The sequence below is a fragment of the Equus asinus genome, chromosome 6 (assembly GCF_041296235.1).
Source record: "Equus asinus isolate D_3611 breed Donkey chromosome 6, EquAss-T2T_v2, whole genome shotgun sequence".
NCBI classification, from domain to species: domain Eukaryota; kingdom Metazoa; phylum Chordata; class Mammalia; order Perissodactyla; family Equidae; genus Equus; species Equus asinus.
In genome coordinates, this window is record NC_091795.1 from 28,562,161 (window position 1) to 28,706,339 (window position 144,179).

Sequence of the window (144,179 nt, forward strand, 5' to 3'; positions counted from 1 at the left end):
TGTTGTCAAATCCAATGGATATTTTTTCTCAGCATCTTCCCTCTGGTTGGTCAGTCCCTCGTCCTTGAAACGCTCCTCTCTCAGCTTCCATTATTGTGATTTTCCTACCTCCAAAGCTTCTCCTCATGATCTCCTTTAGCGGTTCTTCCTCCACCCACCCCCAGATGCATTATGTGTGTTGCATCAGGGACCAGTACTAGACATCCTAAATCTAATCACACATCCTAAATGAGCTCATTCAGGCCCATGGCTTTAGATTTACCTATGATGATGTTGTGGACTAAATGTGTGTTCCCCTCTCCCAATTCATATGTTGAAATATAATACCCAATGTGATGGTACTAGGAGTTGGGACCTTGGGGAGGTAATTAGGTCATGAGAGTAGAACTCTCCTGAATGGAATTAGTGCCCTTATAAGAAGAGGACAGAAAGCTAGCTCAGCCACTCAGTCTATGGTAATTTGTTATTGCAGCCCAAACTAAGACAGCTGATGACCTCTAAATTTCTATCTCAAGACTAGATCTTCCCCCTGAGTTCTAGACTCATACCCAACTGCCTTCACTGATATTTCCACTTAGAACCCCAAAAGAGTACTTGCTTCCCTAATCACTAGTCATTCTTCCCCAGTCTTCCCCATCTCTGCGAATAACACCAACTCAGTTGTCCAAGCCAAAGATCGCGGAAATCACACTTGACCCTTCTTCTCCTACATCAGACCCATCGGTAATTTCTCCTGGTTATATCACCAAATTCTCTCCCCTACCGTCCAGTTCTCTCCATCTTCATTGCCACCACCCTGTCCCAAATCATCTTTTATCCCTGTAACAAACAGAAGAAATAGGTCTGAGAAGAACCTTGAAACTGGAAGAAGTAATCATGGGTTCTGAGTTGGTGGGCGCAAAACCAGCAACAGAAGCACCAAGAGATTAAAAGGTCTTATGGTCATCTAAACCCTGAGGGTTTCAGAAATATCCAGCAAATATTTCCTTCCAGAAAGACAAAGCCTCCCCTGAAAAGAAAACTGTTAGGCTGAGAAACCAAATTGAGCAAGGACATAACATGGCGGGTAAGGGAAGAGAAGGTTCAAATAGTAGGGAGCAGAGGAAGGCCTCAGGTAAAGCAGAGCCCAGAAAGCACTGCAACAGCAGCATAGAGCATCTGAGGTGAGAAGAGCACCTTCGCAGGCAAGACCAGTAGACCTGTAAGAAATAGAGCAGAAAAACTTTTCCGAACCAGGCTTAGCTCCGAGAGGTAGAGAAGTTGCCATGCTTTAAGCCCTGCACGATAACAAATGGAGTGCTCAAGCCCTGAAGCTGGGAGAGGGACCCTAGGCCATTCCCCTCCACAGAAATGTCTTCCCAGAAGTCCAGATTAACTCCTTTCATTTAAACTTTGGAAATGAGGAGAAGAATGTGATCTTGCCACGCATAAACTATTACAAGAGAAAAGTTAACTATAAAGTGTTTTGGCAAGAAGACATCAGGAAAATGCAGACACAAAGCAGATGAAAAATCTAACCTAACACTTCAAACAAGGCCGAAAGAGAATAAGAAAGCTTTGAAAAAAGCACATAAAGCAGAAAAAGAAGAATTCTGAAATAAAATGGCCAATTCTGCAACTGAAAAAGACAATTGTTAATTCCAGGGAAAATAAAATGTAGTGCAGTAAAGAAAAAGTAATGATATTTTTCAGTCAAAAATATTCATTGAGCATCAAATTTGAGCCAGAAATGGTTGCTAAACAATGACCCTGACAGACACAGGAAAAAATTAGTAAAAGCAAAAAATCATTACAGAAATAAAAGGAATACAAGAGAGTATAGGCAGCTTGGAAACAACAGGAAAATAAAGGGTAGAAAGGAGATAATGAAGATAATCCAACAAAAGTAAAGAAAATAATAAGATTTGTGAGAAAGTGGTAAAGATCTCATCTTTTGATAAGCAAAAGAGATCCAAATATACTTGGAGTCTCTAAAGAAAACAAGCAATGAAACAGAACAAATATTTAAAACCATAATTTGTGTTTATTAACAGTTATTTATTAATATAGTATATACATTTGCAAAACAGTTGCAAGTGTATGCACAAAAGGTTATTGACTTAGTTAGGCAATGCATGGAGTGTTCTGGATTCCCAGATCCTGGGCAATAACTCCAAGGCAGTTTTGAACTTTCAAATTTGACAAGCTTGTTTTAGAATTCCACATGTACACTTAACAAGGTATGTGCGGTAGATTCCACCCCTTGGGTGTCCCCTCTCATACTGCTGCACTTGGCCATGTGACCTGCTTTGGCCAATGGGAGAAGAGCAAATGTGATGCCAGCTAGATTTGGAAAATATCTATCTGTGCTTCCCTAACTCAGGCTCCTTTTGGAACTCAGCCATCTTGCACAAGCCCTGCTGAATAATGAGAAACTCCTGACCTTGTCCCTGTTACTAAGCAATGGGCTCGCTCTGCTCGCTGAGATCTGAGCCAATTAATCACGAATTAGAGACCGAGAAAGGAAACTTTTCTTTGCTTAGCCAGCATCATCGGAAGATGTCAGACTAATGTCTCAAAAAACCATCTTAAAGAATTGCAGAATCTTGAGGCAGTTACATAGGGAAAATGGGCAGTAAGAAGGGGGGTTAGAAATGTCATCCTTCAGGCAGTGACGGACTCCAGGGTCCCTCATTGTTCTTTTCTTCTGTCCATGATGATGAATATCCTACAGATGTTCCTTCCTCCCAGAGGCCTTCTTGTTCTTTGGGAAAATTTGTTAGGATTGTTAAGAACAAAGTTATCAGAGTACCTCAGCAGGGGTATGTGCACAGGTTTAGGGCCATAAAATCAGGAAGCATGTAGTAATTTATAACGATTACATGCTAGAAGCGTTATAACTAGGAAAGGATCATTAGGCGTGACTAGACAGCCTCTCATGTTTACTTACATCCCCATCAGCCAGCTGACATTGAACTCCTCCCCCTCCCCCCACATACAAGGCACTTGGCCATCCAGCCCTCACTGAGCCAGCCCAGCCCACTCACAAAATTGTGAGAAATAAGTGTTTGCTGGTTTAAATAATAAGTTGTTGGGTAGTTTATGATGCAGCCAAAACTAATTTATACATTATGTGATTTTAGGTGAGTTTCTTAATCTGAGTTTCAATTTTCTCATTTATAAAATGGAGATAAGACAATTACCCTTGGAGGGCTATTTTGAGGATTAAATGAGAGAATATATGTGAAGTACTTGGCACGGCACAAATATTCAACCTAGTAAAACCAACCAACCTCCGCAGGCTGGGATGGGGGCAGCCCTCAGGCTGGAGCACACTGCCTTAGTACTTGGTAAGCAGTCCTCATATCTAGAATGCCAGAGGGAAGCATGTGAAAGAACTGGAAGGATGGGGCAGAGAGGCCAAGAAAGGAAGGCGCATGTCCCAGGTCACAGCACTAATCACTCGGGGGGGGGGGGGGGGGCGTGGAGGTGCGCTCTAGGCTCTTCCCTGCCCTCTCCCATCTCTCCCTAAAACCGTGGATGCAGGGGCTCTCAGTCACTGGCTGGTTCCTCCAGGAGCATAAAGTACGGACCTCTGCGGACAAGAAACATACGAAAGAAAAGGACAACCGTCACAGGCAGGATGGATATCCAAATGTGTCACGGATTGTCTGGGAACTAGAGTCCCTAATAACAGTGGACTTTGACTCATGACAGACGTTGAACATCAGTGTACATCTCAGCCTCCCCCCACCATAAAGGGAAACGCCATTGCTCCCGCCACGGTACATGGAAGACAGGGAAGACTCACAGAGATTAAGTAATTCGTCCAGGGTTTCGCTGGAGCCCAGCCCTGCCTCCTTCCAGGTCTGAGGTTTGAACACGTCCCTTTAGGGAGCTGGGTTAGAAACCAGGAGGAGGTGTGATGGGGGAGCGGCCTCTGGCAAATAGGTCCTGGCTGGACTCCAGGGGGTCTAGGGGATTCCTGGAGGGACCGAGGGTGAGGAAATGGGTTACACAGACTTTGAAGGGAAGGAGGGAGACACTGGCCTCAGGGTGTGTGACAGAATATGCAGAGGACGGTGGGCACGGAGCTCTAGGGCCTTGAAAAGTGAGGTTATAGTCTGGGTCTGATAGGAAAGGGGGCAACAGGCGGTTTCCAGACAGAAAAAGAGGCCTCGAAGGTCCCCTTCCAGCTGGGGAGAGGGGAGCCAACCAGCAGGCTCCGCCGCACGGAGATCTCCTCTCGGCATCTGGAGAGGCGCGAACCCAGCCCCGGTGAGTTCCTCCCGGTTGCCCGGCTTCTCTCCCTCCCGGTCTCCCCACCACATTTCCCTTCCCGCCCGAGGCCGTCGGCGGGTGAGGGCGGAGCGAGGGATGACCGCGGGTCTCGAGGCTACAATCCCGTCCGCGGCTCCCGAGCGGCCCCTCGGCGCTGCCCGCAGCCTGGGTTTCCACGCGCTGCTCATCGTGCCCCCCGCACCGAGGACCGCGAGGCCGCCTTGTTCTCTAGCGCTCATCTGTCCTAGCGACATCCACACTTTCTCCACGTGAGTTCTGACCGCGCTGCCCAAAACAGCCTCCTTCCCCACTCTGACCGCCACCCAACCCCAAATTCCCTTCAGTTCTGGGTAAAACTCGTGTTTGACACCGGTTTAGGCTGGCTCTCGAGCTTCGCCTAAACACGCGGCGTTCTGGGCTGGGGCCCCTGGCGGCCACGCCCCCGGAGCCGGGAGTGGGCGGGGCGTGCAAATAAGCCGGCGCTGCATCCCGGGGGAGACGGGCGCAAAAAAGGATCCGGAAAGTCACTAATCAAGCAAGACGTGAACAAAAATGTCTGAGAACGTGGGTAATGTTTTCAATATAATACCCGCATAAGAAAGGGGAGATTTAGACCCAGCGTGAGGTTTCGCGCCGTGAAGCAAAGATGAGTGAAAAAAGGAAGGACCTTGAGAGCCGCCAGGGTTTATTTGTTTTTAGGTTTACTGTTTTATCTGTTTTTGTTTGAAATCACAAGTGGAGTTTTGAGTGAAGAGCACGTCTACTGGACTGTGTGATCTTCTTCCTAGGTGGGGAGAGTGTATGTGAAATGTTAAGGTTATGCTACACTTGGTTTCGGGGACAAGTGGTTAAGTCCTTTTCTGGATTAAAAGGTTTTCTCCATAAAACCACTTGATATTTCTAGGTAAAACAAAATTCTATTTGCAGAAACCTATTTACACATAACGGTTCAAGGGCATAGCCAGTTGCTAAAGGTGTGGTGCCTTTATATCTTTCTTCTGCTGTTTATGCAACTGGGTTTATATCATCCTTGGGTACCTGATGGTAATGTCACAGGTGTTTGTGGGCCTGTGTTTGTATCATCCCCTTGGGTACATTATGGTAATATTGAAGAAAGACAGGCGAAACCTTGAGTTGTCTGTTGAGGAAAGAACAGTTAAGGAAATCTAACCATGTGGTTGATTTCAAAAGAGAAGCTGTGCAGCAGCCTCACCTCGCCGGTTATAAACCAGGACAAGGAAGTTTTATACCCTGGGACTCTCCAAAGAGATGTGGAAATGGGGAGTATGCAGTACCTGTTCCCCCTTCACTTGGTTATTTGAACTTTCAGGGAAGTGAGCGAATTTGTAGACACAGGGACAGTTGAGGGGACAAGAGAGAGACAAGGAAATAATACATCGAGTAAAGGAAAAAGTGCTATCTTTGGTTTATAAATGCCCCACACCAAGGCTTATTTCAGGGCTGGAAGAGCCTTCAGGAGCTCTTCAGGGGGTCAAGCAGGGCTTACCCCATAAGAGCAACCAGACTATCCCTTTTGACATCTACACCCAGCACCTACACCTAGGCAAAGACCATCAAGAAGTGATTCCTGAGCCCACCCCTGCTTTCTCTTCAGCTTGTCCATAGTCAGTAACCAGCACCAGCCTTCTCTTTATTCCATACCTTTCCAGTGCCCAGAGTTTATAAAACAGCAGGGGGAAACCCCGACGCAGTATGGGGTGGTAGAATGGAGAGAGGGCAGGCATTAGCCTCAGAATCAGAAGATGGCGTTGACCATGCTCAGATTACTTACTGTAGGTGACTGAGGCCACTAAAGCTCTTCAAAGCCTTCATTTTCTTCATCTTTAAAATGGGAATTAAAAAAATCTCGCCTCAGGAGGTTATTTGAAGATGAAATGTGCCAGTACCTTGTTATACGTGTTAATTGAACCAGAATATCAAATAATTAGAGCGCAACATTAGGGAGCCCGTGATAAGGTGTGAAATTGCATAGTGCTAGAGCCTAAGAGTCAGAGCTGCTCCAAGGTGAAGTTGGTGCCTGTGGTGCCCATTGCTGAACACAGGCAAGGATCTCGCAAAGGCTGGGCGGCTCCTGGACCAGGCAGCGCAGGGGCCCCCATCATCTGCCTCAACTTATTTCTCCCACAGTGATATTGTGGTTTATAAGAAATATTCATTTGGTCTTCCTCCCTATTCCTGGCGCAGAGCTCCTAAAACCCTTGGAATTTCCCATGTATTGAGAGCAAGAAAGGGGTCTTTTGTTATGTTAATGAGATGACTTTTGGAAAGCCCCTAAGGTTAGGGGCCCGTTGCCGGTGGAGCCACCCCCATGATTAGAGGGTTGGAACTTTCAGTCCCAGCCCCTGACCTCTGGGGAGGGGAGAGGGGTTGGAGGTGGAGTTCAGTCACCAACAGTCGATGATTTGATCAATCATGCCTGTGTAATGAAGCCTCCGTGAAAACCCAAAAGATGGGGTTCAGAGAGCTTCCAGGCTGGTGAACACGAGGAGATCTGGGGAGAGTGATGGGCTCAGAAAGCATGGGAGCTCCGAGCCCCTAGCCACACACCTTGCCCTGTGCATCTCTTCCATGTGACTGTTCCTGAGTTACATCCTTTTCTAGTAAACCGGTGGTCTTGTAAGTGAAATGGCTCTCTGAGTTCTATGAGCCACTCTAGCAAACTAATGGAACCCTAGAAGGGAGTATCGCTGGTCAGTCAGAAGCACAGGTGATAACCTTGGCTTTTGACTGGCACCTGAAGTTGAGGGGGCAGTCTTGTAGGACTGAGCCCTTCACCTGTGGGATCTGATGCTATCTCCAGGTAGATAGTGTCAGAATTGAGTTAACTGCTTGGTGCTGTGGAAAAAAGCACACATTAGAGTTTGTGTTAGAATCGGACCCACCTTATCTTTCTTTTTCCCAAGTTTCTTCATATTATAAACATTCTTTTAATAAAGTCCTTATCTTTGAAAACTTCCTGAAAGCTACTTGAAATGAAGCCTGACACAAATAAATAAGCAAACCCACAAATTTCACTAGCATCACATGGGGCATCAGGCCTTGGGCTTAAAAGTTCTGGCCTTTCATGTTTCTGTGACTAGGAGAAGTTAGTGGACAAAGTCTGTCCTCAGGGAACACAAAATAATAAAGAATCCCCAAATAAATGGAGACAAAAACCATTGTCCATATATTGAAAGATGTAATATTGGAAAGATGTCAGTTCTCCTCAAACTGATCTATATATTCAGTTAATCCCAAGCAAAATTGCAAATGTTTTTGGAAATTGACGAGTCAAATTTAAAATTTATATGGAAAACAAAATGCCAAGAATAATCAAGAAATACTTGAATATGGAAAAGAGAGGGGGAGGACTTGTTGTAGCAGCTACCAAGACTTATTATGAAAGCATCGTAATTCAGACAGCGCGGTGCTGGTGCAAAGACAGAACAGAATGCAAAACCCGGAAACAGAAGCAAGAGCAGACGGACATTTGATTAACAGGAAAGGCAGCACTTCAGAGCAGTGAGGAAGACAGACTTTTCAATAAATGTGTTGAGAAAATGTGGAGTCTATATGAGAAAACAAATGAAGTAGGATGCCTACCTCAGACTTTGCACAAAAGTCAATTCCAATTGAATCGTGCGTCCATGAAGCTTTCACAAGACATCATATGAGAATATGTCTTCATGATCTATGGCAGTGCTTCTGGATCCAGACAATATTCTCCCCCAGGGGGCATTCGGCAATGTCTAGAGGCATTTTTGGTTGTCACAACTGAGGGAAGAGTGTTGCTGTGGGCATCTAGTGAGTAGAGGCCGCTGCTAAACATCCTGCGGCGCACAGGACGACCTCTGCAACAGAGTTATCCAACCCAAAATGTCAGTAGTGCTGAGGTGGAGAAACCTTGCTCGAGGGTTAGGAAAATATGTCTTAAAAAGGACACAAAAAAGCACTAACCCTGTAAGTTTAATTGCTAAGTTTGACAACATTAAATTTAAGAATATCTGTCCATCAAAAGATACCACCAAAAGAAGAAAAATGCAATGCAGAGAGTGAGCGATCTCATACACATTGAACCAGCAAAGTGCTCATCAGCAGAATATAGATAAGGAAAAACGCAAACAACGCAACAGAAAGATGTTCAAGGGATCCCCACCAGGACTTTATCAAAGTGAAAATCCAAACGGCCAGTAGCTCTTAGGAAAGGTGCTCAGTATCGTTGTAAACAGTGAAATGCCTATCGATTTTAATTATTACAATTAGATAGAGAATTTAAGGTCTGATTCCAAGTATGGGAAAAAATGCGAAGCACTCCAACACCTCTAGGGGAGGATTTCAATCGGTAGAACCTCTTTTGAAAAACATTTGGTGCAGCTGTGGCTGATAAAGCTGAATACGCAATGCTGTGTAACATGGAAATTCCAGTCCTAGGCAAACAGTCTGTAGTAATGCAGGCTTATGTATACCAGGAGATGTACACAAGAATATCCACGACAGTGTTGTTTAAAATGGCCCTGGGCTGGAAACATTCACAATGCCCATGAATGGATAAATGATCAGTGATTGTGTATCTACCTACATATGTTTTTTCATAGAATGGAATACCATACAGCCATGAAAATGAACACACTGTGGTGGAATTCAGAAGTGTGTTGAACAGAAGTGCTTGCTGTATGATTCCATTTATATAAAGTTCGAACCAAAAAAACAGGCAAAACAAACTATCATATTTTGAGATTTATACTTAAGTGACAAACTATAAAAAGCAAGGATGAGATTACCATAAAAATCAAGCTGATAGGGACCACCAGGGAAGTTAAGATTCAGAGGGAAAAGAGCCAGGCTTATGGGGTACCGGCAGTGTTTCTATTTCCTGATCCAAATGGTGGTTCGGTAGACTTTATCTTTGTGATACATCATGGTGCCGGAGATTTTTGTACTGTGCACATTTCTACACGTGTCCTCTATTTTACAATTTAAGAATGGTGTATTTTATTCGATTTCTTTTCAAAATAAACTCTTCAAACAGGATCTAATAATATTGATTAGGCTATCGTTGGATTGTGTTCCAGGGTGATAAGTTTAAGTATTCCTAAATCTCCTTAAACACTGATTGGATTTGTTTCTCCTAAGAGCCTGGAGCTGTGGGCTGATGAGATCCACAACGCAAAAGCCTGAGACAAAGGAAGAGGCGTGGGCCTCCTGCTCCCCTAGTTTCCTGCTCCCAGGGGCCTGGCCCAGGGGTCTGAGCAGCAGGGAGCTGGGATTCTTCTGCTGGAGCTGCAGTGACACTTCCACCCAACGCTAGCGCGCCTCACTTCCTTCTGAGGTCCTAGCCAGGTGAACTCTGCTCTCTATGGGCCCACAGGACTTCTACTTCCATGACCCCACAGGCTTGTAGGTTTGAGGGGTGAGGGCTCCATCTGTTTGTGGAAATTGCTCTCATGAACTAGTGCATGGTGGTGATTCCAGGTAAGAGGTGAACCAAACAGGTTTCTCTTGGGCTCGAATGTTTGGGGCCTTTGCGATGCTAGTGGGGAGGGCAGATGGCTGAGGTGCAAACAGAAGGTGACTTGGGGGGAGCAAGGCGGAAGCAGGTGGGACTCCTTGGATCCGGGGCTCCTAGTGGACCTGAACGTGCAGAGGTGAGGTGTCAGGAAGGGCCAGGGCCTTTCCTCACTCATTTATTCATTCAGTAAGTGTTTACTAAGCATCTGCTTTATGTCAAGCACAATTTGATACAATGACTAGACAGCCGCAAACAAGGAGTCTCTTCTTGGTGAGGAACTTATATTCAAGTGTGGCAAGAGAGAAGATGGGCCAAGTTTATAAATGAAGTTGTGTGTTAGATTCTTGCTGCTTGAAGTGTGGTCTGGGTACAGCAGCGGGAGCATCACCTGGGAGGTTGGTAGAAATGCAAAATCTCAGAGCCCACCCCAGGCCCACTGAATCAGAATCAGAATTTTAACAATATCTCAAAGCACTGTGTTAGGTGACGGTAAATGCCATGGAGAAAAATAAAGCAGAGACGGGGCCTAGGGTGTCTCAAGGGTTGGGGGAGCCGTCAAAACTCTGAAAAGGTGACATTCCAACTAAGGTGTAGGAAGGAGGAGTCTTCCAGTGGGGATACACGGGTAAAGAGCTTTGCAGGCTTAGGGACAGAGCAGTACAAAGGCTCAGAGCGAGTGTGGCTAGAAGGGAGGAACAGGGGGAGAAACCCAAGACCTCAGGACAGTGGGACGGCCGATAGTGTCTACACCTTGTAGGCACGGTGGGGATTGGGCTTCCTGCTGAGTGAGGGGAACCTGATGGATGCTGAGTGGAGAGTGACTGTAGCCAGGATTACGTAACATTAAAAGGATTATTCTGGCTGCTGGTTTGGAAAAAGACTCAGTGAGCAGGAGCTGGGAGACCAGGTCAGAGGTGAGGGCCCTGATTCAGCAGAGATGCGGCGTGGCCCGCGCAGGAGCAGTTTGGGTGGAGAGAAGTGGCCCAGTTCTGGATGCGTTTTGAAAGTGGAGTAGGCAGGACGTTGCTGGCGCTGCCTGTGTGTGTGAGAAAGGGGCAGCGGGTGTCTCTGGGGTTCTGGTCTGAGCAACAGAAGGAAGGACAGGCCTCAATGGAGAGAGGGCCTGCAGGAAGAGGAAGCTCCCCACACTTCCCACAAGTTCCCTTGGAGAAGACAGGCCTGGAACCTCCTGGGTCTGGGGGAAGTGCCTTAGAGAACTTGATTTCAATTGGACATTTTTTTCGCCAATTTTGCTTTCTACTCTTTAGTGTAGCTGTGTTCCTCTTAATATAGGGCGTCCAGCTAAGAAAACAGTTAAGAGGGGCATGAGACGAGGCTGAGGAAGTGGGCGGGGAGGTGATGACCTAGCAGACTATGAAAAAAGGGTAGAAGTTGATGAGGTCAGAGGTCGGGGGTGGAGACTCTGGGAACGTCCTGAGCCCAGGTCCCAGGGCCTGAGGAAGCTAGATTTTATAGGGAGGCTGGAAAAATGGGGGGCAGCAGTTGCGGAGGGCACTTGGGCTGAGGAATAGGTAGGGGCCGGAAGTGGATGGCCTGGGGGACCTACTGAGGACTATCTTAGAACTGTAAGAAACACGGGCGCTGGAGGAGACATAATCAGATTGACTTTAAAAGGATGCCTCTGGCTGCTCCCTAGGGCATGGCGCAAAGGGTGGGTCACAGCGGACAAAGGCTGATGGGTAGTGCAGGCGAGGGAAGACGGGGCTTGGACGAGGGAGGTGGCAGCGAGGAGGGAGGGCAGTGGGTCAACGCCAGGGGTGTTTGGTAAGTTACAAGTCTTGTCATGGCTGTTCTCATGTTTGGGGTTGGGGGTTGTTTATTGTCTGGCTATCACTCAAGACTGTAAGCTTTCCCAGAGCAGAGAACATGTCTGTTTGGTTCACATATACGCCCAATGCCAAGCACAGCCCCGGCTCAGGGTACATGCTCAGTGAACATGTGTCACAGGCGGGCAGACACCAGTTTGTACCTCATACCACAGGCTGCACTACACACAAGGAAACTGAGACCCTGAGAGAGTGAGACAGTCATGCAGGCCAACACACCAGTGAGTGACTGCCTGGCTCCAATGCCACAGCTGCCCAGTTGTGACCTGCCCAAAGGCACTCAGACCAGGAGTGGGGGCGCTGAAACCCGGCCCCACCTGTACCTGTGGGCAAGTCCTTCCAGGCTGGGCGCCCTGGCTCTGCCCTCTGACCCCTTCCCTTCTCAGGCTGGGCGCCCTGGGCTCTGAACCACCCTTCTGTTCTATCAAATTTTCCTCATCCTTCCATATGGAGGAAGTGACCTGAGGCCTCTGAAATTCCGTTCACCTCACCACAATCTTGAATTGATTTAAAACCCTCCACAAAAAGCTGAACCCCTCTCCTGGCAGACTCGGTCTCTCTTAGATGTCCACTTACGGGAGGAGGCTTTCCTCCTGACCAATAACGTTTTAGGATCAGACAGGCCAGACCTTCCCAAAGATGAGGACCTTGACCCTGCAGCCGTGCCTCCTGGCCAGCACCCTATAGCCACGCCCCACAGCCACAGGGCACTTGGTTTTTGTACAACAATATTGCTTCACTGGCCAGAGCTAAAAACTAGGAGCCACCTAAATTTTCAGGGATGGATTTTTTTTTAAATTATGGTCCACATGTGTTCTGCCACACTAAGCAGCCCTCTTAAAAAGGAGGGAGAGCCTTTGTGCATTAAAATAGAAAATGAGTGTAAATACATTGTTTGGGAAGAAAAGCTGAGTTGCAAACCAGAATGTACAATCTGACATCGCACCTGTGGGATCAGAGTTTAGATAAAAGCCTGCAGCAATACGGTGATGTACACCCTCTCTGGAGGGTGAAACCGAGGAATTTGATTTTCTTTTTTAATTTTTAGCGAAACTACATATTTGTTTTGATTAAGTGGAAAGACAAACAAAAACAATGAAGTAAAATGTAGACAAGTTCTCAGAATAGACCACCAGTAACACAGGAAATGCTGCTGGCCGTCATTCCAGCATCCTGATGAGAATATTAATAGCTGGCAGTCACTGGCCGGCTGCCCTGTCCCCAGTGCCGTCCACTTGCAATTGCTCTTTCAGTCCTCACAGCGCCTGTAAGGTGGGCGCCAATACCGGAGGGGTTCAGCAGCAGGCTCTGGACTCACTCTGCCTGGGTTCATGTCTTGGCTCTTCCACTTTCTGGCTGTGTGACCTTATGGAAGTTATTTAAACTCTCCGTAACTCAGTTTCCTCACTTGTACAACAGGAATAGGTCCAGATCTGAACACAGTAAATGACATCTTCCTCTGTTCTTTCACTCCAGCTATGAGATTAAATATATATACACATAGTGTGTAAGTGAAAGGATGTTTGGGGCTGGCCTTATGGCCGAGTGGTTAAGTTCACACACTCCGCTTCAGCGGCTCAGGATTTCGCTGGTTCAGATCCTGGGTGCAGACATGGCACCACTCATCAAGCCATGCTGAGGCAGTGTCCCACATGCCACAACCAGAGGCACTCACAACTAGAATATACAACTATGTACTGGGGGGCTATGGGGAGGAGAAGAAGAAGAAAAAAAAAGAAGATTGGCAACAGATGTTCGCTCAGGTGCCAATCTTAAAAAAAAAGAATGTTTGATGATCCCTGTTTCTTGGCACGTAAGCACAGGAACTACCCAGTTCTGTTTTTGTAGAAGTTATGAATGATTTTAGTTTAATTTAGTTGCTTGATGTTCTATTTTTGGTCTCTTAAAATGACTTGATTTTCTTATTTTTATTACACAAGAAATAGTATTTATAGCAAAAAATCACAAAGTACAATTAAGAAATCCCCAAACCCAACCACTGATAAATTTTATACATTTATTATATATTTCTAGATCTTTAAATTTACACAGTGCTTTAAGACTCATTTTCTTAGTCCATTATATTTATGATTCTCAGTCAATGCCCAAAATATACATTTTCAATATCAATGGCTACATGGTATTTATAGTATATGAATATAATATAATTTCTACTAGAAACTTGAGAGCCTGATCTTTTAAGGACAAAAAATCCATTCATAGCAACATAGTATGTTTACGGAAAGTTTTTCCTCCATCTTCCCTAGCAGAGATTCATCCATAGTCAATATAATGGAGAACTCTATGGCTTATGACTCTTTTCAACATGAACTTGAGGATTATATTAGAAAGCAGAAAGCCAGAGGATTACAACCAGAGCATTACTTTAGAAAGGTGACAGAAGACTCTGGGTACAGAGAACGGGGCCACCCTGCACCCAGACCTTTAAGGCTCGAGCAGAGTCTTTTCAGGAGCTCGCACAGGTTCCCGGGTTCTTACCAAAGGCTGAGAACAGTGGAAAGCCAGTTACGCCCGCGGTCCAAAATTCATCACTCCAGACAAATACTGGAATCTCTAAACCACTGTCAGAAAAATCATGACAATTTCTTAAGAAACCCGTGGCTTCCAAGGCCACCTGCGCAAGGAAAGACCACTGGCCCCCATGCAGTACAATGCGCAGAAGACGCCAGCTGCCTCTCAGAGGACCGTACCCGCGTCCATCAGGCAGGAGGTCAAGACGGAAGGCCGAGGAGAAGGTCCAGGCAGGAGGGAGGAGGAGGACCAGGCGGGGAGGCACAGGTTGAGCGGAAGAGAAAGCACCGCGCTGATGGAGATTCCCACAAAGAGAACAGGGGAAGGGCCCAGGCGGAGCCAGGCAGCGCAGAGAAGCCCAAATACAGCAAGAAGAGCAACCAAGATCCAGTCACCACAAAGGAGGGAAGAAGGTCAGGTAGAGAGAAGAAGCGATCTGCCAAAGAAAGCCCGCGGGAGACTGACTTGTGGGATGAAGCCATCCTCGGCAGTTCTTACTGACATTGGGAATTTGGGGCCCGGAAGTTAAGTGATTTGCATCCGTTGGAAAGGCGGGATTAAGTGACGTTGAAGCAATTCCCTGGCCACTACTTTGAAGAAAATAAAATTAGATCCCCACCTCAGACTCTGTTCAAATATAAAACCCAGATGGTTTAAGATATAAATGCAAAAACTAAAATATAAAAGTATTGAAGGAAAATATAGAAAAATTGTTTTTAACCTTGGAGTATGAATGGCCTTCCTAAAAAAGATACATTAGCGGGGGGGTCACAAAAGAAGAAAAAATAATAGCTGTAATTGCAGAAACTTTTAAAATCTGTATGTGATAGAGTATTTTGTTGTAATTTTTTTTTAAAAAAACAAAAGTTAAGCATTGTACATATACATAGAACAGCTCCAGAAAGATACTCAATACACTGATAACTGTGGCCTCTGGGGACAAGCACTGGCTGGGTGGTGAACAGAGGTGGCAGGTAGACTAACTTCTCAAAGTGTACATTTCTTTCTATTTTCAATTTTGTACTATGAGACTATTACCTTTTCAGTAAATGTTTTTAAAGGCAAGCAACAGATTTGGAAAAAAATATTTTCTTTTTTTTTTAAAGATTTTTTTTTTCCTTTTTCTCCCCAAAGCCCCCCAGTACATAGCTGTACATTCCTCGTTGTGGGTCCCTCCAGTTGTGGCATGTGGGATGCCACCTCAGCGTGGTTTGATGAGCAGTGCCGTGTCCACGCCCAGGACTAGAACCAACGAAACACTGGGCCGCCTGCAGCGGAGCACGCAAACTTAACCACTCAGCCACGGGGCCAGCCCCCTGGAAAAAAATATTTTCAACGCTTTATATTAAAATCTCTTGTGCCAGTTGTCAAATTATTGCCTCTTAGTTCCAAGCTGCTGCTTTGCTCTGTTGTGCGAGACTGGACCCTGGAGACTTGCCTCCTTTGCCAGCGGGCTTGATGTTAGTCCCGCCAGTAGAGGGCGCTGGAGGGACATCGTAAACCGGGAACGGGAGGGACACTCCTTCCTTTTCCCAGGTTTGCCAGTTTTCCGTGGCCTCAAGTCCCGGTCTTGGTATGTGTGACCCAGCTGCAGTCCATGCCCCCTGACATCTTACTTTGTCACAGGTGGACTGTGTGACCTGTGGCAGCCACGTTCTCTCTGCAGACGTCTGAATCTCAGTCACGAGGGGAGCCCCTCTTCCCAGCGTCTCAGTTCCTTCCACGTTCACGCTCCCTCAAAGGTCAAGGGTGGGCAAACCTGGGCTTGCAGGCGGGTCCCAGCCCTGCTCTGCCTGTTTTCGTACTGCCCTCCGTCCACAATGGTTTTTCCATTGGAACCCCACCGAAGCAAAATGTTATCCCAACAAAATGGATCTTATTCTTCTCATTAAAGAACTTTATTCCAAGGCTTGTCCTCAATATTATTATATTTTTAATTTTATCAATACAAAGGTTATGGAAATTTGTTTTCTGTGTTGTTAAATAAGAACCTGCATAATATCCTTGAGTGTGCCTCTTATTCCATAAAACCTAAAATGTTTACTACCTGGCCCTTTACCGGAAAACCCAACCCCCCCCCCCCCCCAGTGTCTTCTTGTACCTGCTTTGGCAGTTAACCACCTTTTACTAATTAAAAATTCTTTCTGTTTAATTTTATCTGTTTAAATTATTGGTATGGTTTGTCTCCTGATTTGGCCCTGATGATGTGGCTCTAATAGATAAATATAACTTCTACCAATTAATAAGAAAATATAAACAACCTAACAGGAAAATAGGCATTTACTTATTCATGTAGTTAACAAATATTGAATTCCAGTCATTGTCCTAGGCTCTAAGATAGAGCAGAGAATGGGATCCAAGGAAGGAAGGAAGGAAGGCTTTGCTGACGTATAAAATGAAGCTCGTTTCTGGGCTTGGGTCATGACGAGCGGGTAACTGACCTGCACCACGTCTGGAAGGACTATGAGAGCCTTGCAGGCTGTGAGAATATTTGTTGTCTGCTGTTTGATACCATCCCACACTTGCAGAACATCTGGCATCCTTAGTCCCCATCTACCAAATGCCAGTAGCTCCCCCTCCTAGGCAAACACTGAGACAGTCAACGTGGGCCCCTAAATTTACAGAATGTGCCCCCTCCTATAGGTTCCTGCTCTATCTAGAATGCCTGGCTTAGCCTCTGAGAGTTCACTTGAGCAAACATTTTTAAATCAAGTCCCTGAAGACAACCCAGTGGGACAGACAAAGCTGCTGTCTTATCCCCATTTATCAAAGGAGGAAATCAAGACCTCAGGGACTGGAAGAGCCAAGGAATGATTCCAGCCAAGATCCTCTGAGACTTGACCCACTGCTCTTCCACCCACCTTTGTTTCCAAACATTACTTCAGGCAACGCACAAACAACCTCAGAAGACACAGGGAGAAGGATGCTCGCTTTTCAGTTCTTCCCACCTTGAGCTCTGCGAGGAGAGTCTCCACTCAGTGCTAACGTCTTTACACCCTCTCTAGGACTGTCAGTCTCCCCTGCTGTCTTCAGTTTTTGCTTGCATTGTGTTTAACAATTACCTTCTATTTATGGCATGTGTTATTAGGTTTCTTTTTATTTTTTTATTTGCTTTTTTTGAGGAAGATTAGCCCTGAGCTAACTACTGCCAATTTTCCTCTTTTCACTGAGGAAGAGTGGCCCGGAGCTAACATCCATGCCCATCTTCCTCTATTTTATACGTGGGACGCCTACCACAGCATGGCTTTTGCCAAGCCGTGCAATGTCCGCACCCAGGATCCAAACCGGCAAACCCTGGGCCACCAAGAAGCAGAACGTGCGAACTTAACCACTGCGCCACCTGGCCGGCCCCTAGGTTTCTTTTTAAAATAAATTTACTTAAGCTATTTTTTTAAGTCCATTTAAAGAAAATGCAGTCTTGGAATGCAGCTCTGGAAAAATACACGTGAGGCAGGAATGGCTAGAGGGTGGGAAACACCAGTCTAAACCATGGCTTATTATTTCAAACACAGGTTAACATGTCGGGGGTTGACGTAAGGTAAAGATTCAAATAAGGAGTAATTTGGGGGGAAATCTGGGAAAAATTTATGAATAGTTATATCTAAAGCAGTGTATGAAAGTTGGGAAAGTTTTCAGGCTGAATGGTGTGAGCTTTCTAGGAGGGTCCAGGCTGGTTTTGTTCCATCGGGAGGCAATAGCCACTTGGTTAATGTGTGTGTGGCTGTTTCAGATGCATCTCACATCTTCTGAGCTCCCCAACTTGACTGAAAGTTCTTTACTGAAACGTTCATGTGTCTACATTCCCTGTGTTCCCCTGATGTTAGGATCATTATCTCCAGTTTACAATTAAGAAAACTGGGGCTCAGAGAGTTGAGTAAATGTCCCAAAGTAAATGTCCCAGGTGATGAGTGGCAGAGCTAGAAAGATCCCCTGCTCTTTCCCAAAACCACACTTGCCTTCCTCACCTGCACTGTCTGCCAAATATGAGGGGTAGAGAACGATCAGGGACAGAGGACTCAGGGCGTGTAAGCATCAGGACCGTCACCTTTCAGCATGAGTGTCAATGGGTGACGTGGTGCTTGAACTACTGTAATTCTAATTGTCTGGCAACTTGTCTGTGTTAGTGATGAGATTCAGCTCCTCATGGGCAGGGACCAGCTCTCACACACCTGGTGCCCCAGGGCTAAGCACAGGGCTTAGAAGACTCTTGCTACATGTTTGTTGGATGAATGGCATGAGGGGCAAGAAAGCTTTTCTAGATGCAGCACAGCTTGCAGAGGGTGGAGAGTAAAACTCAAAAGGTGGTTCCATTTAGATGATTTATAGTCATTAATGCCTCTGCCTCACTGACCACAGCACAAACATGGCCACAGAGCTAAAAGTCTTCACAGGCCAAAACAGCTCAGGAGTTAATTCTGTACAAAGGTCATATTAGAGACCAATATCCCTTAGGAATATCGATGCAGAAATCCTCAACAAAATATTAGCAAACCAAATCCAACCACATATGATAAAGATTACACCTCATGACCAAATGGGAATTATACCAGGAATGCAAGGGTGGTTCAACATAAGAAAATCAATCAATGTAATGCACTCCAAAGGAAAAAAACCACACGATCATCTCAATTGAAGCAGAAAAAGCCTTTGACAAGATCCAACACTCTTTCATGGTAAAAACATTCAGAAAACTAGCAATAGATGGGAACGTCTTCCAAATGATAAAATACACTTATGAAAAATCATAGGCAACATTATACTCACTGGTGAAGGACTGAAAGCTCCCAAGCTCAGGAATAAAACGAGGATGCCTGCTTTCACCACTGCTATTCAGCATTACACTGGTAGTTTTGCCAGAGCAATTAGATAAGAAAAAGAAAGAAAAGGCATCCAAATTGAAAAGGAAAAAGTGAAACTATCTCTACTCTCAGATGGTATAATCCTACAAGCAGAAAATCTCAAATAATTCAAACAAAAAATGAGCTAATAAACAGATTCAACAAAGTTGCAGGGTACAAGATCAACGCACAAAAATCATTTGTGTTTCTACACACCTGCAATGGACGATCTAAAAAAGAAATTAAGAAAACAATTCTATTTACAATAACATCTAAAAGAATAAAATACCAAAGAATAAATTCACCAAGGTGAAAGACTTATACACTGAAAACTAAAAACCACTGCTGAAGGAAATTACAGAAGACCTAAATAAATGGAAAGACATCCTGGGTTCACAGATTGAAAAATTTAATATTGTTAAGATGGCAACACTACCCAAAGTGATCTGCAAATTCAGTGCAATCCCTATCAAAATTCAACAGCCTTTTCTGGAGAAATGGAAAAACTGATTCTCAAATTCATAAAGAAAAGTAAGGAGCCCCAGGTAGTTAAAACAATATTAAAAAAAGAAGAAGAAACTCACACTTCCTGATTTTAAAACTCACCTCAAAGCTACGTGTAGTATTCAGGGTTCTCCAGAGAAACAGAACCAATAGGAGATTTATTATAAGGTATTGGCGCAGACAATTATGGAAGCTGAGAAGTCCAATGAACTGCTGTCTGCAAGCTGGAGACCCAGGAAAGCCAGTGGTGTTGTTCAAAGACCTCAGAGCTGAGGGACAGCAGTGTAGACCCCTGTCTGATTCCAAAGGTCTGAGAGTCAGGAGTACTGAGGGCAAGAGGAGATTGCCCAGCTCAAGCAGACAGGCAGAGGTGGGGAAATCCAACTTTCCTCTGCCTTCTTGTTCTAGTCAGGCCTTTAATGGCTTGGATGATACTCAAGTGACATTGGGGAGGGCCGTCTGCTTTACTCAGTCCACCAATTCAAATGCTAATCTCTTCCAGAAACAATCTCACAGGCATACCCAGAAATAATGTTTAATCAAATATCTGGGCATCCATGACCTTGTCAAGTTGACATGAAATTGATCGTCATACTACAGTAATCAAGAGTGTGCTGCTGGCATAAGGATAGACATATATATCAACAGAATAGAATTGAGAATCAATTGCTCAATTGATCTATGGTCAATTGATTTTCAATAAGGGTGAAGAGAATATTCAAAGGGAAAAGAAGAGTCTCTTCAACAAATGATGCCGGGACAATGTGATATCCACATGCAAAAGAATGAAATTGGACCCCTACCTCACACCATATATAAAAATGAACTCAAGGGGGTGGCCCAGTGGCATAGCAGTTAAGTCCATGCACTCCACTTCGGTGGCCTGGGGTTCACTGGATCCTGGGCACGGACCTACACACTGCCTATCACGCCACGCTGTGGCAAGCATCTCACATATAAAATAGAGGAAGATGGGCACAGATGTTAGCTCAGGGCCAATCTTCCTCAGCAAAAAGAGGAGGATTGGTGGCAGATGTTAGCTCAGGGTTAATCTTCCTCAAAAAAAAAAACAAAAAACAAAGAACTCAAAATGGAGCAACAACTGAAATATAAAAGCTAAAACTATAAAACTCTTAGAAGAAAGCATCAAGGTAAATCTTCATGACCTTGGATTTAGCAATGGATTCTGAGATATGGCACCAAAAACATGAGCAACGAAAGAAAAATAGATAAATTGGGCTTCATCAAAATTAAAAAGTGTTGTGCATTAAAGGATATTATAAACAAAGTGAAAAGACAACCAACAGTAATATTGAGAAAATAATTGCAAATCATATATCTGAGAAGAGTCTGGTGTCCAGAATATATAAAGAACTCATAACTCACAAGAAAAAGACAACTCAGTGTTTAAAATGGCTAAAGGATTTGAATAGACATACAAAGAAGAAATACAAATGGTCAAGAAGTATATGAAAAGATATTTAAAATCATTAGCCATTAGGGAAATACAAATCAAAACCACAATGAAATATTACTTCACAGCCACTAGGATGGATAAAAAAGAAAAACCAGAAGGTAACTAGCATTGGTGAGGAAGCAGAGACATTGGAACACTCATATGTCATTGGTGGGAATGCAAAATGGCACAACTGCTGTGGGAAACACTTGGGCAGTTCCTCAAAAAGTTAAACATAAAATTACCATATGACACAGCAATTCCACCCTGAGATATATAGGAGTGGAAGAGAATTGAAAGTGTAAAAAAGAGAATTGAAAGCGTAACAGAATTGAAAACAAGTTCTCACATACTTGTACAAGTAAGTTTATAGCAGCATTATTCACAATAGCCAAAAGGTAGAAACAACCCAAATGTCCATTAATAGATGAATGGATAAGCAAAATATTGCATATACATACGACAAAATATTACTCAGCTATAAAAAGGGATGAAGTACTGACACGTGCTACAACGGGGATGAACCTCACAAACATTACACTAAGTGAAAGAAGCCGGATGCAAACAGCCACATATTGTATGATTTCATTTAGACGAAGTGTCCAGAATAGATAAATCCATAGAGGCAAAAATGAAGATTAGTAGTGGTCAGGATTTGGGGGGAGGGGACAATAGAGGATGACTGCTTGATGGGTACAGGGATTTCTTTTGGAGATGAAAATTTGGGGGAATCTTGATAGAGTTTTGGAATTAGATAGAGCTTGTGGTTGCGCGACATTGTGAATGTACTAAATACCTCTGGACTGTACCCTTTAAAATGGTTAATTTTGTGTTACGTGAATTTCACTTCAATTAAAAACAAAAAAAGCTCACAGTAGTGCGTGGTCTCCCCAGGGCGGTCTGCCCTGTGTATGCTCAGGCCTCTGCAGCTGTTCCTGGGAACTGGGGAAATACCCAGAGAGACTCGCCTCACACTCCGGACAGGCTCCTTCCCCTTTAGTGACTTTGAACTCTCCAACTCAGGTCAGCAGTGCCTGTCAGCAGCCGTGGGCAAAGGAGCTGGGGCAGGAATGGGATGGAAAGGATACTGGCTTTGGACACTGAACGTGGCAGTGTCCCTGCCCCACTGCCTGCTTTAGACCTCTTAGATAAACTCCAAGCTCTTAGGCACCGGGCCCGCATGTCTAGGTCCTTGCTGATGTTGTGGCCTCCTCCCACGGCCCTCCCCAGGCTCCCTCCACCTGCAGGCCCTCACATAACCAGTTGTCCTTGGAACCCTGTCCCCCAACACCCTTCCTCTGCTAACCCCCCGTCTGAACAGGAAGACAACCCTGTCAAGTCCCATGATCAGGGCTGGATTGCTCAACAGCCACACAGAGCTTAAGGGCATCTGCAGAGCAGGAAAGCAGGGCGAGTGTGAGCACACACACTCAACAAGAAAAGAAGCCACCGGAGTTAGGGTCCAGCCCCACCGTGCAGTCCTGTGGCACGTTAAGCACCCTGACTTCTCGGAGCCTCAGCTCCCTCAACTGTCACTGAAGCCATGACCCTGTTCTGACCACCTCCCCTGGCAGGAGGCGATCACACACGTGCAATTTCTTGGCACAGGACAGCAATGTCACCTCCTTACCGGAAAACAGGGGTCCTAGTGGGCTGTTTGGAAACGCAGCCAAGACATTCGAAATGCGGGGAGGATGAGGGCGGAGACCTCGCCATCCTCACACCAGACTCCCGCCCCTACCCGCCGGGTCCCTCCCTCCCTGCTCCCCACCGCCCCTCAGCTGCCCCGCCCGGTCCCGCTCCCCACCCACCGCGCCGGGAGGGTCTCGGCCGAGCCCCGCTGGGACCAGGTGTCCCGGGCGCGCCAAGATGCAGCCGCGGCTCTGGCTCCTCCTCGCCGCGCAGCTCGCAGGTGAGGCGGGAGACGCGCGGGACGCACGGGGCCGGACGGGTGGTCCGCGCGGGGCCCCGGGAGGAGCCTGAATCGTGGAGTTTAGCAAAGGCTGTCCCGGTAGGAGGCAGAGCCCAGAGCCCGGGGCCGCGGGGGCACCCGGGAGGCGCACGGCGCCCATAGCCCCCGAGGGTGGAAAGGAAGCTCCTCCCGGGGAGGTCACTACCTCGGGGGTCTCAGGAGCCCCAGGACTGAGGCCACCTCTGCCCAAAAGCCTAGACTTAGGAGACGGGGAGGCAGGAACAGAGGAGGAAGAGAGGGAGGGAGGGAGGGAGGAAGGGAGGGAGGGAGGGACAGAGGAAGAAAAGGAGATAGGAAAGAAGAAAGGAGAGAGAAGAGGTCCAGAGAAGAAGGAAAAATGGCCTTGTCCAGGTCCCCTCAGGGATGCACCCACAGGGATGTGTCCCTAGGAAGGTGCCAGGGGCCCAGTTCTGGCTCTGGTGCGCCACACTTGACCCCACGGTTCTGTAGAGACATTTTTATTGCTTCCGGGGAAGTATTGGGTGCACGATTGGCCCAACGCCAGGCTATGGCCAGCTCTCAGACAAGCACAGCAGAGTGCTCTAGCAGGGTCCTCTGTTTCCCCAGTGTGCCCCGGGGCTGGGGGTCGTGTGCAGTGTGGCTCCAGGAACAGGCGGTGCTGGGGTTGGAAGGTAGGGGAATCTAGACTGTCCCCCTGACTGAGCCCAGCAGACTGCCTTTTGGAAGAAGCCCCTCCACCCCAAGCTGCCCACCGACCTCTGGCTGATTACTCTCTTGCTCCAAAACCCCAAAGCTAGTCAGCCTGCCAGGGGGTGACAAGGCCTGCCAGCGCAGGCTCTGACCCAGGGAGCTCAACCACATCTTGAGTAGAAGCTAGTCTAGGCCACTCAAAGCGACTGAAGTTATTGCCGATCATTTTAGAAACAGCAGGTCCCTCTGAGAATGGAATCACTGGGTTACTGAGAGGATCAAACGAGACCACAGGTGTGGCCAGGCCTGGGTCTGTGTCCGGCACGTAGCAGGGGCTCAGCCATGGCCGGGTGTTCAGTCCTCAGGGGCTGAAAAGCAAGTGGGCCTGAGAGAGACCAGGGTGTGTCAGCCAGGAAGTCTTCATGTCAGGACGCAGGAGGGGCAAGTACACAAACAGCCAGGCCCCTTCTGACCCTGTAACCCCTCAGGGAGGCCCTTCTGGGCTTCCTTGGAAGGGCTTCTCGAGTCTGTGTATTTGCGGCCCCACTGCGTGCACACAAGCATGTGACAGCAATCCAGGAGAGGGTCACAGGTTTCCTCAATTCAGGGAGCAGCTCAAAGCTGAGGTTCTGGTGTCCCAGGCCTGGGTTTGAATCTGAATCCACCACATACAGGTTGCGTGACCTTGAGCGTGTTCTTTATCTTCCTGAGCCTCTGTTTCCTCATGGGTAAAATGGGTGTAAAACAGTATCCCCCCGCCACAGGACTTGATGAGGATTAAATGAGATAATGCGCGCACCATGCGCAGCATGGCTCGATAAATATTGGCGTTATCTGTTCTCGTTGTCTTCCACAAGAGGTCAGGGACCGGAAACAATGAAGAACCTCTACTCCGCTGAAAAGGCAGCGTGGTGTTTGGGGAGAAAAGGGAAGGCCCAGCAACCCTTTGGGCCCAGGGTACCACTTCATTCTCGATGCAAGTGGAAACTCGGAGTGGTCTGTGAGTGGAGTCAAAAAGTGTAAGGCAGGGGCCAGCCTGGTGGCTCAGCAGTTAAGTGCACACGTTCCACTTCGGCAGCCCGGGGTTAGCAGGTTTGGATCCCGGGTGCAGACATGGCACCGCTTGGCAAGCCACCCTGTGGTAGGCATCCCACATATACAGTAGAGGAAGATGAGCACGGATGTTAGCTCAGGGCCAGCCTTCCTCAGCAAAAAGAGGAGGATTGGCAGCAGTTAGCTCAGGGCTAATCTTCCTCAAAAAAAAAAGAAAAAGTTTAAGTCCATCTCATCAGTGTTAGAGAAGGCCGCTCTGGGGCTGTGCAGCCTGAGTCGCAAGTACACACAGCGTTGTGAATACGGGCCACTACCTCAGTGAGCCGGTTCCCCTTGGGTATACACGCACGCACACACACACCATGCACACACGCGCACACACACTCCCGCTGGCCCCCTCTGCCCACTCAGGTCTGTGTCCTCTCGGTGCCTCTCTGTCCTGGGTCTCTGCCCTGGTCTGCAGCTCTCCGACTCCACAGCTGAAATGAAAGGCTCACCAGGTCAGACTCGGTTTGCTGGCACCTTCATGGGCTTGGCTGTGAAGGACCCATTCGAATCCTCCTCCTTAAGATTTCGTTGGCTATAGTAAAACCCTGAAGATGGGAGACACGTAGATGATGATTTACCCGCGTACAGTGCTCTCCAGTTTGCAGTCTGCTTTCTCAGCCATTCTGACCCGCCAGGGGCAGGCAGGACGGCGGCCGCAGTCCGCACTCCTTTTACAAGGAGGAGACGGGCTCCATGACCTGCCTGAGGTCCCACAACTGGCACGGGGCAGGGGCTGTGTTCAAGGCCAGGTCTGTGATTCTGCTGTAGTTTTCAGTGAACAAGCTCCTACTTGCCGGTGCTTCCCGTCTGAGACTAAAATGAACCGCCAGCCCTGCTTCAGGGGTGTCCGTCCTTCCACTCTGGAATGGGGATCCAGTGACCTATCAGTTGCTGGGTTGAGGAGTGCTGGGTTATAATTGTGCCTACTGGGGGACAGTGAGTTCCTGCTGCTGGTTATCATCGCTGTCCAAAAATGGTGGCTGGTCCTCTTTTAGATTAGCAGGACCGGCTCTTTGTTCTGCCCCTGGTTCTGAGCTCCTGTCCCAGCCTGCTCTGGGTCTTCCTCAGCTGCTTAGAGCCTAGTGAAGGGCTATACGTGGAGTGACAGCTGGCCAACATGAAAGGCAACCGGGCTTCACGTCAGACTTCGAATGCTTGAGTTTGAATCCCAAGTCACTTACTAGCTATAAGTGGGACTTTGAACAAATAACTTCATGCCTCAGTTTCCTCATCTGTGTAATGGGGATAAAAATCACAAAATAAGTTTGAGACTGGATCGAGATAATTTATGCAAAGACCCGGGCGTATAAGCATGTCATCACAAATAGCAGTTCTCTTCCGGTCCTCTCTGTAAAGCTGGGCATAGTAAGCATGGTCTTGCAGGTGATGTCCTTGGAGGCGGGGTGCTCGAGCTCTGGGTCCCCCAGCTGCATTTAACATAGCCCCCGGCCCCTGCAACAGGGCGGGTTCTCCCACGGCTTTTCCTTTGATACTCGACTCGGGGACTCTGACGCCCCACAACATGGCCCGGAAAACATGCTAACAGTCTCCGCTCCTCCTCCTTCCCGTAGCTCTCCACGGCAGCTCGGTGCTCCAGCAGAACCCTGAGTACCAAATGGTTCAGACCAACCAAATGGTGGTACTGACCTGCGAAGCCAGAACCACCTACCCTAACAAGCGCATTTACTGGCTGAGACAGCGCCAGGCCCCAAGCGCAGACAGTCACCAAGAGTTCCTGGCCGCCTGGGATTCCATAAAAGGAATTGTGTATGGTGAAAAGCTGGATCAGGAGAAGCTAACCTTATCTCAGGATGCATCCAGGTCCACTCTCCATCTCGCACATGTGAAGCCTGAAGACAGTGGCGTCTACTTCTGCATGATCATCGGAACCCCCGAGCTGACTTTCGGGACAGGAACTCGGCTAAGTGTGGGTAAGAAGCTGGCTCAATGCCATCGATGAGTGTTGAGCACCTCCTGTGTGCGTGTCAGGCCCTGGGGCTGCCCCCACTGTCAGAGAGCCCCATTCTGAAGGAGGGGGCAAGGGCCATGAGCAATAGCAGTGTGGCTGATGTAACAGAACATACATTTTGAGGCTTACCCAGGGCCAAGCACACACGACTTTTTACATAATTATCTCACTTAACACTACCAACCACCCTGGGAGAGTGATGATGCCCACTGTAGATGGAATGCTTAGAAACATCACTGCTTCTTATGGGGACAGTGTTGTCCTTCAGCCACATCAGGCCCACCGGAGGCTGTGACTGGATTGGGCTGAGTCCCCAGGCCTGATGGTGGTCTCAGAAATCCCCTCCAAGTCTGCACACGGGGAAAGAAGGTCCTTGCTTCAAGGACATAGCCAGGGAGAGCATTTCTAAGGCGAGTGGAGGCGCAAGTGCCTTCACATTCTGCATGGGGGCCTGTGACCCAAACCCACACCCAGAGTTGCAAGGATGTGGAGACTGGCCCCTAAGCCCAGCTGCAAACTCACTGTGTGCCCGTGGTGGGTCACTCCCCTCCCAGGCCTCGTGTTCTCGTCTGCATCACGGGGCTGCTGAGGACCTCATGACCCCCTCCTCCCACCCCCCCCGGAAGCTACAGTTCCTCATGAGTGAAGTCAACACGTCCAGGCACCGATGTAAGTTAAAATTTTCTAATAGCCATGTTCAAAAAAGTAAAAAGAAACAAGGGAAATTAGTTTAGACAATATATTTTATTTAACCCAATTTATCAAGAATATTATCCTTTCAACACATAATCAATATAAAAATTATTACTGAAGTATTTTATATTCCCTTTTCATAGTAAGCGTTCGATAAGTGTTTTACATATACACAACATTTGAGTCGGACCGGCCATGTTTCACGTGCTCAGTAGGGTGTGTGGCGAGTGGCTGTCATGTCAGACAGAGAGGATTAAGCTATGAAGGTATGAAGCAATCGTGGCAGAAATTCTCAAAGGCCCACAGCTAGCTTTAGCCCCCTCCCAGGCTAGCCCATGGCTGGGGCCAACCCACTTCAGCCTCCCACTGTCCCACTTCCTGGTCCCCTGGGTTCTTCTCAGGCTGGGGGCCCTGAGAGTGACAAGGACCCCCCCTCCAGGAATTAGACCACTCAATGTGGGAGGTGTAGGGACAGCTGGGGACAGCAGCACAATCAGGAAGACAAAAGCAGAGTGATGGTCTTGTCCCCCAGTCTCACCAGCCTGGGGTCTTAAATCAGGACGTGGGGGTGGGGGGCTGAGATCTTCGGGCAAGAAGCAGAGGCATCCCTCAGGGGCTGTTGACTGATTCCTGTGTTGAAAACTGAGCTTTTTGGGCTTGGGGTTTGGGGTTGGTTTGTTTTTGTCTCTATAAGCCCTACATCTTCCCACTCATGAGATTTCAGGAACTAAGAAAGGTGGATGGTGAAATAAGAAAAACTAGCTTTCAGAAGCTTCCCCTCACCTCCGCCACCACCCACTCACTCCTGGCTCTGATATTTCCAAGCCCCTCACGCTGCTCAGCTCCCCCGGAGAGGCAGTCCCTCCCCACGCGTGGCCCTGCCACCAGAGCATCTCCCAGGGGTAGGGTATCCAGAGCCGGAGCCCGCCCTCCTACCAGGAGGGCAGTGCACTTTAAAGGAGGGAGCCTGGATGGCAGAAACATATTTGGGGAGAGACAGGGCCTTTTTCAGGCCCCTTAAGCACCCCTGGGCTCAAATGGCTGGTCCCTTTCAAAGAGGAGAGAAGTGGGGAGATTTGAGGCCTGGGGAGGCTCAGGAGGAATGAGGGGGACCAAGCTCTGGGCAAGAAGAAATGAAAATGGAACGAGCCTCCCCACAAATGCCCATCAGACCCAGGCCACTGTCAGCCAAGGCCCTGCGGTCCTGTGGGACCAGTGACCAGCTGAGAGACCTCGGTGCCTCCTCGGGTGTGAAGGAAGGGGAAGGAACACTGCTGAGCCGTGAGGCTTGGGGAGACAGCAGAATGCGGCGCCATGCCTCACATCGCTGGTGTTCACCTTTGAAGTTAAGGATTGAGACTAGACTCAAGGTCCCTCTAGCTTTGATAGTGTGTCATTTTTAAAGATGTCTGAGAAGGAAAACAAATCCCAAAATATGCAGCCTGCATGGTATTGTACATGCAGAAAAGGGCACCCACCTCCTTTCTATGAGCTTCTCTCCCTCTTTAGGGATTGGCAGGTGGGCTGGATTAAAGGGCTTGGGGACTCCAGCCTCAACTCAAGGTCTTCCGCCAGGTGAGGCATGTCCACTGCACACTTTGTGGGGCACACTGTCCCCTTTAATTCTCACAACAACCCCAAGAAGGAGATGGGGGTCATCTTTGTTTCAGCGGAAGGGGAAACTGAGGCACAGAAAAGTGAGAGAACTTGCCTCAAGTCACACAGTGGTTAATCAGGGGTGCTGGGGCTCTGTTCAGGTCCATGTGGCTCCAGAGCCTCTGTCTCTCCAGGACACCAAGCTGACCCCCATCCCTAGGTCCTGAGATGGATAGAGTTGGGGAAGCAGATCAAAGCTTCGGTTGCTCTGTGACCTTCACGCCCTGGGGCAGCCTAGAGGACAGTCATAGGGCCTTAGTACTTGGATGTAGGAATTGCAATTTCAAGTTCGTCTCTAAGTCCACCTGCTGTTTACCTGGCTAAGATATGTGTCTTGCTTGCTTTCCATAGTTGATGTCTTTCCCACCACTGCCCGACCCACTACGAAGCCCACCCCCAAGAAGAAAGTGTGCCGGCCCCCAAACCCGGTGACCCAGGAGGGTGAGTTCTCCCATCCCCCTGGACTCGCAGAAGCGCGGCAGACACTCTCACTCACTCCCTTCCTTCCTTCCTTCCTTCCTTCTTCCATAGGCCCTTCCCAAGTGTGGACTCTCTAGCCTATTTCTCTGGCCCCGAGCTGGGGTCAGAAGGGAAGCTGAATGTGACAGCAGAGCTGTCCTCAGCAGCTCACGGTCTAGTGGGGGACGCACTCACAAATCATCACAGGACAAAACCTAGTGAAAGATGTATCCACCCAAAGCTTGCACACAGATACTCCTAGCAGCGTTATTCACAACAGCCAAAAAATAGAAACAGCTCCACGAACTGATGAATGACTTAACAAAATATGGAATGTCCATACAGTGAAATATTATTTGCCATAATCAAGAAGGAAGTACTGATACACGCTACGACGTGGATGAATCTTGAAAATACTATGCAGTGGAAGAAGCTAGTCACAAAAGACTACGTAAAGTAGTCCTCCCTTATCCACAGGGGGTACATTCCAAGACCCCCAATGGATGGCTGAAACCACAGATAGTACCAAACCTTATATATACTACGTTTTTCCCTATGCATACATACCTATGATAAAGTTTAATTTATAAATTAGACACCGTAAGAGATTAACGACAATAACTTCTCAATGGCATATCTGAATTACCAGCATCACTACTCTTGTGCTTTGGGGCCATTATTAAGTAAAATAAGGATTACTTGAACACAAGCACTGTGATATCAACAGTCAATCTGATAACCAAGATGGCTACTAAGTGACTAATGGGCGGGCAAGGTGGTGTATACAGTGTGGATACGCTGGACAAAGGGATGATTCATGTCCTGGGCGAGACAGCTGGATGGCACAAGATTTCATCATGCTACCCAGAACGGCGCACAATTCAAAACTTATGAATTGTTTATTTCTGGAATTTTCCATTTAGTGTTTTTGGACCATAGTTGACTGTGGGTAACTGAAACTGTGGAAAGCAAAACCGCAGATAAGGGGGGCTACTGTATTCCATGATCCCATTGATATGAAATGTCCAGAACTTGACATTCCATAGAGACAGAAGGTAGATTAATGGTTGCTAAGGCTGGGAGTGAGAAAGAAAGGGGGAGTGGCTGCTAATGGTACAGGATTTCTTTTTGAGGGCATGAAAATGTTCTACAGTTAGATTATGGTGATTGTTGTACAACTCCATGAAGAGACTAAAACCCATTAAATTATACACTTTAAACAGGTGAGCTTTATGGTATGTAAATTATATCTGAACAAAGCTATTAACAAACAAAGAACCCAACCCAAAGGACCAACACTTTAGACATTCCCAGTTTTGATGTCTAACAGAGGACCTGACACATGGTATGAGCTTCATATATGTTTGTTAATGAGCGAACAAACTCACCTCTCTGTGCTGTAAGCACCAGACACGCAGCTGGAGTATGCACACACGCACACACATACACACTTTCCTTGAACCCATTGGCCAAATGTGCTTCTGGAAAAATACTGACCTCTGTCCCCCAAAAGTTACTGATGACAAACAGAAAGTGCCACGTGCTCCTACCTATAGAACAAACCACAAGCAGCCACACCAAGGCTGCCTCATGCTGCTAGGGTTGCTTTGTCTTAAATATACAAAGCCCCAGAAAGAGTCTGGGGAGAGGTGTCTAACAGGATCGAGGGGAGGGGAGGGGGAATCTGCCCCCTGAGGTTGCGGTAAGAAGAAAATCAGATCCCGTGTCCAGGAGGGCAAAGTCTTGGAGATCATAAAGGTGGAGAACAGAATGACCCGGTTGTATAAAATATTTTTGCCCCACAACTTCAGCTAAAGGGTTTCAGACAGAATGCAACCAAAAAAGGACACAAAGGGCAAATACAATACAGTCACACACCATGTAAGGACTTTTCGGTCAATGACAGACCACATATACAATGGTGGTCCCGTAAGATGAGTACCATGTAGCCCAGGTGTGTGGTAGGCTACACCATCTAAGTTTGTGTGAGTATGCTCTATGATGTTCCCACAATGGCGAAATGGCCTAACAACGCATTTCTCAGAACTATCCCCATCGTTAAGCGACATGTGACTGTAGAGCCATTAAGATGAAGATGCAAAAACTAGGTCTGTGCTCTGACACTGGAGGAGCAAGCAAACTCAGCTGAAACGGAGGGAGTACTCCAAGTGACATGGCCCCACCAAGGCCCCCTACCACATTGACGGAAAGAAACAACCCCAGGCATCAAAGCCTTCATTCTGGCACTAAATTCTAGAAGAAATCTGCTCTGTTCATCCTTGTATAAGGACCACTGAACAATAGTGAATTCAGTGACACTTTTATAAATGATAGGAAAAAAAAGCCTTTGAATTTCTTATATCAACCCTCAGCAAAATCCCAGGGTAAGATGCAAATCCAACATTAGTAGGTTATTAAGAATGACCAGGATGTGTGTGAAGATGGCAGAGTGTGGGGGGTGGAGGGAGTAGGTGGCGGTTGCATTGGGGGTTGTGGAGCAATGTAACCTAGTGTAAGTCAGCCAGGCCTGATGTGAACCCCTGTCTACCACTGCCTATACTGTGTGACCCTGGGCAAGTGATTCAGCCTCTCTGAACCTCAGTTTCCTCATCTGTAAAATGGGGATGTTTACCTGGCTAAAGGGAAGGCAGGATTAAATGAGATACCATACAAGGCAGTCAGCTTGGCAGGGCACCCAGTCAGAGCTCAACGCTTGTAATCATGAATGAAACCCACAGGGCTGCTATGGGAGGGGCCTGCTCCCCAAGGCTGAGGGCTTGAGACAACACAGAGAGGTGCTAGGGGACAATTTCTAAACCGCTCTCTCAGGAGCAGTGTGGTGAGATCCAGACCTCAGGAGACACTGAGACCCAAGCAAGGCGAGGAAGGCTGGGCCAGGTGTCTCTGGGGTGGCTCTGGCCACTGGCTCCCTGCACGAGCAGGCTTTCTCTGCCTTTATTAGGAGCAGCAGGTTCTCGTGGAGTCACACTTTGGGCAGGTGAGCGTGCTTCACCGTGGACCTGTGGCTGTGTCTCGGGCCTCCAGGTCAGTTAGGACCACTCCTCAGGAAGCCTCCCCCACCGCCTCCCCCAAGAAGGAAGAGGCCTTCAGCCTGTGCTCACCTCCACCATCGGGGTATAATTTGCACATCATAAAACTCACCATTTTAAGCAAACAGCTCAATGATTTTTAGTAAATTCACCGAGTTCTACGGCCACCACCACAATCTAGTTTTAGAACATCTCCGTTATCCCAATAAGATCCCCTGTGCATGTTTACAGCTGGTCTCCACTCCCACCCCAGCCCCTGGCAACCACTGATCTACTTTCTGTCCCTATAGAGTTTCTTCTTCTGGACATTTCTTATAAACGGAACCATATAATATGTGGTCTTTCATGCCTGACTTCTTTCACTTTGCCTCATGTTGTTGAGGTTCATCCAAGTTGGGAGACCGTGGAGGAGATGAGAGGGAGGCAGAGAGAAACCCTTGCATCTCAGAGGTGGGAAAGACTCTCCAGGGCATCACCTAACCTTCCACCCAGTGCAGGAATCTCCTCCCCACATCACACCATCCAGCCTTGGCAGTGGTGAGCTCTCTCCCATCCAGCCCCTCCACCTTCTCCGCTGCCTCTCATGCCCTCGAGCTGTCATGGTGGGACCAGCAGGGTCTTTAGAACTTGGAAGACCTCAGTCCACACCCTGGCCCTGCCTTTCAGTAGCCGGGTGACCTTGGGCATGTAATTTTACCTCTTTGAATCTTGGTTTTTCTGAACTGTAAAATGAGAGATAAAAATGATAGTAATAACTTCCTTCTTCACATGATGGAAGTTTGCAGTTAGTGCTGCACTTAGCAATTAGTTGTTCAGTAAACATTCTCTCCCTTCTCTGACATCCAAAATTCTTTCTAATTTTTTTCACCCAGGGGTCCTGGGTCTGCCTCTCAGCTGCTCCCAGGAACCAGCCACGGGGGCATGAAGGGTGTCAGAGAAGGGTTTGGGGAGTTAATAATATAAACTTTGCTGAGTTAATAATACAAACTCTATTTTATATATGATAATATATAATCTGATATATCAAGAGTCAGCAGGGTGCACGATGGGTGGTTAGGAATGGAAATCAGTGCAGCCTCCCTGGAAGGCATTTGACAGTATCTATTACAACTTTAAATGGACATAGTCTATGGCTTGATAATTCCCTCTTTCAATCTTGGCCTCAGGCAGACTCATACATAAGGAGAAACGTACCAGGATGGTCTCTGCAGAGATATTTGTAAAACACAGGAAATAAACAAAATATCCGTTGATGGCTGAATAGTCGGTGATACATCCATACTTCAGATGTTACTCTGCTAGGAAAAAAAAATGTGCTGGAATGTTTAAGTGAAAAAAAAAATGGTTACAGAACAATTTGTACACATAAGCCACTGTATTTTTCTAAAAAAAAAACAAAACTATATGTGTCCATGGAAATTATATACGTGTAAGTGCAAAGAGAAAGGTACCAAGTTAACAATGGCAGCTACTTCTGCGAAGGAGCTAGGATGCCAAGGTGCACTCTAACCATATTCTTGAATCTTTTACAATGAAAATATATTCAGCTAGTTCTTGTGAAATTAAGAGTTTTAAAAATAAATAGTCAAAATCCCATTGCCAGGCATGAAAGTTGTGTATCTCCTCTGAACAAAAATAGCTCCCAAGTTTAATTAGTTTTTTTTAAAAGATTTTATTTTTCCTTTTTCTCCCCAAAGCCACCGGGTACATAGTTGTGTATTTTTAGTTGTGGGTCCTTCTAGTTGTGGCATGTGGGACGCCGCCTCAGTGTGGCCTGAGGAGAGGTGCCATGTCCGCGTCCAGGATCTGAACCAGCGAAATCCTGCGCCACTGAAGCGGAGCACATGAACTTAACCACTCGGCCACGAGGCGGGACCGTCAATTAATTTTTTTAAAGTTGGATGTGGGACATGAAATTTTATATATAAAATTATCTCCATGTGTCTAAAGTACCTAGAAAAAAGACTAGAAGGAAATATGCAAACAGTGGTATTCTCTGGGAGGTGGGGCTTCCAGTTGGTTTCTCCCTTTGTTTTTATCTGCATGTCTCAAATGTTCGATATGGGTGTCTTTTCCAGGCCTGTCCTGTGGCCCCATCACCCTCGGCCTGCTGGTGGCTGGTGTCCTGGTTCTGCTGGTGTCCTTGGGTGTAGCTATCCATATACACTGTAAGTTGTACCCTCTTGAGCCATCATGGTGACCCCTTTGGCTGTTAAAGATGTCCCTGAGGGTCCTTCCTTCTCTAGGGGAGCAGGGCAGATGGCAGCCTGGTGGCAGTTTGCCCCACTGCCCCCCAGAGCCCCAGCTAGTGCCAGAGGTGATTTTTGGCCTCAGGCCGTGCCGCAGAGATCAGAGACCAGACTATCTCTGGAGTCAGGCAAACCTGGGTTTGAGTCCAGCTCAGCTGCTCCCTGATCTGGTGACCTTGGGCACCTGTCCTGGCCTCTCTGAGCCTCAGCAGCCTCACCCAGGGATAACCGTATTACCTCCCAGGGCTGCTTTTGTAAAGACCTGCCCAAAGTGCACGGCATGGGTACGTACTCAGTAGCTGGGATCTCCCACGAGTGGTTGGCCTGGAAGCGGTGTACAGAAGAGGTTGCGGTTGGGTTTGGGTTATATTCCCAGAAGCTAGAAATCCTCCTCCTCCTCTGTGATGTTGCAGGAAAACTCAGAGATGGCTGCTGCGCTCGGCCACTCTGGAGGTGGGAATCATCTCCTCCGATGGGACCCCAGGGGAGCAGCAGGGGCAGCCGGCACAGCTGCCCGAGCCCAGCGCCCGAGACTCTACCCCTGGCTTTCTGCTCACCTGTGCCACCTTGAGCAAGTTCACTTACCCTCCCTGGGCTTCTGTAAAATGGGAGGGAGTGGCCCGCAGGGGCATGGCCTAGATCAGTGGCTGTTTTATGAGTCACAGACCCGTTTGAACATGTGATAACGATTACGGACCCCCTCCCCAGAAAAATGCATCCTGCACACATTTCTGCATACAATTGCCCAGCACAAAGAGATCCATTTCCTCCGTTCTAAGATCCAACTAAAGTTTAGTGGTCTGGAAACTTTTTTGATCAAGGACCTCATGGGTAAAAAATTAGAAAATTATAAACACTAATTGTAATTAGCTATATTTATTTAATGTATTATGTATGTTATTAAATGTGCTTCAAAAATAAAAAGTAATAAAGGATGGGATAAACATGTAATAGATATGCTCACATTTCCTCCCTAAATCCCAATGGGAAACCTTTCACGTCCCCCGAGTACACATGCTCTGGTTTAAGACCGTCTTTCTATATGATCTCTCATTCCTGACCTGCTGTGAAGGGCAGGATAGCATGTTGAAGGACACACAAACTGGAGTAGATTAACTGAGTCTGAATTCTGACTTTACCACTAGCTAGCTGCATGACTTTGGGCAAGTTACTCAGTAACACACACACTCTGTGCCTCAGTTTCCCCATATTAAAAAAATGGAGATAGTAAGAGTGGTATCCAACTCACAGGTGTGCTGTGACCATGAAGGGAGTTAAACTCTGTGAAGCTGGAGCACAGCCTGGCACCAGGGGAGTGGCCTGAGGTGTCAGCTGCCCCTTCCATCACCCTCCTCACTCTCTGGGGCTGGGTGTCAGTGGCCCTCAGCCCAGCCAACCAGTGGTCTTGTTTTCTTCTTCCAGGCCTGCAGAGGAGAGCCCGGCTTCGCCTCCTGAAACAGTAAGTGCTCAGGGCCTGCGGCGGTGCTGGGTGTGGCCCTGGCTTCCTCAGCCCCTGCAGCCGCTCACGGCCTGCATGGCAAGGAGCCAAAGCCAGACACCACCACCTCCAAAAAGTCACAGACTGTATACAGAGATGGGGGTGATAGAGTTCAGGAAAAGAGGCAACCTAAGCAAAAAAAATACTGATTGGGGCCGGCTTCTTGGCCTGTGATTAAGTTCAGCGCGTTCTGCTTTAGCGGCCCGGGTTCGGTTCCTTGGGCGTAAACCTAGACCCCCAAACCTACACCACTAGCAGGTGGCCATGCTGTGGTAACCCACATACAAAATAGAGAAAGGTTGGCACAGATGTTAGCTTAGGGCGAATCTTCCTCACCAAAAAAATAAATACTGATTAATCGTTTAAGTGTATTTCAAGTACGGTGATATTTAGCTCTTAGTTCTCCTGATGGTCACAATGGACTCTTGCGTGCACAGAATGCGGTGGGCATCTCAAATTCTTTCCTTCCCCTGACTTCATTTGACTGGGTCCTGTGTGACATAGGAGGGTTATTTTTACAGACCAGTTGAAAGACTTGCTCAAAGCGATGGGACAGTAAAGAGGAGAATTGGACTCTTCACCCCAAGGCCGATGTCCTCTACCGGGCAGGGGAATCCTTTCCTCTGCTGGTGTTGGCTGTCAAACTTGACCCTACCTGGGTCCCAGGAATTGGCAAACCAACCAGCTGAGTCACATAGACATGAGTTAAAAAGCGCTCCCTCTCCAGGCCCAATGAGCTGTGTGAGCACCAGCAAAATCCACAAGACTGTGAGAGGCCGGAGGCTGCTGGCTGCATCCAGCTGTAGGGGCTTCCGACCCCAGCTGGGCCATGGGCAGTGTTCTTGGAGTGCTTTTTTGTCCTCAAAATAGAGATTGTTTCACATTACCTATTTCATTAACGACAACCACCTCCGTATAGAGGTGTTTGAAAAAAAAGAAAGCCTCTGCCTCCAGATGCAACAGGGCCTTGTGCTCAAGAGCTCTGGCTCAGCGTGAGGCAGATCTGGGTTAGAATCCTGTCTGCCACTCATCTACCGTGTGACTGAAGGCGCGTCACTTCACCTTTCTGAGTCTCTGATTCCTCATCTGCGAAGTGGGATCACAGTACAACCTCATGGCTATCGTGAGGACTTACTGGGGTAATACCCATAACGTGCTTGGCCCCTGGTCCCATGGAGTCATAGCACAAGCTCATGTCACTTATGAGAGTCACCTCTGTGAGCCCGACAACCAAGAAACAAAATATATTTTTTAATATTCTAAAATTATAATTTCTATATAAACTCTCTATATTATATGCTCTATAATATTATATATATTATATTTGTATATATAGTTGCTTAAACATACCTGCTGTATTTTATGGGCAGTTTTCAATGATAATTTTGATTGTGTGCAATTTCCATCTTACGTGCTGGATTTAGAAACTACCCCTACTTAAGAGACAGTAACTTGAGTGTATTCGTCCAAGCTTAGGTGTTCAAATCTTCCCCGTGGTGACCTTTTATGGAGAGTGAGTTCCCCTCGTTTGAACTTGTTCCCCAGTGATTTGACGCCAGCTCTGGAGGAGCTGGATGCAGGACCTCATGCTTTGGCAATCCCCGGGGTTCTGAGGATCAGCTCAGGCAGGGAAGGGGCTGGGGTAGCCATGGGTGGGGCCCTAGCCCCCTCACCCTCTTCATTCCAAACAGCTCTGCTCTCATCTGTTGCCTATAGTTACATTTACCTGTACGATGTTGTTGAACAAAAGGTTTTGTGGCTAAAAAAATGTTTGAAAACCACCTCTGGTTTTGCTGTCATGATCCAGGTGTGGCTGAAATAGTCCCCAGGCCTCACAGATCAGCTGTTCCAAACTCAAGCTACGATTTGGGGCAGATAATGCCCAGCCTCTAACTGGCCTCAGAAAATCATCCCATCCTCAGGCCACCTTCTTCTGGCCCCTTGGTGTGCATTTGTGAACAGCTTATCTTAGAGGCTTCTGCAGGAAGTAACACTATTCAAAGCTAAAGTTCTTTGGGCTGCGTTTTTTGAGCTTTTTAATTTTTTTTAATGACAAAGATGGACCCTGAAAACAAACTAACCCAGAACTCTTGGCCCCAGGCTACTCACTTGGAGTGGAGCCCTGCGTCCTCATATAGCATTTGTCTCTGTTATAGGAAATTCAATATCATTTGCCTGAAAATAAGTGGTTTCACAGCTTGCTGTTGTTTTCAGGTTTTACAAGTGAGCAGAGAATACGCTTTTGGTGTCCTACTACAAAAATACTTTGGTCAGTAATGAGCAAGATCTGGAATAATGAGAGAGAAGGGACACACTCGACCATGGACGTTTCATGACCTGCTGAAGCTGCCTGCTTTAACTAATGCCAGTTCTTTCTGTGGGCCTCATGCCTGGGAGCAACTTCTTAGGTGGTCATCGGGAATCTTAGACAGAAGGCTTCAGAACCCCAGGGCACTTTCTGCAACTCACAAGGCATACTGGAGGATCGAGTAAGCAATGCCACCCAGGACACCACTTCCGGCTCCTGTGCTCACCCTGGACTGGGCTGGGACCTTGGGTGTGGGCTGTGCAGCCACCATCTTGGAAGTTGCTTTGCCCTGGCAGGGCAGTGACTGAGACCTGAGTCTCCTGGGATGGCTCTCCCCGGTCTTCCCAGCCTGGGGCTGACCTTTGTCACAGAGAGCCCCACAGAGCAGACCCAGATTGGAAATGAGGCTTCCTAAGATGGCCTGACCTGGCTCCCATAGTCATTTTCGTTTTTGAGGACTTCGTTTGGGCCTGGAAACTTGTGGTTTTGTGGGCAGGAGGTCACTTCATCTCCCTTGAGGAGGTTTCTCGGCTTTCATTGTTGCACTCCCGTGGCTTGTGTATTTCTTTTCTCATTTTCTGTTCTTTTCATTAAAATGTCGTGGTTGTAAAAATAAATCCTGAGTGAAAGAGGCGTACGGCTCCTGTGATGGAAAAGCACAAAAGCCCATCTAGAAGGCAAAGATGTTGACGCTCAGTTGAAAAGAAATAACAAGGATAAAATGTGTATGTCCTCATTTGGCATCTGAGCTCCTCATTCGCCCCCACGGCGTTTGTCTGTTGCAGGTGTAGAGAGGGCCTGGAGAGGTTGGGAAGCGCCCAGGACACCCAGAGCCAGGCAGCAGGTGCCTCACGGGCCTACTCCCTCTGGCCCACTCCCAAGCTGCCTTCACTAGCCCCTGTTCATTTCCACCGAGGGTAGTACCCCAGGGACTCCTGGTCACAAGGCCTGCGATGATGAGAGGAGCCATCAGGGCCTGTAATATTTTTACTGTCTCTCAGCTTCAACAGTCAGAGAAGGAAAATGCAAGGAGAAAACGCTGAGCTGGAGAGGGAAGTGGCGATGATGATCTCGTGCCTTTTGTAAAGTCCCTAGATCTTATCTTAGCTCCCAACCCTGGGCTTTAGCAGCATAAGAGCTACTGAGCCAAAAAAGAATGCAACCTTAGGCTGTATTAACAGAAGCATGTTGCCCAGGTCAAAGAAGAAGAGAGTCCCACCTGCTTTTCCTGGCCAGCTCAGGGCAGAGAGGTGCAATTTAAGAAGGGCAGTGGCAAACTAGCCTTCTTTAGAAGCCTCTGGAAGCCACAGAATGTGAAGAAGGGGCAGTGTGACCGTCTCCAGGCATCAGAGATGCTGCCTGTGGAGTCAGAGGGCACAGCAGAACTAGGTGTGTTGGGTGGCAATTAGAAGGGTGTGGATGCAAGAGGTGCTCAAGAGAAGCAAATGCTTTCTGCTCATCAGCTGTAGGGACAACAGGACTCGCTGCCTCCCAAGGCTGAGGGGAGTAGGGGAAAGGGCCAGTGTAGCCCGGACCAGACTCCTCCAGGGATGGCTTTTAAGGCGGGCTCCTTGCCTTGAGATGTCCCATTTCATGATAAGAGACTAAGGCCCAGCCGAGCAGCCCTCCCTCCCAGAGCTCACACCCAGTCGGCAATGGATATGAGAGCGGGCCTCAAAGCCCCTGGTCCCACTACAGGCTCTGCTATTCAACAGCATCTTTCTGCTGCTGTCTTTGCCATTGTGTTTAGTTGTTTGCAACTTCGCATGGGGTGAGGTTGGGGAGCCCAGAGTGGGGTGTGCTCCTTGGTCTGTTTTCTGTGCACAGGCACCTGCCGAGCCGCTGGTCCGCCCATGGAGCCGGAGCCGGCTTGGCAGCTGGCAGTGGGGGCTGCGGTGAGGAGCTCTGCACCCAGCACCTGACTTTTGTTTTGAAGAAGGAACTGAGCATTTGCTACTTTCTGGAGGGCCGTTATGGTAGAATATCCACACACAAACACACACACACACACAAAATTGTTTTTAACCTAGCCATCTTTTGACTAGCAATTCCACTTGTGTTATCTTAAAGAAACACATCTCAAAGTGAGTGCGCAAGGAAAGAGGTATCAAATTATTCTTTGTAGCGCTGTTTGTTAGCCAAAAGTTGGACACAATCCAAATGTCCATCAAAAGGAGCCAGTTAGATTTATTGTGATACGAGGGACTCCAGGCAGCTGTCAAGGAATGAGCTGGCATCAAATGATGGCGCTATATCTGCATGTATTTTAACAACATCTGTGTTGATTATTCTCATTTTAAATGAAATCCATGGGCACTGTTAACATTCAAGCACAGATAAAAACAAGCCAAACAAATATATGTTTGCAGTCAGGATAGGGTTACCCTTGGTGTGGGGGTGATTATTAGAAGGGAGCATGAGTTTTGGGGTCATCATGTTCTGCTTCTCCATCTGGGAGCTGGTGACACGGGTGTGTTCACTTTGTAAAAAGTCGTTGAGCTGTATACTCATGATATGTCAACTTTCATGTAGAGATATGGAAATAGATACAGATTATATTTCAATAAAGAGATATTTTTAAAATCCAAGTACAGAACATTGCAGAAATGTGTAAAATCCATATTTGAAAGTTTCTTGTGCTTCCAGATTTTTTCCGCCTGTAGTTTTTTAAACAGAAAATTGAAATCTTTAAAGTATAATAGCTAATACTTAAGATATGGAGTTTAGAAAATTGAATCTTATTTTTCTGCAGATTTGATTTTTTTCTCCAACATATCACAGCTTTTGGACATATTTGTTTGTATATGCGTAGAAAAAGGTCTGGAAGGATAATACTGTGTGGGAAGCTGTTAATGGCATTTACTCTGGGGAATTTCCATTTCTGTTTTGTACATTTCTGTGCTGTGTGAATTTTTACAACAATCGTTTAATGGTTTTGTAATAGGAGGGAAAAAAACAATTAAAGTTTGGGAAAAAAAGAAACAACCTTTTTTAAAAGAGGCTCTTGGCATTGTAATAATAAAAAATTGGAATCAGTTTAAATATCCATCAATGAGAGATTTGTTCACAAATTATGATCAAATCTGTACGATGGAAATGATTGTGACGCATGCCGAGGCAGCCAGACAACAAGGCCTAATTCTACTCTCGTATGACCTTGCGCAAGCTACACAACCTCTGTGAGCCTCAGTTCTCTCCTGTGAAATGGGAGCACCAAGAGTATCTCCCTCTCGGTCTTCCTGTGGGCCTTGAATGACCGTAGACAGGAGGGTCTGGGAGCGGTACTGTTTCCTCCCCTCCCTTCCTCTCCTCGGGAAGCAAGGGTGGAGAATTCTGGGGGCCAGCCTGCAGGTGTGCCACCCAGCAGGGCTGAGTTCAAAGGAAGAAGGGGGCTCCTCCACCACCCCCTTCCTTTCATCCTTACTCATCCCCACCCCCGCCCCAGCAGCTTGTGTCTCTACCTGTAGGAAGTGGGCGACTTGTTTTCAGAAAGTGATCCCCAGCCCCTGTGCAGGCTGCGAGCTGATCCGAATCTACCACCCTGTCAAAGGGAAAGAGAGAAAGAGCCTTGTCTTCAGAGGCCTTTCCAAGTGTGGAGGACAAAAGAGATTTCCTCTGTCACTTCTTGGGAAACCTCCTCAGATGCGTCACCGACACTTCTCGGTGGCCTTGAGTCACTGGTTCCTGGAGTCCTCCTGGCTGCATAACTGTGCGTCGACTCAAACACAAGGAAATCATATTCCCCAACCCCACCTCCGTCTGGGATTGACAGAAAGAGGTATGACATGTGTGATTCTTATCGAACTGAAAGCACAAGTGTTGAAAAAGGCACTTGGGTCCCTGCAGTGTCATTGGCTTTCCACGATCGTGGTTCTTTCCACTAATTTACTGACTTTTCCATGCAAGTACCCATCCTAGAGCTTAGCTCAGGCTTCTCAATTTAAACAGAGCCTGCCTACATTTCTTTTCATCTATTTTTAGTTGCAGACCATCCCCCGTCCTGTCTGTCACTTATGAATGAACTAATCACCCTCTCTCTGCAGTTACTGCTCCTCTTCCTCAGGCTTCCTGTGGCCAGTTCAAATATATTTATTTGGGGCACCCTCTGTGACCCCAGTAGCCCTGTGCGGGACTAAGGGTGGCCAGGACAGACAGCCCTAGCGCTCCAGGACTCACGTCTTGCTCGTGGCACTTACACTTACCTCCTTACTACCCAATCTCCCATCCCCTGTGGGGCACCAAGGCCTATGGGAGCCCTCTGGCCCTGTCCTGCCACCCACACAAATGGTCAGCATTCTTCAGCCTCGAGGCCAGAATCTAAATGAATACATGAATGAACTGAGCGAGAAGGCTCATCGAGCAGGTCCTCGGGTTCCCGACAGATGTGAGTGAGCTGGGAGCTCTGCCTCCCTCGGGGCATCTCTCAGCACCTCTCCTGCTGGCTCCCCAGCCCAGCCTTTCTGAGCTTCTCAAGCCTGTGAGGACTCGACTTCTCCACACTTCCAAATGTTTACTCTGTCAAAGACAGTCGACAAGCACCTTGGAGAACACAAGCTCAACAGACTAGATATTAATTGAGCACCTGACTTGTCCTTGGCACTAACATGCATTCAGCACAGACAGAGACTGTCTCAAACTCCATGGGCTTACATTATTGTGGGGGACACAGACACAGGCCAGCACTTGTGTGATGCCAAGAGTGAGTACCCTTGACGCTTCCCTCGCCCCACCCTGGGGCCAGCCCTGGACAGAAGATAAACGAGTGAACAGGTAAATACCCAGATGATGTTAACACAGGCAGAAGGCATGAATTGCCTCCTCACAAAAAGTTGTGTTCTGCTGATAGAAGAGTTTGCAGCCTCTCACAGTAGATTTTGTGGAGGTCTCTGCGGTTGGGTGGGGGCAAAGTTAAGAGGGGAAGATTTGAAGTGTTGGCGGGGAGGTGGAGGCCCATTTTCCCCAACACAGCCCTCCCCACCACCCCTTCAGCATCCTGTGGGCCGAAAGCTGGCTGCTTGGTAGACCTGCTGGCTCGTAGGACCAGGCCGGGCAGAAGGGAGGCTGTGACTCCTGTCCCTCCACCCTCATCCCTCTCCAGACCTCAGCCAAGCTTGGGGGACTTAGGGAGCAAAGAGCAATGGGAGACTCGTCCAGCACAAAAGATGAGACTGGCTTCAGAGTACCGAGTCTCTGGCTGGGCAGAAGGGGGAGTTTGAGCTCTCCCTTCCTTCTCTCTCATCATCTTCTCTACAGCTACGTTGATGCTTTGGTTTGGGAATGGGGAGGAAGGCTGACTTCCACAAGACAAGCAAGCCCTTGGGGAAGTCCTTTCCTGGCCCCTGCTCAAAGCCCACCTCCACAGAAACTCAGAATCCCATCTCTGGTGGCCCATCGTGCGGTGTGGGGGTTGAAAAAGGCAAGAAGAAAGGCTCGCTGGGCCTCAGAGGGGAGCCCGATCTTGCTCTAACGGTTCTTCACGTCTTCCTCTGTCAGGACTCTGCCTGCCTGTGCAGCACATGGGGGCTTATCAGTGGAAGAGGGAACAATCCTATTGTGGTTTTATCTAAGTCATTTCAGAGTGGCATTTCAGAGGGAGCGTGCCCCTGGGTGTGGCAGGTGAGATGGGGGCGGGATATTTGCCTTGTAAACTCTTCCTGACTATTGTGACATACAGAGCCTTTCAGTGGACAGCTGTCCCATAGTTGAGCCTGGACAGACCCTGCTGATGTTTATGGGAAATCTCCCCACCCTCTTCCCTGCTCTGCTTTTAGTGTCCAAACTAAACTAAGACCTTTGGCTGTATCTGTGTATTTGAGAAGGTTGATTCACATATTCTCAATCTCTTGCCGTGACCTTGACACCAAAATTTCATCTCCATTGCATGAGATGTGATTTGGTCACGGTTAAGAAAACATTTTCCAGAAAAATGGAAATCTGTCCTTTATATGCAAATGTCACTGGCTGGGTGAAAATGTAAACGAGTGACACCACTCAGTGCTGGAGAGGATGTGGACAGGGCACTCACAAGGGCTGCTGATGGGATATTGAGACACTACAGCCCTTTGGAAAACAGTTTGGCGATATCTAGTAGCATCTAATATAAATCACATACTCGGCACTCCTGGGCATATGTCTGCTGTAAAGTAAAAGCATTTTTACATAAGAATAAATATATTATTTCAATTTTGTCTGGGCAAAATAAGAAGTGGAAACAACCCCAAGTTCATCAATAGGGAATCACTAAATGAATTGTGTCCTATACACACCCTAAAATATCATGCAGCCATCACAAGAGTGACTTAAAAGAATGATTCGGTGAGATGGCCAGGAATCCTCAGGGAGGACAAGCTGGATGCAGGAAAGTATTTGCAATATGACTCTATTTTTGTAAGGCAAGTAAGTCATCACCTGCAGAAAACTATATACACCTATAGCTGAGCATACATGACCGTGTGGGTACACAAATGTTGCTGTAGAAGGACACCCACCTGACGGCCAACATTGGGCATGAGTGTTAAAAAGCAAACGTTGCTCTGGAAAAGGAATTACTTCCATTTAAGTAATGGGATTAAAACAAAAGTAATCCTCCTTTTATTTTTATTAATTAACTTGACTGTTAAAATTCAATTTCAGATACGTCACAAAGTGCCTAGGAATCAATATTTTTATTTTTTCTTGCGCTGCCTAATTTCAAAAAGGATTTGGGGCGGCTTACAAAGCTGTACACACAAAGGCAGCAGTAAATAAGGGCAAGCCAACAGTGCAGGGGAGGGTGGGGAAGAAACGGTGGTGGGAGCCGCACACCACCTGTTAGCAGTCAACATGCATTTCCACTGAGGCCGGTTCGCTCGGTACTATGGTACATAAAAACCTGATGTTACCGTGTCCTTCATCTTATTTGGTACAATATCCCCTCTGACCTTCTATTTTTAGTTTTCCAGTCACTCCAGGTAACTTATTTTCTCCTCTATCTTTGCCTCAAATTACAACCCACCACCCAGATACTCTGGGCTGCTCTGGCTGAGGGTTTGTGGTGTGAACACTCAGGTTGCTCAGAAGTATGGTTAGATCAGCGAGCACAATTTCCACTCATTTAGACTTTTTTTTATAGAGTGGAATTTGTTATTACAGCAGCTAAACTTATTTATTAGTTCCTACCTTTAAAAAGATGGCATTTCAAGCCTAGGCACAACGAAGTTATTGACTCCCTTAGGCATGACTGTGGATTGTTTTTATTTTTATTTTTTTTTAAATATTGAGAACAGTACTTCCTTCACCTCCCCAAACTCTTAGTTTTTAATTTCTTATTTCTTATGAGGGTCCCAGAACTGGGCTGACTTCTCAAAGTGTCAGAATCCTTGAGACTGATCTTCAGTTTTTACTGTGACCCCCTCCGGGCAGAAGGAGCTTAAATTTTCTAACAAGCTTCGTTTCTCGTAGGCCAAGTTCTGAATTCTGGATTCCTACTTCCTCACCGTGATGTCCTGTTTTTCCCATCTTTAGGTGCTGGCAGAGGGAAAAATTGCAGAGATGGAAGAATGCGACTCACCCATCTTTTTAGAATCAGAAGGATTTTTTTCACAAAAGCAAGAGCCTCTCCCTCACAATGGGATTATGAGCTAACAGAAACATACCAGTCCATTTACAATCACTGATTCCAGTAATTAAAATAAAGTGATACAGGAATAGACCCCATTAGAATATATGGATTACATGAACAAGTGGCATTCACATACATGGGGAAAGAATGGATTATATAATAAAGTGGGCTGGGCCCTTCACATCTTACACCGAAAGAAATTCCAGGTGGTTTAAATTAAGCGAATGTTTTTAAAAACATACTAAAGGAAGGAAACCAGAAGGTGAGTTAATTAATGAATAATAAACTTTAATAAAATTAAATACAAACTTGTTTCTAATATAATTTGGAATTATTTAAACAACAAATAAAAAAAAGGAATGAAAAAAATGCATTTTACCAGTAGACCAGAATATAATATCTCAGGTAGGTGAGAGGCTGATAAACGAGTTGGTTCGTATTCCGTTACTGGGAGTACACTGGTGCCACCATCGTGAAGGGCGATTTCATAATATGTATCAAGAGCCTTCAAGTTGTGTATATCATTTTGACTCAGAAATTCCACTTCTACAAATTTATCATGAAAAGGTTCTTATGGTTATGCACAAGGGTTATTAACAGCAAAGTCATGCAGCATCTTATTGTGAGCATATTGAAAACATGCTAAAAACCTAAGTATCTACCAGTGAAATAAATGAGAACACATCCAAACAATGTAATGAGGGCCATTAAAATAACGATGTACAAGAATGCTTAATCACTGGAAAGATATTCACAATGTATTTTTAAATTTAAAAAGCAGGTCATAAAACATTAGATGTTATATGAACCTAATCTCAGAGGGGAGGGGAATTATCTGTGTGTAAGAAACGTGCGTTAGAAAAAATAGAGCATGTGCCAAAACGATAGCTCTGAATGTTACAGGGGCCGGGGGAGGGGGTGGCAGATTGCAGGCGATTTTTGCTTTCTTGTTGATGCATGTGCATTACTTCCATCTGTGTATTACATTTATAGCCAGACAAAACAATAAAGCAATTTCAGTTTTGCAAAAAAAAATATAAGGAGAATATATAACGACAAGAAAAATATTACTGTTTAAAAAAAGTTTTGAAATATTATTAGAGCATTTTGAGTACGGCCCCCGTTTAAGAGAGAGAGATTCTGGAAGGTGATACAGCCGAGGTTGCCGGTTCCATCTTTGGGGTATCTTTGGGGTTGTATCTTCGTATATGACTAGTTTCTTTTCCTCCTCTCTTTGCTTTGCTATATCCTAGATTTTCTCTAAAAAGACACATAATTTTGATAATAAGAAAATAATGCTTTTAAGGCTGTAACTATTTAAAACACACTTGAACAGAATTTCACACTCACACGTCATCTCCGAATATCCCAGGCTCACCATCTCGAGTTGCTCTGCGAGTTTCACTTCTCAGTGTCCAGAAAGGCATGCTACCTTCAGAAGCGAGCTCGACCACAGCATCTCCTGCAGCAACAAAATCTCCTTTGAGAGGAAAAAAAGAATCATCCAATAACAAACAATAAAAATAAATTTAACATTCCCAAAATATAAATGAGATCATCTACTTGATACATCTATTTGAAAAAGGCTTCTGTGGGTCTGACCACACGCAAGCACATGCGTGCATACATTTCTACTTGTTTTCAGAGAAGGTTGCCCCCATCCAATCTCACTGGAAGGTCTAGTGACCACATGACCCGTATCTTCACACACTGTTCATTGACTTTCGCCCTCACTTACCAGCTATCACCTCCATTTATTAGGCACTTGTTGTGTGCTTGGTACTGTATTGTTTTACTTGCGTTCTCTCAGTTAACCTCTCATGCACGGATGCACTCTCGCCATTTTACAAGCAGGACACTAACCCAAAGCTCCATCAAGTCACCAGGCTGGAAAGCAAATGGTGGAGAAAGGACTTTACCCAAATACCACCACCCAGTGATACCTGTGAGATGTCCTGTCCTCTCACCCCAACCCAGGGGACAAGCACCAGAGCAGTTGAATCGTAGGTCCTACACAAGTTTACCTAATCTCACCACTATATAAAGCCCCAGAGTTCATGATCCCTGCATGCAAACCGTCCTGTGGGCTCTTTCTCTCCTCTAGTTGTGGCTGAAACAGCAGCGAACTGCAACTAATATTCAAAAATCTTTGCAAAGGGTAAAATCTGAACCTTTAGAGTTATAGATCTCAATGTTGGGAAAGGAACTTAAAATCTGTCTGATCCAGCTTCCAAAATAATATTTGAATGCCCTTTATGACAACCCTGGCAAATGCTTGTCCACCCCACCTGGAACCCACATTCTCTGGGCAACCCACTTAACATTTAACTAATTCTACCCAAAAGTGTTTTTCTCAAAGGAAGTCCCTGCAAGTTTCCAAGAACCCCTCAAAAGTGAGTCTACTCAATGACTTACACTTGACTGCAGTTTCGAATCACTAATGCACCAAGATGCCTTTTTTGCTGCCATAAAATTCACAGTGATGTCCACTGGTGACCATTTCCATGTCCAAGCCCCAGTGTGCCAGCTGCCACTCCATCCCTTCCTAGCCCACTCCAAAAAGCCTACTACAATGCAAGTGAGAAGTAACACTCATATTTTATAGGAATAATCTGGAACCTGCTCTACTTTTTTTAAGTGGGTATTTTTAATTGCCACACTTCATACCTAGCAGTGACACAGCAAGGTACCCACACAGAGAAGGTCAAGAAGGCACGTTGAAGTTCTTTCCACAGGACAGGGCTCAGGCAATGCACTCAGTTGCATCATCGCCCTTCCTGGGTCCCCCGATTTTCCAGCACGTCGGTTGGTGCCCCCCTGGCCCAGAACCACTGCAGTTTTCAATGGTATCGTTATGAATTGATCGGTGGTTCCTGTTTCCTCTTCACTTACAAACCCACATGTGTCACAAAGTCTCAGAATATTCCATTGTTCGCAAAAAAGTCACCATTTTAGAGTGGCTCTTTTGTTTATTGGGAGGAGCGCATTGGCTTTATAACTCCATCACGCTGACATACAACTGTGGAGGTGTATCTGGCTAGCCAGGGGACAGATGTGACGGCATCTTCACTCGCGAGGCCCAGATGGGCTCCTCTGACAACAGAGGTAGAGCTAAGAAGACAACACAGGCCTTTGTGTTGCCTTCACAGCGCTCCCCCACAAGACCACACTTCCTCCCACGTTTTCAAGGGCACATCGATATGAGATAAATGTGACTTTCTAAAAAAACACCTAGAAACTTGGGTGCCTAGCCTGCTTGATCTACAGACTTATCAAAGCTTGGGGGACTTGTCTTGGATGTTTTCTTCCAAGAGCTCCAGCCATTGATGTCCACACATTCAGGTACGTGCTCCTGTTCATGGCTGACCTGTACCTCGTGTCCCCTCCCCAAGGACAAGGTCTGCGGCTGTTCTCCACGATGTGTCTTTCGGGGTGGCTAACAGACACGTGCTGAGTCACACAGTCTGACACAGTCAGGTAATGGCATAATGGCAATGAAGGGCAGAGGTGGATGGCCAGGAGGTGAGCAGCTAGGAAGGAAGTGGCTCTTTCCGGGAAGCTCCCACACCTCTGGTTATGGTCGGCTGACCATTCAGGCATAGAGGTGACAGCCAAGAATGGGTCACAGCCCTTTTCTTCTCCCTTGTTGCTTCCGCAAACATTTTCTGTTGGTTTCTTCCCAGAGGTGTCTGGCCCACAGGCATTAGGCAACAGGAGGCTGAGCCAGCTGGAGCCCAGGCTCCCAGGGCTGGGGTCTCTCCCAGAGCCCCAGGACATCCACCTAGTGCAGGGCTTTTCCCACCTGGGACGTGCCGGGTGACGCCTGCCAGGGCAGCCGTTCTCTGACTCCAGCACGATCACAGCGACCGCAAGCCAGCCACAAGCCTCTCTGTCTTTGCGTGTTGGGGTTTGCTGCGACAGTTACAGACTCTGGGTCTGTGCTTCAAAGGGGGTCAGATTAAAATGTGCAAGAATCCCTGTACCTTGGAGTCTTCTTTCCCAAGGAAGTTAAAGGGAATGGCCTCAGGGAGGGTTTAGGGGGATGCTGGACGCAGACGATCGCCCCCCGTGAGCAAGGCGGGTCAGGCAGAGCTGCTGCCACCCCGGGTCCCACCTGTGCACCTGCCCCTTTTATGTGGGGATGTTATGTAGGGCAGTCTCTCCCCTACTCCAGCAGCACCCTCACCCCCCACCCTGCAGCCTGAGACAGGAGGAACAAGTTCACTTACAAACGCAGATTCGGTGTCATCTTGGCTCTGTCCCTGGGCTCTTCTGCGTGCCCACAGCTGCGTCAGACTCTGTGGAGGGTCAAAACTGACAGCGCCCAAAGAAACTGCTCAGACCTTTGAAACCCAGGTTGGAGATTAATCCTGAGGAATTATTAGTCTCAGTTTTATTAGCATTATATAATAGCATGATTTATGTATTTTAAAGATATTGAAAACAAACTAAATGATTGACAGTAAGAGAGATTTTAATAATTTGTGGTCCATTTATTTGGTAGGCAATTATTCAAAGCTTAAAAATTGTGGCTGTAAAGATTTTGTAAGAGACTCAGAGAATGTAAGTAAGTAAAGGAAAAACAGGACGTAACATTGCATTTACAGTAAGTGAGGTGAAGACGCGGCTTTAGGAAAGAAGCACAAGAAAATACACTCGAGTGTGCCCTGGAGAGACTAGAATCTTCTTTTCACCTTCTCTGGTGGGCCCTGCTCCCCCTTCCTCTCCCCTCCTCCACCCACACGCCTCCTTCCGTCTTCCCTGGACCAGTGGAACAATGAAAAGCCCACTCCCCAGACCCTGGGAGGAAACGGGGGCAGGGGATGAGGTTAGGCCTTTTCTTTCTTCATTTGCTCATTCATTCAATCACATATTCACTCTTCATTCACTTACTTGCTCCTCGACCTTGGGCAGGTGGCTTCTTGCCCCTAAGCCTCCATTTCCACTCCTTCAAATTGGAGATCACAGTCACCTGCCCGCCATAGGCCAGACCGCACACACAGCCGCCCAGCTGTGCACAAAGACACAGAGCAACGCGGCAGTTCCCGGCGTGTGCCGTGCCCGGTTAGCCATCTCTAGCGTTGTAAGCAGCTGCATTCATCTGCGCCTCGGCCTTGGTGTCTGAGAAACGGGGCCCTCGATACCTGGCCCGGGAGGTCATGCAGGTGCAGAGTGTGGCCAACGCAGTGCCCAGCAGGAGGTATTGGCAGTTGTTCCTCATCCTGGCTGTGCCCTCAGCCAAGCCCAGGGCGCCGCTTCCCTCCTCTCAGACTGGGTGGGGAGAAGAGGACGCCCAACAGGTCCCCGTGGCACCTAGAATACACTCCTGCTCTCTCCCTAGTTGCCCCCAGGCCTGCCATCTCCCCCAGGACCTCTGCACAGGCACATGCACACACTCTCCCACACACACACTCGCATGCACTCATGGACACACTCACACTCATGCACACCGCCCAAAGGCCCCCCTCCTCAGGCTCTGTGTCCCCCTCCCTCTGCCTGCACCCCCTGCCAGCTTCTCCTCAGCTTTCCTCCTGGACCACTCCCCCGATCATCTTACAAACACTTAGACAGCCCAGAAGGCTCCATGGGGTTCTCTGCCACCACGCTTCCTCACTTCTCATACTCTGTCATTCTTTCTTCTCTCTTTTTCCTTGTTATCTCGTCCGACTACGCCCGCAGCCTCAGAGACCACATGTGCTTCTGGCGTTGCTTAACCCTCTGCCCAGCACAATAAATATTAAATGAATGAGCAAATAAACATTACCTTTAAAATGAAAACGACTCAGGGACTCAGTCCTTATCCTCAGAGAACTTTAAAAATGATTGTGGAAAAGAACAAATATTGTATGATTCCACTTAGATGAGGTACCCAGAATGGTCAAACTCATGAGACATAAAGCAGAATGGTGGTTGCTGGGGGCTGGGGGAGGAGGAAATGAGGAGTCAGTGCTTAACGGGTATAGAGTTTCAGCTTGGGAAGATGAAAATGTTCTGGAGAAGGTTGGTGTGATGGTTGCAAGAGCAATGTGAATGTACTTAATGCCACGGAACTGTACACTTAAAAATGATTAAAATGGTAAATTTTGTTGGATATATTTCATCTTAATTTAAAAAAATTAATCATTGTGGAGAAAGATATAAATATACTAAATTGGAGAATTATGAGGCAACATCTGAATAAATGGCACAGACAATACAGGGCAAAAAGTCACACACACACCCACACTGCTGACTTTGGCCCCAAAAAGAAAAACGTCCAGTTCTGAAGGCTGTGTCTGGGGCGGAGTGTGGCTTTGCCCCGAGCATCGCTCCCTGAGAAGGGAAGTGAGCTATTTTTAAGTGTTCCATTTGTAAAAGTAATATATTTGCAGTAATAGACATTGCAGAAATTTAGATACTAAAAAAAAGAATGAGAGAATGGTATCTTGAAGTATTTTCTTCTAATATTTTTAAACATTTTTTACATAGTTATAATCTTGCTAAACGTATGTTTTATAAAGTATAACACAAGCATTTTCCTTGTTCCTACATAGTTTTCATAATTATAACACTTTATGATTTTAATGCTTAAATAACGTATTGAATGGATTCATAGTTTACTTAAATAGTCCTTATTTTTTTTCTGTTTTTTTCTCCCCAAATTCCTCCAGTACATAGTTGCACATTCTAGCTGTGGGTCCCTCCAGCCGCAGCATGTGGGACGCCACCTCCGAGTGTCCCCACGAGCAGTGCCATGTCCGTGCCCAGGACCCAAACCAAGGAAACCCTAGGCCGCTGAAGCGGAGCACGCGAACTTAACCACTCGGCCACAGGGCCAGCCCCAATAGTCCTTTATTTCTGAACAATTTGATTGCTTGCAACATTTAACATCTCTGTTCATACCCTATTGTGCCAAGTCTAAGATTATATCCACTGGAGAAATTTTCCAGATTGGAATTACTGAGCATATGGGTATAAACATTTTTAGAGCTTTTGGTACTTGGTATCAAATTGCTTTCCAGGTGGTCAGCAGGTACCGGCTTTACCCGACTCTCACCCACAATAGGTATCATCTTTTTTTTTTCCCTGCTGGGTTATAGGTGGGAAATACTTTTCCAGCATAGACATAATTTTGTTTTGGAAGATTGCTACATTTTTTAAAAACACTTTGTTTTTTTAGAGCAATTTGAGGTTCACAGCGAAATTGAAAGAAAGGTACAGAGATTTCCCATATACCTCCTGCCCCCACACACTTCTAGCCTCCCCCATTATCAACATCCTCCACTAGAGTGGCACATTTGTTACAATTGATAAACCTATATTGACACATCATCATCACCCAAAGTCCATAGTTTACATGAGGGCTCACTCTGGCTGTTATGCATTCTATGGATTTGGACAAATATAGAATAGCGTGTATCCATCATTACAGTATCATACAGAGTAGTTTCACTGCCCTAAAAATCTTCTGTGCTCCGCGTGCACATCTCTCCTTCCTCCTCGGACCTCTGGCAACTACTAATGTTTTTACTGTCTCCATAGTTTTGCCTTTTCCAGAATGTCATATAGTTGGAATCATATAATACGTAGCCTTTTCAGATTGGCTTCTTTCACTTAGTAGTGTGCATTTGAGGTTCCTCCATGTCTTTCCATGGCTTGATAGCTCATTTCTTTTTAGTGCTGAATAATATTCCTTTGACTGGATGTATCACACTTTATCCATTCACCTCCTGAAGGACATCTTGGTTGCTTCCAACTTGGCATTTATGAACAAAGTCGCTATAAACATTGGTGTGCAAGTTTTTGGGTGGACATAAGTTTTCAGATCCTTTGGGTAAATACTAAGGAGTATTATTGCTGAATGGTATGATAAGAGTATGCTTAGTTTTGTAAGAAACTGGCAAACTGTCTTCCAAAGTGGCTGTACCATTTTGCATGCCCACCAGCATTGGTTGAGTTCCTGTTGCTCCACATCCTCACCAGCATTTGGTGGTGTTAGTTTTTTGGATTTTGGCTATTCTACTAGGTGTGTAGTGGTATCTCATTGTTGTTTTAATTTGCGTTTCTCTGATGACATATGATGTAGAGCATCTTCTCTTATGCTTATTTGCCATCTGTATATCTTCTTTGGTGAGATGTTTTAAGACTTTTGGCCCATTTTTTAATTGGGTCATTTGTTTTCTTATTGTTGATTTTTAAGAGTCCTTTGTATAATTTGGACAACAGTCCATTATCAGATGTGTCTTTTGCAAATATTTTCTTCCCAACTGTGGCTCATCTTATCGCTCTCTCAACATTGTCTCCGCAGAGCAGAAGCTTTTAATTTTAATGAAGTCTAGCTTATCAATTATTTTTTTCGTGGACCGTGACTTGGAGGAACACAGCCTGTTAAACTCTGCATTTCGCAAGTGGCACATCTTTCCTTGTGGAACATAGACCTCCCTGCTGTGTTTGTAGAGCTGAAACACACAGCTTATGCTAGAAGCATGGCAGGAACTCAAACCCCAGCTAGGACACCTGGTTCATCTCCACCACGTGCCTGGGGGCATGAAAGGGCAGACTTATTCGGAAGTGGTAATCTAAGCACAGAGTTGCACAAAGCACTCAGGGAGACAGCAAGAGAGGCTGCACTGAGGCTCTTGGGCAGAGGCTCCTGGCCCAAGTCCCGGGCAGGCAGATGATCCAAAACCTGAAAGCAGTGCCCAAGGATGCACCGGCCCTCCAAAATGAGAGAGGAGCGGGGCTGGAAAAGGCAAAAGAATGAAGAGGGCAGGATGGGGTGGAACTAAGGAATTAAGCGGTGGGAAGGGAAGGGTGCAGGAAGCAGGGGACAGGGAGCAGGCACAGCACCTCCGAGAGGACTCCCCCTTTGGAGAGGATTGGTTACTGTGGGAGCTTTCCCCCACTGCAGCAGGGTCTTGCTAAAAATGAAACTGTGATTTTCTAAGGGTTCTGAAGGGGTTTGCCCTGGGAGGGAAGATGTTCCACTTGGGGGGTCTACACTGGCTTAAAAACAATCCCTCCACTTGCTTTCAGGCCCTGCTGCAGGGGGCCCCGCTTACCCTGTGTCCCGGCCTGGGCCAGGTCAGGAAGGAGCCTCTGTGTGATCTTAACTCCAGGCTGCCTGACGGGACAAGACCCCACCTGCTTCCTCACCACGAGAGGACCAAGAGGAATAAACCTCCCATCTGCCAGTGCTTCCCAGGCGCCAGGACTTAGTTATCTTATAACGGGAAGTTTGTACCTTTGACCAGCTTCGCCCATTTCTCCCACCTCCCACCCCTGCCTCTGGCAACCACCAATCTGTTCTCTGTTCCTATAAGTTCAGTTTTTTTAGATTCCCGATAAGTGAAATCATACAATGTTTGTCTTTCTCTCTTTGACTCATTTTATTTAGCATAATGCTCTCGAGGTCCATCCATTGTCACAGACAACAGGATTTCCTTCTTTTATATGGCCAAATGGTATTCCATTGTATATATAGACACCATATTTTCTTTATCCATCCATTGATGGACACTTAGCCATATCTTGACTACTGGAAATAATGCTCCAGTGAACATGGGGATGCAGATATCTCTTTGGGATAGTGATTTCATTTCCTTTGGAGATATACCCAGAAGTGGAATTGCTGAATCATATGGTAGTTCTATTTTTAACTTTTTGAGGAACGAAAATACTGTTTTCCATAGTAGCCGCACCAATTTACATTCCCACCAAGAGTGCACAAGCGTTCCCTTTTCTCCACATCCTCACCAACACCTGTTATCTTTTGTCTTTTTTTCTTAAAGATTGGCCCTGAGCTAACATCTGTTGCCAATCTTTTTTCTTCTTCTTCTTCTCCCCAAAGCCCCCCAGGACATAGTTGTATATTCTAGTTGTGCTGTGTGGGACGCTGCCTCAGCATGGCCTGGTGAGTGGTGCCATGTCCGTGCCCAGGATCCGAACCTGTGAAACCTTGGGCCGCTAAAGCGGAGCGGGTGAACTTAACCATTCGGCCACAGGGCCAGCCCCTCTTTTGTCTTTTTGATAATAGCCATTCTAACAGGTGTGAGGTGATATCTCATTGTGGTTTTGATTTGCATTTCTCCAATGATAGCTGTTGGCCATTTGTATGTCCTTTGGGAAAAATGTCTATTCAGTTTCTCTGCCCATTTTTTAAGAGGATTGTTTGTTTTCTTGCTATCGAGTTCTTCATATATCTTGGATATTAACCCCTCATCAGATACATGCTTTGCCTGGCTATTTTTGAACAGCCTAAATCTCGCCCGTACTCAAAGCCAGGAGGAGGATGGTTCCTTAACCTTGGAAATCGCAGTGCTCTGAACAGAACCTGGAACATAGCAGGTACTCATCATGTGTAATTATTTTATTATCCTGCTAAAGAGGACAGAGGTTTTAAATTTTTGTTTTAAATTACGAAATACATCAAATATAAAGAAAAGTAGCGGGGATCTAATGTACCGTATGGTGGCCACAGTTAATAATACTGTATTGCATATTTGAAAGTTACCAAGAGAATAAACCCTAAAAGTTCTCATCACAAGAGGAAAAAAGTTTGTAACTACATGTGGAGACATGTTAACTAGACTTACTGCGGTGGTCATTTTGCAATCTACACAAATATTGAATCATTATGTTGTATGCCTGAAACTAATATAATGGTATATGTCAATTATTCTTCAATAAAAATAAATACATAAAAGTACTGAAAGTCATATAATATATGCCCAGATATCCACTGTCAGATTTAGAAAATTTAACATTTTGCCAAATTTGCTTTAGTTTTTATTTCAAGAAATGAAATGTTAGTACTTACTTCACCCCCATTCCATCTTCCACTAACGCCCACCCCCCAGGCAATTTCTATCCAGAAGTTTGTGGGTTCTGCCTGTCCAGACTTTTTAAAAAATTTTTTTGAGGAAGATTAGCCCTGAGCTAACATCTGCTGCCAATCCTCCTCTTTTTGCTGAGGAAGACTGGCCCTGAGCTAACATCTGTGCCCATCTTCCTCTACTTTATATGTGGGACACCTACCACAGCATTGCTTGCCAAGCAGTGCCATGTCCATACCCAGGATCCGAACCGGTGAACACCAGGCCGCCAAAACTGAACGTGCACACTTAACCACTGCACCACCGGGCTGGCACCCAGACTTTTATATTTTTATACTTTTAATACTTTTATTATATAAGTATGCACTCATAAATAATGATATAATAATAAAAATATACAGCATTATTTTGCCTGTAATTTTATTTTTTGTGAATGATGTCAGATTGTGCACTTTAGAAATTTGCTTATTTCATTCAACATTTCATTTGTGAGATTTATTCCTGCTGATGCCTGTGGATCTGGTTCATTCATTGTGTTATTTAATTTACCATCATTTATTTATCTATTTTTATATTATTGGATATTTAGATTGTTTCCAATTTTTATTACAAATTTCCAGTTTCTGTTCTTTGTGCTTCCGTGAATACTCTTATAATTCAAAGTTTCTCAGTGGTGAACCTAGAAATGGAAGTGCTGGGGATGGGGCGGATGGTGAGCATCTTTGTTTTTACTAGATATTGCCCAATTGTCTCCAAAGTGGTCGTACCAACTTGCTTTCCCATCAACGTTGCATAAAAGTTCTTTGGCAGTTTCCTCACTCATGGCTGATGCTACTAGTCTTGTCAATTTTTGTTAATCTGGATATGAGTGATATCAATTGTTTTAATTTGCACTTCCCTTATTCAAGTAAGATTTAGTGTCTTTTTATTTGGAAATTGGCTGGGTCATGTACTTCGCTCATTTTTATTTAAGGTATTTGTCTTTGTCTTATTAATTTGTAATAGTCTTAGATACTATGCACAATGATCCTTTGTTCCTTCTATGCATTGCAAATATCTTTTCCTAATCTGAGATCTGTTCTTTAACATTGTACTGACTGGGTTTTATTCTACATTCTTTTTTTACAATTTTAATGTGGTAACATATTATCAGACCTTTAGGTTTGTGCTTTTATGTCTTGATTCTGCCCTTACCCTATGTCACAAAAAAAATTTTTTTTCAAAAAGTTTTAAAGCTTTGCTTTTCACGCTTAGTCTCTATTCTCCCTGGGATATAGTTTTGTGAATGAGATTTAGATGGAGATCAAGTTTTACATTTTTCCTACGTCGAAAGCCAATCGTCGCAGTGCTACTGACTGAATCCTTTACCCACTGATGTGTATAGCCATCTCTGACATCTTCATATATATCTTTTCTGGGCTATCTACTCTCTTCTATTGGTCATTATTGTTTAAATTACTACAGTTTATAAATCATGATATTTGAAAAAGTGAGTGCCCACTTTATCCTTCAGCAAAATTACCTTAGCTATTTGGTCCTCCATACTTACATAGGAATCTTATAATCAGCTTATCAAGAGAGTATGTTTGACATTTTGAGTACATCAAATCTGTATATTAACTGGGAAAAACTGACATCTTGAAGTTGAGTCTTCATGCCCAATATAATGTACCTCTGAGAGGAAGTTTCCATCAGAACAAACTCACTGACATTTTGGACAGACTGGCTGGTCTTCCAACACCAGCTGACAGCATCAACCTGCCTCATGACTCTGCTGACAGAAATGTTAAAGGCAAAAGGATGTCTCCCACAGCTATAGAGTCTTACATCCTTGATTCCAAATGGCAGGGAACTAATTTGCAGGTCATAACGCCACTGAAATTCACCTTGATTAACCTCAGTAATAAAATCCAGGGCAATGCCCAAGAGGGAAATGCCCATTTCCCCAAATGAGATTAACTTGCTTACTTTGGGGGCATAATTACAATAAGTGATTTCCTCTTTCTGAGGAGAATTCAGAAGAAACAGAAACAGAGTTTTCTGGCTTCAAAGTCCTGAATTAAATGAGGCTGGATCCCGTTGTAAGCATAGGCCTGCTGAATGCTGTAATCCTGGCTCTTTCCGTGTTTACGTTGATACAGCATCTGACTGGTTAACTGAGTCACAGAGAAAAATTATCCATCATTTTTTCACTTAACAATATATGTTCAACTTTGTACATATAAATGTATTGGCTTACTTTCAACTGCTGCATGCTATTCCTTCAGGTCAGTGAACCATAATTTAAACTCCCACTGACGTATTGATGAACATTGGGTTTTCTCCCAAAATTCACTTTATAGGCAGTGCTGCATAAACATTTTTGTACTTGCTTCATTGTGTACAGGTGTGAGGAAGCACACTTGTACAATATTTTTTTGCTGCACGCAGAGTTAGAAATAATGTTGCTCAGGCAAGAGCTAGAAAAACATTAATAAATAGTTATCTAGATGGATGGGTGGGGGAGGGGGATGAGAAACAAAGAAGAAGTGCAACAAATAGAAAACAGTTACAAACATGATAGATATTAATCCAACCACATTAATAATCACTTTAAATGTGAATGGTCTAAATATACCAACTAAAAGACAGAGATTATCAGAGTATAAAAAAAAAACAAGACCCAAACATATTTGTTAACAAGAAACTTACTTTAAATATAAAGACTCAGATGGGTTGTAAAGGGATGGAGAAGGCTATAGCATCCTAACACTAATCAAAAGTTGAGTAGTTATATTAATTTCAGAGAGGGCAGACTTCAGAACAAGGAAAATTATCAGGGAGGAAAAGGGGCATTATATAATATTAAAGGGGTCACTTCTCCAAGAAGGCTTAACAATCCTTAACGTATGCACCTAACAACAGAGCATCAACATGTGTGAGACCAAAACTGACAGGACAGCAAGGAGAAACAGACAAATCCACTATTATGGTTGGATATTTCAACACTAAGTAATTGACAGATCCAGCAGGCAGAAAATCAGTAATGAGTTAATTGATCTGAACAGCACTATCAACCAACTTGATTTAACTGATATTTATAGAACACTCCATCAAACAACAGCAGAATACACATTCTTCCCAAGCTCATATGGAACATTCACCAAAACAGACCCCATTCTGGGCCATAACACACACCTTAACAAGATTAAAAGAACAGAAGCCATACAAAGTGTGTTCTCAGACCACAGTGGAATTAAACTAGGAATCAATAACAGAAAAATATCTAGACAATTCCCAAATATTTGGAAATTAAACAACTTACTTCTAAATAACACATGGGTCAAAGAATAAGCCTCAGGAGAAATTTAAAAATATTTTGAACTAAATGAAAATGGAAACACAGCTTGTCAAAATATGTGGGATGCAGCAAAAGTGGTGCTTAGAAAGAAATTTATAGCATTAAATATGGATATTTAAAAGGAAGGAAGATCTAAAATCAATAACCTAAGCTTCCATCTTAGGGAATGAGAGAAGGAAGAGCATCTTAAAGCTAAAGCAAGGAGAAGAAAAGAAATAATAGAAATTACAGCAGAAATCAGTGAAATTGAAAAACAGGGAAACAACAGAGAAAATCAATTAAACTAAAAGCTGGTTCTTAGAAAAGATCAACAAAATTGACAAGTCTCTATCCAAGCTAACTAAGAAAAAAGAAGAGAAGACACAAATTACTAAAATCAGAAATGAAAGAGAGGACATCTTTACTGATCGCAGGGACATTAAAAGGATGCTAAAGGAATACTGTATGTAAACGGATGGGGCCACTTGTGTATGACAAGCCGGGCCATATCTCCTCTTTCTCAGTCCTGAAAAAAAGCAAAGGACTCCAGCTCCCCACGCCTTACCCCCACCCCTCCCTACCACACTCCCTTTATCTGAGGGAAATTGAAACAGGAATCTATCAATCCCAGGAAAGTTGTGTAATCTCACTGGGCATCACTTACCCCCATATTTCAGCCCAATTATCCTAAAACCTTCTCACTCTAAAAGTAAAAGTTAAACAAGGCTCCCTCCCCTCACCCCTACTCCCTCTACTCCGCACCCCCCTGGTCCTCCCCACAAAATTGTCTAAGCTTCAGTCCCCACAAGACCCCTGTCTACTCTGAGTAGACAGTACGCTGAAAGGGCTGCTCAAGTCCAGGGGCAGCGGAGACGGAGTCAGTCAGGGTGAACGTGAGGTATCTGGTTTGAGGGGCTGGATTTTTTTTCTTCTTTAATAAGGTGTTTTGCAGTAGAATAAACATAAACATAATTCCTAGAATGTAAGAACTAGAAAGACTAACCTCTTCTAGTTAAAAGTTAGAAAACAGAAGCACAAAAGGACAGAACAGACAATCTGCATACGAAAAAGAAAATTCAACTGATTGTCAGACCTGCAGAAAAAAAGAGCAACCTCAAAACTCAGAGCACATTTAAAGAATTATCCCCGTTTCTTACCTCTCTCAAAAAAGAAGTCTTATTTTTTGTTTTTCTTTTTTAAAACAATTTTATTCAATGCATTTAAACTAAAAAAATAAATAAATAAAAAACGAAGCAAAGTTCACCATTTTTTTTTATACCAGGTGCAGACCAGGGTTCAGTGAAACAAGCAATCTCATGCGGCCGCCAATAGTCTGTGTTTGTCAAACCCTTGAGACCAATTTGGCTTTCCAGGCCATTCCCTTCTGAAGATCCAGACCAAGAAAATAACTCAAAATGTATAAAAAGATACATATGCCAATAGGTTTTTTTGGTTTATCATCTTAACAGCCACGTGGTTTTTACACTTCAAAATATCACTTTAAGATATGGAAATAAAATAGTCAAAGAGTACAAATTTCCAGTTATAAGAGGAATAAGTTCTGGGAATGTAGCATACAGCACGGTGGCTATAGTTAAGAATACTGTATCGCGTGTTTGAAAGTTGCTAAGAGAGTAGATCTTAAATGTTCTCAACACACACACACAAATGTAACTATGTGAGGTAGATGTGTTAATTAATCTTATTGTGGTAATTATTTTGCCATATATACATATCTCAAATCATTATGTTGTATGCCTTACACTTGAACAGTGTTATATATCAATTATATCTCAATAAAGCTGGGAAAAATTTTTTGACTATATATTTTATTTTTTTATTGAGATAACATTGGTTTATAACATTATATAAATGTCAGGGGTACATCATTGTATTTCGATTTCTGGGTAGACTACAGTGTGCTCACTGCCCAAACACTAATTACCATCCCCCACCATACACATGTGCCCTGTCACCCCTTTCGCCCTCCACCCTCCCCCCTTCCCCTCTGGTAACCACCAATCTAATCTCTGTATCTATGTGTTTGTTTGTTGCTGTCAAAAATTTTTTAAATAAATAAAATATATAAAGCACGACCTGTTAGAAATATAAAAAGGAAATGGTAAATCCACAAACATATTTTGAAAACCTACAGCCTTTTCAGGGATTAACAGATCAAGTAGATAAAAATAAAGAACACAGCAGGTATGGATAATACGTTTAACTACACTTGATCTATATAGAATTTTGTACTCAATCATTCATTTAAAACTATGCGTAAAGCTATTTACAAAATCAACCATCAATCAAAAGCTCAATAAATTCCAAAAAGCATAAATATAGGCCACATTCTCAGATCACAGGGCAATAAAATTATCAGCAAATGGGGAAAATCTGTCCACTTAAAAAATTGTAACACCTTTTAAGAACCCTTAGGGTAGCTAAGAAATAAAAATTGAAATTACATACTATTTAGAAACCACGGTATCATAATGAAAAAGTAGATACGACCTAAATGTCCAACTAATTGGGAATTAATTGAGCAAAATGAACCTAATAGTATGCTGATATCAGGGAGATTCACGAAGAACATGTTATAAAAGAACTATGTATGAGCTAAACATTTTTTAAAGCAGCCTGGAAACCTGAATAGGAAATACGATGACAATGATGGAAAAAAATTTAAAGTACATATGTATAGGATTCGATCAAAAAAAGACAAAACAAACACACCAAAATGCTAAGTGATTATAGTTCCACATTGGCAACAATGAGCAATTATTTTTTATTTTCTTTTTATTTTATATTTTCCAAAATATTTTAACCTAAAAAAGAAAGCAAAACTGTTTTTGTTTAAATATTAATTGTGTTTTTTGCTTAAGTATTAACTGTATACATCTGAGGCAGAGAGAGATTTAGGGATTTCAAGTCACAAATTCAGCGCAGGGCCCAGGCCCCCACTCCACCCAGGCCCCGCACTCCCATTTCTGCGTCTGATCAGTTCAAGACTCGTGTGAACACCAAAAACGATGATTCACATCGCTAGAAGAAACAGGCTGAGCCTAATGACTTGGGCTCTGGTTCCAAGCACCGCCAGGGCCAGCGGGGAGCTGGGCCTTCCAGGTAAGCTAAAACCAAGATCGGAATGAAATCCGTGAAGAGCCCAAAGGAACCTCAGAAGGGCCCTGGCTCCTGCAACCTCCCGTCTTAGTGCTCCGAGGCTTTCCCCTCTCCCAGACCCGCCCGAGCCCAGCGCGCGCGAGGCCCCTGCCCTTTCTGTGCACAGCGACCTCCGCGTTCTGCGCAGGACACCAGGGCCCGGACGCTCTACCTGCCCGCAGGACATCGCCGAGCCCCCACGACCCCGTCGGCTTCCCGCCCCCGGGGCCCAGGGCCCCCTCTGGGGGCTGCAAGTCCGCACAAGCGAGCGAGAGGACCCTCGGCAGAGCTGTTTCTGCCAGGGGACCAGCAGACCGCGGCCAGGCCACCCTGGGTGGGGCTCCCGGTGCCCAGGACTGCCCAGGATCTCCGGTCTGGCCCCCCACGATCTCCAGTGGGTCCCTTTTCATTTTTTGACAAGCGAGCGAAGGAGAATTGGGAGAATTCCCAGCCTGGCCCAAAGAAGAGAGGTTCCCAAATTGGGGACACCTATCCACCATTAAAGCTTTGACATTCTAGCTCTTTCTACGGATGGTGCCTTGCACAGATGGTTAGGACTATTTGGTAGATATTTGAGGGCTGGGGGGAGGCTGGGAGTCTACCCTAAATCTCTCCCCGTTCTATCTTGGGCCAGAAATTCCATCTTTAACCAGTCGTTTGATCGTCTGCCAAAATGCAAATCCCGCCCATCACCCCCAATAATAATCTTGGTCGCCAGAGAAAAGTAGGACTTTAGAGGATTTTGTAATAGGACAGGTAACTAACTCTTGGGAGTCGGGTGGGGATCCTGAGAAAGGCGAGGACCTGAGCCACAGCCGGAGAGACAGGGGCTAGGTGGAGACCTGAACAGGGCTGGACACCGGGTGGCGGGGAGAGAAGTGCACCTGCTTCGGTTTTGCTTGTAGTCACGCGCGGGCTGAATTCCGATTCCCTCCCTACTCGACCCCAACTGAGCCAAAACTAGAGCAACATCGCCCCCTGCTGGTCTGAAAGCGGCGGCAGATTTTATCCAAGGGGAACCCCGCTCGGGCGTGATGGGGCATGTCCTAGGCTGCTAGTCCCAGCTCAGACGTGGTCTCCACAGTTACTTGTAGCAAAATGCTCCCCCTCCCTGGGCTTCCGTTTTTCTCCCCCTATAAAATAAAAAAGTGTTGGACCGGATCTTCTCTGAGTTCACTTCCAACTCCGATTCTCGATCCCTTCTTCCTCCTCACCAGGTGCCCTCACACGGCTTCTTCCCCCTTCCCCCACGCCGGGGTCCTGCCCGCCCCACTCTGGGACGCCAGTGTCTGCCTCGGTGCTCCCCGCGGAGCTCTGTGCCGGGCGGGTGCCGCCGCGGAAGGCCCAGGACCTGACCCTCGTTACGGGCCGCTGTCTCCTGCGGTAAGAGGAGGAAACGTGCTAGCCGCCTCTGATCAGGGCCTTGCGGTGCATAGAAAAATAAATTCCTGTGACAAATGATGCGGGGGGATCCGGGCCTTGATCAACCAGGGTGGGTATTTTAGACGTCTGCGAGGCTGGCCCGGAGAGTTGTACAGAATGAATGAGCTACTGGGAAGGGAAGGGAGTGCAAGCTCCTGACAATGGCTGCAGTGAGCCGGCCCCCACTCACCTCCTCCCTAGCATCAAGGCTGCTTCAACGGGCCCCGTTGGCGCTGGGTTCCCCAGACACGCTCCACTGCTTTCGGCCATCGGGCCTTGTAAGCGCCGGGCCTTCAGCTGGCTGCCCACCCCCAGCCCACCCCCAGCCCACCACGCCGGCTTCTTCGCCTCCTTTAAGACTGAGTGTAGGCACAGCCGGCTTTAGTCGCCCTGGTCGTCCTCCCAGTCGTTCCGCCACACCCCCCCCCCCCCCCCCCCCGCCTGGGGCGGCCGGTTGGCCTGTGCGCCTGTCCTCGCTGCACGCACCACATCCTGGCACCCTTATCGTGGCATCACGTGTTCCTTTGTCTGCCCCCTTTGCTGAAGTGTCCCTCTGCGCTGGGACCTGCAGCACAGGCATCGGCACCAGGGCGGCGGCAGGCCATGATGCAGGTCACCATGCAAACCCCGCCTGCACCCCAGCTCCAGGTAGCTCCTCTCCGCTGCACAACCTCGTGGGGCGCCAGGGAAACACGATCTCCTCTGTCCAAGTAAGAAGCTGACTTTGGGGCATAGGGGAGATCCCATTTCCTGGCTCCGCCTCTGGGCACAGGTAGGACCTTTCCCGATGGACAGTTTACCTCAGTGTCTGAAGTAGGGAAGAAGCAGCTCATTTCTCTCCTTCCTGCTGAACTGAGAAGTGCATCCTGAGACATCCTCTAATGCCCTTCATCCCACCCACACCAAAACAGAGAGAGTGAGGAGGAGCTGGAGGAAGGGAGGGAAAGCCCTTGGCTTCTCCTTTCCTTTCCTTTCCAAGCTCCGCCTTTTCTGCCGTCCTCTCTCCAGGTCCACACCTCCCCTCCTCCTCTTCCCAGATGAGAAAACTCCTATAAATGGGTCACTGTGCCACAGGACGAGTTGGAGACTTTTCCACCCACCCTCAGGCTCCGGTGGTTAGCTGGTGGAAACAATCGCCCTCCGCTCGTGCGATGTTTCCATTTGCGTCCTCTGGCTTCCACAGCTCACCCCACAGATAACCGAAGAGAACCGCTCAGATCCCCTCAGAAAGTTGCATGGGGGGCTTCCCACTGGCAAGGCCACAGTTTCCATTTTGGGTAAACTGTTTCAAGAGAACAGGTTGTCTCACTTAAAAAAAGAAAAGAAAAGAAAAAGAAGAAATGTTTGATAGGTTTATTTTGCCTCACGATGTTTTTTGCCAGAGCCTTAACTGTGAATACAACAGGACTCAGGATGGCTGGCAAACGAAAAGGAGAGCTGAAGCCTCATGTGGTTGTTGAAATTAGTAGTACACAATTGGTTGGAAAGAAATCAGGTTCTCTACTCACCAATAAAATTTATGTTTTAAGTAATGTGAGTTCTGGAAGGCAGGGATATTACCTGGTGTGTGGAAGTTACTTAAACATTGTTGATGCCCAACAGAGCAGTGGGCAAAGAACGCAGACACTTTTCAGAAGGGGCCAAATGAATGGGCAACTGACAAGATGCTCTATGTCAATCTTGATAAGGGGATGTAAGTTTAAACAACAAGAAGATGCTAATTCACACTTATCAGATTGGCAGAACTGAAAAGACTGACAAAACCAAAAATTATAAAGCATGTGGATAAATGGAAACTCATCCACAGCTGGAGTGAGTATAAACTGGTATCATCATTTCGGAGAGAAATTTGCCAATAGCTATGGGGGTTAAAGAGAAGCACATGCTTCAAGTCAGTCATTCCTCTCAAGGTCAACATCCTCCTTAAGTCCTTCCTATCCATTCGTTCTTCTTCATCCGACACCCTAGAGAAAATCTTGGACGTGGACTCTTGGGAATATGTACAAGAATCTTCACCATAGCATTGTTTATAATGGAAAAACTGGAAACAGCCTAAAGGTCCATCCACAGAGGAATGGATAAATAAACAGTGTCAGTTGTCATCAATTGTCATAAAAAATCTCATTATTCTGGTTTCTTCCCCAAATATGAAAGACTATGTACTCCCTTGCACATTAAAAAAATTTTTTTTCTTGTGGTAAAATATACATAATATGTTTACCATCATAGCCATTTTAAATGTACAGTTTAGTGACATCAAGTACATTCACGTTGTTGTGCCACCATTGCCGCTATCCATCTCTAGAACTTTTTTCATCTTGCAAAACTGAAACTCTATAATCCTCCATTCCCCCTCCCCTCAGCCCCTGGCAACCACCACTGTACTTTCTGTCTCTAGATTTTGACTTGTCTACGTTATGTAAGTAGAATCACACTGCATTATTCTTCTCATGATGGGCTTGTTTCACTCTGCACAATGTCCTCAAGGTTCATCCATGTTGCAGCGTATGTCAAAATTCCTTCCTTTCTAAGGCTAAATAATATTCCGTTGTATGTGTATACCACATTTTGCTTATCCATTCATCCGTGAGGGGACACTTGGGTAGCTTCCACATTTTAGCTCTTGTGAATAACGCTGCTGCGAATGTGGGTGTACCCCTTCATTCAGTTTTAATTTGACATCAAACATTTTTCATCATAAATAGCTGTAAGGCATATAATTTCCAATGTCTTATAAGGATTAATAATTTAAAATAAAACCTTTACATCAATATTTTTAATTGTTTCTGACAGAATATGAATAAATAATATATCAATTTTATGTCAACCATCACTCATTTTAAAAATACAAGAACAAGTTCTTCTTTAACTTTTGGAAATTTTTCATGATTCCCTTTTCTCCCCAAACTTACGAATTCTATCCCACTTCCTCCATAGAACTTTATTCTAATGTAATATGTTCTTATGCTTGAAGATCTTTTATTGATCATAATTCTCTGCCAAAGAAGTATGTGAAATGAAACTTTAATTTCCTGTAACCATAAATTTATAAGTATTGAAAATTTATTTAGATTATGCCATCATTACAACTATTAGTAGTGGACAATTGTTCAAAAATAACATAAATAAATTATAAATCTTGAAAATTAATTATTCAACATAAAAAGTAACCTTTGGTGATATCGTGCTATAGTTAAGCAAGATGTTACCATTGGGAGAAACTGAGTGACGTGTATACGGGATCTCTCTGTACTATTCTTGTAACTTCAGTGTCAATCTACAATTATCTCAAAATAAGAAGTTTTATAAAAAAGTAACTTTGAGGAGAAATTCAGCTCTTAATGAGATAGGGAACAATTAGTTAATGAACCCACCAGATAATATTACTTATTGCTTAGAATGAAACAGGGTTCAGCATCGATTATTTTCCTATTTTTTGTTTTGTTTTTTTATACAGCACAAGCACTGAGAAATCTTGTTCCCATAAATAGTTGGTTTTGTTATAGTAGTCACTAAATGTTTCAACTTTTTCCCATTTTTTTTGGCAAAAAAAGAATACCACAACAGTGAGCTATCATCAAAGGTAATGTTGATGATCCATTAGTGGCTGTATTAGTTTCTAGGGTTGCTGTGACAAAGTACCACAAACTGGGCGGCAGAGACAACACAAATGTATTGTCTCACAGGTCTGGAAGCTGCAAGTTCAAGCGCACGGTTTTGCTGAGTTAGCTCCTCCTGAGGGCTATGAGAAAGCATCTGTTCCATGTTTCTCTCCTAGCTTCTGGTCTGTTGCTGGCCATCTCTGGGGTTCTATCAGCCTGATTTCTGCCTTTATTTTCACTTGGTGTTCTCCCTGGGTGTGTGTCTGTGTGCAAATTTCCCCTTTTTATAAGGTCGCCAGTCATTTTGCATTAGAGCCCACTCTAATGATCTTCTTTTCAACTTGATTACTTCTGCAAAAACCCTGTCTCCAAATAAGGTGACATTCTGAGACGGTGGAGGTTAGGACTGCCACGTTTGAATTTTGGGAAGACACAATTCAACCCATAACAGTTGCCGATTCTAATAGGTCTCCTTTCAATTGTGATGAAAGCAAAGACTTGGGAACTCCTGGCCTGCACGAGGCTTGGTTGCCGTCTTTAGAGTTATCCTCTTCTCGGTTTCTGGAAACCCACTAAAACAGCCTTTACCAAAGTTTACCAAGTAGCTGCCCAGTGTACTGTTCTTCCCTCACCTAGAAGCAACTGCCTACACGATGAGCTTAGAATGGGTCGGGGAAATAGAAATATTTTTAATTTCAATACAAATTTACCAAAACAGTACTTTGATAAAATGTTTTTAGCTTATCATAGACTTTAAACTTTGTTATCAAAACTTTGAAAATGGAAAGTAAAAATACTTCCGACTGACCTCATTGGCAAAGGCAGTCTTCAACGCCAAACCAGTTAGCAAATCAGTCTTCCTTTCTGTTAAAAAAAGAAGTCTGCTTCTTTTTGCCATCGTAACAAACATGTTCACATGTATCCTGTAATAACTGTCTGGCTTCTGAACTCCAGCCCCACAGTTGAGAGGTGGGTTGAGTGAGGAGGCCCGGGAATCAGCCATAAGGAGCTTCACCTCCAGCATTTCTCCCAGACACCCTCTTGGCCAGGATCTCAGGCACCCTCCTCAGAAGAATGCATTCTTTGGCAATTCCTAAGGGAATGGACATGAAATGAAAGATATTTATGTGTTTACCTTTGATTGCTGCTCTGGAGGGTTTTGCACCTCCTGGGCATTGCACTGCAATGAGGTCCAGGAAGGTGGGAGGGTTGCCTTTCTGTTTTAAAGCAGGAAATGAGCAATCACGAGAGGGGAGGTGGGAAAGTGTATCACCGTGAAGACCGAACACAGCGTGTGTTCTTGGGCAGACCCATCTTAGGAAAAAGGACCAGTGGCAGTTGAGGATCTCAAAAATGAGTCTCTTGAAATTATGTGTATCCCCATGGGTATGAATACCCTGATCTGAGGACCACTGAACTGTAGTATATTCACAAGATAATACTACTATACAGCATTTAAAGTAAATGAACTAAATCTACATGTCTCACATGTCAAACTCAAATACATACAATATGATAACATTTCTGTATATTAGACATTCTCAAAAAATAATATTATATACAGTTAATACATACAAACATATATAGTAAAGTCATTAAAACAGAAAGGGTGAGTTGAAAGTAATAGGATAGAAAAAAAAATATCATGCAAAGAGAAAGTATAAGAAAGCTGGAGTGGCCATACGAATATCAAACTTGACTTCAAAACAGTATTACCAGAGATAAAGAGGGACATTTCATGATAGTAAAAGGGTCAGTTCATCAAGAAGACAGACCAATCCTAAATGTGTATGCACCCAATAATAAAGCTTCAGTTTGTGAGGCAAAAATAGACAGAATGAAACAGAGAAAGAGAAAATCCAGAAGCACAGGTGGAAATTTAACATCCTTCTTTCACAAAAATCCAAATTTTGCTTCTGGGGAGGAGGCAGGGGGCTTGGGGGGGGTCCGACTGTATCTGCAACATTCATCTGAAGCAAATACGACAAAAATTAGTTCTGAGGGATGTTTTCTGAGTAGCCTAGGGGTGTTTTATATTATTTGCTGTATTTTTCTGTGTTCAGATGCCTTCACAGCTTAAAAAAAGAGCAAATGGAAGAGACAAGTGAACAATGAATGAAGTCCACACGTCACCGTCACCTCATGTAACAGGACTTCTACAACTCCCCACCCATCCTACTCTCTCTCCTCAGCGTTCCTCCTTATCATGAGTCTTCTTCATGTTTTCATCTCCCAATAACAAACACGTGGGAGTGGGTTTCATTATGTGGGTCAGGTGCCGGGCACAGGCTTATAATCTCTTCCTACCACAGGCTTGCAGTCCCAAACTTGAATGCCTTCCGATTTCTCCCTTAGATCCCAAACCTGCAGCAGCCACCTCCCCATGAAGCCTTTCCATCTTCTCAAGCCCCATCCTGAATTTCCTATACCATCTGGATTCTGTGCCGGTATTGTCTTCCCTCTCCTTAAATGTGGGCCTTCCTTAAAGGTTCAATATCCTCTTCTGCCTCTCCCTTCTACACTACCTCCTGAAATCCCATTAAACATTCATAGTGCTGATCCACGTCTTAACAGCTTATCAAACTGCCTGTGTCTTTATCTCCCTATATTTCATTCTCCCCGAATTCCTCAATGCTGGCTTCCATTTTGCTAATTATCCCTTCAACTATGTCCAATCTAGAGTGTATCCTAGTTTATGCCTAGAGTTTTCATTTCCAGTAGGCTCAGTACTTATCATAGTCAGTTCTTCTTTTTGAATTTCTGCATTTTCTACACACTCTTGTTCTCTTCATCTTAAACATGTTTCCAATTTTTCCATATTTGCATCTCTTCTAGAGTGACTTCCCATCACAATTTGAGTTAAATATCTTTATATATTTTTTTGATATGGAATAGGAATTTTTAAATCTCTCGCTCTCTTTACGTTCCATCTTCCTGGGTTTCTGGTAGCCTCTGACTTCCCAGGGTCCCCAGTCAGAACCAGGCCTTATACTGGTAGCTCTGGGCTCCTGTCCAGTGGTGACCCTGGGGATTAGGCAGCTCCAGTCTCTGATCTATCTTCCCATCACTGTAGGGGAGCAGCCCCATATGAGCCATGACTCTGGAGATGCACACAGCTTTCTCCAGCTTTTTACCAAGAGAAATCCTGACCCAAGCCCCTGTTGTAAGCAGAGAGTCTGGCTCCAGGCTTTCTCCATAGGTGAAACACTTTGGGACCCTGTTAGCTGAAGGAGTCACACCCTCAGTGCCTCTGCACCAAGAATGGACCCTCAAGACCCAAACCCAAGAATAGACACCAGCAAGTCAGCCCCTGATTTCAGCCCTGGTCCCACAACTACATCCACAGCGATATTCACCTTGCTTTTGAATGCATCTACCTTCTCCCCTTCCTCCTCCTCTTTCTTTTACTTTCAATTGTATCATTGCTACACGTTAAAGCATGGTATCGGCACCATCTTGACCAGAAGTTGAATGCCTTATTCTAACCAACCTCTCTCCTAGTTCTTACCTTATCTCCAAACCAGCCACTTTGTAAAGGCTTTCCTGACCACTCTTACCTGAAAAGAACTCTCTCTACCTCCTCTGATCTGCTCTACCCTGATTCTGCCTTTGGTGAGCTTTTACTAAACAAGGGTTTCCTGAAGACCAAGTATGTGCCACGCCCTCTGTTAAGCACCATAGTATAAATGTGAACAAGACAAGGTGTCTTCCTCAAAGGACCAAGGTTCTGGTCATCAAGTTGGCTGAGCAAACAAACCATTGTTGTGCTCCAATCGAGGGATGCCCAGGGTCCAGGTGACGCAGAGAAGGATGTGTTCTACACTGCCTGGGAATGGAAGGGGGCAAGAGGCTCAGCTCCAGAAGGAGGAGATGCTTGAGCTGGGTGTTGAGGAAGAGGAGTCTGCTAATCAGATAGCAGAAGTGAGAACAATCCAGGCTGAGGGAACAGTGTGCTTGGTGGCGCTGAGGTGGAAAGCAGCAGGGACACTTTGAGAAACAGAGAGATGGCAAGCCCGGAGATGTGAAGAAGGCGACCAGGAGAGGATGGAGATGGGGCTGCAGAGCCGAGTGTGCAGGGCCTCAGGCAGCATTTGGGATTACCAGATGTTCTACTAGGGACCGTGGCAAGCCGTTACGGGTGAAGCCGGGGGTTGGCAGGACGAGATTTTCACTGGGAGAGACCAGAAGCCCTGGAAGGGACCAGGGTAGAAGTAGGGTGGCCAGTTAGCAGACCATTGCAAAAGTCCAGGCAAAAGATAATAGTAGCCTAGATGAACTTGGAGGTCTGGGGTGGAGGAAAGCAGGAGTGACAGAGGTGAGGTAAAATCATCAAGTCTTTGTGATTGAGATAAAGCAAGGCTCTGACAACTCTAGGCTTCCAAAGCCTTTCTAGGTCCAAACAAGCTAACTCCTTCCAAGGAGACACTAACATCTCCAAAGACCTAGATGGGCAAAGGGAGACAGTGGGCCGCTTCCACAGCCGTGATTCCAGGTTGTCCCTGAGTCAGCATCTTCGGAACTGTGGCACAGAGCCCTGATTAATTTCCCACCGCTGCCCTGCCCAGCTGTACATTCTGAATATGTCTTTAATTCATGTTAATTAAAGTGACTTCATTTCCATGTTTTAAGAACAAACACTTTGAGAAAAACAAAGACCTGTTTAATTCAGTGTAGAAACTGGTTACTCCCTTACCCTTCTCTCTCTGGATGTTTTCAAAAATAAGGGGCTTGCTTGACAGAGTTCAGCTGTTCTCATGTCTTCACGCCATCCCTTGGGACTGCCGCAGCGTGGGCTGTGGAAGGTTACCTGGTAGTCATGGGCCGGCCCCACCCAGCGCTCTGCACACCTGGCCCTCCAGCAAGCAAGCATCCCCAGGACTTGCACAATTGCATCTGCTCTCTGGCCTGCTGCAGGGAGGATGTCATTGTGGTTACCTTGAGACTGCACCACACTCTCATTGGGGTCACAAAGCCTCCTTGGTGGGTTTGACGTGCCCCCCCATCAATCTCTGTACAAAGGGGCTGCCACCCCCAAGGCTGACTTTTTTCTTTACTGCAAGGCTGGAAGGACTCCAAGCCAGCTGCAGCTCACTTCCGGGAGACTGAGATGGGACTACTCTATTTTCAAGCACTGCACCCCATAATCCGGCCATCATCTTACTCAGGGACCTGGTTCCCAAGATCCAAATAGCTGCCAGTTGACTCTGGCTCCCCTCCAATGCTTCCTCCAGAGGGCGAGGGATACTTTCATGGCTGGTCAGCCTCTCTACCACCCTCCTGATTTCCTCCTTTGGCCAGCAGGGCCATTTGACACTCCTCCTGCAGTGGGAACAGAGAGGCAAAATGGCAAACTATCTAAAATGAGGATTGCCGCGTTGGTAGACTTGGCTGTTTCCTTTTCATCCTCATTCATGTGAGTTAAGGGACAGCACTGTCTACACAGCCAGGGACACACACACACACACACACACGAGGCACACGCACGCACACACACACACACACACAGAGGCACACGCACACACACACACACACACAGAGGCACACGCACACACACACACACACACAGAGGCACACGCACACACACACACACACACAGAGGCACACGCACACACACACACACACACAGAGGCACACGCACACACACACACACACACAGAGGCACACGCACACACACACACACACAGAGGCATACATCTATGTGCCAGGGGATCCACTGCTGTGTATCGCAGTCATAACCATCATTACAAAGAGTTTTTCTTCCCCAACCTCCCTCATCTTCCATTTGGAAATGTGACCTGTACTGGTGCAAGTCCTCAATGATACAAATACATTTATCTACTACAGCCTTGCTAGCAATTGCAAAAATTGAGAAACTGCTTAGACGTCCACTAACAGGAAAGCTAAATTATGGAACATCCATGTAAAAGGCATTCATTTAGAGGAATGGGGTAGATTTACATGTGCTGACATGAAAAGCTTTTTTCTTCTTCTACTGTCAGATAAGTAAGGAAACTTGCAAAAAATATACACAGTACAACCACAGTTGTCTAGAATGACATAAAGGTCTGTTTATGCACAGATGATATCTGAGGGACACACTCAACTCTGTTTTCTCTGGAGAATGGATGGTGGCGAGGAGAGTTGAGACAGGGAGCTTTCCCTGTATTCTTTTTTGTATTGTCTGAAGTTTTTCAAGCATATGTAACTCTTGTCATTGAAAAGATACTTTAAAAAACATTTCTAAATATAAAATGTTAAAGGTCCCAAGTTAGAGACCCAAGAAGGGCTGAGGGGCACTGATATCAAAGTAATAATTTAGAAAAGTCCATTCAACACTCAAGTTCAGACCCCATGAGGGGAGTGCAATTCTGCAAACAGCTCAGCCCAAGCTGTGATGTGACATCTGGGGGGTGTCTGGGACATGGTGTGGGCAGAATTCCCAGGTGGGGCAGACACACGGAACAGATAATGCCAGGTGGCTCGACTCTAGAACCAAGCAGCACCCACTGTAGGATTCAAAGTGGGAAGACCTGGGAAGCCTGAAGAAACGGGAGGACGGCACCCCCTGGGGCTGGAAGGGTTCAGGAGAGCAACAGACAAAAAGGAAGGGGACACGTGCATGCCAGGGGGAGAGAGGGCCAACTGCCTCCAACCAAGCGCTCACCCAGGCTGCACACGTGTCCCTGCAGAGCACCCAGAGCTGGGGATACAGAGAAATGAGATCCAAGTCCCAGAGCACCAGAGCTGGTCCAAGGGCTTACACAGAACTGGTTCCAGGCAAAGGGAACAGCAAAGGCAAGAGAACCCGAGTGAGCACACAGCAGCAGGGGACTGGGCAGAGGCTGGGAGGGGCCAGCTCCTGAAGGCTCTGAGCTAAGCGAGGGTTGAGCTTCCAGCCAGTCCTACAGGTCATGGGAGGCTGCAGGAGTGACATTATCAGAGCTCCTTTATGAGAATAATGATCACAGCAGGGTGGCTGGAGCACTGGCCAGGAGAGACTAGTGCGGATGTTGTTGCAATGGCCCCAAGAAGGGGTATGGCTGTGCGATGAGGATTAGCAGCTGGAGGAAAGCCCCAAGGGTGTGGTGGGCAGAGGACTGCCAGCCCCAGCCTACGCTCTGGTGGCTGCTGCCCCATGAAACTCTCTTCACAGGAAGGGAGAAGGTCCTTCCTCGGTGAACACTCCGATGACCTGGTCCAAGAAGCGGGCGTCATTAACTCCTCTTCCTTCTCAGCCCTCGGTGCCCACTTTGCAGACAAAAAGCCCCAAGGTGACAGTGCTAGAGAGACTTGAAGTGAAGGCAAAGAAAGTGAATACTTCTCTCCCCTTTCCTGCTTACTCCCAGCCTCACTTCTTGAAATTTCTCTGTCACTGCCACAAAAGAGCCATTACCAACGGTCATTCCCAGCCCTTCTCCTCATGCTCAAACTCGCAGTTCTCAGCTGCCCCCAGCTGCCCCGCCAGGCTGCCTCGACGGCCTCCATTCGCGGACCCCAGCCCCCTCGCTGGGCTGGAAGGTGACAACCGCGAAAAGGAGGGCGACTCTCTCCTGATAGGGCTTCGGGTGACATCACATCCTCCAAACGTGAAATCGGGCTCCGTGGCCGGCCCAAGGGCGCAACTTCCCCCCTCCGCGCCCCCTCTGCTTCTGCGCGCCTCGGCTCCCGTGGGAACTTCGAGCTGAGCCGCGCCGGGGAGCGCGCCATGGCCGAGCCTGGGACCTTCCTGCTCCTGCCGCTGGCCCTACTGCTCCGTGAGTTTGCGACCCTCGGGAAAGGCGGGAGATAGGCTGGCGGGGGGCGCGGGGCTCCGGGCTCAGCCTCGCTGCCTGCCCTCTGCAGACGCCGTCCTCGCCCTTGGGTCCAACGCGTTCCGGATGACGCAGCCGGAGGGGCCCCCGCAACCGGGCAAGACGCTGAACCTGCGCTGCCAGGTGCTGCTGTCCAACCAAGCTCCGGGCTGCTCGTGGCTCTACCAGCCGCCCGGCCCCGCCGCCCGCCCGGTCTTCCTGATGTACATCACCAAAGGCCGGATCAAGCCGGCCGAGGACTTGGACACCAAGAAGTTCTCAGGCGAGAGGATCCAGGACGCCGTCTTCGGCCTCACCCTGCACCACTTCAGCGAGAAGGACCAGGGCTACTATTTCTGCTCGGTCCTGAGCAACTCGATAATCTACTTCAGCCCCTTCGTGCCCGTCTTCCTGCCAGGTCCGGGCGCTGGGGGTGCGGCACCTCTCGGTGGGGGGTTTGGGCTCACCTATGAACCCGTTTTTCACACGGAGGCCCCGCTTTGGAGCCTCTTAACGCCCCTGAGGGCTACTTACTGTTCCCATTTCACAGACGAGGAAACTGAGGCTAAAGTGCGGCTGGGTAGGGACTGAAAGGATGACTCTTTAGGTCCGGCCGATGTGGGCTCGAGTTTAGGTGCTTGTGTGAGCCCAGGCAAGTTACTTAAACTCTCTGAGCGTTCATTTGCTCGTCAGGAAAATGAGTCTATCAACCCGAATCCACAAGGTTCCCGGTTGAGCCCTGGAGAGAGGCTGGGTGGAGGGGAAAGGGCTCCTGCGTTCCCGTCCGAGGCGCCAGGTGCGCTTCGCGGAGCCCGGGACGCAGCAGGCTACCGCGCCCGCCGCGAAGGGGTCAGCGCGAATCCGGGAGGTCCCACCCGGTCTCTCCTGCTCTGAGCGCAGAGTGCGGCGCGGGCAGCAGTCTGTCGCTCCTCCAGTGGAAAACCCGGAGGAGGCGCCCCGTTGGGCAAAGGTGGGGAGCTGGGGGGAGACTCGCGTCCCCAGCCCCAGCCGGACCCCCAACCACGCTCTGTTGCTCCCGCAGCTAAGCCCACCACGACGCCCGCGCCGCGACCACCCACGCCGCGACCACCCATGCGGGCGGCCACCAACGCGTCGCAGCCGGTTACTCGGCGCCCAGAGACGTGCCGGCCCGCGAAGGGCAGCCCGGGTGAGGCGGGCGCAGGGCCCCCGGGAGGGGGTGAGCCAGGGGCCGTGCGGACCGCAGGGAGAGCCCCTGCCAGGGCCAGCCCTGATCCTAGAAGTAGAGCCGTAGGCTAAGTGGTTGGGAAACCAAGCTCTGGAGCCCGGAGACGTGCCTGGACTGGCGGGGCGGGGTGGGGGATCCCGGGCTCGCTCCTAAATGTCCGCGTCTTCGGTGTCGACAGTAGGTAAGAAGTGGCTGGACTTCGACTGTGATATCTACATCTGGGCTCCCCTGGCTGGGACCTGCGCGGTCCTTCTCTTGTCACTGATCATCACCATCATCTGCAACCACAGTAAGTCCTAGGGAATCACGGCGGGGAGGGGTCTGCCCCACTGCGGCCCTTTGCGCCGCCTGCTCCAGCTCCCCTTGCGGCTTGAGATTTCTGGGACTGCGGAGGTGCATCGGAGGTCCAGGCACAGCTGATTTCTTTCCTAGAGACATAGCTCGGGAAAGCCCCTGCCTGCCCCTTTTTCCACTCTGGGGGAGGTTTTTAGGAAGACAGAGCCCTAGCCCCGGAGCAGCAGCCACAGGTAAAATCCTGCAGCGAGCGCAAAGTCCCCGCTTGTGACAAACGCCGGCGCGGGAAGGGGCCGCCGTGGCCCCGGGACCACTGCCCAGGCAGGCTGGGTCAAAAACACGACGGGCTGAGATTTACCCTTGGCTCCTTCCCCCGCGACCCCCCTACCCTGCTTTGGATCCCACGCAGGCGACTGGACTAACTCCATTCACCCGCACCTGTATTTGCAATGTTTTTTAAATGGATGAGAAGAGGGATGGAAAGGAAGCCCTCTCCTGGACTCTCGAGTTATAATCCTAAAGAAATAGGAAAAGAGAAGGAGAAATTATATTGGGGACTATGGGGGGTAGGGATACAGTTGCTTTATCACTTTTTTTTCCTCATCCAGGGAACCGAAGACGTGTTTGCAAATGTCCCAGGTGAGTCTCTTAGAACCCCTGGGCCTGCTAACCCCGGGCAGCCCTGGGCACAGGTCCTGGCTTCCCAAGCAGCAGGTGGTGGGAAACGTTCCCAGAGAGAGGCCACGGCAGTGGAGTCCTGGGGGCGGGGAGTCAGCATGGTGGCGCAGCAAAGAGAGGCAGAAGGCAGGACAGGTGGAGAAAATGGAGGCCCAGGTTGAGCTGCTGGGGAGAGCAGTGTGACTTCGGTAAACCTCCTTCTTATGTGGCCTAGCACCAAAAAACCCATCTGAAGGATTTCCCCAGTTAATCCTAGCTCCCAGAAAGATGTGGGGGCTCTTTATCTAGACGATTCCAGCTGGGTTTTGTTGTTTTCTTAAGAGATTTTTTTTTGCTAGTTGTTTGGTCTAGTTTCTTGAGAGTCAATCTTTTATCACCTGAATCAAATAAATAATGGCCTGGGTTCCTAATTTCCCTATGCCAACGCAGAGCTTTGATTTGCTGCTGAGGACTGGAGTGGAAGAGGAGGGGACCAGAGGCAGGGGCAATTAGCTATCTGGCAGCTCAGGTGACTCCCCCATCCAATTCCAGCCCATGATCATTCTGAAATGATCAGGAAAAAAGTAAAAACAAAAGCCAGTGTCAGGAAGAGAGGAGAGAGGCCTCTGTCCCCGCCCCTCACCCCGCTCCTTCGTGCACAGGCTGAGGCAGCCCTGTGCTCACGTCTAAGGAGCCCCTGCTCCAGCCCCACACTGAGATGGGGGTGACATTCAGGGTCTGTCTTATCCTCACAGCAGCCCCATCTCACAGAGCACTGGCTCAGAGATCAAGAAACATACCCAAGGTGGCAGACACATGCTTAGACTTGGATTATCAATGATGATAATAATAATAACCATTTGATGAAAGCCTACAGTGAAACAGTTACTTGCTTTATACATATATATTTAATTTCAAGTTTCATAACAACCTTTAAAGTAGTTACTGTGGCCACCATTTTACAGATGAGGAAACTGAGGGTTGGGACATTTACTGACTTGTCCAAGGCCGTATTACCAGAAAGTAGCAGAGCTGCAATGTCTGTCTAAAGCTCAGGCTCCTTCTTCTGGTGGTTGGGGGCTGGGGGTGAAGGGGGTTAAGGATAACCAACTATATTCACCTGTTCCTTTCAGTAGATGAAAATATTTCAGATTTTATACCTGGGGTTTGCCTTTCACACTCCTTGCTATGTCTCTGAAGGAACACAAATTCAACATCCTTTTTTTTTCTTTTTTGAGGAAGATTAGCCCTGAGCTAACATCTGTTCCCATCTTCCTCTACTTTATATGTGGGATGCTGCCACAGCATGGCTTGATGAGCGGTGCTTAAGTCCATGCCCTGGATCCGAACCGGTGAACCCTGGGCTGCTGAAGCAGAGCGTGCGAACTTAACCGCTACGCCACTGGACTGGCCCCATACGTTATTATTTTTAACAACGGAAATGTAATGAACTTCTGGTGCATATGTTATAGGTGATATACCAAGGGGATAAAGACTTTAAAAACAGTGAAGGATTTTTAGCATTTTCAACACTTGAGGTGCAGTTGGAAGCTTTTGGAGGAGAACCATCCCTTCTTTCTATCTTTTCTGAAAATTCTCATTTTGAAATGAATAACTGAGAATAAAACTCTGCCCTGAGATATAAAGCTACGCAGATTAAGCACTGCTGAGTTCAGAGACCTGAGTTGATGTCCTGAGTGATGATGGAGGGCAGCTCAGCTTCAACAGAGAGGTTTTGGAGGAGGTTGTGTGTAGACACAACACTCATGATGAATTAGCACATTTAGGAGGCGCTAGCCCAGTACTGAATTAACACACATTTTTAGTGTGACATCAAATTTGGGTGTCAAAGGGACTTTAGGTAAAGTAGCTCTGCTTGCCTGACAGTAGTGGTTTGCTCACATCCTCTCTATTCCCTGTGATCTTCCTGGGGGCTGAGAATCAGGTCAGCTGGTGATTTTGGTTATGAGCCTCCTCTCACCTCCATGGGATCTTGACAAAGCCTCCAGGAAGCTACACTAACTGGGTTCAGATCCTGGCTCCACCACCTCCTAGTTATGTGACCTTGGGCACCTTCCCTAACCTCTCACTCCCAGTGCCTACTCCCCAGGTTGCTGTGAGGATTAAACAAGATGGTACAAGTAAGGCGCTTGGCAGGGTTGCTGAGGTCATTCACCCAGTCCACTGCTGCTGCCCGAGGGACAAGTCCTCACAACCTTGAAAGGCTGGGAGGCCGGGGAAGCTGGGTAGACAGAGATGGATGCACTGCACTGCAGGAGCTCTTGCTGCAATGATGGTCGCCTGCCTCTCTTTCAGGCCCCTGGTCAGACCGGCAGGCAAGCCTACCACTTCAGAGAGATACGTCTGACATGGCGACAGGCCTTGTGCAACAGCCACTACAAGCACTCAAACTGAGAACTCTCTGCACGAGGAGAGCAACAGTCCTTCCCTTTTGGTTTTTCCAGCCTTCCTTCCTTATGTATTCATTGTCATTATTATTTTTGTGGGGGTGGGGTGGGAAGGGTTTCTTTTTCTTCATGTGTCTACTTTAATTGATACAAAACAAGACTATCTAATGTCAATGGTACACCGCAAGGGTTACAGTACCGTTGTGCAAACATGCTGGGGTAAAGTGCGGGCAGGCCAGAGCTACCGCAAGCTGTGTTCTCAGAATCAGGCTGTTAGAGCTGGCAGGGGGCCTCAGCCCCCACTCAGCCCAAACCTCTTTCTCACCCATTTTAGGAGGGAGGAGGCTGAGGTCCAGAAATGGGGAGCAGCTTGGCCATTCAGGTCTTTCTTCCGGAGGCCTCTGTCTCAGCATGAGGTGCTGTGTCTCAAACGGCAAGGGAACAAGTTATTTCTTGAGCACCTGTGATACACCCGTTACTGCACCCAGAGCTCTGAGAAGGTAATGAAATAAGGCAAGGGAGCTTCTGCCTTGGACAGAGTTCTATAACATAGCTGGACAAACTTCTTCATAATCAAGTGTGAAACTGTATAGGCAGGAATTCCTCAAATAGATGGAAAATGAATCACTCCATCTCTAAAGAAAACCTCTGTGAGATCCCTCAGTGGAGACAAAATGGCTCTCCCAGGCTTTGCGTTGCAGAGGGACCCAGGAAAGAGGAGAGGCCACCTCTTTACACACATGATTTGGGCTTCAGGAAAGTTGAACAGAGGGCCTCCTGAATCCCTAAACTTGAGATGCCATATCTGAACGTGCTCCTGGGGTCACGGATGACTCTTTAGTTTGTAAAGGCAGAATTGTCAGCGAGCTGCCAGCACAGCCCCTGGCCTCCCCTTGCCCAGCGGATGTGAGGATGTGGCAGAACAGATTGGTGAGGAGGCTAAGAGCGGAAAGTGCTGCCCTGCACATGCATTTCCGTCCTCAGAGTGCGGCACAAGAAATGTGTGCTCGTTGCAAGAAAAACTAACACAGATAAGGAAATAAAGATCACCGGTAATTCTTTACCTCAGATGTAATCCATTGTTACTATTATGGCGTACATTCTTCCTGATTATTTTCTATGCATAAATGTAAAATATATCCTTGGCTTTTTAAAAAGTGGGATTGCATTATGCTTTCATAAGTGGCTTTAATAAACAAACATTTATAGCATACGTTTTAATGGCAAAATAGCATTCCATTTTTGGTTGTACCATCATTTATAATAATATAATAATAATATAGTAATAGTTAACTACTACTCAGCATTTAATTGTTTTCAATTTTTCAGTACTATAGTAACACTACTAAAACTTTGCACACCCCCTTTGTTTCTTTAGGATAAATACCTAAAAGTAATTGAGTCGGTCCACACCTTCACCCTGGACTCCCCATTTTCACATCAATTAGAACAAATTAGCCTCTTCTTGCATCACCTTTTCTTGAATTCTAATTCTTGGTAACAGAGGAACTGACACTCTCTCATAAATCACAAAATCTTCATTCTCGTAGTTAGGTAACATACCTACCGAGAAGCGCGCACATCCTAAGTGTACAGCTCCAAGTTCACTAAGTGAGCACACTCATATAGCTAGCACCAGGCCAAAAAGAGAACGTCCTCTGCCCTATAGAAACTGCCTCCCACAATCTTAATTTTTAAAATCAAGATACTTTTAGAGAACAGGAAGTGAGAGGAAAAATGTCCCAAACATGAGAAAGCAGAAGTGAAAGCTGAAAAACTTCCTATGAAATGAAGTTTCTTGCCCCCACCTCCCTGAACCTATCCAGCTGACCAGAACCAGGGGACACACCGGGGACTGAAGGCCCGAGGCCCAGCTTGGAGGAGGGCCAGGCTCAGGGGCCTCCTGTGGAAACGGGGCCTGGGCTCTGGGCTGTCTCTGGGTTCCCTGGAAAAGGCAAGGAAGAGCGTCCTGGAACAGCCACTCCCCTCCTCACGGGAGAAACTCGTGAGCATGGCTGTGCAAGGAGCACGAGTGTCGAAGAATCTGGGCCAGGGCATTTCCCTCATGAGGGGCATTTCCTCTTCAACCTGCAGCTTGAGCAGTGAGCAGCCGAGAAGCCACATTGAGAGGCTCCCGAGAGAGTTAAATACTTACTGATTTTTTCATACCCCCTAAAAAAGAGTTTCATTTACCACAAATAAAATGGTAAACAATAATTTGGAGATTAAAAGTATCAACATAGGAAAAAGTATTCATTCAAGTTGGCCCCCATGACCAGGGAGTAAATAGAAAACCAAGCTGCAGGCCATGAGGCTAAAGCATGCTAAAGGTGGGCTCTGAATTTAGGCTCGGGGCTTGCTACCACCACATGTCCAACTGTTTGTCTACACACAGGGAAGGAGCACCAGACAGTTCCAAGCTGGCAGCCTCAGGTCTAAGAGTCATTTTTCACTTGCCAATCTCTGGCCTGAAGCATACAATGTTTCTACAAATTCTCCTGTGTGTAAGATGCCCACAACACAGTTCTGAACCCTGAAAAACAGTTAGTAGAGAAATTACTTCTCCATCATGCCATAAATTTGGTATCAGCTGGCTGGAATCCAGCCTCGGTGTGGTTCATGTAACAAACATTCACTCATTTAACAAAACATATCCTATTTGTGGAAGGAAAAAAACAGAGAAGTTTGTCGGTGTTTTCTCCAGCTGTTAAACTGCTCTCAAGAGAACTCACTCTACCCTCGGAAATCTTGAGTGACTCTTCGAGCAGCAAGTCAGGGAGAAATCTCCGTTTGCTACAGCAGGAAGCTGCCCCTCCCTCCTGCCCTGGGCCGTGTGCAAATCCTTCCCGGCACACAATTTTATGACCACCTGGGGCAGGGACCACTTACCCTGCTCCTAAAAGCAGGCTGGAGCAGCGTCTCTCCATCAAAGGGAACTAAAGGAGGCCAGGACTGCCTTAGATTCGGTTAAACACTGGCTCTGCTACTCAGTAAGTGTGTTCTCTGGCAAGTGACTTCATGTCTCAATACCTGTTTCCCTACCTGTAAAACGAGGGCAATAATAGTTCCCACCTCAAAGGGTTGTTGGGAGGAATGTATGAGTTTACATATTTTTTTCCCCAAGTGGCTAGAATAGCTCCTGGAACATGGCAAAGTAACAAATAAATATATGCTGAAAAAATGACCTTGTACTGAGTTTTTCAAAACCAGTGTTGTACTAATTACGCTTTAAATGCAGCCACATGTGTCTGAGTCTGCCTATTTGTATTCTCAAAGAGGGGTACACAGTAACCATCCCCGATGGATACACGCGTTATTATCTTACCCAGGGATCTCAGCGCCCCAGTGTGTGGGAGGGCAACCCTTCCCACACATCTCACAGGAGCTCAGTCCCAGACAGGTGCGGCCCTCGGCACTGTCTCACCTGAAGCTCCCCTCAGCCTCGCATTCCGTCACCACCTGCTGTGCTGCTCACAGCTGTCTATCCATTGCACAGAGCTCTACCATGTCTAGAGCAGGTGGAGGAGGCTGCCAGAGTAGGAAAAGCATGTGCTGACCCACTGTGCCATCTCAGCACCTACTGAATCCCCTATCCCTTTGGGCGTATCTAATCTGTGCCTGCCAGTTACTCGCTCCTCTTTCCTGCTCTCCCTTAGCTGGCTGTGACCTGCAGAGGTCATCTGCCTTATGTTTTACTGACAGTAAAACACCAGTTATTTGGCACTCACCACAGGCAGGTATCTCATTTAAGCTTCATCAAAACTATGAGGTAGAACTAATATCATTCTACTTTACAGATGAGGAAACTAAGGCACAGCGGTTTCTATCAGTTGCCCCAAATCACACAATTAGACTCAGGTCTAATCCCACAACCCAAAATCTTAACAGGCTCTGCTGTATTGAATACTCTGCAGTCTTTTCAAATTTCAAAATCAGATGAATACAATTTTTAAATTCTCTAAAAATCTATAAGCACCTCAAAACCAAAGGTACTTTCTACCTACACAGCCTAAGATCAAAAACAAAGGTCGCCACCTGCTCTGAAATGAAACAAATGGGAAGGAGAATGTTCTAGAACAAGAGTAGAGCAAGGGTTGTGTCTGAAGTTAGTGCAAATACCACAAATACCACCAGGGTCTAACAAATGCAGCTAGAGGTATGTCAGTGACAGCCAAGTCTTTGTTTAGTATCTCAATGCAGGTGGAAGGTCGCACCAACTGCTGGCGCTGATGGCCTAATTCTGCTACAAAATTTCATTGGTTTCCTGGGTGAAATACAGTTAAGTGTGGCAGAGACTGCAAGTTGCTTTCTTAACAACCACTCTCCTCTTCTTCCTAACAGAACCCTCATTTTGTTACAGGTGGCAATGTGCCCAGCTAAGACTACATTTCCCAGATGTCCTTGCACTCAAGTGTGGCTAATAAGTTACTAGGAGGAGCTTCCAGAAAAGACTCTTCAAAGGGGTTACTCAAATGGGAGCTTGCTCTCTTCCTACTCCCTTCCACCTCCTCCCTGTCCGAAACACAGTTATGATTAGACACTGAGGTGATACTGTGGCCACATGTTAAGGCTGTGGGGTAGAAAGACGGGAGGCTGGGTCCCTGATGGCATAAAGCCACCACACAAACCCTACACAGCCTTCTCCACACACGCTGCTCACTGGTGCACACTAGCCAAGTCAAAGGCCCCCAGCCCACATTCCGAGCCACCTCTGAAAGCTTTCATGACAATTCGATCATTTCCCATGAAAGTCCTCTTCGGGGGAGATCAGCAGCTCATTAATCTAAAATAACCAAAAGCAACAGGGTCTTGTGCTTAAGAATGAAAGTAACCTAAAATGCATTTCTAATCTGTCCAGGAGGGGAAAGACCCCAAAATGAATGAGAAAGCTCCTGAAATGATGAGTCCTGAACGCTGACAAATACCATGTTTCCTTTTAAGGAACGTTTCTGCTTTAGAGGGGAAACGACACCCGAGTCCTTCACTGGAATGGCAGTGCTTGCATGGTGGCTGAACAGAGTCTTCAAATGGAGTAAGACGACCAATCCCAACGGGAAACTGGCAGAACATTACACAATTCACACGGTGGACGAGACCAATATACGTAAGGAGAGCATGGTGAAGCTAGAAATTCACCCTCCGAGAAAATGTGGACAATAGAAAGAAATGGGGATATATTTTAGAATACCAGAGCAAGGATGTGCATCACTCAAGTGACAAGAACACCTTAAGGGCTCTCTAAACTACAAAAGCATTCAGAGCACAAACTTTGTGTGACAAAAACATCATTTTGCTGTATTTTCTGTCTTGTTCACCACTCTATCTCCAGCACCTACAAAAGCACCTGGCACAAGATCAATGCTCAACAAATACTAACACACCCATAATAGCTACTGTACCGGCTTCCCCGCCTCCAGCCTCATCCCCTCCCCGCCTCCAGCCTCATCCCCTCCCCAACCACCTTTCTTTCATCCCACTAAAGCCAGAGTGGGCCTTAAAAATACACAACTCACCTCTCTTCTCTCACATAATCTTACACAATCTCCCTTCTTTTCCCTCCCATTATCCTCCAGTAGTTAGGTCACTGGTGGGAATTAACCTCGCTACACGGTCTTCGTTCCCCACTTTTCTTCCAGTGGTCTGTAAGCTCCAGGAGGCCAAGGATCCTGTTCTCTCTCAGTGCCCGGCACTTAAAAAAACCCCGTGTTGAATGACTGAAAGTGCCATACTACGATATGTTAAATATTTTCTGCCTTTAACATAGATACATCTGTTTATGTTATTAAAACAAAGGATTCTATTGCACAAGCCAATATTTAGCATGAAGCACTTTGCACTTTTCTAAGCTGGAAGAAAGCATAGCTAAGGAAACTCAAAATTTCCTGACACATAGGAGCTCCTACTTAGACAATACTTCTAACGTGTAGATATATTACCCTATTTGGCAGCAAAGAAGACTCACAGGAGTAAAAGAAACACCCCACTGAAAGAAAATGCTTTTTTGGAAAAAGAAAAATAAAATACTTTCTAGCATACATATATTGACAGAGATTTCAAAGTAGCTTTGTGAATGGATCATTGCATCATTGTCCCTTAATGCAAGGCAAATCTCGACCCATTAGCAGGTCATGAAATCAATTCAGTCTTGATGAGCATTAAAGAAATAATAAAAGAAACAGAAAATATCAGAGTGGGTCACACATTATGAGCATTAAACAATTCCGTAAAACTTATTTCAGAACTATACACTTTGTGTGTATAGAGGGTTATTACATGAAATTTATTTCTTACTGGGTGCCAGGAAAAAAAAGTTAGGAAAGTGTGCCCCCTGGGAAGTGCCATTTCTGTTTGCTGGGCCACTGTTTACCATCAAGCTTCCCTACGTCCGGCTGGGGGCAGGGGACATCTGATGACTGCTTTGTCTAAAGGTTCCTTTTCAGTCTTTATTTTGTCCTGACACAAATCCGCTGTTTTGCATCTTTGGTGCTCATCCCTCCCCGTTTTGGTGGGGAGGGAGTGGAAAATGTCTTTTGCCACGCCACGCCACAATACAACACTCCCTCGATTACCTGAATGCTTAAAGAAATGCACTGATTTTTAAAATAACTGCACTAAAACAGAGTTCAAAGCGCAGTAAATTTAACTTTTCTTGATGACTCAGGACTTATCAAGAAACGGGGAAGTTTTGCTGAGTACCCTCCATCCTCATCTGACACATTTAAGAGGAAGGATACACTTCCTGAAAGGGGGAGCATCCACGAGGCTCCCTGTGAGCAAAGCCAGTTTGCTCCTGAGCATGCAGATTCTGACTCAACAGGTGAGGACTAAGGCCTGAGGGTCTGCATTTCTCACAGGCTCTCAGGTGGGGCCCACACTGCTAGTGAGCACCCTGGGTCCCGGAGAGCCCCTAGCGCTAGGTAGGGGATGAGATCTCTGGCCTGGCCTGCCAGGCCTCATCTACGCCACATGGGTCACTAGCTCCAAATGCAACTGGGTGGGGACCCACACTGAGGACCCACAATGGTTCCCATAGGTAGGAAACATTCTAAAATCTCAGATAAGAATGAGTTTCTCTCTAAAAGAATATATAAAAAAGAAACACAGATTCTTAGTTCCTACCAGCTTAGCTTGTCATTGAGTAGGACAGACAATTCAGCCTCTGTTCCTCCCTGGCAATGCTGAGTGTCCACAGCCCACTCCACCAGCAGCCTGGGTGGAGCTGTTTCAGGGCTCCTCTTCCCAGTCATACACCGTCACTCTGGTCTGAGGGTCCCAGCCATCCACAGGACGGGCGTCAGGGCACAGGAGCCTGGAAACACTAACAGTCCCCTCCTTAGAAACCAGGAAGGGTGCCCAGCTACCTCCTCTTCTCACACTGCTGGTGACACAGAAACAGGATGAGATGGTGACAAAGATATTTTCTTAAATTCTTTATACGCAGACCCTTAGCAACACAGAAAACAATGTTCTCTTCTCATAATTGGCATCCCCCTACTCCCTCCCTCACACCTGTCACCTGTCACCTGTCACATTTATACAGATTGGTTCCACAAAACACTTTTTAAATGTGCATTTCTTTAATTTTTAAAAATATACACACAGGAGAAGCCATGTGTTTTACATAGGAATACACACATTAACAAAGCATTTCTTATAGTTTTCCAAAACTCTATTATATCAGTCCGAAATTTATAAATTAAATATATTTGAACTTTTTAAGTTAAAATGAAATCCCTGAAACTACTGGATGTGTTAGACTTTTTCCACAATCAAATGAACAGAGAATATGAATATGGTTTGTGTTAAATAAGGTTTATTGTTAGCTTTATTGCCTATAGTCTATAAGATGCAACTTTATTGTGCCTTTGCAAACAGGATACATTTCTTAAAAAACTGATCAAAATTTTCCATACATATAGCTCTATGATAGATTACAGTGCAACACTATTCTTGTTACATAATTATAGAAATACTATAGAACCCAAGAGCACAGGGTAAGCAAAAGAAATACAATCCTGAGCCATCTGAACAAGATGATTTGATGAGTCCTTTTAGTGTAAGTTTAGAAAACATGGAGGAGAAAAAAAATACATGCATACTGCAGTCGTGAGCAAAATACATGTAAGTCTCTGTTCCTTGCTAGACACAGGTGGGGTAATGGTGAATTTCACACACATGCACACTCACTCACGCTCCCATTTTCTTCCCCCGCTTCCCTCCCATCCCCAATACATTCACTCCCACCCCTTCCCAAAAGAAAAGATCAGGCACTAAATCCTAGGGAAGCCCACATGTGCCTTGCTGGAGAATGTTAAGTGACTGCTAACGTAAGAGTGTAGGTCTTCATCCACGACACGAAACAAAGCATGTGCTATGAGCCAAAACCAGCTGCTTTTGCCTCTTTGGAAGTAAATGAAGCATATGCCCACTGCAGTCTAAAACTGTAGAGGGAAATGTTTGGAAAACAGAACTTTGTTTTCTCTCCCTATGTCTTAAAGTAAAATCAAGAGTGGAAAACTCATCCTAAAACTAATTGCCTCATCTGCTATTAAAATACATTTGTCATTCTATTTTTGGTATCTATTCAATTATAGTTCAACAAGACAGTTCATGTACCTGCTTATGGTAAACACTATGGTACCACGTAAATCCCGCCACAGCTGGACAGGCTTAGGAAGCGCCAAACCTTCTACGTATTCCTTGCTAATGTTCCCTCAAGACCAGAGCATTCTAGTGTTACCAAAGATAATGTACAGAGTTAAGTAATGAAAGGTATTTGGTTTGTGTCTTCATCTTACACATCCCAGTGATGAAATTAATCAAACCATGCCTCCGTGCCTTCCCTGAAAATAACCTGAGTCTGCTGACTAAGCAGACTGACCAGCTTGACTATCAGTCCACTTAATCAGAGGTTGAGTTGGAAAGCTAGAGGACTAATGTCTACCAGCAGCCTGTCTTGTGCGGATAACCAAGAGTTCTTGGTTTCCGCAGTATTTACTATACCAAAGGCTGAAACCACTGAGGTGGCAATAACTCACAGCACAGGGATTACTGAAGTTCAACTGCATGACCTGTGGGACACCTGGAGAGAAAGAAGGATCCTCATTCCCCACACAATTTGGTGTGGGTTTTAGTGTCACTGTATACATCAGCTGCTACTGAAAAACATCAAAACAAAAAATTTACTTCATAACTTTCTTATTTTCAATTAAATGCTCATACACTCACAAAATACTCACACACCCTATGAATATGCGGTGGCTCTTTTCAAAATTTTTAAAATCAAGAGGCACCAATACCCGTTCATTTATTTATTAGAAGTCTCAGATAATCACCACTAAAACAACAGAAATGGCATCTGTGATGATCACAGATTCATTCACAAAGGAGAAAAAATATCAAGACATCCTTAGCCACTGTTCTTCAGATTGTACTTGAAAGCACAGATGTTCTAGCTAATAAGAATCTAAGGATCTAACAATAAGGTTTTATTGGTCTAGCATAGTCCCATGGCCTTTGTCCACAACTGATAAATGGAAATGGTTCCTAAAGAAATTTAAGAAACCATTCTGAAATTCTGTTTTCAATATGATAATTAGTCTGACTGAAAAAACCTTGGCTCTATCATGACCTCTTGCAAGTGGAAACCGCGATGGGGAGCATCCTTCCACACTGCTGACATACACAGCCTCAGCGATGGCACGGGCCTGACACCACTGGTGAAGGTGTTTCTAGAGTAGGATGGACAGCATGTTGTATGTAGCATCTTTGGTTGAGGTCTGGCCTCTTCAAATCCACCTCTCCTTCACATTTAGTTACCAATGATTTTTAAGTCCATGCGTTTAAAGAAGGTCACTAGTTTTCACATTTGTGAAAGTGTCAGATCAAGAGTTGCAAAATTTTTGGCCCTAATCTTGCCCAGTGGGACTGCAAGGACCTTGCACAGGAAGCTGTACAATCACATGCTTCAGTTAAAGCAAGTTCTGTTTAAAGTTTCAGGGCTGCACAGAAAACTGTCAACAGGATTCCAACACTGGGAGAGGGACAAAGCAGAGCACTGGCTTTTGTCCTTGAAAGTGGCCTGAGCCAACTATGTGAAGCGTCTGGCCACCAAAAATATTAACTACCAGCCTCTACAGCAATGTCTGTATTGTTCAAACCTCATGTGAAGCCAAAATGTTGTGTAGGTGTTTGAGGTGAAAAGGTGAGAGTAAGGTGTGAATAAAGCTAAATCTGGCCTAGTGAGAAAAAGGTACAAAAAGATGACACTCTGGGTTTTAATTCAAGGAAAAAATATATAATAAACCAGCTTTACATCCTCGGCCAGAGTACTGCCTGGGATCTTTACCTTCTCTTTTGAAGACCAAGGAGCTTTTCTCTGCTCTCTTCCTTCACTGCCTTAGTGGGAAGAGGGTTCCAACAGGAAAGCAGAAACAGGGGGCAGAAGTTGCTGTGAGGCCAAGACTGAGGTTGGACAAAGCGAGCACTCTGGGCAGGTCAATCCCGACTCCCGGCTAACCCACACAGCACACAGTAGCCCTCAACATAAGCCTGACCACACACAGCAATCGAGCAGGGCTTTTCCACAGTACTCCTTTCCTTTACACGCAAATCCCAGCTGTCCCGGGTAAACATTTCAGGATAAACCGTCCAGGCTGGTATTCTACTGCAAATGCAGTCAGTTTCCAATTAACTTAGCACCAAATCTGTTCTCTCCCTCCCCCTCAAACTAGGTCAATCTGTAGTTTAAAAATCTGAAGTGTCACGTTTCTCTCTGCTTCTGTGTTTTCTTCTTTTTTCATTTTCTCATGGTAGTTTTCCTACATTTATATTCAGTTCCATGTCAGATGAAATAAAGTTGCAAAATATTTGGTGATCTCCATATAACATTCTTCTCACAATGAAGTAACTTAATGGGTTTACGTCAGAATTATGTCCACAGAAGTCTTTTCCATATACTTCCTCACACAGAGAAAGACTCTTACAAATGGCTATTTCTGGACAGTGCATTAAACGAAGATACCTCACAAGAGAAAAGATCATCATCTGTATCCATTAGAATAATATACAGATTCACAGTCAATGAGATGATACACTTTGCAGAAGAGAGGCATTGAACAGTATACTATTCAAATACAAAAAACAGCAATAAACATATTCTGCACTACAGAAAATTTGCTAGCTTCTAACTTCAAAGATTTAAAGTAATGCGTCTGGTAACTGCACTTTAGGACTGGAACATGCTTTTTCCCTTCCAGATACACAATGTTTGATGCTGGTGCACATATATATACACACACACAACACTGTGTCTGCAATGATATACAAATGCAATAGACAGCCAAGTCCTGAAGGCAGATTTCAGAGAATAGGGCTACCAAGACCAAGAGAGCAAATAGCAACTTAAGAACACTTCTAACTTCAGAATTTCATTTTATTGAACACACTTTTAAAATAAGCACCTCTTGGCAATAAAAGCAAAGAAACAATAGAACTCCTTCCACTCTGTTCTGGCGGAAACTTCTCACACCAACCTGCTAAATTCATGATGGAATTTTAAACAGGCAGCCCGCTGGGGCTACAAGCAGAGCTCAAACGCAAGTCTGCTGACTCCTCAGTGAGAGCTGGAGCAGAGGAAAACATCAAAAAGCAAATTTGGAATCTACCACAGCTTTCTTCCTTAAGCAAAAAAAAAAGCAAATTAGTTTTATAACCACAATTCAGTTTTTCAAACTTTTCTGAAGAATTTTCATTTAATTATGTATACATAACAGGAAATAAAGCTTTCTCACAAACATTCTTAATGCTTAACAATTATCAAGGAAATGACGAAAGTAAAAGCAGGAGGAATATTAAACACATGGTGGGGAGGTCAATTTCTGTTTCTGCTCTTAAAAAGTAAAAAAATCACCATATAATTAAGTACAAAAACCTGCATTGAATGACAACTGCTGGTGTATTTACTTGATCAGAAATGAAGACCAAGAATATAATAAAGCCCTATGATAATATTCGTCTGGAGCACTCCCCTCAGTGTGTATACACTAAAATGTTGGCAAAGTTTCTGGAGCATTAGCTTATATAAACACGAGAGTCCTTGGTTAGCTGCATTAAATGGAACGCTCTCTTCTGAAATGCGCCCCCAATTCAGTTTCACTTACAAATTGCAAACTAAAGTTATTTCTTCAGAAAAATATCTGTTTGGCATCTCCTGGACTTTGTTCCATTGGACAATATGGACATTTTAATCTAAAGACAAGAAAGAAAACACCGAGTCAAGGAACAGGATCAGTACTAAGCATTCAATTTTCATGTAGTTATAGAACATCTTTAACAATTATACACCCACACACATACACACGTCTGTATTTTGCTTTGAGGGTTAACTGTACTTTCCCTTAAGATAACAGTCAAGCTTTGAAGGGTCACAAATAAATAGGATCCAAGCTAGACTCTAAACTGAAAGGCTCTTCTTCAGTGGAAATCAGTGAAAACCGTTCCATAAACAAAACAAAGACAACTGTTCTGAAAATTGTTTGTGAATTTTTTATCCTCCAGGGTTTGGGTTGAACCTGTCTCTAACTGAGTTTCAAAGGTAGTGGTCACACAGTCCACTCAGGTGCAGTAAAGCTGATGCCAGCTCCTGAGCCTACAAGGCATGTAGCCTACCGAGAGCAGCCTTAACATGCCTTGCCGTGGCACATGAAACCAGCATGGGCCAAACCAGGACGGAGAGCTGGCTGCTAGTCACCACCAATCTGCACTACCAGGGTTGTGCATGGCCTGGGAAGGGCACGAACAGCTTCGTTACATGCCAAGGGCTTCTCTTAAAAGAAAGCCTTTACCATAATGGGTCTGAAATGAACTCCAATGAAAAATTTTCTAGCTGCCTAAGCTGGAAATAAGCTTTTTAGACTTTAAAAGTTGGGCTCATTATATACAAAAGTTATAAATGTATATATCCTTTGAATTAGCAATTCTAATGCTATGAACTTAAATCACATATAAAGTAATTCACTTTACAGCAACAAAAAATTAAATGCTCATCAATAGGGAACTGGTTAAATAATTTATCATATTTCCATATGGTAGAATACTCTGCAGCTTTAAAAAAGAATGAGGGCTCTTTCTGTAGCATATAAAAGATCTCCAAGATATTAACACTAAGTGAAAAAAGCAAAGTTCAGAACAGTATACAGTATGATACCATTTGTGTAAAAAGGGTGGTGGGGGCGGGAACAATATATTGCCTTCCCAAAAAGTTAAAATTTAAAGATCATGCTTATAAATCTAATCATCAAATTTATGAACTAATTAAAAAGAATGACAGAAATGCAGATACCATACACTATGCGAAATGAGAAGTAACGAAATCTATTTCTAAATTCTAGCTACATTTATTTACCCTCATTACTTCTTATCCTCCCACTCAGTTCCAAAAGAAAATTTTTTTATTAACATTTAAAAAGACAGACACTTACTTGCTACCATTAAACATTTTGTTCAGGGCATCTCTTGATATAATATGACCACAGACCAATTTCATGGGTGGATTGTTATCTGTCGTTTGCTGACGAAGAATAGGACAGGCAAATATAGAGTGATACCAGCACTTCTTACCAAGGTCCACTTCAATCTGCTCAAAAAAAGTACAACGGCTCGAGTTATGCCTCAAGAACCCTCCACATGTTAATACGCACTGCGTGGCAAAGAACACTGATCAAATCTACTCATCTGAATATAACTTTTACAGCACTCTTCTAGCTCAAGTATTACTTCATAATTTTAAATTAGCCTTCAAAATTATTTATAATCCTACTTTTCAAACAAATTCTGATGTCTAAGAGTGAGAGCCAAAGGCAAGGGAACACTCTAGAAGTCAAACACTTGTGAAAATGCGTCAGGATATACCTAAGAGCAAAACCCACCAGAAATCCTGACTGTTGTGTGGCACACTTAGCTGGTGATACAATTCAGTGTGATAATCCTTTAAAGGCAGACTAAATGTGGTTTACTTCTGTGTCAGCTTCAGATCTGAGTTTCCCACGTTTTGTGTGTAATGGTCCAAAGAAACCCCGAAACAAAGGCTTTAAGCTAAAGCTCAGCAGGACCTTTCACAATCTGTAGATCCGAAGCTCATCCGAGCTTGCAGCGAAGAAAACAAGCAAAAGCTATGAAATCACCTAGCGAGGCAGCTGGCGCATGACAGAGGCTCCACAGTCGCCAGTTCTTTCTGTTTTCTTTCCTTCTAAATCTAAAATGGCTATCAATATAAAAGTCTATTACCTAGACTCTTTCAAGAAAGTTGACAAAGTATTAACAATAATCTTGAGGAAAAAAAATGGCCAGATGATTACCTCCAACTGCTTTTTTATCCTGACACACAGACTTTTAGTATACTGAACCTAAGGCATAGTAATTCAGATTTCAGTACACTCCATGCCGGTGGCAAGTGTCAGAGATGTAACAACATAACTGCAAAACTGCCATTTTCTTGCAGGCACCCGCCTCAGCAAAGCACGTGAAGGCTCACGTCCTTTTCACTTGCTCAGATGAGCAGCAGTCAAGCAGGGGTGCTGCTGTGTCCTGACCACACTCAGGACTGGGAATGCACCTGTGCCTTTAATCAAAAACAGATCTCTGAGGAGAAGCCAGGGCAAGCAACCGACAGAGCTACCAGCTGGAAGAACAAGGTAACTGCAGATAAACCTGTGCGCAGGTGTGGCAGAAAAGAAGCAAAAGCCAAATGCACATTTTAGCTCTTTAAGAGTCTGTGACATGACCATGATAAGAATGATAACTCCATATTGTCAGAGGCCTGGTGGAAACACACATACAACGACCTTTGTCACTTCATGTCATAACTACCATGGCAGCAAAACCTGAGTACCTACTATATGTCCCATATTATTCTAAGCACACCTACATTATCTCTAGCCTTTAACAGCCCCATAAAGAGAAGGATGGCCCCCAATTTAGAGATTGACAAACTAGTGCTTAGTGAAGTTATAGAGTTGGCAAATGATTGGGGCTGATGTTTAAAACTGTCACCTGTTCCACAACAGCAGTGGACACACAGTACTGGAGGCCACTGATGACTGCAGGTGTCACAGGGACAACACAGCACAAACCTATGATCTCATAAATATCAAGGCTTAAGACAAAACTAAATCCAATCAAACTGAGTCACTGCTTTTATATTTTTAAAAAAGCAGTGTGAGTGGTTTGTCGACTGCATTGCAAAGCACACTGCATGCACAGCAGGTACCACCCTCTCCACTTCTGATGCTTTCCTTCATCAGCTTTCACTGCCAGTCTAAGTCACAATTTTAAGAAAACTCCTCCAGTGCCTCCAAAATGTACCAGCTCCCCATTTCTATTATTTAACCACGTCTACAGAGACAGAAAAGAATTGCTGCTGAACAGCTACAGTAACGTTCCCTGGTTAAAAGGCAAGATAGGCATTTAAAATCCTTAACATCTAAGTTCTTCTAATGGCAGGAAAGGTAATAACCAATAGAAAATGTAACTCACGGGTAATTCATCTTTCTGGTTCCAAACTCCAGTGCACTGCCTCTGTTCAATCACAGCTTTGATATTGATTAAAGCCGGCAGCGCCACACAACCTGCTGAGAAACTGGGAGAGCGGAAGAGGAAATGTCACTGCCAAGCCAGGTGTCAGACAGTTTGGTCCTAGGAAATGTCACTTCCTCTATACTCCACGTGCAGAGGGCCCACGCCATTGGACAGGGCACAGAGCCCTCTGCTTTGCTAAATTACCACCACACACACACAAAAGTTTTAAATTTACAAAACCCCTAGATTTGATGGGCTCTGCATATCAGTCATTAATGACATTCCTAACATTAATGATGTTCTGAAACATTTTCCTGCACGGTTCCTTCTAGATCTGGTCACCCAGTCCAGGGCAGAAGTACTGGCAGTCAATTGTCAGCTGAGTCCCCCTTCAGGACCGTCTTCAGCTGAAGGAAGCCACCTGACCAGGCTCACATCTGATGACTGCCCCATGTGAACATACAAAAGCCCAGCCCTGTTGCCCAATTTGAGACAACGCCACAGGCCCACTGGACCTCCAGAGCTCCTCAGGGATAGGCTGAGACCTTTGGTGAGACTGCACCACATTCCAACTTTCCCCTCCAGCTAATCCTGCTGTTTTCATTCCCCTACAGGGGCTGATCCCAATAAACTTCCTGTATGTCAATCTCCATCCATTTCAGAGCCTGTTCCCCAGAGAAGCTGACCTGCAGCCTGGCCATTCCTTATAGTTAATTGCATGAGTGTCTGCTACACTCAGACGGGACACACTACAGAACGCAGACTGTACCTCATCCATCTTTGCATCCACACAATGCCTGGCACACAGCAGGGATTCAAAACACTTGAGAAGTTAAATGAACAGAAGAGCTAAACAAGTTATTTTCTTAAAACAGGTTCTTAAACTTTTTGGTTTCAGGACCCATTTACATCCTTAAATATTAAAGATCTCAAAGAGCATTTGTTTTTGTGAGTGGTATCCATCATCATTGTATTAGAAATTAAAACCGAGAAATTTTTAAAATATTGATTTATTTAAAATATATTACATGTTATCATAAATAACATTCTTATAAAAATAGCTATATTTTCCCAACTAGAAATAAATTTGAAAGGAGAGCGGCATTACTTTAAATTTTTACAAATCTCTTTAATGCCTGGCTTAACAGAAGACAACTGGGTTCTTATATCTTCCCCTACATTCAATCTGTTGCGATGTGTTCTTTTTGGTTGAAGCAAATGAAAAAAACGTAGCTTCACACAGATACGTAGTAATTTAATTGTCTTTTCAGATAATTGTGATATTCTCATTTAATGCCATACCACCACTCAACAAGTAGTAGCTTCTTAAAGGTTAGTTGAATCCTTCCAGTGAATTTTTTGTACCCTTCTACATTAAGATCCAATGGTCTGTCTCATACTTTGAATGAATCTTTTACCCATGCATGATTTTGTAATAGCACACTGAATCTTCTAGTATCAACACATTTCATTTTAAAGCATCAAAAAAATACAATTCATTAATATCACCAATCTCATCAGAAAAATATTTAAGTATCAGGAAGCTGTCAAGCCCATAATAGCAGGTTCAAGTTTTCCAAAATTTCCATTTTACCTTAAAATCTTGAATTTTACCATTGTGGCAAAACGTCAGTTATTATCCTTACACGACAGGTTCACTTCATTCATTTGAAAAAATGCCTGCCAAAAACCTAAGTGGGAGTAACTGCAGTGGATTCTTTTAAGTAAAAACTGTGTTTCATGAAAAAAGCAGCTCTGAGTTTATTAGCTCATAACTCAACATACAGGTGCGTTTTCTTGAGACAACCATCTTACATGGCTTACAAAGCATGAAGCTGAAGTGCTTTACATGAACGTCCCAATTTGTCACACAGAATATAAAAAAGATGTGTACTCAGAGGTCAAGACTTACGAAAACTAATAGTTTTTAATGTTCAGTCAAAAACATTCTTAAGTAAAACTAGTACGTCTTGAACTGCAAGTATGTGATGGTGAGGGACACAGCAAGTCCTTGTGGAGTTTGGGACACTGCCCTGATCTGTGCTAAGGCTCAAGCAGTTTAACCCACCACTCTTTTGCACCATCTGTGCAAATGTCAACACAGTGGAAAGGCTCTCTTTCACAGAGGAACGGCCAGAGGTTCACAGACCACACTTTGAGAATCACTGCTCTAAAAGTGTTTCACTGCCAACTGTGACAAGTCTTGAAATACCAACCACACTCTCCTCAGAAAGACAAACCTTCTCTTGGCTTTAATATCAAGAACTAGACAACAGATCAATAAGAACTGACGAATGCAGCACATATTTCAGTAACAGACACGACCAATTTCCATACCTGACACTGAGAGGGGACTCCACGGAGAGCCCCAGGAGGGCACAGGCATCCCGTGTAAAGATGTCACAGATGTCGGCCCACTGGTTTGCATCAAGTAGGTGAACATATGGTGAGTTCTCAATCCCTTGTCTCAGGTACACAAGGCTTCCCATCAAAACCTGAATGTCTAAACAAAAGCAACAGCAATTCGGAGGTGTGAATGATCACACTCGAAACAGAGCCAGCTTACAGGCAACAGGGGGAGAAAGGCAAGAATTCTCCCAACTGACATAGCCTAAATTAATTTATTAACAGTGTCTTTTAAAATTCTTGTCCTTAAGTTTGGTTTCTCCCTTCACCCTAAGTTAAAGAAACAGCACAGAGAGAAAGGGGAAGAGAAGGAAAGCACTAAATATTCAACTTCATGTCATTTTATTCTTATACACAACATAGTACAATTACCATTATCTAGAGCAGTAACAATTATGTATAAATGGGGTCATCACATATCTCTGGCTGTAGAACAGGCCAGTACTCCCACAGGGACACTGGGGGTTAACTTCTGCCACAGTGGTGCACCCTCAGACACTTTGTCATGGCAATAACAGCAGCAGGGTGGGGGTGGCGAGGAGCAAGTGCCTACCTGGCTCTTTCTCGTGTCTCCTCTTAGCTTAGTAAGGAATCGCCAAAAATGCAATGTCTCCTTCAGACTTTTCATTTAAGAGGATTTAATGTTTTACTTTTGTTCTAGGGCCAATCAGAGCTTTTTCTATAAGTGATTATCACCTACAATTGTTTCAGTTGGTTAGCAAATACGTATTAGACCTAGTTAAAATAAACTTAAATTCCAGTGGAGGCTACGGGCCTGGAAATTCCAAACATTAAAAACATCTGACTCCAGACTCACCTTTCTGATGATTTAGGGCAAATGGCTGAAAATTTTTAGCATATTGTAATGCCTCTCGCTGATTTGTAGTTCCACCCATCAACAAGCTAATAAAATACAGTCTGTGTAGCTTAAATTCCAAGGAGCTGTTTTGGGCTATGAGCATCTCTCGGTTTGACACTGCCCACCTACAGAAAAAGCAAGAAAGATTTTAACAGTAATTAAGAGCACAGGCAAAGTATGTGAAAAATTGTTTGAAGACTAGTAACACAAAAGAAGGGTTTGTCTGCCACCTTGTGGAAGTCAGTGGTAACATGATCTCAAGAAAACTACTACACCCAAAGAGGCCCTTCAGCCAGTGAAAAAGAAAGAAAAGCAGCGTATGTCAGATGACAGCTACATATTTAGTAAGGTTTTACACCAAGACAAGACCGGCTCTGAGGAGTCACATTATACATCTGGAATGGTCCAAGACCACACTTTGAAGCAGGTGTCAGCCATGAGAGTCACTACTCAATCGCCCATATCCAGCACTCTTTTCTTGTTAAACAGGCATGTTTACAAATGAATCACAAGATTGTGAAGGGGAACCACCTATTTTTAAACTTTTGTTAGGTGCGAGACTGTGCTACTCACTTTGGGATTAAAAGAAGTAAACATAGGTATTTACCCTCAAGTACCCTCAAGGTGCTTTCAGTCTAATTAGGTAGATAAAACTATGAAAATATCATAGTGTACCACATGGTGCCAAAAAGATTTGTACAAATAGAGTGCTAACGAGAAAAGGAACAATACTCAGTTTTGAACAATCCAAAGTACAGCAACTCGGGCCTCTACAGTACAAACAGCTGGAATAAGCAATCTTGAGCTGGGACTACCAGTTCGGGTGAGCACCGAAAAGTCTACCAGCCAGCTGCTAAAACCAATTTCGCAACCAAGGAATAAGGAAGCATTACTTTATTTCTTTAAACATATTAAGATGTAGAAGCTGTTAGTGTCATATTCTTCTTTAATTTGACCTTTTTTGGACAAATATTCCCCACCTAATCCCACTCACCAAGGACCACTGGAACGTGAACTGAGGAGGGACACAAACTCTGAGTAACTCTACAAACTACAAGAGTAAAACGCCTGAGTTACTCCTAACGAATCAGCGGACTGGGATCAGATTTCACACAACTGCACTTTCACTGCCTCTTCCCCTTCCCACGAAGGGCTGCACAGGAATGTTCTAATCACTTGTCGATGCAGCCACACCTTAGAGTCAAATCACAAAGCTTCTGACCACAAAATCAGTGTGATTTTTTAAATTAATCACCTGGACCTTGGAAATATTTACTTCAACTGAAGTGAGGCTTGGATCCTTGCCTGGCACATCTAAGATGAAGGCAGTTAAGGTGCAACACCAAGCCTGGTAAATCCTGCTGACGCCAACAAGGTACTTCCAGCAGCTATGTTTGTGAATGTCCAACGCCAACATCAGTACCAACAGGACTTTGCTTTGGGCAGTCTCTAGTCCAGCAGGCACCTTCCTAACTTCCAGTCCAAGGAGTGTATTACATCACATCACTTACCAAAAGTTTATCCTGCCCCCTCTGACTCATAAAGGCATGAGTACGCTTTCCTACTAACAATGAGGAGACGCAGTCAGCTTTTCCTTTGTTCTGTTCCTGATATGAGGTATATGTGTAAGAGTTTGTAGAATCAAAGAAGGGAGCTAATAGAGAGTGACTACAAATTCTAATACACGATAAACGCCCGCAGCAAAAGGGCAAAGACCTTAAGGAGGCAATTCACAAAAGGAGAAAACAACCTATTTCATTTTCACAGGCAAATGTTCATGATAGAATATTAAAGGTGGGAAAAGCTGTAATACATAGAAAAAAAACTTCCAGTCACCAGAATTTTTTCTTTTGAAGATTGGCCCTGAGCTAACATCTGTTGCCAATCTTTTTTCTTCTTCTTCTTCCCCCCAAACCCCTCCAGGACATAGTTGTATATTCTAGTTGTAGGTCCTTCTGGTTGTGCTATGTGGGAGCAGTGCCATGTCCACACCCAGGATCTGAACCGGCGAAACCCTGGGCTGCCAAAGCAGAGTGTGTGAACTTAACTACTCGGGCATGGGGCTGGGCCCCATTCACCAGAATTTTTAACAGTAATGACTCCAGGGACGGTGGGTTTCACGAGTTGTCTACCACGTGCTAGGCGTGGACTATGAGGAACCACAGTGCAGCAGCCGTCAGAGCAGCACGAGAGGCTAAGACCACCGGGAGGACACCCCCGAATGAAGAGCAGCTCGCAGCAGTCCAGAGGACAGTCATTTTTAAATAGCCTATGCTATCGTATATTTTGCAAGTTTTCTACAATGAACATATATTATTTTCATACTTAAAAGGTAATAACTTTTTTAAGCTAATGCAAAAGTAAACAAAATTTCTTAACTTCCTTTTCTCACCAAAGAGTTAACAGAATAATTGCAAATTACTTTTCCTAAAAGTAAGTCAAACTATGAATCACCAATTCAAGCTCTTCTAGCTATAAATATATGTACTCTGCTTTTCTAGGGTGTTTAAAGGTGTTTATTTAGAGGTGTTTATTTAGACAACGAAGTGCCTAATTTACTACTTGAATTTATTTTTACACACTTAAATTTTGCTATAAACAAGGCTACAAAATAATCAGAAAAAACCAGTATTGCTAATCCCTGTCCTCCCATCAAGAAATTTTTAGAAAAGTAAATAGATATCCATTACACAAAGGGGCTGGAGGAGTGTGGCGAGAAAGCAAAAACCAAATTCATAGAACGCAAGTTTTCATATGTTTCTTAAAAACATCTCTTATCACTTTATCCTGAAACAATGTACTATCTTCATTTAACTTCTGAATATTAAGCCTAAGTCTCACAAATCAAGGGATTAGAATAATCATTTCTAAGCTGCTCTCTCCCTAGCAAAATGTCATTTTCTAAACTGAGGATGACATACCCCATTTTTGCCCCCCAACACGTGCAATCACATTTAAGCTTAAGGCAGAAACCCTTAACCAACAGCCCCTCTTCCTCTTACCCCCAGCATTGTACCCAGGCACCCACATTTGTATTTTCTTGACCCCAATTCCTTGGTCACAGTTAACTGGCCAGACAAGCATAGGTTTTAAAGTCACTCTCTGTGTTGCCTCCTAATACGAGAGTTTATCTATCTTTATCTCCTTTATGATCACTTCATGATCCTACATCTTTTGCTCTGTAAGTTCTTGATGGGGCTGCCTTCCTTGACAACCATCACAACACCCGCCTCATCTAATCTTTGGAATCTGGGTATAAATTTCATAGCAGTATTCTTATCCACACTAGCAGTCTCCCCAGACAGCTTAACATTAGTCAACTTATGATGGCTTCTGAAACAATGACACCATCTTTTACCGGCAGTAAAGTTCTTCAATCTCTTTATTATTGTTTTCTTTCAATGAGGCAACTAACTTCAACACTTTGGCCTGAATGTTAGCCAAACTGATGGAAGCGTTTTGTTTTGTTTTTTATAGTCTTCAATCCAAAGTAGAAGTAAATGCTCCATTTAAACCATAAGCAGCTTTCTTATTTAAATTAAAAGATGTTGAAGCAACTTAACTTTGGTTTTTATACTCACAGGAACTTTTTTTTTTTTTTTTTTTGGTGAGGAAGATTGGTCCTGAACTAACATCTGTTGCCAATCCTCCTCTTTTTGCTTGAGGGAGATTGTCACTCATCTAACATCTGTGCCAATCTTCCTCTACTTGGTACGTGGGATGCCACCATAGCAAGGCTTGATGAGTGGTGTGTAGGTTGTGCCCAGGATCTGAACCTGTGAACCCTGGGCTGCCGAAGCGGAGTGCATGGACTTAACCACTACACCACCGCGCTGGCCCTCTATAGGACTTTTTCAACATGCTTTGTACCACAGCTTCATGTAGGCCTAGGTTCACTTCGCTGTCATCATTTTCAAATCTTTCTAATCACAGTCAATTTCACTTTTGGCAACTCATCTTTGTTGACTAAGTCCCTCTTTCCATTGTCCATTTCTCTAATATGTCACATGGGCTCATCACTGGAAGATGAGGAGGCAATACGACCACACGCTCGCTGTCTGAGGGTGAAATGAACAACAGATGTGCAGTCACCAACCATTCACAGACTCGGAGAGACGCGATGTGACTGGTTATGCTCACGATGCCCATCTGTTTATTTAATACTGATTTGCGGACTAAACAGCTGGCAGAGAAGTTTGTATTTTATGCAGTTATTCACAATATATTGCCATAACTGAAAGTTGAACTGTGTTGTTGGGGAACTGGTGTTATTTAACTAAAGAGTGGTAAATGAAATTTGGGCATACTGGAATTGTGCAGAGAGGACTGCCAACAGGTTTGACAGAGAAGACAAATGGGAGAAACAGTACATAGGGACCTTAGAGCAGGAGGTTACTTTATAAAGACAAGGAAGGCCCAGAATGGTACAACAGAGAAAGATCTAAGTTTGAGGAACTGAGCAAGCCAGGGTGTCTACAGCCTATTATCCACCAACCTTAAAAAATAAGAAAGAAAATGAGATTGGTTTCTATCTCTCTCCCAGATTTCTGCCCTCCCACTTTTCTTTTCTGAGAGGAGGGAATCTGGGCTGGAAAACCAAGAAGTTTATGCCAAGAGGAAAGGTTATGCAACACTGGGGTGGGAGTGGGGGTAAGAAAGCAGTGGTTGGCCAATAGGATAAATTAGAGGCCTTTGTCATATGGTGTCAAGAATTAGAGGAAAATAATAGGCCTGCGGAGAATACAATGGAGGTAGAGAGAGGTGCAGGTCAAGAAAAACATGCAAACATATTCAGATAACCTATCTAGCAACTCACATTACCACCAATAGTGATGTGTGCAGGTGAATTCAAGCTGGGCCATCTAGATAGAAGATTTGCTCCCTCTATGAAAGTAGAAGCCATGATCCCATCTCCCACTGTAGGCGCTAGTTAATTTTTGCAAAAGCACATTCAAACCACAAAGTGAGCAGCTGAGAACAGAGTTGAAAATTCAATGCCCAGGCTCAACTACCTCATTTTCTACAACTTTCCTAATAATATCTTTATCCACAGAACTCTAAACGTTCTTCATTTGAACCTCTCATATGACTCGTCTCACAATCTAGGACAGTTTCTGGTCTCTTAAGGCAGAGACTCTGTCTCGCTCATCTTGGCATGCCTCTACTTTGGATGCGGTATACTGATCAAGACCACAGTTTAGCAGGGGCTGGCCCTGTGGTCTAGGGGTTAAGTTCACACACTCCACTTCAGCGGCCTGGGTTTCGCCAGTTCGGATCGTCATCAAGCCATGCTGTGGCGGCATGCCACACTGAAGAACTAGAAGGACTTACAACTAGGATATACAACTATGTACTGGGGCTTTGGGGAGAAAAAAGAAAAAAGAGGAAGACTGGCAACAGATGTTAGCTCAGGTGCCAATCTCAAAAAAACCCAAAATCACCAATGGTCAATAATTTAAAAAGAAAAAAGAAGAGCACAGGTTAGTAAAGTCAAATGTGCACGGACTTAAACCCGAGCTCTGCTGTGTGAATTTGGGCAATCTGTTACTTAATTCTCTAAAATCCGTTTCCTGATTGTAAAATGGGGGCACCTCAAAGAGTTGTAGGCATTTAATGAGCAGGGTAGTTACAGCACTGAGCACAGAGCTTGGCACAACTAGACATTCAATAAGAAGCTATTTAATTTCTGTTTACTGAATGGATACACTCTGACATTTCTTCAAAGTCTTTAGTTTTAATATGAAAATTATATTTAAAAGAGTTACTTGGGCACTTCCATGTAATACTCAGCAGCACCTTGATTTTTATAGCACCAATTTTGTGGGAATATGACGATACACATGCATCAGTTAATCCCCTTGAAAAAATTCTGAAGCTTTCTTAGAAGTTCATGCTTAATGTTTGGGTATTTGATTCAGTGAGCAACAAGAAGTAGAAGATAGTCACAGCCTTAACAAACCTGATAACAACTAAGTCCATAAACTACAAAGCACATAAAACTACAAAACCTCAATCAGCACCAGAAACTTAACCCACTGTCTACAAAGCACTGGCAGACATATGCCCAGAAGACACACAAAAGCTAGCGGAGATATTAGGGAGTAGGGGGCCGTATTCTGGATAATGGCATTTCCAGCAGAAAACTTTTGATGTTTAATTAAGGAAAAAAAAACAACTACCACTACACTACAACCAGCAAGCTAACTACATTCAGTTAAATTATAACTTCACTGTGATTTAAAAAAAAAATTCTGCTCCCAAATCTCCAATGTGGGCCGCAAGAGCACGGTCAGCTTTAGAACTATTCCTTGGTTAGAAAAACACTGTAGAGCAAAAAAGAAATGACATCCAGTAAGGTCACTAATGTCACAATTCTCTCTGATCACTGCTACTGCCTTCTCCAATAAAGAGAACTTTTGTGCCTCTTCCATGAAAAGACCTCAAAACAATACAACCGACTTAGGTGACTAAGTTAGAAGCAACCCACATCTACACAATTATCCCACAAAACATTAAGCATTAATTACCCTAATTGTCAAGCCTCTGAACATTGTTAGTTCTGTACTTAAAATTTCCAGATTATTCCAAAAATAATTAAAACAAGATTCCACCTTCATGGTTAGCTGTTGCCCCCTAGGAACCGAAGCGACAGCATTACTCTGTTTATCTCTCACAATTCTGCCAGTCTGGGTTGGTGTCTATTTTTGGTAATAACGCCTCTTGCCAATTCCCACAGCACACTCCACTACAACCTTTCACAGCATTTTTAAAGGCTTATAAATACCTTCTTTTTCTAGTCTCCTTTAGGGCTATATTCTTGGGGGTAAAAGCTGAAAGTTCAGGGAAATGAATGACCTATTTACTCCACAAGTGCAGACTTGGCTGAACATTACTGGTGACTGAATCAAATGCTTAAAAAATTCAGAGAATGACAAAAATTAAATTTCAGCCAAAAAAATTAAGAACCCTATAACTTTGCTTCAGAGACTGAAAAGGAGAGCTAACATTTCATTTCTGAGATATTTTCAAGCAGTAATTTCTCAGATACGGGTTGAGTCCATCACTGAAGTACCAATATTTCATTCAGCTCAGAGCTGGCATGAATCTTTGTCCTTCTTACACGCCATGTAAGAAACCACGCAAACTATAGTATCACACATCTGAATCTACTTAATAAACCACACATACACCTCCAACTTTACACGAGGCTCTCAGTAACGCAGAGTTTGGTAGGAGTGCCCAGCAGCTGCATGTGGCAAGTGCCCACTATTTCAGACAGGACGGTTCTACAGATGAGCGATTTTTTTTTTAAAGTACTTAAATATGACTGCCTTATTTACTGCTAGGTTCCTACCCCAAAACCAAGAGATTTTATAAACCTAAATTAATAATGGGTCAGCATTTTACAAGCACGAACGGTCTTTCCTCGTAGTTCCCCCTCCTGGCTTAGTTTAGCCCCTTATTCTTTTAAACCCTTAATCTCAGGGATAGTTTATTTCAATTTTCCCTTTCTTTTTAAGAAGATTCTCAATTCCTCGACAGTCATGGCTTGTCCACTCATTTCCAGTAATCTCAAGTCCTTGGTGAGGACGTATCCAGACAGAGAGGGCCATGTCTATTCTCCCTCCTGAGGAACACCTCCTGTCTTGGAACTTCAAGTAAACTTTTGCAAGCAACAAACATCAAACAGACAACAGAAAATGATGTTACCACCTCAAGTATCTTTCCCCTGTTGGCCCTGATATTCCATTGTGCTATCTTCTCTCCTGCATCCTTTCCACTGGGCACCTCTTTCCGTTTTCAATTAGCTTCTTTTTAACAGAGTAGCTCTTCCTCCACCTGACTCAGTGCACGGGCAGAGTGAGTGAAAAATGGATCCCTCCACCCAGCTCTCCTGCCTTTCAGAATAAAGAACCACCCTCAACAAAACACAAACTCCAAAAAAGAAAAAGAACACACACTCAAATTCTGGAAAAAATGCAACTTGTTTATAAACCTTGATTCCTTTTCTCCAAAGGTACATCTATCAGAGCCTTCTTTCTTCTGTGGTTCTACATGGCTATTAAAAAATGCCTGAATCAGCAAGACTGCCCACCTACAGGAAGCCAAAACTAAAAACAAGAGAACAGACACCAGAAACTGCTTAATCACTGTCACTCTCATTTCAGGGGTAGTCAAGGTTCTATGATCAGGCACTTGGGCTTGCTTCCTACATATTCATTTTCTAAAATCTTTCTCTGCTTATAAACCGTGTTTTACTCACTGATCCTACAATTTCTCTAAGTCCAGCAAGCATTTTCTTAGAACCACCATTCATACACACCACCAAGAAACCACAATGTGAAGATCACCTCGCATCCCTCTATGGTTTATATTTCTAGCCCCACCTAATCGCTAGGCATGGAGACAGAGCCCTCTCACATTTCAGCAGCCTGATACTGCTCATGGCCTGTCCAATCTAAAACCCTTCTGTGGTCTAAACTAATAAAATATTTTTTCTCTCTTCCTCTGTGAAAAATTCTGTAACTTCCCCCTCTCTCTCTTTCTTATAACCATTCAGTTATTTTCCATTCCCTTATGGCATTCTACTGAGGCTTTGCAAACAGAACTACAAATTCTTCTAAGCAAGCTCTATGAGGCCCCTGGGTCTGCTCTCAGTGTTGAAAAAACCATGTTTCCAAGTCTGCAAGGTTGAAAGTCAGCTCGTAGACTGCTGCAAATCCACCAAGGTAATATTACTCTTTGAAACACCTTTAGGAAGGCAACCAACTGGCTTCCCCTAAAGACTGCACTTTCCTTCAAAATGCCAATAACTGGCACATAGCTACAAGGACAGTTTCTAGTTTTCTAATATTTCTCCATTCTTTTGTATTACGTTATTGTTATTCTCTCGTTAACACTACTTATTTTTTGGCTTTGCCTCTACCTACCATATGAAGGAGGGGTCATGTTTCTTTTAAGTTCTCCTTCCAACTATTTCATTTATTGAATGCTTACAATGAAGTTAAACACTGTGCTAGGTTCCAAGAGGAATTCAAACAACAGATAAAGCAATCCAGACGAGAAGAAAAGTCTGTACACAAACTGAGAAATATAAGAGCAGGAACAAGAGTAGGCAGGGTCCTGACTAGATCTGCATACGTAATTAGCTGTTCCTCTGCCACTCCTCTCTGCCATATCACCCTTCTTTTCTGCCTTCTTCCCAGTGTCTCTTATTATTTGCAATTAACAGCTACCACTCCCCAGACTTCCCTCTCAGCTAGTCCTTCTGTGGCCTCCATCTGTATTTTTCCTTTGTTGGCCTCTGCCTCCTCAACTGCCCAGGCTGCCTGGGGGACTTACTGCAGCCTCTCACCTTCCTCTCTTCCCTCATGGGTGGTTCCACGATGCTGCCTCCCAGCACATACAAATAGAAGATGCCACACAACTGAAAGATATTTCCCCCTTCTATCTAAACGAGAATTCCCCAAACTGATGTCCCACATTTTTCAACTTTTGCTACAAGTTGAGTAAAGTGAATTTTCTGTGCTTTGCACATCAAAGATGCTGAATAAATATCTGCTTTGCATCCACCAGTAATAGGCAAGAATTGGAAACGTTTGAATTGTTGTAATGGAGATTTCTATTAAGATTTCTATCATCCTCTAAACTTATGTTCTATAGAAATCCAATTCTATGGGTTTGAATAGGTGTTATGGGGGGAGGGAGAATAAGGATTCTTTGGTCAAATATGCATGGGAAACACTGGGTTTTACAAAGTTAAATGAGTCTCTTTACTGTAGGATTGCTGATGGCCCATCTAATGTGCTGAAGTGAATCTCTCGGAGGAGAGCATTAAGGGAATATCATGTGAATATCATATAACCTTTTGCCTCCATATCCTCTTCTCACGGAGCACCTTCCAGGCCTCAACTCCTCCTCTGTAAAATGAGTACTTATTTCATTGGGTTATTATGAGAACTGATTAAGTTAATGCATGTAAAATGCTTAGAACAATGCTAGGCACATAATAAGCACTCAAGAAGAGTTAACTATAATTACCACCACATGGCAATAGTCCCAGAAAAACTGAAATGAATAATTTTCACTGTAAGGTAATTTCCACTCTTACTATCAAGTGGATGAAACAAGTCCTCCCTTTGCCTAAAAGGCACTGCTTCAGGCTGCAAATAACAAAAACATTTACAGAAATAATTAATACATATCATATAGTTACCAGAAAGAAACTTAGATCTCACAGAAAGAGCACAAAGTTAAAAGTGTCTTATGAATGTCCTTCATTCTAAAGGAAAAGCCTTGAGTACTCTGAGGGCTGAGGCGGTCCTAATACTCAGCACGGTCTCTGATGCACAGTGAGCACTCAGTAGAAGTCTGATGAAAAACCTGAGAAATTAATGGATAAATGAGTATTACCTTGAATAACAACTCAAATATTATTTCTAAATCACTGTAAAACAACTGGGAGCCCCATCACATTTTTATATTCAGGCTCCCTCACTCTCCTTTGCAGATGTTTAATCATATAGGTGGAATACGAAAATAGAACAGCGGTTCCACATTTTGTGTGGAAGTGTTAAAGGTACTTGATTGAATTTAATTTCCCAGGTGCGTCACAATCTAAAATCTGCTAAAAAAACAAAAATCAAAACAACTATAAAAGTAATATGCATCTTGCACAATGGTACTGTTTAACTGACATGTATCTTTAAAGATACAGTACCTATCTACCTCATGTTCATAATTTAAACAGGAATTTAGAATTTATGAATTTACACAGGAAACTCCCCCTACCTAGTCATCTGGGCTGGTTTTAGAACTCTGCAAAATTTTCAAAGAACTGAGAAAAAAATCAGAAACAGAAAACTAAGCTTCAAATAATTAAATGGGTTAGTGGAAGGAAAAAAACGTGCATTTTATAAAAATCAGCAAGGATCTTCCTATTTTTTTCTGGTAACAACGACCTCATATACTCCCAATTTTAAAATACCAGGATTCTAAGCCCATGCCCTCATAACATCACTGCTTCTGTCACCCAGTTTCTTCCTTTTATGAGCTTTTCTTTTCTAAACAAATAACCCAGTAATCCTCGCATTAAAAAATTCTAAAACAAAGGTCAGCAAATTATGGCCAGGGGCCAAATATGGCTTGCTGCTTGTTTTCTACACCAGATGGCCAAAATGGCTTTTTACATTTTTAAAGGGTTGTAAAATAAAACAGAGAAGAATATGCGACAGACACTTCATGGCTTGCAAAGCCTAACATATTTACTATCTGGTCCTTTACAAAAAACTTCACTGACCCTGCTCTAGGCTATTATTTATCACAGCTTACTCAGTAATTTCAGATAATTCGTATCAACGACAAGCTCAGTGAATCATTAAATTTTAAGCAGTATTTAGAATAGAACTCCTTCATAACAATGTTTGCTCTCTTCTTGCATACCACTTAGTTCCAATAACCAATTAATTTATTGTTCAGAAGCTGGCACAGAACCCTGCGCATTATGGAAGTTCAAATATCAAACTCAGACGGCCTGAACCACAGCACTTCAGTTATAAAGCGGGTCTACAGTGAGACACAGAAAACCCTTCTCTCTTATGGGAATTCAGACCAACTGATCAGTGAAGCAACTCTAACCATTTTCTCATACTGCACATCCCCCATATTTACTTAGCTAAAAGAAATAAAATAATTCTCCCTTGATTTCTCTGAAGTCTACCCCAGGTGAGAGATATACATATCTCAAAATCTCTAACATGTTTCTAATTAAATTTTTGTATAGAGACTTCTCTCAAAGTATTCAAAAGAAAACAAACTCAGTAACTCACTCCAGAGCTGGTCTCAGAACCCTGACTTTTAATGCTTCTAATATTCGATTTAACTCCACAAACGGTTCCTTCTGACTTGGGTCTACAGAAAGACCAGATTCCTGAAAAAACAGAAAGAACTTTTGTTAGCAGTAATCAGGGTAAAGAGATAATAGTAAAAGCACATTCTAAATTATAAAATATGGGGCCAGCCATTAGAGATAATTTCTTTTTAACACGTATTTCTATGGCAGAGACTAATGACTGAGCCCTAGTATCATTCTCTCCCCTTTTCCACAGTAGTAGGACTCCTAAATTTTAGCTGGGTACATAACCATATGGAATAAAGTTGAATAGGACTTTGTGAGATTTAAGTTCTGGCCAATGAAATATAAGCGTGTACTCTGCCCCTCTTGGAGTACCAAATGTGTAGCTAGAGTTCTGGCTACTATCCTGAGGACAGGGAACACTTTAGAAATAGCAGAGCTACAAGGAGCCTAGGTCCCCAAGAGCTTCATGGAGCATAGCTTCCATACATGCTGTGGATGGCTTACGACCTTTTATTTCTGTGCAAGAGAAATAAACGTCACTTTTGTTTAAGCCACTGGTATTTTGGGTCTTTGTTACTTGTAAACAAACTTAATCCTGAATGACACAATTTACTTTAGGAAATTTATACAGACACACACATGAAATTCCTGTAAAGTACAGAGAAAGACCTGAGTTATCATTTATCTGAATTGTTTAAAAGAGGCAGGGCTTAGATTAGAAGTTTGGTTTACAGATTGGTTTTAAATTATTTAATCCTTACAGTCCTTCATTTTTCTAAAGGGAAAATACAATGGTACATGGTGGCTTAGAACAGAGCTTGAAGACACATGAATTTGGGATTGAATCCTAATTCCTTCACTAAGAACCTATATGGCCTTGTGCAAGTTACTTCTCCAGACATCAGATTCCTCATCTGTGAATGGGAGCAATAATTCCTACGTCATAAGACTGCAGTGAGGAATTACAGCAGGGCGTGGCTTGCGGTAAATACTCAATACGTGGCAGCTGCTACTATAATGACTATGTGCTATCGGTAAACTCTTCTGAGATCCCTAAGCTCATGACTAATAGAAATGAAAGAAAATGCTGCTCACCTGAAGGAAACTTTAGCTTGAAATTCATTTGCTAAATAAAATTCTACAAGTTGGGCCAGATCAGAACAAACAGAAAGCTCTTTGTCCTTTTCTTCTCTGCTACACTAACCTTGCCTATCAAAGGAGGAAAAGGAGAACGTGGTATCACTTCTGACCCCTTGGTTGATGACCCGGGACCAATGCTACGGCGCAGGAAGAAGAAAAAGGCAATTGGAATAAGAAGTTCTAGGACTACAATTTTTTACTAATAAAACAAAAAGACTTCCTAGTTAAATGAGGTCAGCCCTGACAATAACAACAGTAAAAATCTATGCATGGCTAGAAGATGACTCAAAAACTCCAAGGAGCTCCCTTGTTTCTGCTTCCTCTTCTCATCATGAACACAGTGTTACCTGGCAGAGCTCCTCAGCTACATCCAGCATTCCTTGTCGGAAGAAGTGCTCCACCATCACCTCATTGAGAAGCCTCTGACTGTCCGCTTGCCAGCAGCCATCTATTCCCACACTGCTAATGTCAGAGTCAAAATTCTGAAAAAGAAAATGAATCGTGAACAGTCTAGGATCCATCACTTTATATGGTTTTCACCCCACCTAACAGAAAGAATGGCCTTCATTTCACTGAGATACCCTCAATAAGTACCCAATTCAAATTTATCTGTAGCCTACAACAGGAAGTAGTTTTTTCCATCACTCCTTTCTAAAACCTGTCACTCTCACTGATTATAGCTGCAAGAGTAAACACATTTTAGGAGGGCATTTTGGAAAAATATATAAATTTAATAATGATTTCTGTGAATAAACTGATTTCTAGGCATTATACTATAGCAATATTTTCAGAGATGTACAGTGATACTTGTAAAAGCATGCTCAATGTAGCAGTGTCTAGTAGGAAAACAGAAGGCCCATATGTGCAATACACGCTTAGTTAAATAATCATGGCACATCCCAACAACTGCAGAGCCAAGGTGGGGGTAGGGCTGGGGGTGGGAGAATGGCCAGGTGGTTAAGAGAGCAGGCTCTGCAGCCAATCCACCTGGGTTTAAATCCTGGTTCTCTTACTAGTTGTGTGATCTTGGCCAAATCAGTCAAGGACTTTGCAGCTCAGCTTCCTTATCTTAAGTGGAGAAATTAACAGCACCTCCCTGTTACGGGCTGAATTCCATCCTCTCAAAATTTCTATGTTGAAGTCCTAACTCCCAGTACAGTCAAGCATTGCTTAACGATGGGGATACCTTCTGGCAAACGCATTGTTATGACTTCATCATTGTGGGAACATCATAATGTGCACTCACACAAACCTGCATGGTACAGCCTACTACACACTTGGCTATATGGTATAGCGTATTGCTCCTAGGCTACAAACCTCTACAGCATGTTACTGTACTGAATACTGTAGGTAACTGTAACACATGGTAGTTGTGTACGTAAACATATCTAAACATAGAAAAGGTACAATAAAAATATAAGGTATAAAAGATAAAAAATGGGACACCTGCACAGTGTACTTGCCATGAATGGAGCTTGCAGGACCGGAAATTGCTCCAGGTGAGTCCGTGGGTGAGTGGTGAGTGAACGTGAAGACCTAGGACATCACTATACACTAGTGTAGACTTTACACACACTGTACACCTAGGCGACACTAAATTTATTTTAAAAATTCTTCATTTTTCCATAATAAATTAACTTTAGCTTACTACTTTTTACTTTATAAACTTTTTAATTTTTTAAACTTTTGACTCGTGTAGTAACAGCTTAAAACACACATTGTACAACTATAAAAATATTTTGTTTTTAAATTAAAAAATTCTTTTTTACTTTTTAAACTTTTTTGTTAAAATTAAGACACAGACTCATGAGCCGAGGCCTACACAAGGTCAGGATCATCAATATCACTGTCTTCCACTTTCACATCTTGTCTTACTGCAAGGTCTTTGGGGGCAGTAACACACATGGAGCTGTTATCCCCTATGATGACAATGCCTTCTTCTGGAACACCTCCTGAAGGACCTGCCTCAGGCTCTTCTTGAGAAGGTGTCATTCTTCAGAAATATGTCCATGGTAGTTTCCTTGGCTTTTTTCTTTTTTCATCATAGATTTGCTTGTAAACAGATAATGCACCATGAACATTCCTCTGTATTAATGAAAACCTCTTGGTGTTGAGGTCCATATTTTTAAACTGTTTAAGGAGCCTGCTGAGGTTTGCAAAAGCTTCTGCTAAACCCCTTACTATGAATTTTCTTGGAGGTTATTCTTCTTTTACTTCTCCAGCAGGTTCCTTTTCTCTTGACTCTTCTTTAGCTGTGTGTTCCTGTTCCAGTTCCAACAACTCATTAGCCAATTCCTCAGGAACAGCCTCTGGGAGCTACTCAATGTCATCCTAATGCATACTAAGATTAACGTTGGTGTGTTTGCCACCTCAACCACAGCCTTGTGGATTTCTGAAACCTCCTCATACTTGGCAAATCCTTTGAAGTCATGGACAAACCTCTTGAGTGTCTTTTTCCAGATGCTATTCACATACTCCTTGGTGATACCACGCCAAGCCAAGCAAGGTTCTTGATGCATTCATAGATGTTGTAACCCTTCCAGAATTGCATCAGTATCTTCTCAGTGTCTTCCTCAGTTGCAGCAATGGCCTGGCAAAGGTCCTCCTCAGGTTGTAGGCCTCAAAAGCTGCTGTAACTCCTTGATTCGCTGGTTGGATCAAAGAGGTGGTGTCTGGAAGGAGAAACACTGCTCTGATATTGGGAGGAATATAATCAATAACAGGAGGATGTCTGGGAGAATTATCAACAATAAGCAAAATCTTGAAAGGTATGTTATTCTCCAAATGATATTTCTCCATTTCGCTGGCACAGCAATTCAGGAGGCCACCTTGGAACAGGAGCTGGGTCATCCATGACTTCTTATTGCTCCTGTCTTACGCAGCAGCGCGTGTCTATTGACAGATGTGTTTGAAGGCTCTGGGGTTCTCACTGTGCCAGATCACAAATGGTTTCAATTTGTAGCCTGTAACACTGCCACCAAGCGAGACTTATCCTGTCCTTAAAAGACTTGAAATCTGCCAAACTTGGCCTCCTTATGAATGAAAGTCCTTTAAGGTATCCAATTCCAGAAAAAGAAGGTTTTATCCAAACTGGCAAGTAATTTTCCTCCACAATCAGCTTATCTAGAGTTTCCAAAAATTCTTCAGCTGCCTTCATATCAGCACACGCAGACTCACCACTCACTTTCACATCGTGTAATGAGCAATGATCCTTGAGTTGTTTAAACCACCCAGAGCTAGCAGTAAATCAACACTGTAGTCAGGTCCAGCCTTTTCTTTCAACATTGCAAACAAACTGTTGGCTTTGCCTGTGATCATCATGGTGCTGAGAGGGATACACTTCTGTGTCTGGTCTTCAATCCAAGTCATTAGAAGTTTCTCCATGTCTGATAGAGGCCCTTCTCAAAGTTTTGTCAGTCTCCTTGCCTTCAATGAAGCAGATCCTTTAACTGTTTCTGTCACTCTGTTCTTGTTCTTCAAGATCATAGGTATGGTGGAATGGGACATGTCTGCGTGGTGAGCAATAACCATCACTGATTTTCCACCTTCGTAATCCATCATCACTTTTAATTTCATTTCCACGTCAGTCAGTCAACGTGGCCTCTTACCGGAAACATTAACAGTGTATTTTGTATGCTTAGGGGCCATGATGAACAAAACAACATGAGATTAAAGCAAGCACAAGAAAAAATAATGCAATCAAGAGGCATGGTGAACACAAGATGTATAAGGCAGCTACGAGTGTAACACAGCACACTGCTTTACAGTAAACTTTTTTAGTAAGTAGAAAGAGTACACTCTAAAATAGCAATAAAAGGGCTGGCCCCGTGGCCGAGTGGTTAAGTTCGCGCGCTCCGCTGCAGGCGGCCCAGTGTTTCGTTGGTTCGAATCCTGGGCGCGGACATGGCACTGCTCATCAGACCACGCTGAGGCAGCGTCCCACACGCCACAACTAGAAGAACCCACAACGAAGAATACACAACTATGTACCGGGGGGCTTTGGGGAGAAAAATGAAAAAATAAAATCTTTAAAAAAAAAATAAAAAAATAAAAATAAAAAAATAAAAAATAAAAAAATAGCAATAAAAAGAATAGTACAGTAAATACATAAGCCAGTAAATAGTCATTTATCAAGTATTATATACTATACATAATTGCACGTACTAGACTTTTATAACATTGGCAGTGTAACAGGTTTATTTACACCAGCATCACGAGGCAAGCGGAATTCTTTAGCTCCATTTAATCTTATATGGGACCACCGTCATATATCTGGTCCATCGTTGACTGAAACATGGTTACATGACACATGACTGCACCTCATCCAGTTAAAATCAAGTCATTAGGGTGGGCTCTAATTCAATAGGACTGAGATCCTTATAAGAAGAGGAAATTAGGACAGACAGGTACAGAGGGAAGACAATGTGTTACAGACTGAATGTCTGTGTCTCCCCATAAAATCCCTAGACTGTAGCCCTAACTGCCACTGTGACGGTACTTAGAGACAGTCTGTAAGGAGGTGACAAGGATTAAACGGAGTCATTAAGGATGGGGCCTTAAACCAAGGGCTGATGCTCTTATAGAACAAGGAAGAAACCCCAGACCTCTCTCCATCATGTGAGGACAGTGACAAAGCAGTCATCTGCAAGCCAGGAAGGAGGTTGTCTGCCCTCAAAAGGAAATGAATTGGTCAGCACCTTGATCTTGGACTTCCCGGGCTCCAGAACTGCATAAAAATAAATTTTTATTGTTTAAACCACCTAGTCTGTGGTATTTTGTTATGGCAGCCCAAGACAACTAAGATGCCATGTGAAGACATAGGGAGATGATGGCTATCTACAAGGCAAGGAGAGAGCTTTGGAATAAACCAACCCTGTCAACACCTTGACTTAGAACTCCTAGTCTCCAGAGCTGTGGGGAAATAAGCGTCTGCCTAAGCCACCAACCTGTGGTATTTTGCTATAGCAGCCCTAGCAAATTAATACACATCTTTATTGGCTGAATGAAACGGTAGTTGCTACTATTCCAGTATTCCTCTTTACAATTAAAAAGTAAGGATTTCATTGCTCTGTATCTACTAACATGGAAAAATGTCCCTAACACCTTAAGTGAAAAAAAGCAACTTGTACAAAAATATGAATCCATTTTTGTTAAAAAAAAAAAAAAAAAAAACAAAGAAAAACAAATTGCAAATGCTCAGGGAAAAAATCTAAAAGAATATACACTAAAGTATTAGCAGAGGTTATCACTGGAGATTACTCCTCTCCACATAGAGAGTAATTAAATATTCCTTTTACAATAAACTAAAAGATTTTTTTTTAAAGCACACATGCGCGTTTCAGTTCGGGGTAAGATCGAGTAAGCACTCTCCCCCCTGTCTCTCCCACCGAATGCAGTTATGAAATCAGGACAAAATGAATGGAGCAGCTATTTGAGGACACTAAAAAGTGAAAAGTAGTAAGTCGACTGGGGAAGAAGGTCACAGAACTAGTGGTGAGTTTACAACTTTTCTCCCTCCGAGATCTCTCAGCCTGGGTGCAATGGAGCCAAAACCCCGAACTGGGCACCCAGGATGTAGACGGAGAGTTCCAGGAGAAGTCCTCTAGTTCTTGTAGGAAGAACAGGGATGGGTCACCCACTACTCAGAGACATGAGGGCATCACGTATTTTTCTTGCACCTCTAGCTCATTAGTTTTCACTGAGACTTAAAACAACATAATTTTACTATCTCACAGCTCTACAGGTCTGAAAACCAATAGGCTCAGGCGGCTTCTCTGCTCCAGGTCCCACAAAGCTAAAATCAAGGTGCCAGTGACCTAGGCTCTCATCTGGAGGATCTGGGAACAATCCACTTCCAGGCTCATTCAGGTTGTTGGCAGAATTCAGTCCCATGCAGTTGTAGGAATGGGGTTTGCCTTATTGGCTGTAGGGTATGGGCTGTTCTCAGTTCTAGAGGCCACCCACATTCCCTAGCTCATGAGCCCCCTCCACCGTCAAAACCAACAACAGAGGTGACATCCCTCACACTTTGAATCTCTCTGCCTTCTCTTTCTGCTGACCTCTGCTGCTTTTAAGGGCTCACGTAAATTACACTGGGCTCACCTAGAAAATCTCCCTATTTTCACTGCTTAGTAACCTTAATTATACCCACAAAGTGCCTTCACAGCAGTACCTAGATTAATGTTTGACTGAACAACCAGGGGACAAGAATCTTGGGAGGATATCTTTAGAATTCTGCCTACCACCGCAGGCAACCTAAAACTCTGAGAGAAGGGATTATTTCTTTCTGATCAGAGGAGCTATGGTCTCAAGAGGGAAGGGCAAAAACCCTTAGTGCATCATTGCTCTCTGTCCTTCTACCACCTAGCCCAGATACAGGCATAGTAATAGTAAATGTACAAGAGAGCAGAGAAAATAAAGCCCCAGCTTTCTAGGTGGATGACCAAAAATGTAGCTCCAGAGAACCATAAAGTACCAGGGAGGTCATGGAGAGGGAGGAACTCAGAAAAGTGCTCCCTTAAAGTTCCTAGGCTCACCTTCGAGCTGCACATGCATGGGTCTGACCCTAAGCAGCAAACCACTGACTGAAAACTGACCTAGGGGACAGATCTAGTTTCCAGGTCCCAGAATGGCCACTGGTTGGCACACAAACAGGACTACCTGAATAGCTCTGTAATGGCTTTGGAAACGAAGCTGACTTTTAAACTACAATTCAGAGAAAACTAGTCAGAACTTGTAGCCTGAACTCAACCAGCTCAATTGGCCACTAAAACAAAACCATCAATATTCTCCACCGAATTTAAACAAGACCCAGAGTCTCATCACATAATACTAAAAATGTCCAGGATACAATCCAGAATTATTTGGCTTACAGAAAAGAACAAGAAAAATCTAAACTCACATGGGAAAAGATATTCAACAGACACACCAATGCTGAGATGACACAGATACTGGAATCATCAGACTTTACAGCAGTTATAAAACTGCTCCAAGAAGGAAGGGTAAACACTTTGAAACAAAAGACAGAAAGTCTTAGCAAAGATACAGGAGATAAAGTAATCAAAATAAAAAACTCACTGGATAGACTCAATAGCAGAATGGAGGTGACAGCACAAAAAGCCAGTGAAGATCAATACAAACGATCTAAACAACAAAACAGATTGGAAAAAAATGAACAGAGCCGGGGCTGGCCCCGTGGCCGAGTGGTTAAGTTTGCGAACTCCGCTGCAGGCAGCCCAGTGTTTCGTGGGTTCGAATCCTGGACGCGGACATGGCACCGCTCATCGAGCCACGCTGAGGCGGTGTCCCACATGCCACAACTAGAAGGACCCACAACAAAGAATATACAACTATGTACTGGGGGGCTTTGGGGAGAAAAAGGAAAAAAATAAAATCTTTAAAAAAAAAAATGAACAGAGCCTCAGGGACCTATGGGACAACAACAAAAGCTCTAACATTCATGTCATCAGAGTACCAGAAGAATAAAAGAGTGGAGCATAAAAAAATATTAGAAGAATATTGCCCAAACTTAGCAAAACACATAAACCTACAGATTCAAGAAGCTCAGCAAACTCCTAAAAGGATAAACTCAATGAAATCCACACCCAGACACCTCACTATCAAACTGCTGAAAACTAAAGACAAAGAAAAATCTTGAAAGTAGCTAGAGAAAAGTGATGCATTGCTTATAGGAGAACTATGATTCAAATGACTACAGTTTTCTCAACAGACACCATAAAGAACAGAAAGAAGTGGCACAATATTTTTAAAGTACTGAAAGAAAAGAATTGTCATTCCAGAATTTCATGTCAAGTGAAAACACCCTTCAGAAATGAAGATGAAATAAAGACATTCTCAGACGAAGGAAAGCTAAATTTGTTGCTAGAAGATCTGCTCTAAAAGAACTGCTACGGTAAGTTCTTCAGACAGAAGGAAAATGAACATCTTCAGACAGAAGGCCACTTTGAACATCAGGAGTGAGGGAAGAACAAGTGTTCCTTGTGGCCTGAAAGCTTTCCCTACCCAGTCTTATTTCTGCCTCCTTTATCTTTCATAGGCATTACCCCCTAAAAAACCTCTTACTTTTTTTTTAAAAGCACATGAATTTAATTAGACAAGACCACTTAGATTTAACTGAAATTATGATCCTAGTCAACCATCGCTTAAACACAGTCCAAGCAACACGGGATTATTTCACAGCACATACAGGAACAGGGAGGAAGTAACCTGCAATAGAAACTTCCTACCATTGAGAATCACCACAATTCAGGAGTAGTTCTCCCCTCTAAAATTAAGCACATTTTTCTTTAGAGAGCGATCTATCCTATTCTTAGATGTCAATTCAGTAGCGGGTAACAAAATACACATATTAAGACTCAAAATTACTCAGACCAAAAAACAAAAAAGGAAAATTACTGTTAGAGTCTTAATTTTTATTCATTTTCTTTTTATAGACATCTTTATTGTCTACACTTAACCTAAACAATGGAAATAATACAAAGTACCTAGATGCTGAAGCAACAACCTCCATGCACATACTAAATAGACTATCCCTAGCTCTAAAGAAAAAGCCACAACTGCTTGGATATGGTTCCCTAATTTCACATCACCTGATCATATTCTGTCTGATGAGGGATGATTTTTTAATAGTTCATCAATAGTTTTAAGCAAAAGTATTATTATATCTTTATGCTGTCTATGACAACCAGAACAGTGGAAGTAGAGATGGTGAGACAGGGCTACTCTGTTGCTCGTCTGGACTAGATAGAGTAGAGGCCTAAAAGGGTGACTGACGTCACAAATACGCTCCCATATTTTCTTCCCCAGACGGCCACTCCAATGAATAAATGAATGAGTATCTGAAGATGACAGAATTTATCACAAACTCAGGAATCTGCCCATAACTCTCTAAACGTCTAAGTGTACCCTAAAAGCAAGAATCTTTGAGACTAAACAAGAAAGATTCCTCACTGATCTACTATCCTCATTTAATTGAAATAAAACCTTCAGATTTCTACTGACTCATTTAATAATTATTCCCCAGTCCCATTAAGCCCCAACAAATTTATCAGGTGTCCATTCACCAGGAAAGAAACGAAATGACTTTGGAAGACATACTGGTTAGCACAAAGCACAGATCATGTCAAATTGTCAAAACAGACAATTTTATTTTGTGGTAAATATCAAGTTGGAATTTTAATAGCTATCACCAGACAGTAACTGCTCAGATCAAATGAAACAATTCCTTCAAATCTTTCCTTAATATACATAAAGAAGTAATTTTTTTTAATAATTTAAAAGAAATTTTTTTTTATTCTTCTCCCCAAAGCACCCCAGTACCTAGCTGTAGATTCTAGTTGTGAATGCCTCTGGTTGTGCTGTGTGGGACGCCGCCTCAGGGTGGCTTGATGAGCGACACCATGTCCACGCCCAGGATCTGAACCCGCGAAACCCTGAGCCTCTGAAGCGGAACACACAAACTTAACCACTTGGCCATGGGGCTGGCCCCAAAAGAGTAAATTTTGATCATCCAGAAAACTTTAAAATGTAACAGTCTAATATTATAACAAATTTAAACAGGTTTACAACGAGGCTCTTGACGTACCTTTATTTCTATAAGGTATACCACGGTCGCTACTATACGGGCTTACTATATAATAAGAAAAATTGACCACACTTACACTCAGGATCTCTCTACTACATTCAAGTTCTGTATCTTATGTGCCAGTCTTGGAAAATACAACTAAACATAAGTAAGCAATGTATTAGATGAAATTTTCTGAGCTCCCTTCCACCATTCTGATTGTGCAGTTTAAACCACTGGTTAAAAAAGTAAACTTCTTTCACAGCTTATTTTCTGCTCACATGTAGCAAAAATTAAAGCTATAATTGTAAAAAGAGGTCAAGGAAATGCAATATATTGTCAGAACTCCTTTTGTTATAAGTGCACGTTCCTACTGTTGCATCAGAGCTAGGCTAAGTTCAGATTCTGTTGCTAAGTAACCAAACTCGTTTGCATGGCTGCTCAGGAAATCAGCAGCACGGCAAACCAGCCAAGAAGTGGCTAATGAAGAGAAATATCTATTATTAGCACTTCTGTTTTACTATTTTTTTCCTATTATATTTATAGAGAAAAAAAGACTCGAAAAGTTGTTCTTAAATGTGAAGGCAGAATTCAAACAAGAATCAAAAGCAAAAAAGCACACATTCAAGGGTGTGTCTGCCTGAAGATGTTACGGCTTGGAAAGAGAAATTCAGGACATACTAATTCATATACCATCTCATGTGCTTTTAGTGTCATTCAGGTTTTTGATGAATTTTAAGTTTCAAAATCTAGAAGCCGAGGCCGAAAAGGAGTAAATAACTTTAACAGAACATCATTAAGAAATTATGAAATCTAGAGAGATCATGCTACCTCTTTGGCCATATCATGAACATGCTTACAAATTGGCTAGACTCTAAGAACTAGCTTTCACTGTCACCAGCGAAAACCAATCCATTTCTGAAATACATTTTATGAAATTATAATTATTGAGCAGGCAGTGCTAACAGTATATGATAAAACTCAGGATTTGTTTTAATTCCTAAGTTCCAATTCTTTAGCACTGTTAATTTCTTAAAAATTTCCCCACCTACTTTTGAAGAAAAAATTGCATGAACCTAACAATGTGCTCTTGTTGCACCTACCAGGAATCAATTTCCCTTCCGAGCATCCAGTTAATCTGGTTTAGCAGTGAGAGGTACACTGCAAATACCCAACAGAGAATAGGAAGACCTGGCTTCTGGTTCCACTCAGTCTGGGAAAAGATATCTACTTTACATACAACCCACAAAAGATTTACATCCAAAAGAGCTAAAAAAAAAAAAAAAAAATCCTCTCAATCAACAATAAACAAATGGACAAAAAATGAGCAAGAAATTCACAAAAGGGAGAAATTCTAATGATCAATCTCATGAAAAGATGCTCGTTTTCAAAGATAATGAAGGAAATGCAAATTAATACAACTATATACTATATCACATCCATCTGATTAATTTTAAAATTACAAAGTCTGACTAATACCAAGGATAGGTGAGAACTGAGGAAAGAGGAACTGTTCTACATGTTTGATAGGACTGTAAACTTGTACAAACCCTTTAGGGAAAAATTTAGCAAACCTAGCAAAGCTGATGATGAGGTACATGCCCCAGGATGAAACAACCCATATTTAGGCATACACCAGACAGCAGTGCTTGCAAACTACGGCTTGGAAAATGAATTCAGCACTAATGTGTCATAATCAGGCTTTGTAGATGCATTTTTAAATGCATATGCTACCTTCTTAGACATTCCATTCTCTCCTCTGTATGATATTCATACCCCTACTTTGCTTTTCAAAGTTAAGAAAGAGGTAAGTTGTGCCAGATCAAGGAAGCAGGGCCGGGGGAGGGGAGGAGCAGCCACATATTACTCTATAAACAAAGGAGAGTGATGTGGCATGGTCAGAGATATGCCAAACTACTTTGCTGAGCTTTTAAGATCCTTAAAATGTTCCATAATCTAACCATCTGCCACATTTGCATCCCTCTCCCTCACAATTATTTTACATACCTTTCTGCTCTGTCAATCTGCTTCCCAGACTGCCTCCTTATCTGAACAGACTACAGAAATCTGAGTGAACTATTTTATAACTCTCCCAAATATGGCACATACCTCTTACCATTCTAGATGCAAAGGAGACAAATTCATACATATAGCGGTTGCCTCAAGGCACTAAGGATTAATCCTTTCAAGGAACTCCAGTTGAGAAATGCTCCTCCAAGTCTTAAAATCTGGCTTTTTACCCCAGCTCTTCCATTTGCTTTCTAGTTCTTTATCTCAGGTAGGTTACTTTAAAGTCTTAGTTTTCACATCTGTATCTGCAGACAATAATCCCTACCTTACTAAGTGTTGATCAAGACCAAATTGAAGTACACAAAGATATCTACCAGGACCTGCCCTACCGTAAGCCTTCAATACACAGTAGCTGAATCTGAGAGGCAGGCCTTGCCACCAAATCTTCTGATTCTACATTTAAAAGAATCTTCATTTTAGAAAACATAAATAAAAACGAATATACAAAAGGACATTAACAGAGGCATTAATAACAAACTCATTAACAATGACTTGAATACAATTATAGACTGGATTAGCTGGCATAGTTTAATGGGAAGAAGGTCCTTTTTCCCTCTCAACACAACCTGACCAGGATGCTAGACCAAGCAAGCTATTTCATCTTCCAACCTCAGGCAAAAGTGGGTCTGTACCACTTCCAGGTCCAGTGGGATTCTCTGATTCTGCATCCTAAAATGAGACCTGACTGCAAAGGTCCAGGCTTTCCTCTGTGCTGGACTAAAATTCAACAAATAATTATCATTATCAAGTAAATAATGTAGTTTAATTTTGCTCAGAGCAGAAGTAATAACAACATAGGCCCAGAGTTTAGAGATAATAACGTAACGTGACAGGTGGCAAAGAAAGCAGAGCTCAATTCATCTTCTGAGAATGATCTTCAGACTGAAAAGGGCAAAACCAGTATTGTTTCACAGAAACTGGAGGCCAGTACAAGTAAGGAGACCCAGAGAGCATCTAGCTACTTGTATGAGTCAGGACTCTTGGTTCCTACAAACAGAAGTCTCTTTTGCCCAAACAACTTGGATTTAAAGAAAGGCTCAGGTAAACAGGGATAGGCAGGAGAGGAACTGGGCCTCAAAAGACACCCCCTCCTCATCTCTTGCCTCTACTTCTTTCAGCACGTGAGAGAAGTATTAATCGCTTCTAGGCTCACATATTCCCATCCCTCCCTTCCATAAGAGCTCTACTGAGAAAGATCCTACAGGACTTTGAGGGACCAACCCCGAAGCAAACAACTGTGGCCAAGCCTGGGTGGGTCAGGCCCAGTCTCAGACCACACACTGTGGCCAAAGCAGACAGGGTATTGAGAATTTGGCTGTTCTTACTCAAACCACATAATTTAAGAAGGAACGTCTTCCATCTTGACCACAAAGATATGAGACTTTTATTAAATGCCTTACAAAAATTGAGACACACTGGGCCAGCCCAGTGGCCTAGTGGTTGTGGAAGGGGGTTCGTTTTATAGGTTTTATTTACTTTTAAGCTATACATTCCTGGATTTTTATCACTATTGTCTTTTTATAACTTTGTTAACCATTCCTTTTCAGTAATTCTAAAAATTCCACCCAAAATATATATATCAAATTATCTGTCTATATTTCAGAATTCAACTTAACTCCTTTTCTTCTTAATCAGAATGAATTTTCTAGTCTAATTTCCTTTTTTCCTTCATTAACAGTAACATCTCTCTACTGCAGAAGGATTTATCCATTATATAATAACAAAACTTTAGGGCTAGTACATATCTCCCCTCACTCACTCTTTCTAAACGACCATTTAAGGCTAAATCCAAGAACTTATCTCCCACTGGTATCTTTTTCTGCTCTCATACCCCGGTCATACCTACATAAAAGGCAGTTCCAGATGGCTCACCCAGAACTATTTTAAAAACATTCTATATTTTACTTTTAATAGTATTACTCCATTCATTTCTTAACAGTCAATCTTTTGCCTCAACAATGGAGATGCTCCATCTAGTGGCAGAAGATCAGCTTCGGCAATGTGGTTTAAAATTTTTTTTAATCATATTTTCCCCCTTAAAACATTACCAGCTCTGCAATGGCCTGATTTCCTAGTATCACAGCGTTTCAGAACAGACTCTTGAAAGAGATCTTTTTCCAAACCTTCATTCACCACTTCCAAGCTGTATACCTGGGGTATGTTACTCAGTATCTCTGAGTCTTAGCATCCTCATTGGTAAGATGGGAATAATTTACCTGCATCATGGGATATAAACATATGCAAAGCACTCAGTTCAGTATCTGGAACATGGTCAATACTCAGTAAGTGACAGTTACCATATTCCCGCTCCTGACTTCTTAGTTTAACTGCATCCTAATTAAAGAGGGCAAGCAAGTCCTCAACTGCTTTTATCATTCACTCCCTTTTCCCCTAATTTCCTTGGATCAAATCCTTAGGCCTTCCATCATCTGCCTTTCCCCAACCTGATCGCGCCCTATTACCAACAGGGGTAGCCACTGCAATGGAGTCAGTCCCTGAAAATCATCAGCAGGAGTCAAGTGCCTTCTCAGTTGTTGTTCTGCCCTGGTCCCAGCCCCACAGAAACCCACAGCTCACTGCTCTGCTGCTCTAAATCACACCCATTCCTCCAAGTCAGACTGAAGACACCAACTCCGAAAACCCAAATGAAACGAGCACAGTGATCTTCCCTTTACTTTAAAGGATGCAGAGTCCATCCCATGCAAATATATTTTATGTTGCCGCAGAATTTTTCCTGTTCTTTCCAGCACTCTTGTATAGAGCACAATCCTCTAAAGAAGAGGTACTAAGTGTTTTACTTTCACCTGTCCCACAGCAAATTTTAGACAGTTTAAAATCTTAGTACTATTTATTTTAACATACACACACACACAAGTCTAAAGCAGTAATCGTTCTATTGGCTTTCCTTACTCAGGAAGTAAACAAAAAAAAGTCAAAAGACTAAGTAAAACACTAAATAAAATGCCCTAAACAGGAGAGAATTCTAGATTTTCTTAAAATGGAGGAGGAAATTAAAAATAGCCCAACATATTATTTGTTTTTACTAAAAAAAAAAATTGCCACAGAACCCAATGGCTGATATTATTTATTTTAAATAGTGATCACACTATGGGTATCTGAAAACACTCAATACATTAAAGAGGAAATCTTCAATAACTTTTTATGTTCACAATAATTAAAAGCCAGAAAATACCTTGGCTAACACCTCAAACTTCTTTTCTGCTTATGGTTTCAGGGAAGTGATGACTAAAGAACTTTAAAACAAGCACTGAAACATTAAAGGAAAAAAAGACCATTTGGCAGGTAAAAAATTTACTACACTTCCTCATTCAAAACCAGCCTACTCATCAGGTAGTCACCAGCTTCTCTGATTGTCCTCCTCTTGGCAGGGTGGGAACATGTGTCCATAACATGGTGCTCACAGGCTGCTGGACAGCATTCTAGTTTATTACTCAAGTCTGTTTGCTGTGGTACTTAAAAGGCTTGTGACACAATGGCGTCAGCTTCATCCTGTTTGTTCACCACCAATCCATATGAGTTCACTCAGCCTTTACAAGAGGCAGCCCTGGAACCTTGTACCAATTCACCAGGTCCAAGCTAAAAGCAAGGGAAGACTTTACAAGTCAATGGAGTCTTACATGACGACAGCCTACACAGAATTCCTCACGCAGGTGGGAGGTTCATGTACAATGTCTAGGTAGTTGTAGTAGGATAACAAGCTTCCTATACAGTTAAAACCAAGCAGATGCCAAAAAAAAAAAAAAAAAAAATTGGGAGAGAATGCACTGAAAGACAACTGGGCTAAAAGATCCAGGCTTTCTTCTGTGCCCCTGGACTATATTTCAACAAATACTTAAATAACGTAGTTTCACATGATGAATCAGAAGAATCTAGAATCCAGGCCACCTAGAACCTAAGCTACTTTCACAGAAACATAAAACTACAAAAAAAAAAAAATTACAAAAGCTCTTATAACTTCCAAGTACATGAAAAAACGTCCTCAAAACAGAAATGAGTAAATCAAAATACATAATCAGAAACATTCACCTCAAACATATCCCCACCAAAAAAGCCAGATCACAGATTACCTAGGTGTTCCCTTCAAAGAGATACTTCTATTTCTAGCACCAAATACATTACATGCTTTGTCTCAAAGATTAGCCAAAATCTCTGAGAACCCTTCCTAATATTTGTGAACTTGCTAGAGCAGGAGGAAACCATACTTATCAAGTCATCAGTATCCAGAGGGAAAAGAGTGAGAGAGGTTTCTGATGATAATTAGGACAGGACAACAGACGTAAACTGGGAAATGGGGACATATGGTCGCCCTATCAGTGGCAGAATGCAAAGCTGGTGAATTATTTGCCCAAGTGCTCCAGATCCTGGTGGCCTGTAAGGCCAGTAGTCTACACACTCGAGGTATGGTTGCTGAGGCTCTCCCCACCTATTCCCAGAACCTGGGATCTCTTCTCAGATACTTTCTCTGATTGGCTGCTTTTCTTCAGCTCTTCTCACTGTCATGGCATCTTCTGGTCCTGCTGTCCCTACCCTCTGTTATAATCCAGTGGTCAAGCAGATGCCTCCAGGAACCTCCTAGGGTTTGAACCATCAGAATCACTAGAATGTCTTGGTCACTGTCAGCCACCAAAATCTGAAGCTTCCTAAACACCACCAGTAGTTAGTTACTTCACCCTAGAGGAAGTGAGGGTTCCTCACCCACAGTGATTTAAGATCATCTCTAAAGGGCCCCACTACCCCTCCAGTAAGTCTTTATGCTACTACACACCAACAACCACTTCAGGTACTAACTGAAGACTTCCTATGCCATAGCCTCCAAAAAGTCTGATGCTGTCCCTGACTTCAAAATATACTACAAAGCTACAGTAATCAACACAGCATGGTATCAGTACAAAAACAGGCACACAGGTCAATGGAACAGAATTGGAAGCCCAGAAATAAAACCACACATCTATAGACAGCTAATCTTCGACAAAGGAGCTGAGAACACACAATGAAGAAGGGAAAGTCTCTTCAACAAATGGTGTTGGGAAAACTGGACAGCCACATGCAAAAGAATGAAAATAGCCCCTTCTCTTACACCATTCACAAAAATAAACTCAAAATGGATCAAAGACTTAAAGGTAAGATCTGAAACCATAAGACTTCTAGAAGAAAATATAGGCAGTACACTCTTTGACAACAGTCTTTAAAGGATCTTTTCAGACACCATGTCTCCTCGGACAAGGGAAACAATAAAAGAATAAACAAGTGGGACTTCATCAGACTAAGGAGTTTCTACAAGGCAAGGGAAAACAGGATTGAAACAGAAAGACAACCCACCAACTGGGAAAAAATATTTACAAATCATATATCTAACAAAGGGTTAAACTCTGTAACATATAAAGAATTCACACAAACCAACAACAAAAAAATCAAACAATCCAATCAAAAAATGGGCAGGGGATATGGACATTTTTCCAAAGAAGATATATGGATGGCCAATAGGCACATGAAAACACGCTCATCATCAGTGATCATCAGGGAAATGCAAATCAAAACTCTACTAAGATAGCACCTTACACCCATTAGAATGGCTATAATAACCAAGACAAAAAATAACATGTTGGAGAGGTTGTGGAGAAAGAGGAATCCTCATATACTACTGGTGGGAATGCAAACTGGTGCAGCCATTATGGAAAAGAGCATGGAGATTTCTCAAAAAATTAAGAATAGAAATACCAAATGATCCAGCCATCCCACTACTGGATATCTACCAAAAGAACTTGAAATCAACAATTCAAAGAGACTCATCTACCCCTATGTTCACTGCAGCGTTATTCACAATAGGCAAGACATGGAAGCAACCTAAGTGCCCATTGACTGATGACTGGATAAAGATATGGTATATATATATATATATACACACACACACACATACAAACACACACAATGGAATACTACTCAGCCATAAAAAATGATAAAATCATCCCATTCGCAACAACGTGGATGGATCTCAAGGGTATCATATTAAGTAAAATAAGCCAGATAGAGAAAGGCAAACTCTGTATGATTCCACTCATGTGGAAGACAAACAAACACACGGACAAAGAGAACAGATTAGTGGTTACCAGGGGGAAGGGGGTGGGGGGTGGGCACAAAGCGTGAAGGGGCATACCTATAAGATGACTGACAAATAATAATGTACAACTGAAATTTCACAATGTTGTAAACTACCATAACCTCAATGAAAAAAAAAAAATCTGATGCTGAAGCCACTTCCAAAGTTGTGTTCACTCCCTTGGAGTTACCAAACAGGTGTCACAACCACAAAGCTATTTCAGAGAATACTCGTTGCCTTCCTAGCTTTTGCTGGCAACCACCATCATGATCCAAAAATGGGGTGGCTGCTGCCAATACCACTTCTCCGGCCTCTTTTGCTGAGTTGAAGCCCTCAGCACTATGCGAGTGGTGAGAGCTCACTGAAAGGCCACTAACACTTCTGTAAGCCACAGCTACCCAAACAGTCCCCAGAGCCCTTGCCACTCACAGTCCCAATATCGTAACTACCAGTTAATGATATCTCCTTAGAAGCATTTAGTTCTGACTTAGGCTGCCTCAAGTCTAGCCTTTCAATACTACTGTCCTATACGATAATTCCTAAGAGTTAGGCTTACTCATGAGTTAGAGCCACTTTCTGGATTCCATGAGTTTCTATCTATGTTACAGCTATTGCTCTCATGCATAGGCTAAGCAACACATAGGACTATTTTGCTAAAAGAGCTCTCCTCAAAAGTTCTTTCTACCCTCTCAGAGTTTATGATGTGTGAACAAAAATGTCCATAATCAGTCACAAACTCCTCAATGGCTGAAGCAGTCAGGCATCACACAGTAACCTTAGGCCACGTCTCTTAGGCTCCACTAGGACTATGAACTCCACGGGAAAAAGCAGCCCAGTGCTAAAAATAATCACTGCTTCTAAGTATAACCCTAAGCCAAAGATTCAAGAGATGTCACAATAAAAATCATGCAACACAAGTGACTAGCCTTGTTGACAACCAACCAACCCACTCACTCACACAGAAGGAAACACTGGAGAAAAGCAACCAGCAGGCCCACAGGGAGACAAGAAGAGTCAGGATGATGCAGGGGAGACGGATGTTATCCTAATCAACCCATAATAGAGACAGAGTCACAGTCAGGGAAATACTCAGGAAGTAGGAAAAACTACTTCTATAAACAAACTCCCTCATAGTAAGTTAAAATTTCTGTGGAAATTTGCTCATCATGACACAAGGAGCTGTAGTCATATAAGCAAGTGGATAAAAAACACTGTAAAAAGGGAAGGTTTTTTTGGTTTGTTTTTATTTTTGCTTTTAAATAATAGCAACAAGGAATTTAAGAATAACACAGCAAAACCAGATCTGCAAAAGTTATTAGTAGCAAGGATGAAAGGAACAGCATAAAATAATTTCAGAAAGCTAACGTTATCAAAGCAGTGACAGGAGATGAAGGATGATGCTAAAAAATACCAAACACTTGCTTAACATCATACCTTATCAATGGCTTTTCCAACCCGAGAAACGCTGCTGTGGATGTCTTTGTGGTCTGAGGCCAATTTCTGAACAGTATCCTTTATTCTTTTACAGCACTGTGTCAAAACAAGTGAAAGTGTCCCTGATAATTCAGCATCTTGGCCTATAAAACAAAAAAGGAGGACAGAAGACTGGTTACTCATGAAAGCAAACCCAAAGACAACAAGCTTCAAACACACCCTTGGAACATGAAAGATGGAAGAAAAGTGAAGAAAAACCAGTGCCTGCTTTGAAGCAGGTGGTCACATTCATAGACAATTTTTTCAAGTGAATACTAAGAAAGCTATCTTAATATATTTTATTTTTTGGAATAAATAAGGAAATTTTACTATGAAATAAACCACTTTCATAATTATTAAAATCAGCATAGACTGTGAATAACACTGCCAAGGCATTTTTCAGAAAACACGTCTAAGTGAATAAACTCACTTATTCAATCCACTTAAAGTAAACTGTTCAAGTCATTCTCAAAACATTTTGATAGTTACTAAATTTCCTAAAGATTATTTAGTCTAAATGCTTTATAATCTACATGAAGCAGAAGAAAAAACTAACAAACTTCTTTAGATACCATGATGAAAAGAGTGAACACAGCAGAAAAGAGTTAACACGTCCCCACCTATAAGCAACAGTGAGCCAGCCACTCTTACCAGTTAGGGTGGTGGGAACCCTTGCGAAATCGAAGTTCCCAGATGCCAGCCAAGGGCCAACCTTGCAAGTAGGCCTGAGATTACTATCCTTAGAAAGGCCTGCTTGCAAGGCTGACCCTGGCTGGCATCTGGGAATGTGGATTTCGGGAGGGCTCCCACCATTCCCAGTATTGATAAGAAGGCCTCGCTGTGGCTAAACTGTTTGTGGTTTATGCTGAATATCTGCTTTCCCGTTGCAAGTGTGGAACTTTCCTATGTGCCCGGCAGAGGTACCTATATGACCAGTGCCCAATAAACACCCTGAGTACTAAGTCTCTAATGAGCTTCCCTGGTAAAAAATACTCCACACATGTCACAATTCGATGCTGGAGGAATTAAAGGTGCCCTGTGTGACTACACTGGGACAGGACTCTTGGAAGCTTTCTCCTTGTTTCCTCTGGATTTGACCCCATGTACCTTTTCCCCTTGGCTGATTTTGCTTTGTGCCCTTTTCCTGTTATAAATCTTAGCCATGAGTGTGACTACATGCTGAGTCCTATGCATCGTCCTAGTGATAACTGGAACCTAAAGGTGGTCTCGGTGACCTTTGACACACATGATAAATCAAGTGAAAGCTACTACAATATATTTCCTCTTCCCCTGTGCTATTTCCTCAGGAAAAGAGGAGAAGAAGGGAGAAAAAACAAATTCAGTTACATGTGTCAATTATCTCACATATCTACATATCCCCACTTGCAATCAACAGGCCTGGCTTCTGAAATCCTACTCAAATTATATAGCAGTGGTTCTTAAAATTTAATGTACATCAGAATTACCTGGAGGCCTAGTTAAAACAAAGTAGTTGGCCCCCCATCCCCAGAGTTTCTAATTCAATCGGTCTGGGATGGGGCCCAAGAAAGTGAACAAGAATAAGCCCAGAAGTACAGTAGGATGTTCATTCATTCAACAAATATTTATTGAGCACTCATATGTGACAAGTATAGCAGTGAAACAAAACCACCAAAATCCCTGCCCTAAAACTACCTTCTGGTGAGCAAGATAAACAATACAAACCTAAGTCAATTACACAGTATGACAGAATGATGATATATTCTAGTATGGGAAAATAAAGCAGAGTAAAAGAGATGGGGAGTGTATGTGGGTTGAGCAACTGCAGTCTTAAACAGGGTGGATGTGGTAGGCCTCACTGAGAAAGACAGTTGAGCAAAGACTGGAAAGTAAGGGAATCAGCCATGTGGCTACCTTGAAGGTGAAAATTAGAATATGCCACCCCAAAATACGCTTCTTTGGCAGGAGGATTACTTTGAACTGATTATTTTGAGAAACAACGGACACAGAAGTTCTGAAAACAGAGAAGTTACCCTTTTGTAAGAGAAATTTACACTTATAAGAGAAATCTCCATTTGTAAGGGTGTCTCCTTCTCTGTACCAAGAAGAGAAGGATGACTCTAAATCATACAAAACTTCTATCAATGGAGGCAGCTAAGACTTAACATAACAAACCTTACCCTTGTTTACTGTGCTTTTCCTGGTAAATCTCCCTCCCTCCCCATATTGGCCTCCCCGCACTTTTCTTTCTTTTGTCTTTAGCTGAAGATGGTATTTAAGCCTGAATTCTAAGCCACCACTTTGAGTTACCCAGTTTTTCCCTGGGAGAATCTCCCATGTATACATGATGGATACATGTTAATAAACTGTTTTTCTCTTGTTAATCTGTCTTTTATTACAGGGGTTTCAGCCAAGAATCCACAAGGATAGTGGGAAAATTAGTTTTCCTCCCCACCAGGGAAAGGATTCCAGCTTGAGAGGACAAAAGCCCTATTGGAGAAATATACCTACACTATTCAAGGAATAACAGAGGCCAGTGTGGCTAAAGTAGATTTCTGGCAAAGGAAAACAGGAGGAAAGAAAGCCCAAGAGATAACGGGGGTCCTGATCTTGTGGGGCTTTTTTGGTATCGTAAAGACTGTGGCTTTTACTTTGAGTCAAAGGGATATCCACTGCAGGGTCTTGAGCAGAGAAGGTAAATAAACTGACATAACACTTAATATGGTCATTCTGGCTGATGACAGGAGTATAAGAACAGAAGAAGGGAGATAAATGAGGAGGTTGTGGGAGCAACCCAGATGAGACAACAGTGGCTCAGTGCAGGCTATTAGATGTGGAGGTAGTGAGAAGTGGTTGGATTCTGGATATATTCTGGAAGTAAAGCCAACAGGATTTCCTGACTGGACAGGAGGAAAGAAAAGGACTCACAGATGACTCTAAGGTTTTTAGCCTGAGTCAACTGGAAAGAAGGAGTAGTCTTCAATTAAGATGAAAAAGATTAAAGTCAGAGCTGGAATGAGAGGAAGGGAGAGATAAAGAATTCAGTTTGGGGCTTGTTAAATTTGAGATTTAGAGTAGTCACCCCAGTGCATATGTGGAAAAGCTAGTTGGAACAAGATCAGTGCTGGATATACAAATTTGCGAGTCACTGACACATAGATGATACTTAAAGCCATGAGACTAAACGAAATCACAAAGAAACTCAGTACAGACGCAAAGAAGGGGTAAAAGGAGACAGTCCTGGGAACTCCAAGTTTATGAGACCAAGATGAAGTGGAACAGAAAAAGGAGACTAACAAGACCTACTAAAAGACTAACGGTGATGGAGGAGGAAAATCAAGAAAGTATGGTGTTGGGGAAGCCAAGTGAAGAAAATGCGTCAAGGAGGGAGTAACCAACTATGTTACATGCACTGCTATGTCAAGTAAGATGTGGACTAAGAACTGACCACTAGATTTACAATGTGGAAGTTATCAGTGACTATGACAAGAACAGTTTCTCTAGAGTTTCAAGAAAAGAAATCTAGAAGGTTGTAGGGACTGTGAAAAGGGAATATAATAAATGTGGTTCAACGACAACCACTGAGAGAAGTAAAAAGATAAGCAAACAGAAGATAATGCCCATAAGGTACCCAATCCAATATGGGGTGGCCAAAATAGAAACTGCCCTATCTCTAAATACAACTGCACAAAGTAAACAGTCATGAACCACATAAGGACCTTTCGGTCAATGACAGGCTACATACACAACAGTGGTCCCAAAAGATTAGCACCAAATAGCCTCGGTGTGTAGCAGGCTATACCATCTAGGTTTGTGTAAGTACACTCTGCTGTTCATACAACAATGAAATCCCCTAAAGACGCATTTCTCAGAATGCATCCCCATTGTTAAATAATGTGACTGTATTATCAGGTGCTTCCAACTTCTAATAACATAATTTAGCCTAAGGGAAGGCTGTATTTCAGGAAAATTTCAAAATCTGTCTAAAAGGTGCTCCATAAATACTTTGGGCCAAAAGAATCTAACTGCTTCAGTAGCTCTGCTCTGGCTATTTCTGGCCTTTCTGTATCAAACCTTACCTAACCTCAATGGCTTCCTCTCCTCTATGAACTTCTCTCCCCATATACTTACCCAGTCTTCTCAATTTCTAGTGAATTCTCTTCTCTCCACCACTCCTCTGGCACTAAATCATGTACCATTTAACCACTTCATGTATAGATGCCATCATCAGTCTCAACTAGATATAAGTCCTTAAGGGAAGAAAGGTTCTTATTGTAAACTGTATACTCCAGAGTCTTATCATATGTCTTGCACATATGCAGGCACTATTAATATAAGTATTTGGATTACTGGTAAATAAAGAAAGAGAAAAGGACAGTTAGAAAGAAAGCCGTATTCAACAAATGGTGCTGGGATAACTAGATATCCACGTGCAAAATAATCATACCATATACAAAAATTAACTCAAAATGGAATAAAGACCTAAATGTAAGAGCTGCAACTATCAAATGCTTGGAAGAAAATGAGTGTATTCTTGACCTTAGATTGGGCAATGGTTTCTTATATATTATACCAAAAGCACAGCTATCAAAGAAACAATAATTAAAATGGACTTCATCAAAGCTAAAACCTTTTCTACTTCAAACACTACCAAGAAAGTGAAATGATAACCCACAAAATGGAAGAGAAATAGTTGCAACTCATTTATCAGATAAGGGTCTAGTATCCAGAATATATTAAGAACTCTTATAACTGAACACTAACAAGACAACCCAATTTGAAAACAGGCAAAGCATTTGAATAGACATTTTTCCCAAAGAAGATATACAAATAACCAATAAGCACAGGAAAAGATGCTCAACATCATTAGTCAATAGGAAAATACAAATCAAAACTACAATGAAAAACTACCTCACACCCACTGAAATAGCTATAATGAAAAAGATGGACAACAAGAAATGTTGGCAAGGATGTGGAGGATTTAGAACCCTCAAACGTTGCTGGCGGAATGTAAAATGGTACAGCCACTGTAGAAAACAGTTTGACAGTTCCTCAGAAAGCTAAACAGTTACCCTATGACCCAGGAATTCCACTCCTAGGTACATACCTAAGAGAAATGAAAACATATTTTCACACACAAATTTATACATGAATGTTCATAGCAGCATTATTCATAACAGCCAAAAAGTAGAAACAATTCAAGTGTCCAAATGAATGGATAAACAAAATGTGGCACATCCATACAATGGATTATTCAGCCATAGAAAGGAATGACGCACTGATACATGCTACAACATGGATGAACCTTGAAAACATTATGTTAAGTGAAATAAGCCAGACACAAAAGGCTACATATTGTGTGATCCTATTTATATGAAATGTCCAGAAAAGGCAAATCTATAGACAGAAGTAGATTCACAGTTGCCAGGGGGTGGGGGAAGACTGGAATGGAGAGTAACTGTTAAAGAGTATGAGGTTTCTTTTGGGAGTGATGAAAACGTTCTGGAATTAGATCATGGTTATGGCCCACAACTCTGAATGGACTAAAAGTTAGTGAATTATACTCTTTAAAAGGGTAACTTTCATGGTATGTGAACTATATCTCAAAAAACAAAAAAAAAAGTAAGCTAAAAAATACAAGCCATAACTCCTATCCAGCCAGACATGTTTGTTTCTATAGTCAGTGAACGACAAACTAAACAAAAGGTTAAAGAACAAAAAAGCAGAGATGAAGCTGGAGGAGAGACATCATTTGGAATTTACCAAATGAACTTCAAAACTACCAAGTAAACTTTCAACTTTATAAATGATAGATACTAATAGCATAACGTCAGATAATTAACACTGAGAGTTCTCAGTATACTCCAAGGAAAAATAATTTCTACAAAGTATTTGGAAGTCCAAGAAAAGTATAATGGAATAATCTGAAAGAGAACCCCGGGAAAGCCCTGTTCAGAAAGGTTCCACTAATGCATTTTCAAATGGACTCAATGGAAAGCAGCCAAAGGTAAAAACAGGTTTGAAAATCACTATAATGACCAAACTGACTGAAACCAAATTTCTCAGTCCTAAAGGGAGAGATTTAACACTCTTTTCACTTCTCTGTCTGAAAACAAAACCTGCTTCGACGAGAACCTTTCTGTGACAGAAATCTAATTGGATTCCGTTCCTGGAAGTAAAGCTGGGGAATTACTGTGACAACCATCTTTACCGTAACTAAACTAGATCTGAAGGTCAATGCTGGTATCCAGGTTGGCCACTGGAGTGGTCAGGTTTTACCCAGAATAAAGTCCTGTGCATTCTTTGGACTGTGTCTTTCAATGCAATATAACTCCCTGGACTCAGGCCCCATACACAAGCTTGAAAGAAATAGTTTTGAGGTCGTGCTCACCACTCACAGTCACTACAAGTACCTTTTTCTTTTTTAAGATTCTTTTTTTAGGGCAGTTTTAGGCTTACAACAGAAGTGAGAGGGAGGTACAGGGATTTCCCCATATACACCTTACCTCCACGCATCCACCCCCATTATCAACATCACTCACCAGAATGGCACTTTTTTTTTTAACCAAGGATAAACCTACATTGACACATCATAATCACACAAAGTCCATAGTTATCTTAGGGTTCACTCTTGGTGCTGCACATTCTACAGGTTTTGACAAATGTATAATGACAGGCATCCATCATTACAGTATGATGCAGAGTATTTTCACTGCCCTAAAAATTCTCTGTGTTCTGCCTATTTATCACTCTTCACCCCAAACCTGGCAACCACTTATCTTTTTGTCTCCATGGTTTTGACTTTCTCAGAACGTCATATAGTTGGAATGATATGGCATGAGACCTTCTCAAACTGGCTTCTTTCACTTAATAATATGCATTTAAGCTTCCTCCGTGTCTTTTCATGGCTTGATAACTCATTTCTTTTTAGCGCTTAATAATATTCCATTGTCTGGATGCACCACTTTATTTATCCTTTCACCTACAGAAGGACATCTTAGCTGCTTCCAAGTTTTGGTAATTATGAATAAAGCTGCTCTAAACATCCATGTGCAGATTTCTGTGCGGACGTAAGATTTCAAATCCTTTGGGTAAATACCAAGGTGTATGACTGCTGCATCTTATGGGAAGAGTAATGTTTAGTTTTGTAAGAAACAGCCAAACTGTCTTCCAGAGTGGCTGTACTACAAAAGTACTTTTTAAGGTCGCTTTTATTATGACTTGATTCAACAGGTAAAATAATTAGCATGTCAATAAGAGATTTTAAATCCAAGCAAAGGACCAACACACATGGCTGGTCTAAGTTAAAGATAATATCCTTCTGATGCAAGAGAATAATACTTCCTATAAACAGACTTTAAGCACAACATTCTCAGAAATTGGAATAGTCATGGTCTCCTACAAAATCAGACATTTGCCAAACTAAAACATATTTGAGTTAACTCCTAAAGTGTTTTTACAAAGCCCAGCTAAGACTTCAAGCACTGCCCTTGGGCTTCACTGCCTAGCCATTTCAGGATTTATGCCCATGAGTTTCACAGAAACAACAAATTAGAAAAATATTTGTTTCCATAGCATCCTGTACTTCTCCATCAGGGTTTCACATTGCATTATAAATACCTACTTCCCTATCAGGGTTTCACATTTCATAGTCAATATTTGTCTATCACCCCCACGAAATTACTTGAAGATAGGAAGTATGATTGTTTAATCTCCAGGATTTTGCATGGTAACTGGCACATATTAGGAATTCAATAACTATTTACTGAATGAACAGAAAAATAATAAATTGTGCATTATATATTCTCAATTTCAAGCCAAGAGGTGGAGACTCTGCTCAGAACCAACACTCGCTGAAACTGCCAGCAGTTTCACACCCAGCCGCTCGCTGATCCTCCACTCACTAACAGGGTGTTTAGTGTGTACTGCGCAATAGCACTGCAGCCTAAATTTTCCAAACACCAAATAAATAAACAAGTCAATACACACACATCAATTTTCAAATACAACATATTCACAAAATAGAGTCCCTCGGATATAAGTTGTTTCTCTTTTCCAAATAACAGCCCCTCCCACCCCAAATGAACCTTAAACATATAGGTAAAGACTTGGAATAAAAATTCACAGGCTTCTGTTTTGAGCCACAGCTTCCTGGCTCGTAAAAGAAAACTATCCCAAGGTTTGTCAAAGAAATGAAATACATCTCAACTTTAGCGTATGATGCGTTTCTATAAAAGTGTGCCCCAGTCAGAAGGTAGGAAGGGAGAGCAAACTTATACTTACCCGAGTGGGTGTTGGTTCCCACAAAGTGAAAAATTATAAAATTCCTAATTACACACTGGTTTTATAAATAACTTTAATACAGTTCTATCATCTTGTACATATATTTGTTCAATTATTTTGCTTCGTTACTCATCACATGGCTTAAGACAACCATGTGTCCAACTATGTGACAAGATTTGCTAATCATTTTGGGCCATCTAATACAACCAAAAGAAAGGCATCAAGATTGAAAACTGTGTTTCCCATCCCTACTCAGTGTTTGCATTTTCAAGTCTGTCACTTATTTTTATCACATTGGGAGAAAAAAACCCTCAAATAATTGCACACACACTGTTAAAGAAAGTGTTGCTAAAACTAAACAGCTGGTTGGTAGGCAGCACTACAACTGCTGTAGCTTGATGTCTACTCAAGGGCAGATAATCAAAAGTTCTAACTTGGTCTATAAAAGGCAGCTTAGAGGTGTCAACTACACCATGAAGTACATGTTGCCTGAGAGTCAAACACATCAGATGAGACCCACTACACATGAGATGAGATCCACCATAATTGAGAGCACTCTATAAAAAATGGTGAGGACAACACAGAACGGTAATGCTATGATGATGATTATTATTCAAATTTCCAAAAAGGGTGAACTAGGACTCACCTAGGACTAGAATATTTTGGAGTAAATAGTAGGATTCCCAGAAATCACTAAGACTTGACTTAATATTTTTATGAATATTGTGGAGGCAGGAAAAACTTTAAATAACCAAGTTTATAAATATTATATATATTGCATTTGAGCCCTTTTGACTTATTAAAAGTTAACTCTACCTTCATAAAATGGACAGAGATCTTAAATTTGGAATTAAGTGGAAAGCAAAACAGCACACAAGTTCTGATGTAGATAAATACAAAGAAATCTATTTAGTAAACATAATCCAAACTGTACCTAATACAGCTGTACTCCAGAATTCATCCTAGATTAGTTCTTTTAAAAAAAATTAAAATAGAAAAAGCCAAAAGAAGGCTATAAGAGGAAAAAATTTTACATTATCCCACTCTTAGGGGGAAAAAAAAGTCTTAATACCTTAAAATAAACAAAATGAAACCAGACAAAGACAAAACAGGAAAAAAAGCTACAGTCATAAGGAAGGGAGAACCATGACATTTAGATTCAATTAACATTTACTGAGTGCTGAATGCCTGTGTCAGCAGTGTGCAGGGTACAGATTAAGTGTCCTACAGATTAAGAAATTGAGGGTGGGAATGAAAGGAGATAAAGGATAAAAGGTCTAAGATTGGCTGTAAAGAAGTTGTTGACAAGGTGAACATGGACATGCTTGCAAAATGTTAAAACAGAAAAACCTGCAACTTGAAAAGGTTAGGTTAGTATTAGAAAAACAATAAAAGGTCTATTTCATACCGTGAGCAGCAAACTAAACTGTGTCCTATTGAAGTTTTGGGCTTGTTAGGAGCTACCTCAGCACCCAGGACACAGCAGCTACTCAACAGAGATTTACTCAGGGGAGGAAGGAAAAGGTACAAATAGAACATGCTCATTTTTTCCTAGAGGCAGTACACACGGAAAACAAAAAATAGTTTTTTCAGTATATTAATAGCTGGCAAATCTACACAGTATTTGCTGGTCAACCCCTGACCTTTCAGAACAGAAAGGCAGATTCACAGATAGGTGTTCTGATCCGCTGCACCAAATCGCAGCCTAGTGTGCTGCAAAGCTAAGCAGGAGGAAAAAACAGAAAAAGGAAGTTAATATATTTAAGAGCTAAATTACATGGTACAGACTAATAGTGCTCCTGGGGCAGAGAGCTATACCAAAATGACTGACACAGGGAAGAAAGGCAAGGCTTCAAAAAAGTAGACTATGAGGCAAGAACTGGAGAGAGAGAAGAAAAAGACGATGTAGGCACAAGTTTTTACAGGTCTGCAAGATAGAGCCACTTTAGAGAGCCTATTCATTCCCTTCAAATTCAAAATATAGAGAATTAATCTCTAGGCATCTATCTATCTCTAAAATGAATGGCTGAACCAGATAAGGTTTCTTTTAGCATTTAAATGTGGATTTCATATTTAAAATCAAACTCAAATTTCTACCTTCCCCTCTCCTAAACTTCCTATTTTCCTCCTGGTTCCATAATTGTCTACCTGTCACTCTTGCCCAAAATCTTGGGTTAATCTTCGATTTTTCCAGCCCTTCTCTCCCATTCTGCCAAACTCCATCCATGCACCAAGTCCTGGTAATTCTTCCCCTCAAGAGATCCCACGCATGGCTCCCTTTACTCTCTACCACCATCACCCAAAGACAGGTCCCTATCTCATCAGATCTAGGTTAACATTTAACCTTAACTAGTCTTCTTGCCTCTAACCAAACCTCATTCCCAACTCCAATCAACCTAAATGCTGTTAGTTGGTCTCAGATCATGTCCCTGTCCCTTCCCTGTTCAAAACATGCCCCCCACCCAAGTCAATCAGAATTTTCTTTCTAGTCTACTACTTTTCCTGGTAGCCATGACTCTATAAAACCTGATTCCAATTTAATTCTAATTCTTTCATCCCACTTCTCCACACTTTGGTCCTTCATCATTCCCAGGATGCCTCTCGTACTCCCACTCCTCTGCACTTTTGTTCTTGCCAACCTCCTCTCCTGGCACCCCATCCTATCTGCTACCATCCACATTCAATCTCTGTTACTCAAACTTCCCAGTGGTTAGAAGAGTCTCTCCCTGTCTCAAATCCTACCCCTTCTTGTCTGTACCACTCAATCAGCATTTGGCCTATATACATGGCCTTGCATTACAGGGCACTGTTACTTTCTCTGTGAAAAACATACCAGTCTCATCTCCCCTAACTAGATGGAAAATTCTTAAAGCATGAGAATGACTGCTTGTAACTCCCACAAGATTTGGCCTAGTTCCACATATAACTGGTGATTAATAACTATCAACCAGGTGCTCTAAAGTTCATTCAAAATATCCCTCCCCCAAGCAGTTCTTTCTAAGGGCTCCTTCTCTTCCCATTTCTTTGAACTGCTAGCACTTCTACCAACCAGAAGCAGTGCTATCTATACTGTGCCATGGCCAGAGTGTTGTCCCCTCTCAAATGTAAAAGTCTGTCTCGTTATCCAACTAAAGTTCCTTGAAGACTCTTACAGCTTTTAAGTACTCCTTACAGTGCTAAGCAGACCACTGGGCACAGAGTGGTAGTTAACATATACTGGTAACAAAGATACCTAAATAGTCAAAATGTCTCAATTAAAACAGTGCTTCACACTGTTCAAAGGCACAGACCTTAACAATAACAAATATACCTCGTTTTACAGATTTCAAAGCCAGTTCACATCTATTATCTATTTAATTCCCCTAAGCCTGTGATGTAAGTTATCAGTTTACAGAAGAAGAAACAGGCTAAGCAATATTGTAGAACCAGCAAAGTGGCAAAGCAAGGACTCAAACTCAGATCTCAAGGACAAAATTTTGCGCTCTACTCCACAAGTGCAGACTCGACTCATCACCTCAACCAGCCTCTAAGTTCCTGGAGGACAGAGGCCACGTAAAGTGTTTCTTTTAAAAGAGGTCTCCTTATCTCCTCCCAGACGTCTTCATATATCAAAAATAAGATATTAAATCTATATGGAGTCCACAGAAATAGCAAACTCATCAAACATAACACACAGCCAGACACTGTGCACCAGGACAAGAAGAAATTACTATTCAGGCCTCAATCTTAAGTGGAGAAAGGATTGACAATACAAGCCTTATGGACTCTCCAAACAATGTTCCCAAAAAACCATTTAGAGCTCAGCCATACAATCACCAAACCCAAAGTGAAAGCATATTTCTAAAAGCCTCAAATCCTACTCGATTCTAGTCTCTGTTCTTTGAGATGTTAGACTAACACCTAATCTAACAGGAAGACCTGAAGTTTCCGCAACTCTTTTATAAACTCTTGGAGCTCTCAGAGAAATGTCCAGTTTAGAGAGCATCATCTCCCTGGTATCTATCAACTTCT

At 43.8% G+C, this 144,179-nt stretch overlaps 3 protein-coding genes and 1 long non-coding RNA gene across 4 annotated transcripts in view; 2 read left to right on the forward strand and 2 right to left on the reverse strand.

Moving 5' to 3' along the window:
- Positions 1-22,358: 22,358 nt before the first annotated feature.
- On the forward strand, positions 22,359-39,185 carry CD8B (CD8 subunit beta). Its single transcript, XM_014852787.3, has 6 exons — positions 22,359-22,858; positions 26,242-26,601; positions 29,340-29,429; positions 34,576-34,665; positions 36,169-36,205; positions 38,459-39,185. The coding sequence occupies exons 1-6, from the start codon at positions 22,816-22,818 to the stop codon at positions 38,469-38,471; spliced, it is 633 nt and encodes a 210-aa protein (XP_014708273.1). The 5' UTR covers positions 22,359-22,815; the 3' UTR covers positions 38,472-39,185.
- A 5,999-nt stretch (positions 39,186-45,184) lies between these two features.
- LOC106838580 (uncharacterized) lies at positions 45,185-73,299 on the reverse strand. Its single transcript, XR_011503892.1, has 5 exons — positions 73,162-73,299; positions 50,382-69,561; positions 47,891-48,039; positions 47,503-47,632; positions 45,185-47,412 (listed from the first exon to the last, which is right to left on the reverse strand). It is a non-coding gene; the product is annotated as an uncharacterized lncRNA (long non-coding RNA).
- Positions 73,300-76,051: 2,752 nt separating this feature from the next.
- Positions 76,052-82,037, forward strand: CD8A (CD8 subunit alpha). The gene is made up of 6 exons (XM_070511792.1): positions 76,052-76,222; positions 76,311-76,676; positions 77,301-77,426; positions 77,647-77,754; positions 78,368-78,398; positions 80,733-82,037. The coding sequence occupies exons 1-6, from the start codon at positions 76,174-76,176 to the stop codon at positions 80,782-80,784; spliced, it is 732 nt and encodes a 243-aa protein (XP_070367893.1). The 5' UTR covers positions 76,052-76,173; the 3' UTR covers positions 80,785-82,037.
- A 10,200-nt stretch (positions 82,038-92,237) lies between these two features.
- The window catches only part of RMND5A (required for meiotic nuclear division 5 homolog A), a 59,336-nt gene continuing 7,394 nt past the window's right edge, over positions 92,238-144,179 (reverse strand). The window contains exons 2-9 of the mRNA XM_070511791.1: positions 131,868-132,010; positions 113,010-113,144; positions 111,494-111,594; positions 99,624-99,790; positions 98,738-98,903; positions 96,359-96,461; positions 94,306-94,460; positions 92,238-93,073 (exon numbers count right to left, since the gene is read on the reverse strand). Coding sequence (XP_070367892.1) covers positions 93,010-93,073; positions 94,306-94,460; positions 96,359-96,461; positions 98,738-98,903; positions 99,624-99,790; positions 111,494-111,594; positions 113,010-113,144; positions 131,868-132,010 — 1,034 coding nt within the window. The 3' untranslated portion in view covers positions 92,238-93,009. The remainder of the gene's footprint in view (positions 93,074-94,305; positions 94,461-96,358; positions 96,462-98,737; positions 98,904-99,623; positions 99,791-111,493; positions 111,595-113,009; positions 113,145-131,867; positions 132,011-144,179) is intronic.

What these genes read in the sequence shown, in the direction of transcription:
- CD8B (XM_014852787.3), top strand. Translation starts at nt 22,816, where the DNA reads ATGCAGCCGCGGCTCTGGCTCCTCCTCGCCGCGCAGCTCGCAG. An exon ending in AAACCCGGTGACCCAGGAGG is followed by an intron (nt 29,430 to 34,575) that starts GTGAGTTCTCCC and finishes TGTCTTTTCCAG; the next exon opens with GCCTGTCCTGTGGCCCCATC. An exon ending in TGTAGCTATCCATATACACT is followed by an intron (nt 34,666 to 36,168) that starts GTAAGTTGTACC and finishes TTCTTCTTCCAG; the next exon opens with GCCTGCAGAGGAGAGCCCGG.
- CD8A (XM_070511792.1), top strand. Translation starts at nt 76,174, where the DNA reads ATGGCCGAGCCTGGGACCTTCCTGCTCCTGCCGCTGGCCCTACTGCTC. An exon ending in GCCGCTGGCCCTACTGCTCC is followed by an intron (nt 76,223 to 76,310) that starts GTGAGTTTGCGA and finishes TGCCCTCTGCAG; the next exon opens with ACGCCGTCCTCGCCCTTGGG. An exon ending in CGTGCCCGTCTTCCTGCCAG is followed by an intron (nt 76,677 to 77,300) that starts GTCCGGGCGCTG and finishes TTGCTCCCGCAG; the next exon opens with CTAAGCCCACCACGACGCCC.